Genomic DNA, 122790 nt, shown 5'->3' with positions numbered 1-122790 from the left:
AGAGGAGAGACAGTGGTAAAGCCTCATTCTCAGTGTTATGATAGTGAATACTGGGTGCAGAGGAGAGACAGTGGTAAAGCCTCATTCTCAGTGTTATGATAGTGAATACTGGGTCCAGTACAGGAGAGACAGTGGTAAAGCCTCATTCTCAGTGTTATGATAGTGAATACTGGGTCCAGTACAGGAGAGACAGTGATAAAGCCTCATTCTCAGTGTTATGATAGTGAATACTGTGTCCAGTACAGGAGAGACAGTGGTAAAGCCTCATTCTCAGTGTTATGATAGTGAATACTGGGTCCAGTACAGGAGAGACAGTGGTAAAGCCTCATTCTCAGTGTTATGATAGTGAATACTGGGTCCAGTACAGGAGAGACAGTGGTAAAGCCTCATTCTCAGTGTTATGATAGTGAATACTGGGTCCAGTACAGGAGAGACAGTGGTAAAGCCTCATTCTCAGTTTTATGATAGTGAATACTGGGTGCAGAGGAGAGACAGTGGTAAAGCCTCATTCTCAGTGTTATGATAGTGAATACTGGGTCCAGTACAGGAGAGACAGTGGTAAAGCCTCATTCTCAGCACGTTCACAACTCTTTTATTATTTTGTTCTTCCACCGAGGCAGTCATCTATCAAACGGAAATTCACACATGAAGTGTGTTTTAATGTTGTTTAGCAGTGTTGCAGAAATCTTCCAAAACATCTGTTTAAACCCCAGCAATCCTCCAAGAATATTGCTTGCCTCTGAGCTAACAGAAGGAAGTCACCACCAGTTTTCTGCAGAGATAAAATCAATACATGAGAACAGAGAGTATCTTTTTACAGCAGCTTCACAGAGGATCCCCAATGGTGGCTTAAGGTGATGGCTGTCCTTAATGACTTAATCCCAGGTTCAGTCTCTCTGGCCGTGGCCCTGGTGGCCCTGGATCTCTGTGTTCTCTCTCTCTGTGTTCTCTCTCTCTGAGCCCAATGCTGACCTCACTGTTTGGTTTCATGGAGTCTCCAGGGGCCCGTGGGGCTTTAGGGGGGCCTTACTGCAGGGCGTGCTGAAATGCTGACGCGCAGGCCCTGGATCCACGGGGGAGCACCTGCCCGGCTCCTGTTACAGGTGGGTTTAGTCACGCTCCCCTGATTTAAGTGTGGAACGGTAGCAAGGGGAGAGCAAGGATTCCGGAATCAGAATATTGCCCATTAAACTCCCCTCTTCTCCGCTCCCCTGTCAATGGATTTCACAATTTTCACAGAGCACACTGACAGACACACATTCATACACATACTCTCACTCGTGCTCACGCACACACACAAGCAAAACACGCACGTATGCACTTTCAAGAACTTCTCAGGGAGGTGACCGTGTCACTTGAACATCCTGGCATTACATGTTGGACCCCGGGTAAGATGCTTATCTGACATCACATCATGTCAAAATACAACAACACACATCACCAAAACATGAGACCACATGCCAATTAAAATACTATTATGGTCCACTTTTGGGGCATGAGATGCTTGGTTGCACCATTGGTCTGATACCTTTTGTCAGTATGTGGCAACCAATGGCTGTGTTTCTTAGCATCTGTAACGGCATTGTCAGGAATGTGACACCTAGTCACAGGACCCCTGCAAACTTCAGATGTGATCTTTATTTAAAGTATGATGAATATCACAAATGCTACTTTGCTTTGCTGGGGTGTGTTCATCTAAGATCACAGTTATTATAATAGACTGCAATATAGATTCACAGATGCTTTATTGAGGCAGGTATCTTAATGATAATGACCATCTTCCTGACAAAAGGGATATACATTGAGTGTACAAAACATTAAGAACACCTGCTCTTTCTATGACATAGACTGACCAGGTGAATCCAGGTGAAAGATATGATCCCTAATTGATGTCACTTGTTAAATCCACTTCAATCAGTGTAGATGAAGTTAAATAAAGGTTAAATAAATAAATATAGATGAAGGGGAGGAGACGGGTCAAAGAAATATTTTTAAGAGACATAGATTGTGTATGTGTGCCATTCAGAGGGTGAATGGGCAAGACAAAAGATTTGAACGGGGAATGGTAGTAGGTGCCAGGCGCACCGGTTTGTGTCAAGAACTGCAACGCTGCTGGGTTTTTCACGCTCAACAGTTTAACGCATGTATCAAGAATGGTCCACCACCGAAAGGACATCCAGCCAACTCGACACAAACTGGGAAGCATTGCAGGCAGTCAACATGGGCCAACATCCCTGTGGAATGCTTTCGACACCTTGTAGAGTCCATGCCCCGACAAGTTGAGGCTGTTGTGAGGGCAAAAGGGGGGGGTGTATTAGGAAGGTGTTCCTTATGCTTGGTATACTCAGTGTGTTTTCATATGAGACCACACAACAGGATCCTGGGTGTGTGGCAGGTCATTTGTAAAGCCAGCGCTTGTTGTAGCTGACATTTACATGGGTGGTGCTGCAGCAGTTCATTTGTTGTTTCACACTGTTTAGCGTTGATGGGGTGGAGGACCACCACTCAGGCTCTAGGCTGACCTTCAGTGCTCGGGGCAGGGAGACAGGTGGAGCGGCCCCGCCCCCCACCCACCCCCCAACACACCACACTTCCAGCCTGGGAGGCCATCCAGAAACCTCCATCCAGAGACCTCCAGCAGACTACCCTGTCGAGGTGGATTAGGCAAAGATCGCAACGATCGAGAGTTACGAGGGACAACAGCATGCAACAAGCGTGTGCCATAATAACTTACTTGTTTTGTGTTACGTTTTATAGATAAATATTTACCTTATTCTAAGAGGGGCAAAATCTGAATGGTAACTTTGACATTAGCTTCAATGTAGGTGGTTTTAGCATCTTACTGCTAACAGAGACATAAGGGCGCTGCACACCCCTGTGGTGAATGTTGAACCACAGACACCTAGCATAAACAATGCCTAACCTGGGCTGTGTTTTATCCCCATGCCCACCCACAGTTTACAACAGCTGGGCACTGAAACCGTAGCGCGAGCTAGGGTCCATCTGTAGCCACCCTCACTAACTCGCTAATCAGCGTGCCCAGTCATCACAGGCCCTGGCTCCAACACACTGGGAAGAACCTCCTCTGAGCCCCTCTCCCTGGCTCCAACCGCATTATCAAAACACAAACCCAGTAACGTTAAGCTACGAATATACATCGTTTCAATAGTGCATCAACACACTGCCAGTGCAAGCGATGAAAGACAACACTCCTCTGTCTGTGTGAGTTAATTTTCTGGGTTCAGACGTTGTTTTTATGAGACAGAGCTAAAGGGATTTGTAGCACCGTGGTCAGTTGACGTTCTTAGTGAGTGAGGAGTTCATTTGGAGGGAATGCTTGTGTTTTAGTCATCTCTTCACGGTTCTCACATGAAGAAGTAATGAGGGTCAGGGAGAGGATGAGACAAAGGAGGGATTGGAGAGGTCTGGAGCGCCCCTGCTGTGCTCTCAGTTTGGACACACTGACGCCCCAGACAGACTGCTTGTATTTCACTGTTTTGTGCCTACGCCTTTCAGAGGAACACCACAGAGGAATGTGCATCTCCACACTGGAAATATGTAGTCTGTGTAGGAATGGAGAATTGGCAATTGAAATATGTTTTATTGTCAAATACACCGGATAAGTGCAATTGTATCTTTGCCGATTGTAACTCCAGGTCTTGAGTTAAGTTTTCAAAAAATACGGGGTTATGGTTTAAGATCTTAAGATTCCTGTGGAGTGAATTTGCGATTCTTCAAAAATGCATACAATTATAATATTACCTAATTTCATGGCTAGTCAATCATTGTACTTTTATTCCAAGTGACCCATCACTCATACACGAGTCACAACAAACAGATTCAAAGAGGGTTGTGTAGATGTTGTTATTGAACGGAGACCCTGTGATGTCATCTCACCGTGTGGTCCCCAATAACAACCTCCCGAAGAGAGGTTTCTGACTGCCACACAGCTAGCCTCTTCTCACGTACTACCCACTGGGCAAAAACTGGTTCAATCAACGTTGCTGTGGTAAACTGTTAATGGTAAACTGATAGAATTTTGAAAAAAGTAATCAACGTAAGGGAATTTCACCTTTTTATCACCCAACTTTTTACCTAAATCCAATGACATGGTGACATTTTTTTGTTGATTTCACCATGAATTCACATTAGTTGATAACCCAACCAAATGTAAACCAAAACTAAATGTTGAACTGACATCTGTGCCCAGTGGGTAGCTACCACCATGGTGCCAGAGGATCAGATGAGTAGAAGAATACGATCTCAGACAACCTACACTACCGTTTAAAAGTTTGGGGCAGAGTTCCTCCTTCTAGGCAGAGTTCCTCTGTCCAGTGTCTGTGTTCTTTTGCCCATCTTAGTATTTTCTTTTTATTGGCCAGTCTGAGATAAGGCTTTTTCTTTGCAACTCCACCTAGTATACCAGCATCCCAGAGATTCCACTTCACTGTTGACGTTGAGACTGGTGTTTTGCGGGTACTATTTAATGAAGCTGCCAGTTGAGGACTTTTGAGGCATCTGTTTCTCAAACTAGACACTCTAATGTACTTGTCCTCTTGCTCAGTTGTGCACCGGGGCCTCCCACTCATCTTTCTATTCTGGTTAGGGCCAGTTTGCGCTGTTCATTGAAGGGAGTAGTACACAGCGTTGTACGAGATCTTCAGTTTCTTGGCAATTTCTCGCATGGAATTGCCTTCATTTCTCAGAACAAGAATAGACTGATGAGTTTCAGAACAAAGTTCTTTGTTTCTAGCCATTTTGAGCCTGTAATTGAACCCTGCTGATGCTGATGCTCCAGATACTCAACTAGTCTAAAGAAGGCCAGTTTTATTGCTTCTTTAATCAGAACAACAGTTTTCAGCTGTGCAAACATAATTGCAAAAGGGTTTTCTAATGATCAATTAGCCTTTTAAAATTATAAACTTGGATTAGCTAACACAACGTGCCATTGGAACACAGGAGTGATGGTTGCTGATAATAGGCCTCTGTACGCCCATGTAGATATTCCATTTAAAATCTGCCATTTCCAGCTACAATAGTCATTTACAACATTAACAAGGTCTACCCTGTACTTCTGATCAATTTGATGTTATTTTAATGGACAAAAACAAGGACATTTCTAAGTGACCCCAAACTTCTGAACAGTAGTCTATATCAAACACTCAACCATCTTCTATGTCTACCTTCATTCTCTTTGTAATATTACCCCATTGATTTGACAAAACAAAACTAACATGATGAATGAAAATGAAACATATCTTATTTGATCATTTAATTAGGATACAACTGGATTGAATCATAACGGTCTCCTTATGCTGAAACAGGGTAACAATTTGGCTCGATCATTGAGGGACCCTATGTAATAATTCTCAAAGATTTGTAAGGAGGTGGGGGAGTGTGTGTGTGTGGGGGGAGGGGGTTAAAGGGGCAGGAGGGCAACCTGTGTCAATACACTGGGGTCGTGCTGGGTTCAAGCCCCGAGAACCTGTGGGCAGGTCCTCTCCTCCTCCTCTCTCGCTCGCTCCTGCTCCTCATTAGATTTCAGCTAGACCAGCCTATATACATACACCCCACTGGGCCACAGTCCCACCCTCCTCCAATCCCTCCCTCTGCCCCTGAAATACAGTATAGAGGAGTGATTGACGCACACAAGGTGAAATCAGCACCTTTGACCTTTCTCTACAGTACGAAGACACTCTTTGAATATGTTGCAATATAGAAGAGACATCTGAAGGAGTCCATTTTGAACTCGGACTGGTCTTACCTCATCCCCAGCGACAGGTTATGTGACATTTTGCCAATGTACGGAAGGTGAAATGTTTCAGTATGAATCATAGAGTCCAGAATGCACAGAATTCCAAGGCCTTACCCTGCATGACACACGAGCGATCATGGAAATGATTTGCACCCATCTCCTGCACTATTTCACCTCGAAACGTCCTCGTTCACTGTGGCGGTGAAGCTAGGGTTACATGTCAAATAACATAGCATTCCGATCAGCTTACCATACAGAGACATAGACCATCTGCCTAATAGAGACAGTGCTAGAGGAAGAATGGTTTTATGTCGGAGTTGAAACGACCTCCTGAAAAAAAAGACGCATACCTGGGATATTGGGTCCAATCTATACCATACCCCTTTAAAATATGGGACTTCTCTGTTTCCCATATCATTGCTCAGGAACACTGAGCCTGCTATCTGAATGTCACTTCTCTGTTGATTCTTCATTGAGGACTTGATTCATGCTCTGGAACCAATAGAGATTAAGTGGACTTTTAAACAGATTAACTCCTATTGATTTATTGAGATTTACCTCAGCTAAGAAAACAGCTGGCACAGGGAAAAATATCAGAGTTTGGCAAAGCATAAATCCAACAGAAGAAGCCTGGCTCATTTGTTAAAAAGGATGCCTATTGCTGTAAAGGAGCAGATAGTTCTAGAATTACCCGGCGTGTAGTGAGGCCAGTGAGAAATACATCAACATCACACAGAAACGTTATACATTCACCAATTCTCTACAGAAGAGTTTAATGAGAGTGTTAAACTCGCTTGTTAAAATAAAACCCAGTTAAATTAATCAGTCTTATTAACATCCAACACATGCGGCAGACTACTCTCTCTCTTTCTCTTTCTCAGTATCTATCTCTCACACTTCCTCTCTCACTCCTCAGTCACTGCCTCTCTCCTGTCGTCCAAAAACCAAAAAATGCAAAGAATGAAGTGCTGTCAAACAAAAGTATTAGAATTGCTCCCATAATGTCAGCCCCGTGTTCAGGCCAGAAGCTTGGGGCTCTGGCACATACACTTCCCCAGTGAGTCTCGATTGTGGGCTTAGGCATCACCATCATCCCCTCCCTGGTGCCTCCTGGCTGGATGTGTACATAGTTCTGACTTATGGCGGGTCACACAGTAGTTTCCCCTATGGATGGAGGCTGTATTAGACCCAGCTGTGGCCGTGTTAGGTGAGCCGGTGGGCCTTGTGTGTAATGATGTTACACGGCTACTATCTAACAGATGTTTCCTCTCCTCCTCCTCTCTCTCTCTCTCTCTTTCTTTCCCCCTCTCTTTCTTTTCCTCATTCTGACGCACTGACTAGGTCTCCCTCTCCTCCCCTGACGATCCTTCCACACCTTGCTCCTCAGTGAGACCGGAACCTTCCACTGCCGGCTCACGGGGTGGGCTCCGCTTGACTCATGGTGTTATAAGAGGGGTCGTGACCTGGTCGTATGACTGCTTCCTGTTGTAGTTGAAGAGGTCTTCCGAGACCTGGGGTGATCACAGGAGATACTACATCCGGTGGTTGAGGGCCTGTCACTGTAAAAGACATACATCAGTTGAACAGTAGCTGTTCTGGGATGAAGGGAGAGAGGGAAACAGAGAAAGTGGTGTTATTTATTGCTATGAGGGCCAGAGGGAGATGGTGAAAGAGATGAGTTCACTTCATATAGAAAAGACTGAATATATTTTTTAAAACACTTTCATGAACTAACACTCACACTTGACTCCCCAACCCTTTACTAGCTCTGACTTTGCTGATAGTGCATTCATCTTAAGATAGCTAGCTAACTGTAAGTCCCTCAGGATACGAGCGTCTGCTAAATGACTAACATGTAAATATAAGAGCAGAGAACTGGTGGTCATTTGGGTGTTCTGGATGAATGCCAGGAGGACTCTGATGCTTTTAAAGTTCTGATACTGCTGTTCTCACAGACTATTACCTGGAGAGCTAGTTCCATGATCACCGATGTGAACAATAGTTCATATGGGGTAGCTAGTGAAGACAAGCCCATGATACTAGCAAAGGAGAACAAACCACTGAAGGACTCTTATATTGGGTTATGGTTTGAATAGCTTAAAGTGTCACTCCAGTTACCTGGGGGAGGGGCTTTCCTATTTTGTTCTCTATTGCTCCTCTATTGTTTCTCGAGCAAGGGGGAGGCAGTTGACATCGTGACTTCCCATTGGACCAACTCCTTGAAGTCTGCAGTTGTCTTAAAAACACACATTTGCGCAAAACATTTTTTTTTACCCTTTAGTGTGTGTACTTTACTTTCTTTATACTTTCGATATTACAACAGGACAAGTTAAAAAAAATCACTGAAGGATATCTGCATCCACTGCATCCACTGATTTGGCCTAGTTTTTTGGCTTGCTCCTCAATAAATGCTTAAAAACTTGGGGGTGTGGTTTGACGTGGGTGTTTCTTGGGTGTGTCCTTGCCACCACCAAGACACACTCATCTGTCAAACACTTTCCTACAGCCCCCCCCCACACACAAACACAATCACAAAAACCAAACCTTCTGCAGGTTGATTTCAATAACTCCAGGCAGATGTATGATGAGATGCCAAAGGAAGCTTTGACTAAATCAGTTGCCTACAGAATAATATGAGAAAAATGGATTTGCTGAATTTATGTAGATTCTAAACTAAGTGTTTTGATGACTTTCAAATGTAGTAACAGGTCCATGTAGAATAAACAACCCTTTACATAATACCATAGAAGCAGTGTTCTGCTAATACAACAATGCGCACCTTTCACCTTTTATTGTCATTCCCAGCTGATACAGATACTGTGCCTGTTGGCATTTTGTCTGGTGGTAATGGGGCTGCCTTGGCAAACATGTCAGAGTGGTCATGCCTTCCTGTGCGGTGTCCCGTATACTATAGGAGTTTCCTGATCCTGGTGCAGAATACACAGGTTTTCTCCCACCCCATATTGACTGATACCATTCAAATCAATAATAAAAAAAGACAACACAAGTAAAAGTTGTGTCTAGTAAAATGTAAATGCCAGGTCTTTCTTCATTCAGGGACATCAGTATCAAGCCCGTTTGTCAGTCTGGACTTCATCACATCATCTTGCAAGTCTCCATGTACTGACTCTATACATGTCTCTGTGAACACACACACACACACACACACACACAGTCACTGTTATATTACCAATGGCAGTTAGGGATAGGGGATATCTGACACACAAACATATACTATTTTGAAGTTTGAACAGGTCAGATAAAACCTACCCAATTATGGTCTCCCCATCAAACGACGGAGGCTGCCGTCTGGCAAAAGCATCTCCAGTCCATCTGTAGAAATAGACATAGTTGAGGCAGAGTTCATCAGTGACCCATGGAATGAAAAGGGTGTTGCTATTACTGGACAGTTGTGCTGTACTGTATTATTAGTAATCACCTCATGTGTTAAGTGCCAGCATCTCATGTATCTGTGAACACATACACACAATCACTGTTACCAATGGTAGTTAGGGATAGGTGATATCTGATACACAGACATAATCTATGTTGAAGTTTGAACAGGTCAGACAAAACCTACCTAATTCTGTTCTCCCCATGTACGACCATTGGTGAGCAGACAAGAAGTGAGGTTGGAGGTGAGTTCTTTGCCAGCGTCCCATTGGTAGGCAGAGCAGCGTAGATCAACGCCTGACCCCTTATCAAAAGATACTGATCGATCAAACACAAACACACTGATTACATCATCAATGGTGGTTATGATTAGCTTGGTGGAACCAACCTGATCCCTGCACTCACCTTTCTATTTAACTTCAGATGTGAAGGTAATTCTATGTTTTACAGATGTAGACTGACTGGCTCAGGCTTGTATTAAATTCAGGCCGATGACGCTATTACACTATGCAACCAACTGTGACATGTTTTGCTATATCCCTGGGTTGGTTTGAGTTTGTTGCTGCTAGTTTGTACACTGCTGTAGTCAGAAATGAGTTGTCTAGTACCACAATATGTATTTTTTCCCCTAGACATGGGTTGCACCTCGGGTTGCATCTCGGAGGCTAATGTGACTGTTTCATCTAAATTACACTAACTTAGATATGCATGGAAATACGATGACATTGCTAAAGTATGAACATAATTTGTAGGAAACAACTTTGCCATATTATGATGTTGTCAAATTTACTTTAGAAAGATGGCAATGTTGTCATTACTGTTACTAGCAAAGTTTGTCAAAAAATAGCTAGCAATGCTAATGTTAGCATGCTAAAATACGGTGGTCACTTCAATCTTAGTTAGCTGGCTAAAGTTATACTACATCTAAAGTCAATCTGGTGCAATCACAATCATGTCAAAAGGTTTTCCTACTAATTATTTACTGTCTTTTGAAATGTTATCGTGTTTCCAAGCCAAATCTGAGTTGTATTGAGGTAGGCTAACGTTAGTCAGCTATGCTAGCGATGATAGTGATAACGATTATCAAAATATACACAACCAGATACATAACCAGCTGTCTAGCTACCGGTATACTCGCCCCCACTGGGGACCAACGGACTCCAACCACCTATTCCGCATTATAGGGTCCTTCGGAAAGGGCATGCAAACTAGTTGGCTGTGCATCCTGATGGAAGCATTCATTGCATGGTCAATCCGTATAGGGCTTTTCAGGCTAAAATATCTGTGATCTTTTCAACGCGTTGGGGGCAATGAAACAACGTAACCCCATTCAATGAAATGAAGCGAAGTGGGCAGAGGGGCCATTTGCACGTGGAGCTTGGTAAAAGGGGGCATGATTTGTTAACATAATTGTAATCCAAACTCAACCTCAATTTCCTTGTTGTGACACACTAAACGTATCCTATTTACACACTGTAGTCAAGTTTTACACCAGAATAAGTGTTTCTGACTCATATTGATGCCACATAGGCATAGAGATTAGTTGGTTTTTAGTAGAGGGTCTGAATTGTCATATTCAAACAATTGTTATTAAAGCACCTTTACAACCTGATGGAAATTGAAGTGTTCTTTATTTTTCCTGTGAACGACAGTTCTGACCTCCCAACAACTGCCATGCTCCGATTTAGGCTTATTTTTAAATCAGTAGCAGTCAGAGCTGATGGGACAAGGATGGGGTATCAGCGTCCCCAGAGGTCTTATAAATCTGAGCAGTTTACTGGACAGGAAAAATGGGCCCGCTCTCCGTCTCCAAACTCTGCCTAATCCCAGCACTTCCTCTCCTCCGCTCCTTTCCCCCTGCCCACGGTGTAATGCATTTTCTGTAACTAACAGCCGTTGTTTCCCGATTGTCACGCTCCCATCCCTTTCTCCAGGAATGTGTATGTCTATGTGTGTGTGCAGGAGGGGAGAAGAGGAGGGGCCATTGGTCTCTGGGGCGCAGGGCTCTCTTCTAGCCTTGGAGCCATGGACACCGAGGCCAGAGTGAGAGAGAGAGACAGAGAGGGGGAAGACAGAGAGAGGGGGGAGAGAGAGAGAGAGACGGAGAGAGAGGTAGAGGGGGAAAGAGAGAGGGGGGGGGGCAGAGAGAGGGGGAGAGAGAGAGGGGAGGGGGGAGAGAGAGACAGGGTGAGAGAGAGAGAGGGGGGAGAGAGAGAGACCGGGTGAGAGAGAGAGAGAGAGGGGGGAGAGAGAGAGACCGGGTGAGAGAGAGAGAGAGAGGGGGGAGAGAGAGAGACCGGGTGAGAGAGAGAGAGGGAGGCTGGGAGCTGGCAGAGTATCTGGATAAGCCATTACTTTTTACACCACAAACCTCTCCCCCTCCTCCTCCACCTACCCCTCTTCCCTCCATCCCCAGCTCTGTGATGACTCTGGCAGGCATGGTGCTGTAACTGGGCCCCGTCACGCCTAGCCCCCCCTCTTTCCTGGTTGAACAACCACCTCAGCGAAAGAGGAACACTTGGGTGTCAAGTCCTCTCGTGCTGGCATCATCCGGTGCCTTTCAACAGCCTTTAGGGCGTTTAATTAAGCATGTCCCTTATCTGCCCAGAGCCTGACAGACACAGAGCCTCAGGACCTGCAGGGACCACACTGTGTACAGTACTGTAGGCACAACAGCACACCATGAGGACTTTCTGCAGTTAACCCTAAATACCATTCTGATGATTTGTCAGTTTCTCCCATGTGTTCCCATTATCCTCAATCATTATGTGAGCATGCTACTGTCATCATGTTTGCGTTATAAACAGAAATTCTTTCAGATCAGTGTTTTCCAGTTTCTCTGTGCTTAAAGCACTTGTCTTAGTGTGGTGCTGGTGGCAGGGTCTTCTGTCTGTGTGGAGTGTAGTCCAGTCAGTGTGTTATGTCTACAGAGGGCCTGAGCAGGCTGTCTGACCCCCCAAGAGCCCTGGTGCTTTAGGGGATCATCACAGGTCCAGGCCTCTCTGTCCCGCCAGCCCAGGGGTTGTGGGTCACCCTGGGTGTACGGGGCACCCTGTGACCCTCAGCCTGGGTCGGGTGTCAGGGGCTCGCACTCTGGGGAACACAACCTGACCCCCCATCTCATTTCACATGGGGCTCCACTCCAAGGCCACGTTCAGTGCCACGACACTGCCCAGACCGTGTGTGTGTTTGAGAGAGAGAGAGAGAGAGAGAGAGAGAGAGAGCGAGCGATAGAGAGGGCCGTTAATGGGAGACAAAGGCTGAGCGGTGTGAGCGCAGTGGGACTAATTCCACTTTAGTTCAAGTCTAGGGGTAAATACATTGGGAATGAGTCAATGCTGGCGAGCCAAAGTGTGACTAATTGCTCAGGGTCAATAACTCCGGGCCTGATTCTGGCTGGTTTCAGACCCAAAAACACTCTGACGTGCTGGTGTGAGCATGGGAGGGCAGGCCTCTGTGTCTGGAACAAAACAGTCGAGATGAATCAATCATCGGCTCAACATTCTGTTCTGGCTCTATTGTTCAAAAGCCCACTAAAAATGACTGTTTGGCGATTCTGGGTGAAGGCGAGTGGAGTAGGGAACCATATGAAAGGAGCTACAATAGAAAACACAGCTTTTTCCTGATGGAGGCCAGGGCTCAGGCAGGTCTGTGGGGGCAAATGCTATTCAACCACAAGTGGTTGCTGCCATTTCAGCCAAGTGCTTATTTTTGTAGCACAAAATAGAAAATGACTACTACTCTGCTCTACTTGGCCTGTAAAAAATAAAAGGCAAATCATTGTGAAAATATTCCATGCCTGTGAACATTTTCCATGCCTGTGTTTCAGGAAGCTCCACACAGGTATGATCCGACACGGCTTACCGAATCACAATAGCCTGCTCTAATAGAAAAGACATCTGCTTTCTCTGTTGCACCCAGAAAATAAGTGTTCAGTGCTGCTGTACCCTGGTTGAATAAAGCGTCCCCGTCTCCTCTTACACATTTTAGTCATTTATCCAGAGCAACTTACAGGAGCAATTATGGTTAAGTGCCTTGCCCAAGGGATTTTTCACCTAGTCAGCTCGGGAATTCAAACCAGCAGCCTTTCGATTACTGGCCCAATGCTCTTAACCGCTAGGCTACCTGCCGCTCCCTGCTACTGCTCTCCCTCCCCGTCAGCGACAGACTGATAGGGGCTAGGGAGAGAGCGACAGGAGCTAAGGAGGGAGCGTGGCACAGTCCCTCATTAACACTCCCAAGCCCAAACAGTGGCGTGTCGCTTGGCTAAGCTACATTTACTCTCCAGCCAACCCAGCATCTGTTTGTGCATGCTACTGTCCTCTGATCCCTGGCTCTCTGACACCCTGCTCGGTCAATTGTTATATACTCACCCAGGGCAAAGAACCCTAAGGGGGAAGGGGGAAAAGGAAAGAGGGGAGAAATGCTAATGACTATCCTCTCTCTTCAAAGTAGGCTGCTGATAGAGAAAGTGTGTGTGGGGGGGGGGTTAGTGTGATGACAAAATGCATCCTGGACCAACACCTCTATTGTTTGTGTGATTAGTGGAGGCAGAATGAGGTGTGAACAGAGGAAAGCCAGGTGCACCAGTGTGAGTACAAGTGTTTAGTACCCCCATGTGGTCCACACTGTCCCTCAACAAGGACTCATCATAAATTACATCATTTGGACACGCCAAAGGTTTTACCTAACAAGTTGAATGATTAAATATAATTACATTTTAGTCATTTAGCAGATGCTCTTATCCAGAGCGACTTACAGTAGTGAATGCATACATTTTTTCTGTACTGGTCCCCCGTGGGAATCAAACCCACAACCATGGTGTTGCAAACACCATGCTCTACCAACTGAGCCACACAGGACCAAATTCTACAATTCTCAAAGTATATATTCTAAAATTCCCATTGCATCCCAATCCCATCCCAAAAGGAGTATACAGCTACTGTATATTACCGCGGGTTCTCTCTGTTCTGATGTCAACGACCAGGGCCAGATAGGGCCGTAGAGGAGAGGTTAGGGCCAGGGATCCAGGAGCAGATAGTAAACAACAGTGGCAGTGGGCCTCCCTGCTGGGTTGATTGTTAGAGTGCAGTAAATAGGCCTGCCCATTGCCTAGACAGAGAGAGCACAGCTGGGGCTCAGCTCAACACTGCTCACCTGGGCATCTGCACTGGTTGGTACACACTTTAGATGGAGGCAGCAGCAGAACAAACATAATTTACAGTTCAGGTAAAAGACTGCACAGGATGTATCATAAAACAGAGAGGTGGGCCTACACCTTCGGTATATGTTTACCAGCTATTTGTAAATGAGGAAAAACGAGACCAAGACCATATGCCTTTTGCTCTGTTGTGCTTCATAGTCAACCAGCCACAGATGTTACAGCTTCTCCTGCAAATGTGTTCATGAACAAAACCTGGCCCTAATGACACCCTGGGCGCAGGAATCAAACAATCCCACATGCAGTAAGCTGCTCCTTCCAAAAGTGAGTATTTTTATCTGCACAGGCACAATGTTTGTGGCTGCGGTGGTCGTTGTTCATCACCAGACAGAGAACTCCATGGTCAACCCATGTCTGTCTATCTGTTGACCGTAGTAGAGACTATATAAAATAAGACAATTTAACTGACTTTTAGGAGCAACAATACTCTGATCTATTGATTGATACATTTTTCCATCACTAAAACTCCTGACGGATAGCTGACAGTTTCCCCGTGAGGGCCTCATGCTGAGGAAATGAAGTTGTGAGTGAATAGATGATCAGAGAAATTGAGTTTAATGAACAGAATAACCTTGTGCTGTGTGGAACAGGCAAAGCTTTGCCTCGGATTTGAGCTGTAAACGTGTTTGTGCCATTGGATTCGTACTTTGTCACACAGCACTCTCTGCTGGTGAAAAGGGAGCAGTTGAAATCCGAGAAATTGAGGTTAGGTATCAAGAAATCTGCATCTGTCCAATCCATTCCACAAGTTCAATAAAAACTAGTATCAAATCTAGAAACATGTTGGAAACAGGAGAGAGAACATTAATATTACTGGAGGTAGGACATTTTTCTTCTCTCCTCCACCTAGTCCTAAAATGAAAAACAGACTGGGCCCTGAACAAAGGACAAGACAACTTAGTCCATTCAAAATTAATGTATTTAACTTGGCAAGTCAGTTAAGAACAAATTCCTGTTTACAATGACGACCTACCCTGGATGACACTGGGCCAATTGTGCGCCACCCTATGGGACTCCCAATCATGGCTGGTTGTGATTCAGCCTGGACTCAAACCAGGGTCTGTAGTGATGCCTCTAACACTGAGATGCAGTGTCTTAGACCACTGTGCCACTCAGGAGCCTACAATAAGCTTGTTTACAATAAAAGTACACTGAAGAAAAATATAAACACAACATGCAACAATTCCAATGATTTTACTGAGTTACAGTTCATATAAGTAAATCAGTCAATTTAAATAAATGAATTAGGCCCTAATCTATGGATTTCACATGACTGGGCAGGGCGCAGACATGGATGGACATAGGCCCACCCACAAAAGGGCTTTATTAGTCAGAAATACACCTCAGTTTCATCAGCTGTCCAGGTGGCTGGTCTCAAGACAATCCCGCAGGTGAAGCAGCAGGATGTGGTCTGCGGTTGAGGCCAGTTGGACATACTGCCAAATTCTCTAAAATGACATTGGAGGCAGCTTATGTTAGATAAATTAACATTCAATTCTCTAGCAATTGTCCTGGTGGACATTCCTGCAGTCAGCATGCCAATTGCACGCTCCCTCAAAACTTGAGACATCTGTATCATTGTCTTGTGACAAAACTGTGCATTTTATAGTGACCTTTCGTCCCCAGCCCAAGTTGCATCTGTGTAATGATCATTCCAGCATAGCCAGAAGAGGAATGGCCACCTCTCATAGCCTGGTTTCTCTCTAGGTTCAGGCCTTTCTAGGGAGTTTTTCCTAGCCACCGTGCTTCTACACCTGCATTACTTGCCGTTTGGGGTTTTAGGCTGGGTTTCTATACAGCACTTTGTGACATCAGCTGATGTAAGGGCTTTAATTAATAAATTTGATTGATGCCGTTGAATCAGTTTCTTGAAATGCCACACCTGTCAGGTGGATGGATTATCTTGGCAAAGGAGAAATGCTCACTAACAGGGATGTAAACAAATTTGTGCACAAAATGAGATTTGGTTTGTGGGTATGGAACATTTCTAGGATCTTATTTCAGCTCATGAAACCAACACTTTACATGTTGCGTTTATATTTTTGTTCAGTATATGTCCACTTTGATTTGGCAACAGCTGAACACTCATGGTTTTCACCGGTATAATGCTCTGACATTGAAAGGTACAATTCCACTAAAAATTGAGTGTGACTTGACTGAAATACACAATGCATAAACAGATAAATGTGAAATGGCCCTAAGCTGAAAGGATCACTCACGGGCCACTAAGTAGTCATGTGTGATGACAGGAAGGCGCTTGCATAGTGATGCTCATGGTGCTCCATGGCAGATGTGGGAAGAGACCACTAGTGATGCTGAAGTTCATTCATTGGGTTTATCTGGTGGCTGTAGTTCTGAAATACTATTCAAAAACAGTTGTAGCAAACACATGTACAGCTCAGGTACTCAATGAGGAGCAACAATCTAGGGCTGTAAAGCCAAATTATCTGAAATGTAATGGTGTTCTGTAAAGATGTTAAGGAGAAAATCTGAAGCAAGCATAACATACACCTGCTATAATGCTTATTCACCTCAGCCAGTTTAAAACCACCCAGGTCTAGTCTAGCAATTAATTGAATGTATTAGGGTGAAACACAGAGGATAGCGCTTAACTATTAAAAGGTAGACAAATGCCATTGCCACGAGTAGCACCGCAGATATTGAGGAGCGAGATGCAAGATTGCACTCATAGGTCACCATCTGCACAGGTTCGCTTCATGCCGTTCACAGCGTGGTTGCCACAGGACCAATACAGCTGAGAAGTTGAGCCTCATGCTTCAACACTCTTAGTTTACCCCATATGCAGTTTACTTTCTGCATCTACGTCCTATCGCAGTCTACCTTAAAACACTTAAAGTAGTGCTTGATGGTTATTAATGAAAATTTTCATCAAGCAAGTTTAAAGAAACAGGGCAGAAATATTCTTCCTCAACTTTATTACATGAAAGTGTACAGAGAGGTTAACGGTAAGACTTCTGGTAGCGGGCACGGGCTCCTGGTCCACCGAACTTCTTGGACTCGCAGCGACGAGGGTCGGCAACCAGCAGGGTCCTGTCGTACTGGATCAAGATGTCCTTGATCTCCTTCTTTGAGGACTCATCGACATCTGGAGGGAAAGAAACAGGTCGGATTGGTTATTGTGAACCATTGTCTTGACCAAATGGAAACGCAGCAATCATGCACCCGCCATCATCCAAAAGGGAGAAACCCAACATAGCTTCCTGCAAAAAATTATCCAAAGTAACTCAAATATTTTATCAGCAGAAGTAATATTCCATTGAAAACAAGATATTGCTTTATTTGTTTTTACAGTAAAATTGACACTTACATTTCTGGTAGTATGCGACCAGGGCTTTGGAGATGGACTGACGGATAGCTGCAAGGAGAAGATGGCACAGGGTAAGACAAACAGCCATGTTCTGTCAAGTACAGTTATTTCAAATCAAGACATCAGTTTCTACTGAGATGATATGGTTAAACGGAAGTAGAGCAGCTTCCAGTTGTAAAAACAAGTCACCGTAGATCTGTGCGACATGTCCACCACCCTTCACTCGGACTCGGATGTCAACTCCAGCAAAACGCTCCTTGCCCAGCAGCAGCACTGGCTCCAGCAGCTACAACAGAGAAACGTTGTCAAGGACGCACACAAGGTCTATATATCCTGCAGACACAACCAGACATTTAGCTGAATGAAGACCTATGTTGATTTTGGGCTTAGTAAACGAACAGCAGCTCTGTAACAAGCCACGTTACACATACATGAAATAGTTAGCAACTGTTTCCCAAGAGACAGATTGAAATTAACCAGAGTGGGGCTGCTCCAACTCAAGGTGCCAAAATGCACAACCCTCCTCAACAAATGTTTTCCCCCCCCACTTGTACAGTGAAATAAATGGAACCCCATCAGAATGAACTCAAATGCTCACAACAAATAACAAAAGCAACCCTGTTTATAAGCGTGGATATCACACTGCCACTTCACCATGCTTTTGTGGCACAGTCGATGCCAGAAGGTCAGGGGTTCACCGACTACCACAGACAAGCTCACTCTCCCTGCCTGTTTCATTACACAACGATCAGAGACAATCAGCTAGGGGTAATCAGATGTAACATTTTGAAGCCATATTTATAATTATATAAAATACATTGCCTTCGGAAAGTATTCAGACCCCTTGACCTTTTCCACATTGTTGTTACAGCCTTATTCTAAAACTGATTAAAATTCTCAGCAATCTAGACACGATCCCATCATGACAAAGCAAATTTCTTCAGCATTGAAGATAGCAAAGAACACAGTGGCCTCCATCATTAAATGGAAGAAGTTTGGAACCACCAAGACTTTCTAGAGCTGGCTGCCCAGCCAAACGGAGCAATTGGGGGAAAGGGCCTTGATCAGGGAGGTGACCAAGAACCCAAGTCACTGAGAGATCCAAAGTTCCTCTGTGGAGATAGGAGAACCTTCCAGAAGGACAACCATCTCTGCAGCGCTCCACCAATCAGGCCTTTATGGTAGAGTGGCAAGACGGAAGCCACTTCAGAAAAAGGCACATGACAGCGCGCTTGGAGTTTGCAAAAAGGGCATCTGAAGACTCAGACCACGAGAAAGATCCTCTGGTCTGATGAAACCATGATTGAACTCTTTGGCCTGAATGCCAAGCATCACATCTGGAGGAAACCTGGCACCATCCCTACGGTGAAGCATGGTGGCAGCATCATGCCGTGGGGATGTTTTCCAGCGGCAGGGACTGAGAGACTAGTCAGAGGCAAAGACGGCTCAGGACCTCAGACTGGGGCGAGGGTTCACCTTCCAACAAGACAACGACCCTAAGCACACAGCCAAGACAATGCAGGAGTGGCTTCGGGACAAGTCTCTGAATGTCCTTGAGTGGCCCAGATAGAGCCCGGACTTGAACCCGATTGATCATCTCTGGAGAGACCCGAATATAGCTGTGCAGCAACGCTCCCCATCTAACCTGACAGAGCTTGAGAGGATCTGCAGAGAATGGAAGAAACTTCCCAAATACAGGTGTGCCAAGCCTGTAGCGTCAAACCCAAGACAATGCTGTAAATGCTGCCAAAGGTGCTTCAACAAATGACAGAGTAAAGGGTCTGAATACTTAAGGGTAATTTACTGTTTTTATTTTATAAATTAGCAAACGTTTCTAAAAGCAAACTGTTTTTGCTTTGTCATTATAGCGTAGTGTGTAGATTGATGCGGGCAAAAAAACAATTCAACCAATTTTAGAATAAGGCTGTAACGTAACAAAGGGGTCTGGATACCTTCCGAAGGCACTGTATATGCTACACATTTTCTACCAACAGGTTTCTGTGCCAATGCGCCACACAACCAATATACAAAGCATACCGACTTTGGGCACTTCAATATCATGGGTAACTTTCAACACCTCAATAAAGATTGCCAATCTCAACAAATAGAAAAAACATCCCTCCCTACCTTGTAGGCGTAGCCAATGTAAAATTACAGAGGACAAAATGCTCAACTCCCAGAAGAGTAGCTTGCTTCTTTAGATTTTCTTTAGATTTTGGGGCTGCTGGTGAACCATGATGTGCAGGTGTAATCACAGTGATACTGGACTAGCGCACTAGCTACGTTTCCATCCAATAGGGTACAGACTTATGTGAATATTCTAAAATCTTAAAACCAATAGGGCATTTCAGAGTTTCCTTTGAGAAAATGTGTAGCCGGACAACATACCAGGGAAGATGTTAATTTACCGGACATCCAAATGCAGTCACATTTGACCTGGCACGGCCAGCGCCTTCAATAAACGAGGGATATTGGCCAAATGAGAAAACTGCGTACAAATTACAAAAACACCATTCCTTGTGCTTCAATGTGTAGCGTATGCAAAACTTAAAAATAAAAATAAATGTGTAGTGTTTTAAGGTTACTTTCATAGTTCAGTTGTCAGATTTGAGCACAGGTGTCATATAGGACTAATCCCAGAGATAGCATGCCACCAGCATATCTGACACCAACACGTATTTCTTTATGAAAGAAGACCATCTACAGATAGACGCAAAGGCTTATTCCTTCATTTTCAAATTAGATTAAAAAATATATATAATTCATTATTAAATTATAGGGGTAACTCTGGTAGGCCCGACAGTGTTCCTCACCTCAAGTTCACCTGTCCGAGTCAGTTGGCACACCTTCATATCATAAGCCCACAGTAGCTAAAGCGTAATAACAGCCACACCATACCTTTACAAATGTTTCTAAACGTTAGGGTAACATCAAAAGTCAAGCCATTGTTTATAAGGAAGATACTAGCAGAAGAGAGAGCAAATGTAACGCACTACCCTCCCCTGTTCCCAAAGCAAAAAAATAAATCCCTTATTTTGGACAACAGTACATTTCAGTCTGTCTTTAAGGACTCACCTTGTACTGGAGAGTGGCTGGCTCAATCATCTCGAGGGGTCTGCCGTTTACCTTGATGAGGCCATTTCCCCTCTTGCAGTGAGCAACAGCGGTGGCTGTTTTCTGCAAAGAGATACTGTAATGTTCACTTCCATTTGCTAGGTTTTAGCTACTTACATGTGCACTTTTCTAGGAAGCAGGGGTGGCTAAACAGACGGTCCATAACGTTAAACATGTCTTTGCTATATTTCCCCCCCACCACCACACACAAAAAAAAATTGCCATTCAGGTGATTGCTGATCAACAGTACTATTATAATCAACACTAGTTAGCCAGCCAATGTCTTAACCAAACACTAAGGTACATCATTAGGGATGAGTGGACCAAGTCATGGCAACTAGCTAGTTACAGTACAACGATTAGTTAAAAACGATGTAGTCAACAAAAAAAGCACGCATCTAGTTAACAAATGCAGTATTGTGGAATAATAAATCAGCGAACTAACGTTTGTTACCTCACTACACCAATCAATTGGCGTTGATGTAGCTGGACAACATGCTTTCCGGCATAACATTAGCTAATTGATTAACGTCGCTAGCAGGCCGCAACATTTGTAGCCATTCATATCAATATGCCACTGGCTGCAATCAAGGCACATGTGGACGTTTAACAATAAAGTTGTCAAATCGACGGTCACTTACATTTCCAAATGTAATGGATAGTTTTTGGGGGGACAAATACACATTTCTGGCCTGTCTGGCTAACATGGTTGAGCTAGCTAACGTCACCTAACCGGATAGCGTTAGTTCCTTGGCTCAACAACACACGTGGAATAAATTCAGATAGTTTACTCACTTTGCGTCCGAAAACCTGGACCGATTGCAGAGGACCTTTGGCCGGCATGTTTCTGAAACAATTAAATCACAATGATTACCTTCAAAAAAATAATTAATAGATCATATTTTTGCATTTGTAACTGAGCTCAAGGGGGAACATACCGTCTTCAGCTTTAGTGCCGTACGAAAAGACCGAACGGGGGTTTCAAACACCGAAAATCAGGGGCAGTAGCACGACAGTTTATGGCTTTGCAATGCATTTACGACAATTGCAGGGAGAGAGGAAGAGACGATAATCTGTTTTTAAACTTCTGCACAATTCATTTTTATTTTGTAGCAACAAAATGTATCACGTATCTCGGAAACTTATGCAAATTATTTGAATTTGACATGTTTAATAAATTCAGTCATATTGTTAATTATTTGGCCCATGAATTTAAATGTTGGCAAAATGTAATTCATGGCGCAAATAGTTTACATTATGACTGAATTAATTAAACATGGTCTGTGAAATAAAACATTAAAAAAAAACAACAATATAGATATGGTCTAGGACTAAAATATATTTCTGTCCAGAAGAGGTCACTGTATGAACACGTTTTTTAGTGGACGAAACAAAGCAACTGTGGATGAATTCTTCGGTTTCCAATTTAACCTCGCCTTATGCCCTTGGGGGAATCCCCATCGCGAGTTTTCCAAATGATTAGCCAAGCATTGGAAGTTTGCAACGTTAAGCCCCGCAACCCTCGTTTTTAGTAGTCTTTGCGAGCACTGGATCCTAGAACTCCCCATAATTATATTCGCGACGATTGTACGTCCGCTAACAAGCTACGGGAGACTGAAAACAGAATCCTTGCGAAGTGTCCACTTAATTTGAGGGCTGAGGGGAAAGGGTGTGTCTTAAGTGTTTGGACTGCAACCTGTCCACTCTGGGGGCTGAAACGCCCCATCATTCAATTCGCGATGATTGTACACCTGCTAAATCATCCAAAACGTAAAACCCACATCAATATGGAGAAGTCAACGTACAAGTGTAAGTAAAAACGAATGTAAATAAGTTAGAAATTGTGCTAGTAATGCACATGATGGCACAAACACGTATCACAAAAGTAGTTGTGTTTGGTTAGCTTTTGGAAACTTTATCTAGCGCATACAACTTTCCCCGACATCACACTTATACATAGTAATGTTCGATTTACCAGATATTGTCGGATGGCTAGCATGCGTTGTCTTCTAGCCAAGATATGAAATGCAATCATAAATGACTGTAGCGCATATAAAGCACACACCACAGCTCCAGGTAGTTCCATGATGACTGAAAACAACCGTGGGACGAACTTGTGGCACATTTCCGTGCAAGGGCGGTCCATTCATTCTTCCCTCGCTCTGCAAGTGTCAACTCATCATAAGAAGTTAATTTGAGGGGTCTTTTATGTGTTTGGAACGTAGAAGGGTTTCCCAAAAGGATCAAGTTTATCCTTAGAACCTTTGTAGGAGCATCGTTAAATCTCCGAGCTGTTTCCCAAAACCAATTGCACTTGAAAACGCTCATTCTAACGCCTGGCACAGACCACATGTAGAAAGGGTAACGGTAAGTGCATCCTTAGACGCTTTTTTGGCCTAAAAATAGAATGACAGGATTTCTCTCTCTCCGTGACCGCCGATAACTTCAAAACAAAGTTGACTACAAATACAAAGTTGCCAATATTTTTGCAACTGATACAAACGGGCAACGTTATGTATAAAGATATGATTCAAATGAACAGTAGGTTATTGGCTAGTGGGGAGATGGCCTTGCTGATCTCCAAGCCCCCCCAAATAAACTTCAATACTAACTTAAACATTTCGAGATACTTACTCGAAATGTATAGAACGTGGAACATACATGTAGAATATCTTAATTTGTAGCATCAGGTTAGCTAGCTAACATTGCCATTACATCGCCTACAACTTGATCGGGGATTTCAGGTGGGGGTGGGGATTTTTAGATGGCCATGTTGTCGAGTTCAAAAGTTTGGCCGCCGGTGTTGTGCCGAACACTTTAGCACAGGGATCATCAACTATACTGAACAAAAATATAAATGCAACATGTAAAGTGTTGGTCCCATGTTTCATGAGCTGAAATAAAAGATCCCAGAAATTGTTCATACGCACAAAAAGAACATTTCTCTCAAAAGGTGTGCACAAATTCGTTTACGTCCTGGTTGGTGAGCATTTCAAATTTTCCAAGATAATCCATCCACCTGACAGGTGTGGCATATCAAGAATCTGATTAAACAGCATGATCATTACACAGGTACGCCTTGTGCTGGGGACAATAAAAGGCCACTCTAAAATGCGCAGTTTTGTCACACAACGCAATGCCAAAGATGTCTCAAGTTTTAAGGGAGCGTGAAATTGGAATGCTGACTGCAGGAATTTCCACCAGGATCTTGACCTGACTGCAGTTCGGCGTCATAACCGACATCAGTGGGCAAATGTTCCCCTTCAATGGTGACTGACACGCTGGGGAAGTGTGCTCTTCATGGATGAATCTCGTCGTGTGGGCGAGCGGTTTGCTGGTGTCAACGTTGCGAACAGCGTGCCCAATGGTGGCGGTGGGGTTATGGTATGGGCAGGCATAAACTTCGGACAACGAACACAATTGTATTTTATCTATGGCAATTTGAATGCACAGAGATACCGTGACGAGATCCTCAATCCCATGTTTGTGCCATTCATCCGCCTCCATCACTTCATGTTTTAGCATAATAATGCACGGCCCCATGTCGCAAGGATCTGTACACGATTCCTGGAAGCAGAACATTTCCCAGTTCTTCCATGGCCCGCATACTAACTAGACATGTCACTCATTGAGAATGTTTGGGATGCGCTGGATTGACGCATACAACAGCGGTTTCCAGTTCCCGGCAATATCAACCATTGAAGAGGATCAGGAACACATTCCACAGGCCACAATCAACAGCTTGATCAGCTCTATGCGAAGGAGATGCGTCGCACCCCCAGGTCGTCGTCGTCGTCCCCAGAAATGAACCATTCGGCACTAACTGTAATTTTTATTTAGACATTTGGAACAACACAAATAATCATAACATTTAAAACTATATAAATATTAAAGTGTATATATACAAAAATAACACTGAAAAAGTAACAAAGAAAAATAGATCCAAATTGTAGTATATAAATACAAATAAAAAGAGAATCAAATTATTTCACTCTTACCCTATTGCTAACAAAAAACACACAACTAAATTGCACAAATCCTATATCACACAAATACACATATAGAATAACACACTTATAAAGAAGAGAACCTGATTATTACACTATTGCACTTCAAACAAGAAACACACAAACTAAATAGCATAACTGCCATTTACTGCCATAAACCCTGACCTTTCTTGCCTTCCTTGATGCAAAGTCGTCAATTACATCATCATAAGAAATCTGCACAGCAATTGCATGGTTGGTACTGATAACAGCAAGGCCACTAAGGTGTTCCTGTGACATGATGGACCTCAGGTAGGATTTGATGAGCTTCAGCTTTGAAAAGTTCCTCTCTGCTTCAGCTACGGTCACTGGAAGAGTAAGACAAATTCTGATACATTTCTGAGAGCTCCCTTTCGTGTATAAATATCAGCAGCTCAAGCAGGGTCATGGTCTTCGATGGCAAGTCGGGCAAGTTTTCAGTTCCTGTGCAAGCTCTCTGCCATCAAAGTCTAAGTGTTCTTTATAGTGCAGTGTCATACTAAGGGCCTCACATTGTTCTGTCAGCTCCTCATTGGAGAGACTTTGGATGTTGACAGCACTCCAAACTTCTCTCCCACATTTTCCAATGTGGAAAACCTTTCCTGAAGGGCTGAGGTTGCAGCATCAGCAACGACATTGAAAAATGTCACCTCCAGCTTCTTCAGGGCATCACTCAAAGGCTCATCAAATGATTCGTATGAAAAGTGCTCCTTTGTGGACCTCAGCCTTTTTTATTGTAGAACATTCATACCCTCGCAAATATCATTGGCTGATGTTTGTGCAGTCATAAAGCCTGTTGCCCTGTAGTTGCTCTCTGTCTTTCTGAGAAGACTGACTGCAACATCCACATGCAGTCAGTGACTACATCAGCTTTCTCACGTGTTGGATCTGGCTCAAGATGTCATACCACTGTACAGATGCTGAAGTGGTATGATCCCACCTCCTCTGACAAGGACTGGGCATCAATCTTCATCACAGGGTCTTTGGTTTGATCCCTCACCTCAATCAGTGCCTCTCTCACCACTGCTGCCTGATACCTCAGTGGCTCGACACTTAACTTTCCTCTCCCACTTTGTCTCAGTCCACATCTTCAAAGTGATGTCCACATGTTTTTTTCAGGATGGCCCATCGCTGTGTGGAGGCTGAGAACAAGGTGTACAGTTTGTGTAAGATGTCAAAGTAACCTGTGGCATCGACAGAACTTCTAGCAGCATCAGCCACAACCAGGTTCAATGTGAGCCCCACATGGCACAAATAGAGCTCTTGGATTCATTTCCAGGAGTCTGGCATGGACAACTTTGTTTTTGCCTCTCATGTTGGCCCCGTTATCATAAGACTGTCCTCTGCAGTCCTCAAAAGGAATTTTTAGCTCCTCTAATCTTTTGAGAATCAGGGATGGCAAATGTTGGCCCTGGACTCCTCTGCCTCAAAACCTCATAGAATGTTCCTTTATGTGGGGCTCCTCCTTCAGTGACACAATTCTAATCACAACTGACAACTGTTCAGTGTGGCTGACATCTGAGGTGCAATCTAGAATGATAGAGAATAATTTTGCCAGCTTGATGCCACTCACCATTATTGAAATGACCTTGCTGCTCAACAAATCAATGAGTTCATTCTGTATTTGGTGGCCAAGGTAGCTGGTGGTGTGACTCGGGGTCCCTTTTTGGACACGGTTAAGGTGCTCTTTCATGACTGGATCAAATTGTGCCATCAGTTCAACCTCTGAGGACATTTCCATTTGATGGAAATAGCAGCCAGACGTACAGTATCAACACCTCTCTCCATCTTATCCTCTCAGCCTCCATAAGTGCCATCTCATGCTTATCAATTGTTTCCCCTTTTTTGATCCTTATTGCCAGTTCTTTCCATGTTTTCATGCAGTTTTGGTCTTCTGGACTGCTGTCGTGTGAAGTCAGCAAATAACTTGCATGTTATCAGTCTGTCAGTCTTGAGTTTGCTAAATACATCTTCTTCTTAGAAAAGAGATTGCAGCAGAAGAGGCTGTTGTTTCTTTCAGAATACACCAACCAACTTCTAGGGATTTATTTTCACCACTCACCAAGGTCTTCCTGAAATACTGATGGTGGCAACTTCTTCCATCACTCTCATTCCTTGGGAAAACAAAGTTAGATGGTACCTCACTTGGTCTTCTGCAAACTAGTTGTTAGAATTCTGTCAGTCAGAACTGAAGGCCAGTCAGCAGGGTCTGTAGACAGTGGTTCATCCTCAGCAGCAGGATTTTGTGGGGATGCTTCTACAGGCATTTCTGATGGAGAGCACATGGGCATTCGTTTACACACGTTATTATTCACAGCATTTATAGTGGTGGAACATCCCACATACATACCCAGTAATAATAAAATCGTCATTGTTACCTACAATATGGAAACTTAAATCATTATTTCCCTTTTGCAAAGTTTTATGTTGTTTGTTATGCAGGGATGCACACATAAACACGTGCGTGTACCCACACACACATGTGCGCACAAACACACCTGAAGAAACCTGCTGGGGAGAAGTGGAAGCAAATGGGTCTTCATCCTCATCCTCAGGCTCAGACAACATTTGTGACGACACCTGTGTGGCTGAGGAGGTAATGGCTCCTCATCCTGGCCAGTGCCAGAGGGTGCTCCAAAATATTTCAGAAGTGCCCCCGAATTTGCATTGAAATACAGTATATGGGTCAGACACTCTGAATACATTTGTTGCACAATTAAATATACATGTCATTATGCACAATTTATAAAACTTTCAAAATAAGAACCAAATTAATCATATGACCTCCTTGGCTAATACTAGGCATAAGACACCCCAAAAGACTCAATATATCACAAAAGATACAAAATATCAGCACAATATAGATGTCGTTTAAGTTAGCCTACAGCATTGGAAATTCCCCTTACTGAGCTCAGGACCTAGTTAATAATACAATCACAGAAAACCTTTGTCACCCCAATGAAAGTTAACCAAATCAATAATGTGCTAGTTAGGTTGTAATCGTTTTGCTGCAGGCTACACACATTATCATAATGAAACTGTGTGAAATTATATCCAATGTTATGTAAGCTAGTTGGACAGAAAACAGAATATTGTCGCCCTATGTGTAATAGCATAGCAAGCAACATAGGCTAACAAACAAGTATTATACTAGCCTATTTCATTACATGCATAATATTATACTCAGAAAGAGATGACATAGCTGCATACCTTTTATCTTTTGCGTGTTTCTCCTCTTCTTTCCTCTTTTTCCTAAACTGGGCACCTAATGGCTAAGACCTTTTCTTATCCATTTGTGTTGATTTGGCACTCCAGAATCAATACATTACCCATCCCCCAACACTGTCAACCAAGAGTCAAGACTAAACCAGTTCACCTTGGTGGTGTGCAGACTGGTTTTATATTATTCTTAACGATTTCACACAAACCAGAAAAAAATGCAACAATATGTCTGTGAAACTATATATTCACATTATTATGAATGAATTATGGTTTATTTGGTAGCATTTCGTAGTGTGACTGATTTTACTAATTGTATTAGTACTGTACAAAGTTAAAGGTGCGCTATTTGACTCCCCCGCTCCCCCTACCTCGGGCTTCCTGTGGGGAGACCTGAGGTCAACCTACCCACCCCATTTTTAGCCCAGTAGGCCTGGCGAACTTGCTTTTGTGTGCAGATTAATATATTAGTTCGATTAAAATGTTTACATGCTTTGCAAGAAGAACGATTTCCCGAATAATCCTGTTTACATGGACACATCTGAAATCAGGCTGCCTGATGGGGCTTTGATAAATGCTGAAAATCATCTGCAATCAAAATAAAGATTCTATCACAGCGACCATGTTCTTTTTGGGAAGGTTATTTCATTCTGAGTTTGGACATAAAGTTTGAATGTGAAACAATTTGTACGATGCATACTTTAAGTTTTTCAGAACTGACTTGACTCGTGTAACAGAGGTTAGCTGGTGCTGCTGGTGCTAGCACATGTGCAGATCCAATACACTGCTGGAACTCAGTTTTTTAAGGTGTTTACATGTTCGAGTAATTAGAAAGATTGCTCAGAAATCTAGACGTGTGCTTACTTCGATTATGACCCAAATGCTGATTTAAGATAATCAGAGTAATGTGTTTACATGACTAATGATAAACTCGGCCTATTGCCATAATCAGTTTAACATTGAAGTGTTAGTCAGCATGTTATCATTCTCAGTATCTAGATAATAACGGGGCTTCAAGGGAAAAAAATGTGTAGGTGTGGTTTCTTGTCCCATTCCGTCCCTGTGCCCATGTTTAGGTTACTGGTGTTGTAATCTTGCCTCTTGGTCTACATTTCAGGCTCGTTTCATTCTAATTTTGCTTATGCATAGGTCTAAACTGTGTTTCCCCCCAGATTAGAAAGTTTACTTGAAGTTGTCATACACGAGATCGCATACCAATGAAGAATCAAACATATTTCTGGGTTCTGGTGGACCTCTTTCTCATGCTGACTCAGACTGGAGTTGGTGAGTGTAGGAGCGATGCAAAGCAAACCCATAACATTTGTTCTCCACAATATCAAGAAGAGTCTGAGAATTTGCTGTCTTATGCATCCTGCTAATATTCCTTTAGGTATCAGAGTCATCTCTTACAATGGCCGCCCAACAGTGACTCAGGGACAACACGCAGACTTGACCTGTGAGCTCATAGAGACAGACGAGGAGCTCATCCAGATCTCATGGCAGAAGAGTACCAGGGGTTACCGTGCCAACCACAACTTCTTCCTCATCACCCCTAGCTATGGTCCATCACATGTCAAGGAGCGGGGGGACAGGGTGGGCTTCATTGGGAACACCACTGCGCTGGTGGGCTCTATCCGACTGTGGGATGTGTCCCTGACTGATGAGGGTGTCTACACCTGTATCTTCACTGTGTTCCCCAGTGGGCCATACAAGGCAGAGATCCACCTCAATGTCCAAAGTAAGAGGTTATTTATGATGTATTTCCCCAATGGAATGAATCGTTTGATACAATTATGTTAAGGGTGTTCCTTTACCTGCTTTCCAAGGGTTAGGTTTTAATGTATATAAAGACATACATTCATATTAAGTCAATGTGTTTGTGTTTTTTCCCAATAGTTCCTCCGGTGATTTCGGTTGCTGTGGAGACTCCACCTGTGGTTGCTGAGGGGCAGGAGAGCATCTTGGCCACGTGCACAGCGGCTAACGCCAAGCCCCCTGCTGATATACGGTGGAGCACGGCCAGTGCAAGACAACCACTGAGTCTGACAACCTCAACCAACACTACACTGAACCCAGACGGCACCGCCACGGTGAGGGGCCACCTGAAGGGAGAGCCCTCCAGAGTCATGCACCAACAGGAGGTTCAGTGCCTGGTGAACCACACCACTCTGAGCCAGCAGAAGGTCGTTCCCTACGAGATAGATATACACTGTGAGTATTCTCAATGACAACAGCCACAGTGTTTCTACTCCATATTAGACACAACAGTAACAGCACATACATAATGTGGTACAACTTTTTGACTATTCTATAGATCCTCCAAATTCGGTCAAAATCATCATTCATGAGAGGCCACCCCAGGCACCGGCGTTTCAGTGTTTAGTAGACGCCAACCCCCCTCCAACAGAGTTCACATGGAAGAGGTCAGTTGGTCACAGTATTTTGTTTCCCCTCAACCCATTTTCTAAGCATCAGTGTCAACATCTATGTTTTGCTATGTGTCTACATTTGTCTTAGACTGAATAGATCAAATCTAAGTGTTCGTGTGGGCTTGTTGGAGTTAGTGAGGGTGGGCCCTGACTTCAGTGGTCTGTACAGCTGTGAGGTGTCCAACCCATACGGAGCAGCATCTGGTTTCCTGTATGTGCATGAAGGTAATGACGTATGTAACTTAGCCGTTTTGACATTTAATTCATTTATTTGAAGCACACATTCGGCAGAACTTGAACGTACACTGACTGTACAAAACATTAGGAACACCTCCCTAATATTGAGTTGCACCCCCTTTTGCCCTCAGAACAGCCTCAGTTCGTCGGGGCATGGACTCTACAAGGTGTCGAAAGCGTTCCACACGGATGCTGGCCCATGTTGAGTCCAATGCTTCCCACAGTTGTGTCAAGTTGGCTGGATGTCCTTTGGGTGGTGGACCATTCTTAGTGCACATGGGAAACTGTTGAGTGTGAAAAACCCAGCAACGTTGCAGTTCTTGACACACTCAATCCGGTGCGCCTGGCACCTACCACCGTATTCCGTTTTAAAGGCACTTACATATTTTGTGTTGCCCATTCACCCTCTGAATGGCAGACATACACAATCCATGTCCCAATTGTCTCAAGGCTTAAAAATACGTCTTTAACCTGTCTCCTTTCCTTCATCTACACTGATTTAAGTGGATTTAACAAGTGACATCAATAAGGGATCATAGCTTTCACCTGGTTAGTCTGACATGGAATGAGTAGGTGTTCCTAATGTTTTGTACACTCAGTATATATTTTCAGCTCTGTTTTCAACACAGAGTTATGTTCCACTATTGTTACTTATAATATTTAAGAAAGGGTAGATTGTTGGAAAGTAAAGGTTCTGTTTTTCCTATTTGCAGTTGATCAGCGCTCCATTGTACCAGTAACCTTGTGGGTTTTCTTCCCCATCCTCCTCCTCTTCCTCTGTGTTGTAACTGTATCTCTCTGGCTGTTATTTTCCAGAGGACCCCTGAGAGAGAGGTATCATTGTACAGCTTTAGGACAAACAGTGTACACACCTTTATTGACAAGTATCATTATATGCTGCTGCTTTGTCTAAAATGATATTTACAGTGCCTTCAGAAAGTATTCACACCTCTTGACTTGTTCCACATTTTGTTGTTACAGCCTGAATTCAAACTGGATTCAATTTAGATAAAAAAGCAGAAATTGAATATCCCTTTGAGCTGGTTATTAATTACACTTTGGATGGTGTATCAATACACCCAGTCGCTACAAAGGTACAAGCGTGCTTCCTAACTCAGTCGTTGTAGAGGAAGGACACTGCTCAGGGATTTCACAGTGAGGCCAGTGGTGACTTTAAAATAGTTACAGAGTTAAATGGCTGTGATAGGACAAAATTGAGGATGGTTAACAACATTGTAGTTAATCCACAATACTAACCTAATTCACAGAGTGAAAAGAAGAAAGCCTGTACATAATACAAATATTCCAAAACATTCATCCTGTTTGCAACAAGGCACTAAAGTAGTACTGTAAAAAAATGTGCAAAGCAATTACATTTTTGTCCTGAATGCAAAGTGTTGTGTTTGGGGTAAATCCAATACAACACATTACTGAGTGTCACTTTCCATATTTTCAAGCATAGTGGTGGCTGCATCATGTTATGGGTATGCTTGTAGATGTAAAGGACTGGAGAGTTTTTCAGGATAAAAAAGAAACAGAATAGAGCTAAGCACAGGCACAATCCTAAAGGAAAACCTGGTTCAGTCTGCTTTCCACCAGACACTGGGAGATGAATTCACCTTTCAGCAGGACAATAACCTAAAACACAAATCTACACTGGAGTTGATTATCAGGAAGACGGTGAATGTTCCCGAATGGCCGAGTTAGTTTTGACTTAAATATATTTGAAAATCTATAGCAAGACCTGAAAATGGTTGTCTAGCAGTCATCAACAGCCAATTTGACAGAGCTTAAATAATTATGGGCAAATGAACCCAGAAAGACTCAGTGGTGTGAATACTTACATCAATGCCTTATTTCTGTATTTAATTTTAATTACAGTTGCAAAAACTTCAAAAAATATTTTTTCACTTTGTCATAATGGGGTGTGTAGATGGGTGAAAAAAGGATATACACTACCGTTCAAAAGTTTGGGGTCAAGAAAAGCAACGCCTCACAAGTCCTCAACTGGCAGCTTCATTAAATAGTACCCGCAAAACACCAGTGAAGAGGCGAAGATGCTGGCCTTCTAGGCAGAGTTGCAAAGAAAAAGCCATATCTCAGACTGGCCAATAAAAATAAAAGATTAAGATGGACAAAAAAAACACAGACACTGGACAGAGGAACTCTGCCCAGAAGGCCAGCATCCCGGAGTCACCTCTTCACTGGTGTTTTGCGGGTACTATTTAATGAAGCTGCCAGTTGAGGACTTGTGAGGTGTCTGTTTTTCTAACTAGACACTCTAATGTACTTGTCCTCTTGCTCAGTTGCGCACCGGGGCCTCCCACTCCTCTTTCTATTCTGGTTAGAGTCAGTTTGCGCTGTTCTGTAAAGGGAGTAGTACACAGCGTTGTACGAGATCTTCAGTTTCTTGGCAATTTCTCACATGGAATAGCCTTCGTTTCTCAGAACAAGAATCGACTGACGAGTTTCAGAACAAAGTTATTTGTTTCTGGCCATTTTGAGCCTGTAGTCGAACTCACAAATGCTGATGCTCCAGATACTCAACTAGTCTAAAGAAGACCAGTTTTATTGCTTCCTTAATCAGAACAACCGTTTTCAGCTGTGCTAACATAACTGCAAAAGGGTTTTCTAATAAACTTGGATTAGCTAACACATCGTGCCATTGGAACACAGGAGTGATGGTTGCTGAAAGTGGGCCTCTGTACGCCTATGTAGATCTTCCATTAAAAATCAGCCGTTTCCAGCTACAATAGTCATTCACAACATTAACAATGTCTACACTGTATTTCTGATCAATTTTATGTTATTTTAATGGACCAAAAACTTTTGAACGGTAGTGTATATTTAATCAATTTTGAATTCAGGCTGTGACACAAATAAAATGTGACTAAGTCAAGGGGTATGAATACTTTCTGAAGGCACTATGTGTTCTTTGCAGAGCCATGGCCCAGTTTTGTTGTAGTGGAGAGGCAATCCAAAACCCAGGAAGGGTAAGCCGTAAAGAACTGCAGGATTCTCCAGCTTGTGAGTCCGTTGAGGTCGAGAAACAGAAAGGTGCAGTTTGATAAGGATTGTGTTGATTGGATAACACGAGGGGTTTCTTGATGTTAGAAACAGGAGCATGTTTTGTTTTTGTGCTCTTGCCTTTTTTATGTTTACATGTTCTAACTAGCATCTAAACTGTTTAGAATTCCACAGCACACTACTGTACACAAGTGTGAAGATGATTTCTATGGGGATTTATACATTTTTGTTATGGTCTTGACTGTTTATGTAAAAGTGTTCAGACACACAGTTTTGTTAAAGAGTTTGTAATGGTAAAACTGTACCTCGACATACGAGATTGTATTAGGCATAAGAGTATACAGCATTAATCATTTGAATGATAAAAATTCCTCAAGCAAGTTTAAATATCACTGTATTTGTGTAGCCCTATTATGTCATACAGTATTGTGTTGGAATGTAGCAATTACTTTTGTATAAAATAGCTACATGGTTTGACCATTTGAGGGCACCGTTTCCTTCATTTCTAGTGCAAAGGATTTTTTGGGTTGACCTGTTGGAAGTGTGTATAGTATACTATATACTGTATGTGCCTGTGGCAACATTACAGGCTTAGGTCTGACAGATCAATACAACTATCTTAAATGGGATCTATTAAAAACACAAGCTCAAAAAACACTTATTTTTTTATCTCAAAATATGATTTAATTAGAGGCTAACAAAAAACTACTCTGGAATGCCTTACAAAAGAGAGGACAATAATCTGTTTTAAAGACAGGTAAGCTCCTAATTTTAATAGAAATAATATTGTAACACAACAATACTGTAAATTAAAAGACACATTTCACTAGTCTTAGTACTAAAGAGAGGGGAGGCAGTAGTGTGGCTATTTATAGTCTAGTCCTGGTCAATTGTGCTTCTCCTTGCTCCTATTGATAGACACAGTTGTCCATTGCCATCAGTGACCAAAAGGCTTCATTTTAAACCAGACCACCACCTGCTACTTATAATTGACCAATCAGCAGGGTTGAAGTTTGGTAATTTCTTTTCTTTGGGATGGAGGGGTCCTCTTTTGTTCACTGAAATTTGTCAATTGGAAAATAGTTAGGTATGGAGGACTGCGGGCATTCCCCTAGAAATTGAAGAGCTTTAGTCCACAAACGTTTGAAATGTTCTCTCAACCCATTTAAACTGACATCTGTGTTGCACAGAATGCGTGTTCTGATGCAATTACTATTTTAATATGAGGCTCTGCACTGGCCTTAACAGTACTGTGACTCTTAGTTGTGGGTACTGGCTTGCAATCTTCAGGGGTGAGTCTTAGGCTGTGGAGTGCAGGGACACTTTCAAAATCCTTCTATTCTCTGTCCCCAAATCTAGCCCTTAGTCCAAGGCCTGTACTCTGCCATTTTGCTGTTGCCTTTTGAGGAAAAGGCTACATATTCACTAAGAGGATCAATCTTCCACGGCACAGTGGTTTATTGGAATTCTCTGTTCATAGGGGACACCCGTGGACAACGCACAGCACCTGTCTATCCCTGTCAATTATCCCATACTAAAACCACATTTGTGCTTTTGCACTCCTAATTCAAGGGCTGGATATTTAAGTGCTGAACACTATGTATTCTATTGTTGCCATCAGTACCCAAGAGGTAAACATTAAAAAAGCAATCCGCTTGACCCTGAAAGCTGGCGTCTTCCATTGCAAGAATGTTTTAATTAGATTCCGAAGTGGAGACGAGGCAGTGTTCAGAAATTGTTCTTGTTGGAAGTTGTATTTTTAGGGCCCTTCTTTTCTTGACAGGTGTTTTTTGTCAGCACTCAAGGATGATCAGTTGAAAGCTTGTGCTCAAATAGTATTTACTATGGTAGGGTAGTCTTTGGCTAGTAAACAGGAAGAGGTTTTATTTTTTGTATTGTTTTTCCCACAAAGTGCAACATGAAAATGGAACAGTGGTCAAGCTTTTCTTCATAGTTTCTTTGTTATTTAGGGAAAATTGATGTACAAAGACGGAGATACTAATTTGAGGTGTCAATTAGCAAAGTGAACATATTTAAAGTAGTTGTAGGAAGGACAACTATTGAAAAGATTATACACAGCTTTGGTGTTCTTGTGTAACAGTGTAGGTTACACTACACTGTTACACTTGCAAAGGGTGTTTTATATATTGTAATGACATGCTTTGCTCTTGGATGTGCTCACTGGTAAGCTCTGTAAGTCACAGTGGAAAAACAAGGCTCTAGATGAATGTACTTCAGTCAAGATGAGGTGGTTATGACGTAATGGCATAAGTGAGGTGACCGCAATTCCGTTGTCTGATGTTCACATTCTAACAATGAAGTGCTACTTTAACTGGCAACAAGCCTTTTCAATGGTCTATCTTTGGTGCATGACCCATATATGTGCTTGATATATCACTCTGCATGTGGAATATAAGAGACCATTCATTTATATATTTATTGATATAGTGACCATTCATTATGTATTTATAGATATAGTGACCATTCATTATGTATTTATAGATATAGTGACCATTCATTATGTATTTATAGATATAGTGACCATTCATTATGTATTTATAGATATAGTGACCATTCATTGTATATTTATTGATATAGTGACCATTCCACTATTAAACTATTACTCTTCATTCTTCTAAACTGAAATTAGGAAACTTCATCCCTTTGATTATTTGATCACTATGACTTTTTTTTACAGGTGTACTTACCATATACTCTGTCTCTCTTTTTCTTCCTCTTGATGACCAAGTGCATAAATAACCCCATAGTATATGAGTAAGAACTTCACTTGATGCCGACAAAAATCATGCTGTGACTGTGATGCATACATTCAATTGTGGGCTTGAAGGAGAGCACAGGTTTGAGTGGCACCTGAGTGCATCTGTTGTGCGTCTGAAATAGGGCACTCCGATTGTCCTTAGAAAGGAATGATGGGGAGAGTCTGAGGTCGGGGTTCAGGGGAGGGGGCAGACTTGTTGAAGGAGAAAATAGACTCCATTCCATCTGTCTGAACATCTCTGCTAGACAGTGGGGTTTGGACACATGATCAGGGTAAAGCTTAAAAGAGCCCAAGCAGCCACGCCCGAAAGTTCACTTCACTTCTCCTCTTGACTGTTAGGACACAAGTTGGTCTCTGTGTGTGTATTGTGTGTGTCTCCGCTGGTCTTTCTTCCTTGACTTCTTGACTGTCTCAGAGGCAGGCTTAACATCATGTCTGACACAGAGGATATTGTGGAGGAATACGAGGATGATGAGGAGGAAGAAGTAGAGGAGGCACCTGAGGTGGAAGAGGAGGCTGAAGAAGAGCAGAAGGAGGATGAGGAAGATGAGGAGAGGGAACACGTTGAGGGGAGCGAGGGGGAGACCAAGCCACGGACCAAGTACATTACCAACATCGCTCCTCCCAAGCTACCCGACGGCGAGAAGTTAGACTTTGATGACCTCCACCGCAAGAGGCTGGAGAAGGACTTCAATGACCTGCAGAGCCTGATCGAGATGCACTTCTCCAGCCGCCAGAAAGAGGAGGAAGAGTTGGTGGCCCTCCGCAGCCGCATCGAGCGCCGCCGTGCCGACCGTGCTGAGCAGCAGCGTGTGCGGGCCGAGCAGAACATTGAGCGCCAGGCCCGTCTTGCTGAGGAGCGGACCCGCCGGGAAGAGGAGGCCAAACTCCGCGCCGAGGAGGATGCCAGGAAGAAGAACGTCTTCTCCAACAAGGCGTTCGGCGGCTACATACAGAAGGGGGACGTGAAGAAGGGCAGGAAGCTGACGGGGCGCGAGAAGAAGACCAAGGCTCTATTGGAACGCCGCAAGCCCCTCAACATCGACCACCTCAACCAGGAGAGGCTGGTGGAGAAGTCCCGCGAGCTCTGGCAGTGGCTGCGCCAGCTGCACGCTGAGCAGTTTGACCTGGCCGAGAAGCTGAAGAGGCAGAAGTACGACGTGAACGTGCTGCGGAACCGCGTCAGCGACCACCAGAGGGGCTCCAAGGTGGCCAAGGCGACCCGCGGGGCGAAGAAGTTACGTTAGTCACACAGCAACGACCCCAACATGATCAGATTAGCCTAGCTGTCTTTGGACCGTTTTAGGTACAACCAACTGCTTCTGCTTTATCATATTTCCTGAGGATTGGGTATAGGCCTGCTTGTTTGTTTGTTTGGGGGTTTCTACAGTATAACGTTAGCTTAGCAGGTCTATAACTGATCAGCCTACATAATGTATTTAGAGATTTTGCACAGGCTGTCATTTTCTTTGGTGACTGTAGTTGTCTGATGTAAACATTTTCATATGGTTCACGAGGTATATGATTACTGATATCGTATTCACAGATCAAGCTAATTGTTTGAATGCTGTTAATACAGTTTTGAGTGATCATTCTAATAAAATGTGTGAATGTTGGGTGCTGTTTAGGTTGTTATTATACCTAAGCAGTCTTTGTAGCTGGTCAGTTAAATTCCTCTCTTTCTACTGTGAGGGTTACTGAAACAGTCATATGCAAGCCATCTCGCCAAAGGATAATGTACTACATTGCAAAATGTTTTTTTTACACATTAACATACACCTCATGAATGTTTATTTGTTTGTCTTGGTCCGTTTCTGAGGGTTGAAACGTGGCTCAGATGGAACTGTAAAGAGCTAATTTAGTCTCTGCCATGCTCAGGGTGGGGAATGCAGTTGTATTGACTTGGCCAGAAGGAGTTAACTATGGGTTCAAATTCCGATAAGGGGAATCCCCATCCAAGTCAATGGGTGGCTGTTGGGTGGACTGGTGGCCATATTGAGTGTACCCATAATCCAGAATTCTATTTCTGTGGAGCCCACTATCTTAACTGCCCCTCTGAGTGATAGATGTCATTCTATTGATGGCTGTTTACAGTCAGGCATCTCGGGCCATCCACCTTCAATCAACAGGAGACATAATGGATGCATCTATGGTAGTCAATGGCAATGATGTACTGTATTTTTGTATTTAACCTTTTATTTAACTAGGCAAGTCAGTTAAGAACAAATTCTTATTTACAATGATGGCCTACCCCGTCCAAACCCGGACGACGCTGGGACAATTGTGTGCCACCCAATGGGACTCCCAATCACACCCGGATGTGATGCAGCCTGGAGATAATACATATCAATCCATTATATGAGGCGGTATAATTTACTCAACCAATTTTAGTGCTAAAGAGTATCAACAAACATTATGAGATGTACTTGCACTACTGAGAAGTTATGTAGCTGGAGTTGGGTGGTATGGGGGCTGTTTTGTACTTACTGGAGACAGTAGTCTGGACAATCACTAGAGGGCACTAAGTGACCAGGTTACAGTTGAACGTGTGACTGTACCTTTTCTTTACACCATCTATAGCATGCATAACTTGGCACTCATTGACAAAATGAGTACTGTGCATACCTCATCCATAAGAGGTTTCCTCCCCTCCCATTTTCCTCTACACTTGTGAACCCTTATCTCTGTGCTTCACAATTACCTGTTGTACTGGAAATTCTCCCCTCAACTTCTGAACTGTTCTGAAAAACAATCAAATTGTCACTTGGCAACAACAAATCAATGAACTGAAATGAAAGCTGTGTCATAATAGGGAATGCAATTGGGGACAATATATTTATGCCATCCAGTTTTGATTGTCGTTTAGGCTGGCCTCACTATTGCCGAGAGCTGCTTGTAACCATAAGAACAAATGAAAGCCTTCCAGGCGTTGCTATATGCCAACAGGTGTCCATGGAGACTGTTTAGTAGGCCAACTCCCTCCCCACTCGGCTGAAAGGGCTGGAAGTTGATATTGATGGAAGTGTAGAAACGTCTGGATTGACGACATCTCAGACAGGATCAGTTCTGAGGCAGTTGATCTACTTACTAGATTCAGTTTGAGTTAGTCACTGCGTCAGCAAGCAAGTCCATGTGGGGATGTGTGTGAGCATTGAATTCATGGAATGAAAATCCATTGTCGCTGAATTTTGTCATGTTTTATGATAATTTATAGGTGCTTTGTTTAGGTTAAAGGATTATGCATATAGTTATTGGGTTCAACTGACAAGCTGTAACTGCTAGTTATGTGTACACTATAGTCATTTATCTTCGCCCACTACGGATAATGTGAAAGGAAATGTACTGTCTTATACCCTAGCTCAACAATCTCACATCAACTGACAGAATGACACATGGTTCCCAATCAAAAGTTTGCATGCTTGTTCAAGAGCATCTTGAAAACAATATAGCTCTAACCAGAGCTAATCTGCATCAATTAGCATTTCAAACCCTAAAATGTTCCTGTTAGTGTGTTGGGAGGCACATGCACTGTTGAAACGTGACCCTGTTTGTGTGATTAGAGGCTAGATCTGTATGTGCGTGTGTGCGAGCATGCATCCCTGCGCGTGTGTGTGTGTGTGTGTGTGTGTGTGTGTGTGTGTGTGTGTGTGAGTGTGAGGAGTGACAGCAGCTGCAGGGTCACCTGCTCATTATGGCCCGGTGGAGGCCAAAGGACACTCTGGGCACACAGTGACTGACAGCTGTCACTCTCTCACATACACACACAACACCACACAACACACTCATATACAACACACACACTGCCCTTGTCATAAGGTGCACAGAGAATCGCACAGAGAATCACTTAGTTGATACTAGTTATGAACAGGAAATCTGTTTGTTAGACGTAGATGTGGATCCATGATTAGACTTAGAAAGAGAAGGTTGGTGGGTGGTTGGAAGGACAGCATGCTGTGCTGATGCCATATGCCACTGTACTGTAGGCCTCCACCTGTAGGTTCATTAGGGGCCTATGTGTTGCAGGTTTTGCATGCTGCCTTTAAATGATGACCATTTTCAGTAGTGGAAAGTGGCCTTTAATTGGTTGAATGGAGTCATGATTAGATAGCCTGTGAGTAATTACTGATAGAGAAATAACACTTCCAATCTGCTGGGGTTCGGGAGCGAGCGCTAAATATCTGATGAAGCCTTTTGTTTACAAAAGCGCAACTTTTAGTTGGTTAAACAACTTATAATAACACAGAACTTTGCAATCTGTGCCGATGTTTCTGTCAAGCTAAGTGTGAATAACAACCACTAAGCGCAGTAGAAGAGACTATTGTCTGTTTGTGTGAGGAAAGGTGTCTGAGAAAGTCAGGGCTACCCACCGCATTTCAGTCCCAAAGTATAATGTGCTGTGTCACTCACACAGCCGAGGTGTTATTGCATCTGTGACTCAACCGTTATTTCAAGGGGAATGTGGTACATACTGTCCCTGGTATACTAAAGGACACATCAGTGGGCCTATAGTAATTATAAGAGTAAGGAGCCTCTTCGATTTAGAATGGACAGAGATTGAAACGCAGGTAAAGGACAGAAACTTCAAACATCTTGTGATCACAGCAGGTGTCTGGGCTATGCCCTCTATCAATTGGCATTTATAAGTCTGTCTTTTCATCTCTATGGAGACCCAACAACCACTGAACAGTGGGCTGAATCCATTATGTAGCCACTCTTTACAGTGGATTTGGAGAGACATTTCCTCGAGTTGAACCCAAATCAAATAACCTGTATTTGAAGTAATCATTAGGTTGATTTGAATTCCTCTGTGTATGAAATCCTCAATACAGGCTTGATTTGAATTCCTCTGTGTATGGAATCCTCAATATAGGCTTGATTTGAATTCCTCTGTGTATGGAATCCTCAATATAGGCTTGATTTGAATTCCTCTGTGTATGGAATCCTCAATATAGGCTTGATTTGAATTCCTCTGTGTATGGAATCCTCAATATAGGCTTGATTTGAATTCCTCTGTGTATGGAATCCTCAATATAGGCTTGATTTGAATTCCTCTGTGTATGGAATCCTCAATACAGGCTTGATTTGAGCCCACTAGTTGCTATTAGGAGAACCACAGCGAGGCACTGAAGTAACAATCTCATCTGGCTAATTGTATTTGCTAGATTATTGTGACTAATCAGGAGACTTGTGAGGTAGATATATGGGGTTGGTTTGTTATCTGGATGTTAGGTTTATTGTACATTATACACACACAGACAGAGATACTGCAGTGACACAAACAGCGTCCGCCAGAGGGAAGATATCAGAGCTGCTTTTCTCCAGCCTGTGGATAAATTAGTCTGCCCGGGAGACAGTGTCATTAGGGCTTATCTCTACCCAGCTCCAAATTGAGGTGGGACCTGCTACCAGCCAGCGGTATGAAGAAGATTTATCCCCTCTGACAGGGACATTCATCTCCACTCCTCCCCAGTCTCTACTGAGTTTACAGGCCCTGATCCCTCTGGCCATTTAAAGAGCCTGTGTCACTCCTCCAGCATGCATACCATTAGGACCACTTCCCCAACTCATCATAGGCCTTTCAGAGGACATTCAAGTGGCGAGTTAGCTGGCTTTGTATTGCAGGTGGGGGAAATAATGTACTGCTATCATTCAATCAAGCAGACAGTGAGGCTTTATAATGTGCATGATGATAGGGGTGATCTCGTGTGTGTACCCAGTCTATGATGGGTATTCCCTGTGAACTTTATGCGACATCTCTAACTGCTTTAACACAGTACTTAGCGCCCTGTGAGTCTCAGTTTAAGTGCACAAATGAGGGGTACTTGAGTGGCAAAATAAACAGATGCGCAGTAGATTCTGTTCCAGAGATTCTGAGTAGAGCGTTTTTTTAGTTAAGCTCATTCATTAAGGCAGAGCCCTAAAACCTCAGAGGATGTAGTGCACTTTGTCTTGTTGCATTATTGTATTGTTGTTTCTACTTTCGTAGACATGTATTTGTTTGTAGCAGGAAAGGCTGATGGGAGGGGCTATAGGAGGACGGGCTCATTATAATGGCTGGAATGGAATCGATGGAACGGAGTCAAACGTGTGTGTGTGTGTGTGTGTGTGTGTGTGTCGCGTGCACGCGCGCCCTGGCATGTGTGGGTACGCTAAATATAAACCCATTCCGTTATACCTAAGAGCGGACCGTCAGCTGAGCCCACTGACATACTGTAAGACAAAGGGCCAATGGATGACTCATCGCTTTAGAGGAGTGGGAGTCTGGCAGCTCATTCATAGAAAACACAGCTCCTCTACAATACCGGCTGTCTGTATTCAGCTGTCTGCTAGGCTAGCGCAGGGGTTAGCCGAACAAGTCAGGGCTAACACAGCCCACTGACCTGGCTGCCTCGTCAATTAATGGATTGTTGGTGTTATGCGTCATGGTAAAGAGAAATAGTTTTCCTTTAGTGAATAATTGCTATCCATCTACTATTCATTGTTAGCTAAGCCCAGTAAGTAGTGTGTGGATACATTGGTATCTTTCGTGTCCTAGTAGTGCCAGCGTGAGTTCTTCTGCGTGCTTGTGGTGTTTTCGGGATGCTGAGACATTTTCCCGGCACAGCTGTTGCTACGGACATTTGTGGATAAGTGAGCTGCCGGGAGGTAAGCTGTAACTCTCTGTGAGTCGATGGGCTTGATGAACAGCTGCATTAAGAGTCACGCTCATGTCCTCCCACCGTGTCCTCTCACTGTCTCTCCCGGTGATTCACGCCGCCTCGCCATCTCTGCACAGCATGTAAATCAACCCAACAAGTGGAGGGCTCTGATCCCAGCTCCATCCTGTTATTATCACTTGCTGGGACTCAGAGCCGGTGACAGGAGTGTACCACCAAACTGCACCTGTTGTGCCGGTTATAACGCAGTGATGGCCGTGACGGCTCAGGTTTCCAATTTAAACGACAGAAAGAGAGAAGCCCTCCCACAACCTTTAATTACTATTCTCAGACACATTCTCAGACAGGCTTTAGTGAAGCAGTGACTGTGAGACAGGGGAACAGGATAGCTCAGGCACACGGGTACACAGAACACCAGCCAGGTGGCGTTGTGTCTTTCCCTTGGCTGATGAGGTCTCTAGAGAGAAGCCTGTGTGCGTCACGGCCAAACACTGTCTAGAGAGAACAAGAGTTGATTCATGTCTTTGGAGTTATGACAGTAGCACGTTATGACCTATACTGCAGCTAGCTTGATCAATTGTAGGAAGAGATTTGTTTTTTTTTCTATATAAAATGTTCTTAATTATTTCTGGTAATTAGTTTGGGTTCTCTGATGGAGGCCCTGTTAACCACAGGATACCATTTGATCCCAGACCATATCCCCATGTACACAACTCAGGAGAATATGATAATAACAACCGCGCATAATCAACTATAAAATGTTCTGCCAGTTTCCTTTGCTGTCTCCAAATGCCCATACGTGGCACCCTGCTGAAACTTGAGCAGCTCTCATTCTGAAGACGTGTAGTTCAGAATCCCCATCGCCGGAGTAAACATGAATTAACATGTCGTGGTTATTCATGGGACTGGATGCTCGTGTCAAAGCAAATCAGTGCGGTGGGAAGTGTAATGAAAGTTGATTTCAGTGTGCTGTTGTCCGCGGGGTAAAATGTCTATTTTGGGCCACTTATATCAATACGTTTTCGTCACAACCTTTCTTCTTTCCTCCCTGTGATTGCAGTAGCTGGTGGAAGAAAAGGGTTTCAACAGCCATGGTTGACACTGACAGCTCCATAGGCCCCCTCTGTTCAGTTTGTTTCTGGTTTTTCATCCACTGGATTTCAAATGGAAATTCAGAAATACAAAATGTACAATAAAATCTTTGTCAAAGCTTATTACAAATACAAGATTGAAGCAATTCCTGTCCAAAAACAAGATAATGTAATGAATACAGGTAAAATAAGAAGTTAATAACTTCGGTCCGCCTCCTTAACCCCTACCTTTCACCACCTTATCATCAGGCCTAGCAGTCTCTTTCCACGGATATGAGAATAGAGTTAATAGGAAATCAATACTGTGTGTTCTAGATGAGCTGCAATCAGGGGAAATCTCTTAGCAGATAACAGCAGTGTGTCTGTCTCTCCTACTGATGAGCCTGTATCAGCCAGTCTGAATATTATAAACTCAGCAAAAAAATAAATTTCCTTTTTTCAGGACCCTGTCTTTCAAAGATAATTCGTAAAAATCCAAATAACTTCACAGACCTTCATTGTAAAGGGTTTAAACACTGTTTCCCATTCTTGTTCAATGAACCATAAACATTTCATGAACATGCACCTGTGGAACGGTCGTTAAGACACTAACAGCTTACAGACGGTTGGCAATTAAGGTCACAGTTATGAAAACTTAAGAAACTAAAGAGGCCTTTCTACTGACTCTGAAAAACACCAAGAGAAAGATACCCAGGGTCCCTGCTCATCTGTGTGAACGTGCCTTAGGCATGCTGCAAGGAGGCATGAGGACTGCAGATGTGGCCACGACAATACATTGCAATGACCGTACTGTGAGACGCCTAAGACAGAGCTACAGGGAGACAGGACGGACAGCTGATCGTCCTCGCAGTGGCAGACCACGTGTAACACCTGCACAGAATCGGTACATCCAAACATCACACCTGCGGGACAGGTACAGGATGGCAACAACAACTGCCCGAGTTACACCAGGAACGCACAATCCCTCCATCAGTGCTTAGACTGTCCGCAATAGGCTGAGAGAGGCTGGACTGAGGGCTTGTTGTAAGGCCTGTTGTAAGGCAGGTCCTCACCAGACATCACCAGCAACAACGGTACAAACCCACTGTCGCTGGACCAGACAGGACTGGCAAAAGTGATCTTCACTGACGAGTCGCGGTTTTGTCTCACCAGGGGGGATGGTTGGATTCGCATTTATCGTTGAAGGAATGAGCGTTACACCAAGGCCTGTACTCTAGAGCGGGATCGATTTGGAGGTGGAGGGTCCGTCATGGTCTGGGGCGGTGTGTCACAGCATCATCGGACTGAGCTTGTTGTCATTGCAGGCAATCTCAATGTTGTGCGTTACAGGGAAGACATCCTCCTCCCTCATGTGGTACCCTTCCTGCAGACTCATCCTGACATGACCCTCCAGCATAACGATGCCACCAGCCATACTGCTCCTTCTGTGCATGATTTCCTGCAAGACAGGAATGTCAGTGTTTTGCCATGGCCAGCGAAGAGCCCGGATCTCAATCCCATTGAGCACATCTGGGACCTGTTGGATCGGAGGGTGATGGCTAGGGCCACATTTTGTTGTTTTTAAAATGGATTAATTATCTATGTTTGTTCTCACCCATCTACACATAATACCCCATAATTACAAAGTGAAAACATTTTTGGGGAAAATTAAATGCAGAAATAGCTCATTTACATAAGTATTCACACCCCTGAGTCAAAACTTTGTAGAATCACCTTTGGCAGCGATTACAGCTGTGTGTCTTCCTGGGTAAGTCTCTAAGAGGTTTCCACACCTGGATTGCACAACATTTGTCCATTATTCTTTTAAAAATTCTTCAAGATCTGTCAAATTGGTTGTTGATCATTGCTAGACAACCATTTTCAGGTCTTGCCATAGATTTTCGAGTAGATTTAAGTCAAAACTGTAACTCCACCACTTGGGAACATTCCCTGTCTTCTTGGTAATCAACTCCAGTGTAGATTTGGCCTTGTGTTTTAGGTTATTGTCCTGCTGAAAGGGGAATTCATCTCCCAGTGTCTGGTGGAAAGCAGACTGAACCAGGTTTTTCTCTAGGATTTTGCCTGTGGTCAATTCCATAAATGTTTTATACACTTTGTATTCAGGACAAAAAAGTAAATTGCAGTATTACTTTAGTGCCTTGTTGCATACAGGATGCATGTTTTGGAATATTTTTATTCTGTACAGGCTTCCTTCTTTTCACTCTGTTAATTAGGTTAGTATTGTGGAGTAACTACAATGTTGTTGATACATCTTCAGTTTTCTCCAATCACAGCCATTAAACTCTGTAACTGTTTCAAAGTTACCATTGGCCTCATGGTGAAATCCCTGAGTGGTTTCATTCCTCTCCGGCAACTGAGTTAGGTAGGACGCCTGTATCTTTGTAGTGACTGGGTATATTGATACATCATCCAAAGTGTATTGAATAACTTCACCATGCTCAAAAGGATATCCAATATCTGCTTTTCTTATGTTGATCTATCTACGAATAGGTGCCCTTCTTTGCGAGGCATTGGAAAACCTCCCTGGTCTTTGTGGTTGAAACTTTGTTTGAAATTCACTGCTCGACTGAGGGACCATACAACTTATTATGTGACTTGTTAAGTACATTTTTACTCCCAAACCTAATTAGGCTTGCCATAACAAAGGAGTTGAATAATTATTGACTCAATACATTTCAGCTTTTCATTTTTTATTAATTTGTAAAAATGTCTTAAAACACTTTGACATTATGGGTATTGTGTGTAGGCCAATGACCCCAAAAAAATCTAAATTTGATCAATTTTAAATTCAGGCTGTAACATTAAAATGTGTTGAAAAAGTTGAGGGGTGTGAATACTTTCTGAAGGCACTGTATATCTACCCTTGTGGATTAGATCATTCATATTGCACTGAAACCTGGGATAATAATAAAGTAGGGAAACAGTCAGGAAAAATACTAAGCCGCCTTCAAGGTACATGTCAAGATACAGAATTATATCACATTATTGCAATATTAATAATTAATGCAATAACAGCAATGAAACGAAATACCTGCTTCTGTTACTTTTGTGTTGTCATGACCACCGTGCAAAACACCATGTTATATAAGATGGTGTCACGCCTTGACCATGGAGAGCCCTTGGTTCTCTATGGTGTTGTAGGTCAGGGCGTGACTAGGGGGTGCTCTAGGTTATATATTTCTATCTTGGTGCTCTTGGTATGGTTCCCAATTAGAGGCAGCTGATGTTCGTTGTCTCTAATTGGGGATCATACTTAAGGGTTCCCTTTTCCCACCTGCTTTGTGGGATATTATTTTGTGTTTGTGCATGTGCACCACATAGTGACGTTTTGTTGTTCGTTTATTGTTTTGTTTTTCTGAAGTTTCACTTGATATTAAAGATGTGGAACTCTACGTACGCTGCACCTTGGTCCCGTTCTTACGACAACCGTGACAGATGGTCGTAACTCTGATCATTGAGCATTGCCAATCCCAAGTGCCATCTATAAAACGCCGGTTGGGTTTTAGTGGGATGGCTTTATATAACAGTCTGGAATCAACCTTCATCAACCTTTTTACCTGTAATGGTTCTTTCTTTCAAACATTTTATTTGACATTTTCCATACAGACCAAACCAACAATGACACAGCGCAATCATCATATACGTACACATAAAAAAAAAAAAAAGACGTAGACAGACACACAGTCCCCTCCCCTCCTCATCGTGGGGGACAAAAATAAAGTGATGCCCATGTCTTCCAATAATAAAACAAGTTAGAATATACACATTTATAATGATGTCACTGTAGAGTCCTTTTTTGACAATGGTTCTTCTAATTGAGAAAATAGGGCAGGCTGCCAGGTGTCTGTCACTGATCCAATGTCATTTATCAGTTCACCTTTCACCCTCTGTACCCGTTTCACTGGTCAATCAAACAGCCGTCCACCACAGAGTACATCCAGAATAATACTTTTTTTAACACAATATAGAGAGCTTTGTGTTGAAGTGTCATTACTAGCTTTTGCCTCTTATATACAGTAATATATAATAGTGCTGCCACCAAGGAAATGTATATCACTTTTATTTTTACTTTTATATTATTTTTTTATTTAACCTTTATTTAACTAGGCAAGTCAGTTAAGAACAAATTATTATTTACAATGACTGCCTACCAAAAGGCAAAAGGCCTCCTGCGGGGACGGGGGCTGGGATTAAAAAGAAATTCAATAAAGATATAGTACAAAACACACATCACGACAAGAGAGACAACACTACATAAAGAGAGACCTAAGACAACAATATAGCATGGCAGCAACACATGACAACACAGCATGGTAGCAACACAACATGGCAGCAGCACAAAACATGGTACAAACATTATTGGGCACAGACAATAGCACAAAGGGCAAGAAGGTAGAGACAACAATACATCACACAAAGCAGCCACAACTGTCAGTAAGAATGAGACAGGTAATCAGTAATAGGTCCTGGACTTTACTTAATCAGTGTGCATTGCATTTTAATCTCTGTTTTGGCATAACACAGATTTACTGTATTGAAAGCAGCAATGTTTATATATGGATGCATTTGGAATGATATTTTATGAGATAATTTATTGAAATCACCAGATCGGAAACAGACGGCTGCTTGTTGGATTGTTTCTCATCCTATTAGAGAGAACAGCATCAGGTGTCATAGCATGCCACGTCCCTATTGTATCTTTATCGTTTAGATAAATGCTCCAAATCCCCCAGCGTCTACCTCGTTAATATTAACAATCTGAGGGCACAATGAGTTTATTCTTGGCAATTTCCCCTAAATTGTAGCTGATGTAGCAGATGGTTTGTTGTCGTTAGGCCAGTCGTCTCTCCTCCAAGTCCTCTTCTAACAGCAGCTCTGCTGAGTGAATGCCAGGAACTGTCAGACGCACAGGAAATGACAAAGCTTTAATGACATGTTGCATCAATAGGCCAATGTGGAGCTGTTAGCCAACGCTGACTATAGATGCATCAAAATGCCAAAAGGGGGGTTTAGTAAAGGACATCACCGCAGAAAACACTGCTACTTGGTAGCTTTCATTAACAAGGAGACTAATGAAACCACCCCTCTTTAGCCTGTTTTTATCCATGTTGTGGATCAAAAGGAAGTTAAGCTATCTGGTACCCTTACTGAGAGATCAAAACATCTCTGTCCAGTGTACATATTATCCTCATCAGAAAGAGATGAGAAGCTTCACCTTCTCCTGTGTCTGGTCAGACTGACCAAGGGAGGCCGTAGTTTGTCGTGATTTACACATTGGCATAACCTACATTTTTTATGTTTGTTTATGCCATTCACATTACACTGAGGCATACAAAATATAAAGACCCATACAAAACTTTATTTTACTTTAGACTTCCCGCTAGTGCATTTTAGGCACTAGTGGGAAGTTAAATTACTGCAGCTTTTCTTCCTTTCAAGCGACTTATCTGTAATACATGGTTAATAGTTTACCTAGCTATTTACAGATGATCTAATTTTGCTCTTTTGTAGCTTTGTCAACTATGTGTGTGTTTTCATTACCTGTCCACTCCTCTTCCTGTAGGCTTTACACACGCTCCCCACCCCTTGGCTACAACCCTTCTAATTTAGTGTACCCTATGTGGAATTCCTGGTCTCTTGCAATGTTTGGAACTGCCGATCTGCGGTCAAAAACGCCGAGTTCATCTCAGCCTATGCTGCCCTTCAGTCTCTAGACTTTTTGCCCCTGGACGGAGACATGGATCACACAGCTGCTCTCTTTTCATTTGACTCCGTGTTCTCTCCTAGTCCGAGAGCAACTGGTCATCGCGGTGGTGGCACAGGGCTACTCAGTTGTCCTAGGTGGAGATTTCCTCTTCTCTCCCTCACCCATCTGTCCATCTCCTCATTTGAATTCCATGCTGTCACTATCACTTGTCCACTCAAGTGTAATTTTTCATGTCATCTATCGCCCACCAGGTGCCCTTGGAGAGTTCCTCAATGAGATTGACACCTTGATAAACTCATTTCCTGACGATGGCTCACCGCTCATCGCACTGGACCACTTCAATCTCCCAACATCTGCCTTCGATTCATTTCTTTCAACGTCTTACTTTCTCCTCCTTGCCTCTTTTGACCTCACCCTTCCCCAGACCTCTCCCACTCACAAGGCAGGCAATATGCTTGACCTCATCTTTACTAGAGGCTGTTCACCTACTAATCTCGTCGCAACCCCCCTCCAGTTCACTATTAATGATCACTACTTTTCTGTCTCTCTCTCCTCCAACCCCACCCACTCAGCCCCTGCCCAGATGGTCATGTGTCATCACAATCTTCGCTCTCTCTCTCCCACTACTCTCTCCTCTTCTATTCTATCATCTCTCCCTTCTGCTAAATCCTTCTCCCTCCTGTCTCCTCATTCTGCTTCCCTCGACCCTACTTTCCTTCCTTTACGCATCCTCTGACTCGCTCTGTCCCCTTTCTTCCTGGCTGTCTCAGCCCTCCCCTTCTGCTCAGAGGCCAAGTGACTCATTGTGAGCTTACAGAACAGGGCAGCTGAGTGAAAATTGAGGAAAACGAAACTTCTGGAGGACCTACCATCCTTTCACACCCTCCTCTCAAGCGTCTCTTCCTCTGTACCCGCTGCTAAAGCCACTTTCTATCACTCTAACCCTAGGAAACTCTTTTTCACCTTCTCCTCCCTCCTTATTCCTCCACTTCAAGACCATGGCACTTGCCTACTGAGCAGCAAGATGAACTGCCCCTCCTTACTTTCAAGCTATGCTCAAACCCAACACCCCAATCCGAATACTCCGTTGTACCACTTCTGGTCTTTTGTCTCTCCCACCCCTAGGGGATGGCAGCTCCCACTCAGCCCAGTCCAAGCTCTTCTCTGTTCTGGCACCCCAATGGTGGAACCAGCTTCCCCCTGAAACTAGGACAGCAGAGTCCCTGCCCATTTTCCGAAAACATCTGAAACCCTACCTCTTCAAAGAGTCATAAATAATCCCTAATTTTTTCCCCCGCTACTAGCACTGACTTTACGGATAGCAACTTTATTGAGCTATAAACACACATTTGATATAAAACAAATATCAGCAGAGAAGAATAATTCAAATCCAACATTTTCTCTATTTCTGCTCATTTGTTTCTTTTTTTCTGGCATAGTTGTGCACACTGTAAGATCCTTTTGGAGCTGTTTGGTTCTAAGCACTATAATTACCATAAATTATGCCCTCTAAACTTAGAAGAACACGTAATGCCTTCCAGTCCAGGGGAGGGGTAAGTCATTCTTATTATCGTCTTGTCAGAGCGCGGCGAAATGCTTACATTGTGGCACGTGTCAGACACCACTTTAGGAGCAAGGGGGCTATGGGAGAATAAAAGGAATCTCTGCACTCGGCCTGAGTGACAGCGTTGCAATTAAAGTGACAGGTCATCGTGCTGGCCGGGGCCCACTCCACAGGCCAGAGTCCTGCAACAAGGTGCCTTTCATTGGTGGTGCCACCGCAATGTGTGACTGACTGACTACTGCCACAATTATGAGCTCAAGGCTTGAAGTTCTGTGGCGAATCAAAAGAAAGTTACACTCTCATTAGGTATGACTCACGGTGATACAAAGTCATTGTATTTTTGACCTGTTTGTATGGGAAAGCCTGTACTGTTGACTAGGGCTAATGAGCATCTGTTACTGCATTGTAATTTGTTGGGATTATTTGGCAGATACTGTACATCTGATGTTTGTTCACCCCTTAGAAATAAGAAAAGGGTAGCCTCAAAGACGATGTCTGTAAACATTGTCTGCATATCTCTGAAAATGCATTTTTCTTACAAACGCTGTGGGAACTTGGTGTAAACATCCCTCAAAATAGGACTGAGGAGACACAACACACATTTATTTGTTCTCATTTGTCAAGGATGGCTGAGTCCTGGGGTGAGATGCATCCGACTTTTAGAGAGGCTGGAAAACAGTCTATTCTTGTCTTGGGTAGTCTCTAGCTAATGGAGCTGGCTATGCCAGGCATTTGGACTCGGAAGCAAATCAAGCTGCTGCATGTTGTAATAGGGTATCGGAAGGTATTTTGTACTTCCTGAAGTCATACCCCTGGGCAGTAAGTTGTTTGTAATGGTATAGAGGATATGCTAACAGTGATGTAGTGTTTAAAAAATATGTGGGTAAACTCTGATTCACCAGTTGCAGTGAAAAAAGTAACGCTACCTATACTTCCAATACATTTTTCCACAAAGGGTCCCACAAAAAAAAGTGGGTAAGCTGTGTTTACCCTCCACTACACCAAGGTAGCAGGAGGTAACGTTGTCAGAGGTGAAGTGCCAAAAAGATCCAAGTTAATCATAGATATACAGCACATAGAAAATGCTACATAATAACATTCAAAACTAGTTCTATAATGGAATCCATTTGTCTTTTTCTATTTTTCATCCACTGACTCGTGTGTGGATTGCACTAAATGTTATCAATCCCCCAACATGGAAAATTATCCATCAGAACAACAATCTCTGCTGAACTGACAATGATGGCTACTCATTTCAAGTGGAACGAAAAAATGTGGCAAAAAGAACGGAAAATACATGTTTTTAACGTGATGTGACATTCCATTCCGGAAGCCAAGTCACTTTGATTTCTGCACTGACTTAAGCATTGTTAGTGTGAAATCATTCCAATGTGCAGTTTCTTGCAATGTTCTCTTGTCAAGGCTAATTACACCATTCTCTCAAATGAAAGAGGCAAAAAGAAATTGAACAAATGACAAACAGATCAATACAGTTGTGAATAGCATGGGCTCCATATCCAGCTCCATATCCAGCTCCATATCCAGCTCCATATCCAACTGGGCTCCATATCCAGCTCCATATCCAGCTCCATATCCAGCTCCATATCCAACTGGGCTCCATATCCAGCTCCATATCCAGCTCCATATCTAGCTCCATATCTAGCTCCATATCCAGCTCCATATCCAGCTCCATATCCAGCTCCATATCCAACTGGGCTCCATATCCAGCTCCATATCTAGCTCCATATCTAGTTCCATATCCAGCTCCATATCCAGCTCCATATCCAACTGGGCTCCATATCCAGCTCCATATCCAGCTCCATATGCAGCTCCATATCCAACTGGGCTCCATATCCAGCTCCATATCTAGCTCCATATCCAGCTCCATATCCAACTGTGGCTCCATATCCAGCTCCATATCCAGCTCCATATCCAACTGGGCTCCATATCCAACTGGGCTCCATATCCAACTGGGCTCCATATCCAGCTCCATATCCAGGTCCATATCCAAGCATGGGCTTCATATCCAACTGGGCTCCATATCCAGCTCCATATCCAAGCATGGGCTCCATATCCAACTGGGCTCCATATCCAGCTCCATATCCAACTGGGCTCCATATCCAGCTCCATATCCAAGCATGGGCTCCATATCCAACTGGGCTCCATATTCAACCCCATATCCAGCTCCATATCTAACTGGGCTCCATATCCAGCTTCATATCCAGCTCCATATCCAACTGGGCTCCATATCCAGCTCCATATCCAGCTCCATATCCAGCTCCATATCCAACTGGGCTCCATATCCAGCTCCATATCCAGCTCCATATCCAACTGGGCTCCATATCCAGCTCCATATCCAGCTCCATATCTAGCTCCATATCTAGCTCCATATCCAGCTCCATATCCAGCTCCATATCCAGCTCCATATCCAACTGGGCTCCATATCCAGCTCCATATCTAGCTCCATATCTAGTTCCATATCCAGCTCCATATCCAGCTCCATATCCAACTGGGCTCCATATCCAACTCCATATCCAGCTCCATATCCAGCTCCATATCCAACTGGGCTCCATATCCAGCTCCATATCTAGCTCCATATCCAACTGGGCTCCATATCCAGCTCCATATCCAGCTCCATATCCAACTGGGCTCCATATCCAGCTCCATATCTAGCTCCATATCCAACTGGGCTCCATATCCAGCTCCATATCCAGCTCCATATCCAACTGGGCTCCATATCCAACTGGGCTCCATATCCAGCTCCATATCCAAGCATGGGCTCCATATCCAACTCCATATCCAGCTCCATATCCAACTGGGCTCCATATCCAACTGGGCTCCATATCCAACTGGGCTCCATATCCAACTGGGCTCCATATCCAGCTCCATATCCAGGTCCATATCCAAGCATGGGCTCCATATCCAACTGGGCTCCATATCCAGCTCCATATCCAAGCATGGGCTCCATATCCAACTGGGCTCCATATCCAGCTTCATATCCAGCTCCATATCCAACTGGGCTCCATATCCAGCTCCATATCCAGCTCCATATCCAACTGGGCTCCATATCCAGCTCCATATCCAGCTCCATATCCAACTGGGCTCCATATCCAGCTCCATATCCAGCTCCATATCTAGCTCCATATCTAGCTCCATATCCAGCTCCATATCCAGCTCCATATCCAGCTCCATATCCAGCTCCATATCCAACTGGGCTCCATATCCAGCTCCATATCTAGCTCCATATCTAGTTCCATATCCAGCTCCATATCCAGCTCCATATCCAACTGGGCTCCATATCCAGCTCCATATCCAGCTCCATATCCAGCTCCATATCCAACTGGGCTCCATATCCAACTGGGCTCCATATCCAGCTCCACATCCAGCTCCATATCCAAGCATGGGCTCCATATCCAACTCCATATCCAGCTCCATATCCAACTGGGCTCCATATCCAACTGGGCTCCATATCCAACTGGGCTCCATATCCAGCTCCATATCCAGGTCCATATCCAAGCATGGGCTCTATATCCAACTGGGTCCATATCCAGCTCCATATCCAAGCATGGGCTCCATATCCAACTGGGCTCCATATCCAGCTCCATATCCAACTGGGCTCCATATCCAGCTCCATATCCAAGCATGGGCTCCATATCCAACTGGGCTCCATATTCAACTCCATATCCAGCTCCATATCTAACTGGGCTCCATATCCAGCTCCATATCCAGCTCCATATCCAACTGGGCTCCATATCCAGCTCCATATCCAGCTCCATATCCAACTGGGCTCCATATCCAGCTCCATATCCAGCTCCATATCCAACTGGGCTCCATATCCAGCTCCATATCCAGCTCCATATCCAACTGGGCTCCATATCCAGCTCCATATCCAACTGGGCTCCATATCCAGCTCCATATCCAGCTCCATATCCAACTGGGCTCCATATCCAACTGAACGATTACAGATTTTGATGCAGGGATTTGTCTGTGCCTCTGTTTGTTTAAAAGTTTTAATTCATTGTTACATTTCAGGTTCAGAGTATATATTTTCCAGCTCATAAAAGTAGAGGTAATGTGAAATTGTATTTTAAGATAACTGTATTTTTTTACACAAACAAAACAGTTTCCTTGTTGATAAGTGAATGTGTGTAGCCCTTTCCTGCAGTCAGTGACCAACAGCGCTCTCTTTGGCCTCATGGGTGGAATGTTATTCATATTTTCATCATTTCATCATTAATAAAGATTATTTAAACATTTTTAAATAAGGTGTCAAACAGTTTTGTTAAATTTCAGTTTTCTGTGATGTATATAAAGTGTATTATTGGGATGCAAACTCAACATTGAATACATTTCAACTCTATATCTGACATGGTACAGGTGTCTTCTTTCTTTTAAGCCATAACCATGTGTGTGAGGTGTATACTTTTGTTTCAAGTTAGATTTGTTTAAGACTACCAAGAATCACTATGTGTGACCCTCATTTAGCCCACTGCAGTAAAAGGTTCATTGTGTGACCAGATCCTTATTTCCTGCTCTAGTTTGTCTCTTACTCTGCTGCTCTAGACGTGTCCAGGTGTGTATCCCTGCATCCCTAGCATGTGTCTGATGTACCTCCATACAGACAGGTCTTTATTTATTTCCTGGCTGTCTCAGACACCGCCCTTCCAGATGGCTCTTTTATATTCACCTAGTGATAAAGGGAACGGCAGCTCCGCCGCCCAGATCAAAGTGCACTTAAATACCCAACATGCTTTGTCGCACTTTGATGAGGTTTCTTTTTTTAGTCGAGGGGAGCCGAGGGGCGGAAGCATCTGAGACACATTCAGAGCTCCCTGTCCTTTGAGCTGGCAGTGTGCTGTTCTGTCTGAAGACGGAGACTGAGGTGCTGAACATGTGAATGTTATGACATTCTCATCCTTACTGGAACTTGGTGTCAAAATTGAACCTGTTGCGTACAACAATAAACGTGCTGTAGCAATGAAATGAAACAGTTATTGTCATTGAAGCCATCAAATCTGGTGACTGACGGAAAGACAGACTTCTATAGAGACAGACAAAAAGATAGGTAAGGTACAGTATGTGTACAAAAGAAACAGAAAAGCCAATGATTCACGGCATAACCCTCATCACAGAGCAAACCTAATGAGCCCTTAAATATGAGAGCTGTTTAACAGAGCCTGACCTCCGCCCACCTCACCTCAGCCAATCTTGGTCTCCATCTCCCATCATCACACCTGTAATTGCGCCATGGCTCCTTCACTCGTCCCTCCATCTTTAATAATTGAATATCCAAGGGAGGCAAACTACGTGTGAGCACCGAGAGGCCCATTACTGAAGCGGCTCCATAAAGGAGGGCTGAAATCAACCTCTTACCCATGGTGAGCACAACAGCACTGTCTGCCACACAAAAACAACACCATCAACCACTGAAACGAGGACATCTGCCGCCGTTGCAAGAAGGGACACTGCAAAAATTCCAAATTAAACATCCCCAGACAAAAGTTCTCTGTCCCTGACACTCTGTTCAACTCTTAAATGTTTTTGTACATTGCTTTACACATCATACTGATACATTGTTTGAGGACATTGGTTAGACAGGTCATTTAGAGTGTGAAGCTGCTGAGTAAATGGGCTTATTATCAGTGCAGTGCTGGTTGCCAATTTTTATCTGGCACTCAATTCGGTATCCAGCGCACATAGTATGGGTTGCATAAACCGGATATGTTGTGTCTAGCGAATATATGTTGAACATTTACTGTCTACCATTCAGAGATTGTGTGTAGTGCTGGGACCTTTTCACAATACCATAACTCAATGTGGCACTAGATAATGTTATATTGTACGTCCCAATGACATCTCCTTATTCCTGAAGTGTGCACTCGTTCACTACTTCCCACAAACCTAAAAGTATTGGATTGGTGGCGGAAGATATTATTGGGACACACCGACAGAGCTGCAGAGATATCCACTCTGCAGGGTCACATAATGGGCAAATGTATTACAGGGAAATTGAAGTAATTATTCTTAAACAGACATGAAAAAAAATGCACTTATCTTTCATACTGTAGCACAGGGGTATTAAACTCACCCTACGAGGTCCGGAACCTGCTGGTTTTCTGTTCTACCTGATAATGAATTGCCCCACCAAATCTAAATCAGTCCCTGATTAGAGGGGAACAATGAAAACAAGCAGTGGAACTGACTTCGAGGTCCAGAGTTAAATTTAAGGGCTATAGTGAATTCGGGGGGTAGCCCTAACCGGGACTCTAACCCGGGTCCAGCAACTGTCAAGCCAACACCTTAACCATTACACCAAGTGGTCCGAATCTCTATATGAGGTCACCAAGTGTTTGGTTAAGGTCACTACAGTACGTATCCATTGTTAGGTCATCCTTTCACCAAATTGTGTTTTCCATAAGGGCAGTCTCACTATACTTATGGGACATTTTGTGCTTGGCTGAGTAATTTCCTAAAGGAGGCTACTGAGTGATTCATGCATCCACCACACAGTCAATCAAATACACCCACACATTTTTCAGCACTGAAAATGTCTGACAGCAGTAATTCATAAGATCATGATATGTTCTTTGTTTATTTATTTAAAATACATAGGAAACAGATACAGTAAAATTATATTTCAAATGTTTACTGCAAATTGTTACAAAAGTTATCACAAACTGTACATTTCATGACAAATAGTTGCAATTGCTGTTCTTGTTTAATATGCTATTGATGTTAGCATTATGCACACAATCTCAGCTAAAAAGCACAAAATTCCTAAGCATGGAGTGTCCCGAAAAAGTAGAGGGTTGCCTTAGATATGCTTACAATATGACAAATCATTCCACAATTGATACGGAATGTGTATAAAGCCACCCAAAAACACAAGCTTGAGCTGTACAAATTATCACCAAACGATCCATATAAATACACAGTAACATTTTCATTTTAACAAGTTTTCAACAACAAATGTTCTTAGAAGTAAACTTTAGATATATACAAGAATTCGCATTGTGAGGTCTATGTACAAATGTAAACATAAAATATTAGCAATATAAAATACTATATAATATATTCATGAAACTTTGATTTTTGATGTTCTCATACTACTTCAATATATTGACTCGCATGCTACAAGTACAAATACTTATGGTTTTTATATTGGGGCCAGCCTGGGAACAGAAGCATTATTATTTTAATGTGCAAAATAAAGTTAACAGTACACAGCCTTAGTATTTGCTATGTTCGTGTTAGTGATGGGTCGTTCGCGAACTAGCGGCTCTTTCTGAACGGCTCTTTTTGGTGAACGTCAGGAACCAAATCGCATTTGTGAAAGAGCTGTTCATTTGGCTCCCTGATTTGCATACTGCTACTACTGCTTTATGAGCTTCAAACTATGATTATCTGCAGTAACAAATAGATAGGATAAAGCCTTATTCTGGTCCACGCTCAATTCTGTTTTTGCAACGATTTAATTTTGTCAGGAATTATAATTGTTTACTCACATTTCACAATCTGAGATAACAGTATGCGTCTTTCTAGCCTTTACATTATATTTTTAAGCACTACTGAACAAAGAGCCATTTAGGAGCCAAATGAACAGACCTTCAAGGTGAACGGAGCCAAGAGTTTCAGCTCATCGAAAAGACTCAGATATGCCCATCACTATTTCATATTATTACTCACATGTGCAACTGAAATTCACTCTAGTAATTTTTTCAGATTGAGTACTAAACTCGATATCATAATGCTCTACATAACGTGATTGCAGAAGACACAATTACAATTGGAATTGGAATCTGGGGCTAGGCCATATGCATTTACAATGGCCTATTTGTAAAGAAAAATGTACTCAAATTAAACAAATCTAGAGATTCGGACTATAAGGTTCTATCTGCATTTTTGTCAAAATGTAGTTATTGACATAGCCTTGTTCTGTTCAATTCCTATATAGTACTCTAAACTCCCCAATTCATGTTGTTAAGTTCAAAAGAATTCAAGATCAAATTGCTGATACCATTCAAACCGATGAGGGTTCAGAACTTTAAAACCAATTATCTCAGAATCATCTTTTTTCATATAGAACCTTAAAGTGATTGATGGAAGTTTGTTTCCTTTCTCCCTGTAATGCTTTTTTGTCTCCACAACTAGAACAAATTACTCTTCTAAATATCCATATTCATTTGTCAGAGACAATTTTAATAATCTATTTGTTTTGCTATTTGTAATCATATTTGGCACATGTGACATACACAAAGACAATATTTTTAAGAAAAAAGGAAAGCCATTAGCTTTAAAAAATTAATTACCTCGCTTCAAACCCATCAGAAAGGAGTTTGACCTCATTTGCATGGTTTTACTTTTCCAGATTAATTAGTAGAATGCATTTCAGCAATCTTATAAAGATCTCTATCCGTTCCAGTGACAGTTAAAATGTTGGGCAAAGTCTCAGAGAAAAATGTTCTTGGACACTGAAATGTTCTTAAGAAGTGACTTGAGTACGAGGTCAGACATGCTTTTCTGAATGTATTGTGTTCTTGAGGAAGTAAATTACGTTGAGTGAGATTTAAATGCTTCTAATCTTTTGTGTAGCAGCTGTGGGAAACGTTGCAATTAAAATTTGTATCAATAAATAAGAAATAACTTTTTGTTTATACAGTGCCTTCAGAAGGTATTCATACCCTTCGACATTCCACATTTTGTTGTGTTACAACCTTATTTCAAAATGTATTAAATCTTTTTTTTTCACCCATCTACACACAATACCCCATAATGACAAAATGAAAACATTAGAAATGTTTGCAAATTTACACCAGTCAATACAAAGATACAGGCTTGAATGAAAACTCCACGAGAAAATCTGTTGGCCAGCAAGTAGGAGGGTTTTCAGCAGTCAAATTACGTTTATTCAGCACTCGCAAGGGAACCATGCCTGCAAAGCCTGTTACGCACCTTCATAAGGTAAATCTGAATACCAACTACTGAGATGTGCGTAGGAAAGCTGTGTGTAAGAAAGAAAATTATGCCTAAGTCGGAATCGGGCCCAAAGAGACTTACCCAGAAAGACTCACAGCTGTAAATTTCTGCCAAAGGTGCTAACATGTATTGATTTAGGGGGTTAAATACTTATCTAATCAAGATATTAGTGTTTGATTTTTTATTTTATTTTTTACAAATCTTTGAATTTTTCTTCCACTTTGACATTACAGAGTATTTTATTAAGATCGTTGACAAAAAAAAATACTATTAAATCCATCTTAATCCCACTTTGTAACACAAAAAAATGTGGAAAAAGTTAAGGGGTGTGAATACATTCTGAAGGCACTGTACTTTTCAACAGTTTGTTGTTTCAATGCTTGTCTCACTTTCATCTCCCACAAGAGAGTTGAAAACACTATGCTACATTGTGTGGCTACTATTGCTCTAATCTCAGTTAATCCAGATGCTAGATGAAGTTCTCGGGGAGACGTGTTAGAAATTGTACTAAGGCGACTTGCGAAGTCTACACCCTCGTAAACAGAAACTCTCACCATATTCGCCCAATCCTGATACATCCAAATAACCAGTGATGAAAAACCCAAGTACCTAAACTACTCTGTTTGTTTGTCTTCTCATCCCATAGCCTCTAACAGCATTTATGTTACGTAGTCTGTCCACGAGAGAATACTGCTGCTCTTATCATGTATTGCACTCTTGTTGATCCTATGACAAGTGCATCTGCAACCCACTTGTGATATGGAGAGATATGCACCATATTCTTTCAATAAATGGGATCAATTGGCATTCATTAGTGATGTGCCACTGGCAAACTGCTGTATGCTCTGGGATTGGACATTCACCTAGCCCTTTGAGTTGATAGGTTATCTGTGTTCCCTGTGGCTACGCCCAGGGCACAGCTGATTGGCTTGTCTACTGTATGTCTATGTTGACATGTGGTCTTAGAATCAAGCCTAGCCCTTTAGTATCACATCATCCCAAATGAAAATGGCAACTCACTAAATAACTGTGAGAGGAGCAGAATGCCTTGGGCAAATGTATCCAAAAAGTGTTGAAGTATGTTGCAAAGTTTAGTTCAAAGTTTACTTCTCTTAAAGCCCACTGGTAGTATTGTGGTAATAACTTGCTATTCAGCAAGCAAATACAATGCCATTGGAATGAGAGGAGGATGAAATCTCCATTTTGCAAAGCTATTATCTGATACAATGCCTTTCGGACCCAAGTGCCTCTCGCAATGTACAATGGAAATAAAACTCTTGAGAGGTAAAATCTATTTTTTCCACAGCTCTATATTGAATAGCTTGCACAGGACAGGAAACAGAATTCTGATAATTCAAACTATTTACTCTGAGTACCACCATTGGTTGATTAATGCCACGGTAAGAACCAAGATTAATTTTCCACTCCAGTCAAGCAATATAATACTGTAAATGATATGTGATAAAGGTTACTGAAGCAATGAAACAAATGAGAGAATTCATCATGGATAACACTATTCAAGACACAAACTTTGGAAATATGTAAATTCACATTAAATGTAAATGTCGTGATCCCAGGAATAAGGCATTCTCATGTGTGGTCCATAACTGCATTTCAAAATCAGGCCATATTGTAGAATGTTTTTAAAGGCCCAATGCAGTCATTTTATATCAATATCAAATAATTTCTGGTGAACATATAAGTAGTTGACTTTAATAGATTTCCATTAAAATGGATGAAAATGGCTTTTTAGCTAAATACTATTTCTGAAGCAATAATATTGTGGGGAGGGGGAAACTGAAAACTAGGTGTTATTGGCAGAGAGGTTTGGAACTCTCTTTGTTATTGATTCTATTAATCAAATGTATTAACGGTAATGTATGTAGTTCTGTCCTTGAGCTGTTCTTGTCTAATGATGTTCTGTATTATGTCATTCTGTATTATGTTTCATGTTTTGTGTGTACCCCAGGAAGAGTAGCTGCTGCTTTTGCAACAACTAATGGGGAACCTAATAAAATACCAAATACCAAATTGACTGTATTTTCAACCAGCTACTCTTAGGAATTTTGTTCACACTTTTACAGTGTTAGTTTCATCAGCTGTTGTACAATGATACAAAACACAGGAAAAATCTAATTTTGACTGCACTGGGCATTTACCTGAAAAGTAGGCTAACCCTTCCTGCAAGACATAATTTCATTGCCAATGTTGTTTGTGTCATAACTCTGTAATGTAGAGTCCTGACTGATGATGATTAATGCAATAGACCTATACGATTAAACACAACCTACACTACCGTTCAAAAGTTTGGGGTCACTTAGAAATGTCCTTGTTGTTGAAAGAAAAGCACATTTTTTGTCCATTAAAATAACATCAAATTGATCAGAAATACAATGTAGACATTGTTCATGTTGTAAATGACTATTGTAGCTGGAAACGGCACATTTTTAATGGAATATCTACATGGGCGTACAGAGGCCCATTATCAGCAACCATCACTCCTGTGTTAGCTAATCCAAGTTTATTATTTTAAAAGGCTAATTGATAATTAGAAAACCCTTTTGCAATTATGTTAGCACAGCTGAAAACTGTTGTTCTGATTAAAGAAGAAATAAAACAGACCTTCTTTAGACTAGTTGAGTATCTGGAGCATCAGCATTTGTGGGTTCAATTACAGGCTCAAAATGGCCAGAAACAAAGAACTTTGTTCTGAAACTCGTCAGTCTATTCTTGTTCTGAGAAATGAAGGCTGTTCCATGGGAGAAATTGAAGATTTCTGTCACGTCCTGACCAGTAAAGGGGTAATTTGTAATTGTAGTATGGTCAGGGCGTGGCAGGGGGTGTTTGTTTTGTGTGTTTTGGGGTTTTTTGGTTCTAGGGGATTTTGGTCCTAGTTTTCTATTTCTATGTTTTTTTTCTTCTATGTGTGGCCAGGTATGGCTTCCAATCAGAGGCAGGTGTCTTTCGTTGTCTCTGATTGGAGGCCATACTTAGGCAGCCTGTTTTTCCCTGTGTTCTTGTGGGTGGTTATTTTCTGTATAGCCTGTGTGCCTTATGGAACTGTTTCGTCGTCTGCTTATTTTGTTTTGAGTGTTCTTTCAAATAAAGAAGAAAGATGAGCACTATACCCGCTGCATTTTGGTCACCGTTCATCGACGCCTGTGACAATCTCGTACAACTCTGTGTACTACTCCCTTCACAGAACTGCGCAAACTGGCTCTAACCAGAATAGAAAGAGGAGTGGGAGGCCCCGGGGCCAACTGAGCAAGAGGACAAGTACATTCGAGTGTCTAGTTTGAAAAACAGACGCCTCACAAGTCCTCAACTGGCAGCTTCATTAAATAGTACCCGCAAAACACCAGTCTCAACGTCAGCAGTGAAGAGGCGACTCTGGGATGCTGGCCTTCTAGGCAGAGTTGAAAAGAAAAAGCCATATCTCAGACTGGCCAATAAAAATAAAACATTAAGATGGGCAAAAGAACACAGACACTGGACAGAGGAACTCTGCCTAGAAGGCCAGCATCCCGGAGTCACCTCTTCACTGTTGACGTTGAGACTGGTGTTTTTTTGCGGGGCACTATTTAATGAAGCCTTTTAAAATGATAAACTTGGATTAGCTAACACAACGTGCCATTGGAATACAGGCGTGATGGTTGCTGCTAATGGGCCTCTGTACGCCTATGTAGATCTTCCATTAAAAATCAGCCGTTTCCAGCTACAATAGTCATTTACAACATGAACAATGTCTACACTGTATTTCTGATCAATTTGATGTTATTTTAATGGGCAAAATATTTGCTTTTCTTTTAAAAAAACAGGCCATTTCTAAGTGACCCCAAACTTTTGAAAGGTAGTGTATAATGCTGTCATCTGGATGAGTCGACATTGGCACTGGACATTTCTGTCTTTAAGTGACAGAATTGTGGTTACTACAGCTGTACACATCTAGTTAATCTGCTATCAGGTCATATGGTTCCATTTGCATTTCCTATGGAGTTTGTGGAGGTTTGGGGGAAGGACAAGACCCCTGGCTCTCAAAGCTTGTCGCTCTTCCTGGCCACTGTGGACAAAACAGACAATTAACAAGGGTTAGTTCAACAAGAGTTGGCTAGGTCTCCAAAGCTGCTGTTGGTTTGTGTTTAAATATCAATTTTCTAAAGTACCTGGATTCAAGAAAGCATTAACAATAGATTTTTATCCTACAGGTATTTTAGATATCGAGGAACGCCATGTTATATGCCGAGTATTCCTCCAATTCTTGTTTCTTTGTTCAAGCTAAATAGAATGACAAGGCTCTTTGTTGAATGCACAACCACAAGGGGAAGCCTTTCCCCTATGCAACCGATGGGTCTAAATTCAACTACTCTTCTGTCAATAAGGATTTCTCCGGAAAATAAAGATCGGAATGATTCATGCATTTTTCAAGGATATCGTCTTGTGTTCATAGATTGTTTATAGATTGTGCTATTAAAACTTCCATTCTCTACTACTCCTGAAGAGCAAGGAAAAGGAATGGCCCACCACTATAATATGTGGTCTCCAGTTATGGAAATACACCATAAAAATTGAGCCAGTGCCCCCATCCAACCATCCTGGGTGGATATCAAGGCACCAACTCTCCAATTACTTTAAATGCTTCTAGTTCAAACTAGCCCTTAAGTTTCTAGAATCAAATCGGTCTTTGTTCTAGTACAGACAACATCCTTGCATCTTTGTCATGCTGCACTATTACACATCTCTGTTGAAATTGACAGGGTTATTTCCCCAAGCTCTATGATTGGCTGCAAAACCTCTGGCTTTATCTGCTCTCTCAGAAAACCAGAGTGATGCAGCGAAGCATTGTGGGAGCTCTGGAAAGTCCTGCAATTGACTTGCACCTCCTCTTACTTTGAAGGAAAAAAACGAACAGTCCTCTACCTCTCCCAGGGCATGCCAGTGCGTAATGGGCTTGCGTGGGTAGGCCAGCATCTCGTTCCAGTGGTACCTCCCCAGGCCCTCAGCATCTGGCCCCGTCCGACACACACCTATCACCTCGTTGTGGCCCACCCTGTGGACATTACGCACACACACATACACAATATCTTGAGTGCACAAAAAAATATATGACACCTAAAAGCTGAGTGCTAGTTTGATGAAATAATTCTAAACCTAGGTTTGATAATTACAGTGAATTATGTGGCTCCTGAGCATTCTGGAAAGTGGTCATGATTATATTGTGTAGCGACGCTTGCAGGATTTGAGTGAAAAGTTCTGTTGATGAAGTTCACCTCAGATCAAGTTCAACTCAAAGTTAGAACCTTACTCATTCTTCCTTCCTCCTTTGATGCAAATGTAAAAAAAATAGTACTTGTTTGTTGACTATATACACTGAGTATACCAAACATTAAGAACACCTTCTTAATATTGAGTTGCAACCCCCCACCCCCTCTGTAGCACTCAGAACAGCCTCAATTCGTCAGGGACTCTAAAAAGTGTCAAAAGCGTTCCACAGGCATGCTGGCCCATGTTCACTCCAATGTTTCTCACAGTTATGTCAAGTTGGCTGGATGTCCATTGGGTGGTGGACCATACTTGATACACACAGGAAACTGTTGAGAGTGAAAAACCCAGCAGCATTGCAGTTCTTAACACAAACCGGTGCGCCTGGCACCTACTACCATACCCTGTTCAAATGCACTTAAATCTTTTGCCTTGCCTTTTCACCCTCTAAATGGCACACATCCATGTCTAAAAAAAAACAGACCATCTTCTGCCAGCTTGCTACCCATGGCCCGGCTTGCTGTCTGAATCGCAGTGACCCCAACCAACCTCATTACTCACTGGACCCTTATGATCACTCGGCTAAGCATGCCTCTCCTTAATGTCCATTGCTGTTCTGGTTAGTGTTTATTGGCTTATTTCACTGTAGAGCCTCTAGCCCTGCTCATTATACCTTATCCAACCTTTCAGTTCCACCACCCACACATGCGATGACATCACCTGGTTTCAATGATGTTTCTAGAGACAATATCTCTCTCATCATCATTCAATGCCTAGGTTTACCTCCACTGTATTCACATCCTACCATACCTTTGCCTGTACATTATACCTTGAAGCTATTTTATCGCCCCCAGAAACCTGCTCCTTTTACTCTCTGTTCCGGACGTCCTAGACGACCAATTCTCATAGCTTTTAGCCGTACCCTTAACCTACTCCTCCTCTGTTCCTCTGGCGATGTAGAGGTGAATCCAGGCCCTGCAGTGCCTAGCTCCACTCCTATTCCCCAGGCGCTCTCTTTTGATGACTTCTGTAACCGTAATAGCCTTGGTTTCATGCATGTTAACATTAGAAGCCTCCTCCCTAAGTTTGTTTTATTCACTGCTTTAGCACACTCTGCCAACCCGGATGTCCTAGCCGTGTCTGAATCCTGGGTTAGGAAGACCACCAAAAACTCTGAAATCTCCATCCCTACCGACAACATTTTCAGACAAGATAGAACGGCCAAAGGGGGCGGTGTTGCAATCTACTGCAGAGAGAGCCTGCAGAGTTCTGTCCTACTATCCAGGTCTGTACCCGAACAATTTAAACTTCTACTTTTAAAAATCCACCTCTCTAAAAACAAGTCTCTCACCGTTGCTGCCTGCTATAGACCACCCTCTGACCCCAGCTGTGCTCTGGACACCATATGTGAACTGATTGCCCCCCATCTATCTTCAGAGCTCGTGCTGCTAGGTGACCTAAACTGGGACATGCTTAACACCCCAGCCATCCTACAATCTAAGCTTGATGCCCTCAATCTCACACAAATGATCAATGAACCTACCAGGTACCACCCCAAAGCCGTAAACACGGGCACCCTCATAGATATCATCCTACCCAACTTGCCCTCTAAATACACCTCTGCTGTTTTCAACCAAGATCTCAGCGATCACTGCCTCATTGCCTGCATCCGTAATGGGTCAGCGGTCAAACGACCTCCACTCATCACTGTCAAACGCTCCCTGAAACACTTCAGCGAGCAGGCCTTTCTAATCAACCTGGCCCGGGTTTCCTGGAAGGATATTGACCTCATCCCGTCAGTAGAGGATGCCTGGTTATTTTTTTTAAATGCCTTCCTCACCATCTTAAATAAGCATGCCCCATTCAAGAAATGTAGAACCAGGAACAGATATAGCCCTTGGTTCTCTCCAGACCTGACTGCCCTTAACCAACACAAAAGCATCCTGTGGCGTTCTGCATTAGCATCGAACAGCCCCCGTGATATGCAACTTTTCAGGGAAGTTAGAAACCACAGGCAGTTAGAAAAGCTAAGGCTAGCTTTTTCAAGCAGAAATTTGCTTCCTGCAACACAAACTCAAACATTTCTGGGACACTGTAAAGTCCATGGAGAACAAGAGCATCTCCTCCCAGCTGCCCAATGCACTGAGGATAGGAAACTCTGTCACCACCGATAAATCCACTATAATTGAGAATTTCAATAAGCATTTTTCTACGGCTGGCTTTCCACCTGGCTACCCCTACCCCGGTCAACAGCACTCTACCCCCCACAGCAACTCGCCCAAGCCTTCCCCATTTCTCCTTCTCACAAATCCAGTCAGCTGATGTTCTGAAAGAGCTGCAAAATCTGGACACCTACAAATCAGCCAGGCTAGACAATCTGGACCCTTTCTTTCTAAAATTATCTGCCGAAATTGTTGCAAACCCTATTACTAGCTTGTTCAACCTCTCTTTCGTGTCGTTTGAGATTCCCAAAGATTGGAAAGCAGCTGCGGTCATCCCGCACTTCAAAGGGGGGGACACTCTTGACCCAAACTGCTACAGACCTATATCTATCCTACCCTGCCTTTCTAAGGTCTTCGAAAGCCAAGTCAACAAACAGATTACCGACCATTTCGAATCCCACCACACCTTCTCCGCTATGCAATCTGGTTTCAGAGCTGGTCATGGGTGCACCTCAGCCACGCTCAAGGTCCTAAATGATATCTTAACCGCCATCGATAAGAAACAATACTGTGCAGCCATATTCATTGACCTGGCCAAGGCTTTCGACTCTGTCAATCACCACATCCTCATCGGCAGACTCAATAGTCTTGGTTTCTCAAATGATTGCCTCGCCTGGTTCACCAACTACTTCTCTGATAGAGTTCAGTGTGTCAAATCGGAGGGCCTGTTGTCCGGACCTCTGGCAGTCTCTATGGGGGTGCCACAGGGTTCAATTCTTGGGCGACTCTCTTCTCTGTATACATCAATGATGTCGCTCTTGCTGCTGGTGAGTCTCTGATCCACCTCTACGCAGACAATACCATTCTGTATACTTCTGGCCCTTCTTTGGACACTGTGTTAACAACCCTCCAGACGAGCTTCAATGCCATACAACTCTCCTTCCGTGGCCTCCAATTGCTCTTAAATACAAGTAAAACTAAATGCAAACTCTTCAACCGATCGCTGCCTGCACCTGTCTGCCCATCCAGCATCACTACTCTGGACAGTTCTGATTTAGAATATGTGGACAACTACAAATACCTAGGTGTCTGGTTAGACTGTAAACGCTCCTTCCAGACTCACATCAAACATCTCCAATCCAAAGTTAAATCTAGAATTGGCTTCCTATTTCGCAACAAAGCATCCTTCACTTATGCTGCCAAACATACCCTCGTAAAACTGACCATCCTACCGATCCTCGACTTCGGCGATGTCATTTACAAAATAGCCTCCAATACCCTACTCAATAAATTGGATGCAGTCTATCACAGTGCCATCCGTTTTGTCACCAACGCCCCATATACTACCCACCACTGCGACCTGTACGCTCTCGTTGGCTGGCCCTCGCTCCATACTCGTCGCCAAACCCACTGGCTCCAGGTCATCTACAAGACCCTGCTAGGTAAAGTCCCCCCTTATCTCAGCTTGCTGGTCACCATAGCAGCACCCACCTGTAGCACGCGCTCCAGCAGGTATATCTCACTGGTCACCCCCAAAGCCAATTCCTCCTTCGGCCGCCTCTCCTTCCAGTTCTCTGCTGCCAATGACTGGAACGAACTACAAAAATCTCTGAAACTGTAAACACTTATCTCCCTCACTAGCTTTAAGCACCAGCTGTCAGAGCAGCTTCCTGCACCTGTACATAGCCCATCTATAATTTAGCCCAAACAACTACCCCTTCCCCTACTGTATTTATTTATTTATTTTGCTCCTTTGCACCCCATTATTTCTATTTCTACTTTGCACTTTCTTCCACTGCAAATCTACCATTTCAGTGTTTTACTTGCTATATTGTGTGTGCTTCGCCACCATGGCCTTTTTTTGCCTTTACCTCCCTTATCTCACCTCATTTGCTCACACTGTATATAGACTTATTTTTCTACTGTATTATTGACTGTATGTTTGTTTTACTCCATGTGCAACTCTGTGTGGTTGTATGTGTCAAACTGCTTTGCTTTATCTTGGCCAGGTCACAATTGTAAATGAGAACTTGTTCTCAACTTGCCTACCTGGTTAAATAAAAGTGAAATAAATAAAATAAAAATTGTCTCAAGGCTTAACAATCCTTTAAGCTGTCTCCTCCCCTTCATCTACACTGATTGAAGTGGACTTAACAAGTGACATCAATAAGAGATCATAGCTTTCACCTGGATTCACCTGATCAGTCTATGTGTTGGAAAGACCAGGTGTTGTTAATGTTTTATATACTCAGTGTATGTGTGTACTGTACAAACATGCTTATAACCACCATATGTGTTGAATTGTGGGTGTTGTGTTGTATGGTTTCACTCACCGGTCATAGTCCATCACCATGATGGACAGGCTGACCTGTTCCACGTTCTCTGGGGGGATGTCAAAGATGATGGCCTCGTTGTACACCGGGTTCAGTGTGCTTTTCTTGGTGGTAGTTTTCCGCTTCTTCAGTCTCCGTCCATCACAGAGCAGGGAAACCTTTACATAGGGATCTGTGTGCCACAAATAGCATCTCCATGAAGTCAGTCATGTAGATTGCAGGTAAAGGCAACCAGTGGGGTGTATTCAGGCTTCCCCAAATATTTGACCAATAAAAAAAAAGATATATAAATCATTTATCTTTCGTCTCTCTCTGTGTTTTCATAATTTTCCATCAATTCGCAAGTGGCTGAATCTCACTGGAGAAATCATCCGAGATAGGAAAACAGCACCTTTCTGTCTCAGTATGTGTAGCCCATGTTTCTGATGCTGTCTGGACCAAAAGACTATAACATGTTGGGGAGATGGGGATTTGGACTCTGTACAGGTCACTGATTATGAAGGCCATTTTAATCTAACTATAAATGAATACGTTGTGCCACTGACCTGAGACTACTGAAGTTCAATATGTAGCCTAGTAGTTCATTGTTGCCAATGCTAGGAAGTTAGGCTAGCAAGCATTTTAGCTAGGTAGCCTATGACAATAAAAATTAAAAGTGTACTTTATGACAGAGCCATAGACCATTTTGCCAACATGAAAGAGAGGAGGATGGCATTGGAGTTAGGGTTGCATATTTTCTCTGTATTTTTCAAATGTTCCATCCTGAGAATAAATGTTCCATCCTTGGGCGGTAAATCTCGGTAACCGGGTTCCTGCCAATCAACCCTAATTGGTGTTCAACTAGTCTACAAGTAGGGTGAGTCAAAATGTTTTGTTTAACTTGCGCGCACATGCACGTACACACACACACACACACATACACACACACAGACAGAAATACATACCATGGACTGCTACATGATATTTAGCAACATTGATTGGACTAAATTGTTTTTGGTATCTTTAAGTTGGTTTTCAGTATATTAAACTATTATTAAACTAAGCATATATAGCCTTGTTGATTGGATGATATTTAAATGTTTCAGTATAAATGGTGCTGGAACAGTGGAGGCAGTGCTCCCGTTGTCTTTGTGCTGACTTGCGGTAACTCCGTGGTTCTAAATCACTAGTTGTTTCATAACTGTCGAAAACATTAAGTTGCTTGATCATGCTGCAGGTGATAGAACTGTTTGTTACATGCAATATTTGCTTCCTGGACTTCACCGGACAGATGTTGCTCTCCGGTTTTATGATGAAACTAACATATGTGTAGTTGATTTTTTTCCGCCACTGTGTGACTGTTGTCACGGCCTTTTGTATATCATGGTGGTGTATGAATGAATGGGTTATAGAGCAAACAATGCAATTATCACAGCATAGGTTGCCATACGGCTTTTTTACTGGCTTGGCTTGCTCAGTGATTTTATCCACGCACAGCTACTGATGGCAAAATTGAATTATTCAGTTTGGCTAAATTCAGTGATATTTTTTTGACAAGGTAAGTCAAATGTATCTTCTATTACATTTTCATCACAAACAGTGACAACACATGAAAGAAGTATCTTCCTGCCTACTCTTATCTAAGGCACAGCATGTTGCCTCACGTAACTATGCCTTCTGATTCATTGCTTGCTCCTTTAGAGCTTTACAGTCGTCCCTCATTGTTATTTGGAGAACCATCATGTTTTAAAGCCCAGCCTAAATGGCTGCAAGTTTTGTCTTGTTGCTGTGGTTGTTACCTGAGGAGCCAGTGATGTCCATGGCTTTGAGGTTCCGGCACTTGATGACGGTCAGTGTCATCCGTCCTGCTGTGGGCAGGTAGCATAGAGAGTACATGATCTCGCCCAGATCCACACTCTCCTGGAGAAAGACAAGGAGAATACTGCATCAAGGAAAGGGCACTGTTGCTGTAGAATAACTCTTTTAAGAAAGCAATTAGCCCAAATTGCTTTAGACAAAGTATGAACACCCAGAGGTGTCCTCAAAACTGAGAAAGAACATATAGATTTTCTTACAATGGGTGATTCATCACGAAACTAGAACAAATCTAATTTGTAAGCATTACCAGCAGAGTGAATGTGTATTCAAAATGGTCGCCCTCGGCTAGTGATTTCGCAGGATGTACAAAAATATGAGTAAAATGAGGACTGTGATTGGTCACATTCAGGGTTTTAAAGCGCTACCACTTCTAAATATTTTGCTGTGCTAATTTTAATTTGGGAGCCCCGGTGCGCATCGAAAAAAATCTGCTAGATAATAATTGTTGTAATGATTAGGCTTCGCTGTTCCACTGTTTCCGAGTGCCCTAGATATTTGTGACTGTGTTGGTTGAACCATTACTACAGCGAAAACTGTTTGTGTCTAGCCCAAACCATTCAAATGTTTTGACCCATATTACCGGTGCGACATTGAATGATCTGGCATCCGTCGGCAACACCTGGGCAGATGTTGTGGGTCATTCTTAAACTACTCACGGGCTGTTAACACCTTGTTCAGTCATGTTACCTCATTAGCTAGCTAGCTAACAACCTGATACAAATGTCAAATATGTCAACAATTCTTCCTCCAAAGGACCAATTCTATGGATTACATTTTGTGAAAATCCCCAAAGTAATGGTCTTTTTTGGTTCTAGTGTCTTGAGGAATCACCTCAATACAATGAGTTTATGGATTAGTTTAGACTGGAGCACTACTGTAGTTTGAGCAAAGAGCATCAGATGGTCTGACTTGAAAGAGAAGAACATTACTTGATGTACTGACGTGGTGTGCTTGTATTGATACCTAATCGGAGTTAAAAAAAAGTCCCCTAAGGTGGCACTCCAGAGATAAGATTTGATTGGCCAACCAGTGAACACAGGAGGACTGACTGGGAGGCATCTCACTAGTGCCCTGATGTTTGTTTAGTGTGTTTACATACACTCTTACAAAAAAGGGTTCCAAAATGGTTCTTTGGCTGTCCCCATATGATAACCCTTATTGGTTCCTGGTTGAACCCTATTTGGTTCTAGGTAAAAGTCTTTTGGGTTCCATATAACCCAGTAGGGTTCTACCTGGAACATAAATGGTTCTACCTGGTACCAAAAAGGGTTCTTCAAAGAGTTCTCCTATGGGGACAGCCGCAGAACTCTTTTAGGTTCTAGATAGCACCTTATTTTCTAAGACTGTAGTTAGAAATATAGCTGTGTATTCTTGCAGAATGTCACCATACAAAAATACACTTAGAATAAGGGTGGCATAAGAGTTGCTCTCCATGGACAGAATCCTTACTTGAGATACGTTTGCGCAAAGTCTACCAGTGTCATCAATGTATTGACATGCAGGAGTTTCACAATAACAATGTAACATATGAAACAGAGGATGTCTTCCCAGTCCTAGAAGATCTCACATACAGCCAATAGGACTTCCCAAACCCAGCTCCTCTGGCCATTCAGCAGATGTTCTGCACATCATAACAGAGCGTGAATACCCCCCCCCAGCCCTCCAACCATGGTGTGTTCCAAAGCACCACCCCCACCCACCTAACCATTGTGGGGTCCAACTGCCTTTGTGTCCCCTACTGTCAATCTCAGCATGGACACCCACACAAACAGCTGCAAGGCGGGAAAAACTCAACGTCTCATCAAACCGTGACCCTCATAGGCGAGGGGGGGGGGGTTGTTTTTGGCATTGACCCCCCTCCCATTTCCCTGCCTTGTTTCTACCCATGCTATTGACACAAAAGGTCACATGCATAAAAATACATCAATCTAGCCCAGGGAAATTAGGTTCTGAAATACAATACATACAATCTTCAGCTGAATGTAATGTAATTTGTTGTGGCAAATTACTTTCATGCAATTTTGCTTCCACATTAAATAGAAAATTGCTTGAGGTGTAAATACACAGAGGGTTTTTCGAATTAGGCTAACCTCTGAATTTCTTGTGTTTTTTTCTGTTCATATGTAGTTGCACACTCGTTTTTTAGAGAATTCAAGGAAGGAGGCAACACAAAGTACACATTACTTTGGTACACCAGAGCACATGATAGAGGTCTGTAACATCAGGAAAACAAGTTTCTCTCAAGAATAATCAATTAATTGTTGTCAGACGGTGATGAGTAAAGTCACCATAAATGATCGTCGCCAAATACATTCCATAAAGGATGACACTTTTAATAGGACACTCATTAATGTAAATTAAAAAAGGTGGAATGAAACACTGTCAAAATAAAATGTATGGCAAACTGCATTTGCTATGAGTCCTTATCCATTCAAACATCCTTATCCTCATTCCCCTCTGTTGGATGGCAATTCAGGCAATGTAATTGCCCAGAGACATAAACTAAATCAATGCAGGAAGGTGAGATAAAAGGATCCCAAGATAGACATAAATAACAACCGAATACCAGACAAAAGATATGTCTAACCATCAACAACAATGTAGGGAGATAAAATAGATACTTGAATATTTACAATAATTGCTTAATTTTTCTTCTGTCCTGTCGGCAATCTTGAAAGAAGTCTCACATCATATTCAATAGCCCAGCTCAATTGTTGCTCTCATGTTCAACACTATCAACCACAGTCAAAGTAGCAGTAAACTTGATGTCTGTATGGATGCTCAAGCTTTTGAACGTGCAATTTCCTCACAGCACACACAGCACACACATTATGTAACACAAACAGTATAAACTTCCTGGAGACAAACTACACGTTGAAGTAAACACCATGGCTGTTGACATGGGCTAACTGCATTAATGCCCAGCCAGTCCCCCTCCAATGGCTAAGAACCCAGTCTTTAAACCCACCTAAACCTGCCTTTCAAGTTAATCCACTCTTGTTCTGTTTTCCACAGTATACCGTTCAGAGATAAACTGATTAATTAACCCTTAATCCATCTCCATGACCATCAGACACAATAAATACCACCGAAACACACAATAATATTCATAAACAGAAGCTGTTGAGTAAACAAACTGTGATAACGCTACCGAGTAGTAAGAAGTATGTGGGCTCAGATAAAACTGCACTATCATACCCAAGTATGTCTTTGAAGGGATAAAGGTGAGGAACAAAGGAGAATTGTGCCCATGGCTATATTTAAGTCTACAGTGTGTACTTCAGTTTTTGGAGGTGTTGTGTGGGTGCTTGGATTGTAAATTCACTGCTCCTGGCAATGGGGTTATACAACACATGCAATTTACCAGTCATGTGATACAGTGCTGATGATTCCAGGACTTAAAACCTCATCCAATCAATTAATTCACAGAGACTTGAAAATGGAGAGATCATTGTCAAGTGTTTCCAAAAATAAGTCAGATCATGTGCAGTGCACAACCCCATCAGGAATGATGCAAATGTTAACTACGGCAGACTGACCACAGCTCCACCCTGAAATCTACTCCACCATCATTGAGTCATTTTTGAGTCATTTAGTGGACGCTCTTATCCAGAGCGACTAACAGTTACGACTTACTGATCCAATGATCTCCACACATACTGATATCCTCCATGTACTACACATATCTCAACTAGCTGAGGCCCAGCCCACTCACCGTGGTCGCGGCGTGAATGTCCTTCCACACCACTGCCTCCCTCGAGAGGTCGGAAAGCTCGAAGAGGTTGTCCACCACCACCTCGCCGATCATGTCGTGGCTGGTGAAGCGGTCAAAGTCGTAGACACTGAAGTGCAGTTTGCGGTTGCACAGCTGGTCGTACTCCACGGGGAAGCAGAAGGCCTCGTCGAACGTGGGGTTGAGTGTCTTGCGGTGGACACGCGTCTGGAACTTCTTCTGCCTCTCTGGCAGCAGGTAGATCTTGACGTAAGGGTCGGAGGTGCCAGTGAAGTCCTTGGCCGGCAGTTCCAGGGCCTTGAGGATCGTGACCACCAGCGCCTGTTCCTCGTAGTCGTAGAGCAGGGAGAAGCTCAGCTTACCGCACGTCTCCACCGGCTCCTGGGTCCCGTCCTCGGAGTCCACAGACTTCTGCTTGTAGAGCTCGGGCTTGATGCGGCCGATGCTTACAGTGGACGACTGGCGGATGGGGAGCGTGTCCATGCTGAAGTCCACACTTGTCACGTTCATCTGGCGAGGCAGATGGCGGCGGAATGAATTGTGCCTGTTGAAAAAGGACATTAGTCATCTATAGTTCCTGGTACCTTTCAATAGGCAGGTTTCCATTGACCCAGGGTTATTAGACAAAAGCAATGTCGCAAAAAAACAACGACATTGAGACGCGTAATGGAAATGGCAGCTATGGAAATGTACTAAAGATTGACAACATTTGGATCTGTTTGACAGGGTGGATTTTTCTTTTAACTTTATTGCGGCAAATGATAATGGGAAACTGTGTTTTTCGAATAAATGATGATTTGCTAAATTATTTTGAAGGTATGTGCGGCACGTGATGTCATCACAGAACTATAAAACTCCACTCCACATTTCATTGTAAATGCATATTGGTGGATAAATCTACCTTTTCAACTATTCAAATAATGTTTCTTTGCAGGACAAGGATTCTTCTGACTTTCAAGAATTCCTGAATTGCATCGCCTTGTTTTTCTGGTTGGCTGGATGGAAGTTTCACCATCCAATTATCTACATGAGCGCAAATTTCACCATGGCATGGACCTTGGCAATACATTGGCAAATGAGAATACGGCAAATATTAGTAATTTCTTGCATTCTATTCATGCTGGCTTTTGTGGGCTACCTGAGACATGAAACAGATAGGTGGGATGGCATACAAGCTGTCGTCAATTTTCCTATATGGATAATGTGAACACTTCAACCACTTAGACCCAAAAAATCTAAGGAAACAGTTAAAGGAAACATAGTTAGTGATTCAGGAGAGAGAAGTTATTAAATCTTACTCTTATTGAAATGTTGGAAACCAACAGCATCCATAAGACAAACGATGCATGGTTGTGTGTGCGACTGCTATTCTTTTTTCATGTTGATGATACTAGTTTACTATTCTTCAGAAGTGTTTTTACAATTCCTTGTTTCATCTTGTAGTTCTAGCATTACTGTTGATAGGAAAATGTTAGTGATTTTTTTTTTTTTTACACTTTAATGTTGTCAAGCTATTCTCTCAGCATTAACGAGAAAGATGTTACTGGCTTTGGGTTTGAAGTGATGGAGTTACTTTATGGTTGAACTCTTACGAAGCACAGAAGCTACGTGACTGAGTGAGTTGTTTTTCACAGGACTTCTTTTGGAAAATAACATTACCTGGGATACTGCGAGCCCAGTTCCATGTACTGTTAATGATGTACATACTTTGAGCAAATCACTGCTCTGTACTTCTCCTGGTTGTCACCTAGCAACTGATAACCCCTGTCCGCCCTACTGACGCCAATAAGAAGATCACATTAATCCGACATGGTTAGTATTGGTACAAATTATATAAATCTAGGAAACATAACACATATGGGATATGAAAAAAACATCACATTATATTCAAACCTCATATGAAGAGGTGCTTGCATGTTCTAACATATTTTCTGGGACATAATAAGACACAATGTTCTTTGTGAAGGATACTTTGGGTGTCCTATTACTTCAGACAAGGGACATCAATTTACAACCTCCCATGATTCCTACAGTTGTTAGAACATTCAGTAAATGGCATCCAAGAGGATGAATAGTATTCACTGGAAGAGTTGATAATGGAGGAGGCTGACGGATTTCATCCACATTTGCCCAAAGATTCCTCTCTGTTGTGTCAGCCCCGACCCAGAATCAGTTTTAGCAGGCCTGCCATCCCAACTCCAGTAAAGACATTCACTCTTTCTCTACCTCTCCCTACATACGCTTCTTCTCCAGAGCCACATTCATTATTTTCTTCCATAAAATAACCAATTTTCTATCCTCTACTTTCTCAATCTTATAGGATCAGGGATGGGCTCTCAGTCTCAATACTCACATTGAGCCTGTGTGGCTCAGTTGGTAGAGCATGGTGCTTGCAATGCCAGGGTTGTGGGTTTGATTCCCATGGGGGACTAGTATGAAGAAAAAGTACACAAATGTATCCATTCACTACTTTAAGTTGCTCTGGATAAGAGCATCTGCTAAATGTCAGTTAAGAACACATTCTTATTTACAATCAAGGCCTACCCCAGCCAAACCCTAACCCGGATGACACCCTATAGGACTCCCAATCATGGCGAGTGGTGATGCAGCCTGGAATCGAACCAGGGTCTGTAGTGAAGCACGTAGCACTGAGCTAGAGTGCCTTAGACAGCTGCGCCACTCTGGAGCCCCCCCAAAATATGGTACTTCTCGCATGTGTCCGAGATCTCTGTTTCCGCCCGTAAAAAAGGAACCAATGAAAATGTAAAAATCTTTATCTCTCGTAGGGAGGAATGTTGTACACTAATAAAACAGCATGACAAATCTCCAGTCTCATACCACCTGTCGCTGTGCATGGATGTAAGATATGATGATGTGATGTACTGATATATACTGCTCTGTAGCATTTCATCAGAGATTGGTGGAGGTATGTCTGAAAATCACAATTAGAATAGACTAGTACATTCTGTACAAGACTCTCTCTCTCTGACTTTGCCCTTGCCTTTGTTTAGAGTGTGTCTGCACAATGCATGAGCAGTGAATACTGATGTAGCTGTTGGAGAGGATCGATTTTAACAGAATGTATCTGTTGCTCTTCTCCATGGTAATCACCCACTCTGCAAGTCACATGGTTGCAAATCCTCATCGTTTTGCCCTGAAGGCCAGAGTGACACCAAGCGTCTCCTCCCACCTCGTCTCGCATTAATATATTGTCCACGTCTCCTAAAATGGATGCTTCATGCAGTGTATCATCATCAAATTATTCCTAATTACTTGGGTGTACTATAGATGCAGTCCTTACTTGTGTTGTGATTGTGATGATTTGTATTGAAAATTTGTGCTTCAGATTCAGCCGAACTGATACATACAGTGGGGGAAAAAAGTATTTGATCCCCTGCTGATTTTGTACGTTTGCCCACTGATGAAGAAATGATCAGTCTATAATTTTAATGGTAGGTTTATTTGAACAGTGAGAGACACAATAACAACAAAAATATCCAGAAAAACGCATGTCAAAAATGTTATAAATTGATTTGCATTTTAATGAAGGAAATAAGTATTTGACCCCCTCTCAATCAGAAAGATTTCTGGCTCCCAGGTGTCTTTTATACAGGTAACGAGCTGAGATTAGGAGCACCTGTAAAAAAGACACCTTTCCACAGAAGCAATCAATAAATCAGATTCCAAACTCTCCACCATGGCCAAGACCAAAGAGCTCTCCAAGGATGTCAGGGACAAGATTGTAGACGTACACAAGGCTGGAATGGGCTACAAGACCATCGCCAAGCAGCTTGGTGAGAAGGTGACAACAGTTGGTGCGATTATTCGCAAATGGAAGAAACACAAAAGAACTGTCAATATCCCTCGGCCTGGGGCTCACCTCATGATCTCACCTCATGGAGTTGCAATGATCATGAGAACGGTGAGGAATCAGCCCAGAACTACACGGGAGGATCTTGTCAATGATCTCAAGGCAGCTGGGACCATAGTCACCAAGAAAACAATTGGTAACACACTACACAGTGAAGGACTGAAATCCTGCAGCGCCCGCAAGGTCCCCCTGCTCAAGAATACATATACATGCCCGTCTGACGTTTGCCAATGAACATCTGAATGATTCAGAGGACAACTGGTGAAAGTGTTGTGGTCAGATGAGACCAAAATGGAGCTCTTTGGCATCAACTCAACTCGCCGTGTTTGGAGGAGGAGGATTGCTGCCTATGACCCCAAGAACACCATATCCACCGTCAAACATGGAGGTGGAAACAATATGCTTTGGGGGTGTTTTTCTGCTAAGGCGACAGGACAACTTCACCGCATCAAAGGGACGATGGACGGGGCCATGTACCATCAAATCTTGGGTGAGAACATCCTTCCCTCAGCCAGGGTATTGAAAATGGGTCGTGGATGGGTATTCCAGCATGACAATGACCCAAAACACACGGCCAAGGCAACAAAGGAGTGGCTCAAGAAGAAGCACATTAAGGTCCTGGAGTGGCCTAGCCAATCTCCAGACCTTAATCCCATAGACAATTTGTGGAGGGAGCTGAAGGTTCGAGTTGCCAAACGTCAGCCTCGAAACCTTAATGACTTGGAGAAGATCTGCACAGAGGAGTGGGACAAAATCCCTCCTGAGATGTGTGCAAACCTGGTGGCCAACTACAAGAAACGTCTGACTGTGATTGCCAACAAGGGTTTTGCCACCAAGTACTAAGTCATGTTTTGCAGAGGGGTCAAATACTTATTTCCCTCATTAAAATGCAAATCATTTTATAACATTTTTGACATGCGTTTTTCTGGATTTTTGTTGTTGTTATTCTGTCTCTTACTGTTCAAATAAACCTACCATTAAATTAAAGAATGATCATTTCTTTGTAAGTGGGCAAACGTACAAAATCAGCAGGGGATCAAATACTTTTTTCCCCCCACTGTATATATTTAGATATTCGTAGCCCTTTCCTGCAGTCAAATGACCTAGTGGCCTCATGGGTGAAATGTTATTACTATTTTTCATAATTTCCTAATTAATAAACATTATAAAAAAACAGCTGAAAATCTGGTGTTTCTATGTCAAACTGTTTTGTTACACTTCAGTCTTCAACAATGTATATATTAAGTGTAATATTGGGATGCAAACTCCAAATTGAATACATTTCAAATCTATATCTGACATGGTACAGGTGTCTTATTTTTTTTAAGCCTCTAACCATCTGTGTGATGTGTACACATTTGTTTCAAAGTAGATTTGTATAAGACTACCAAACCCTGACCCTGATTTAGCCCACTGCAGTAAAATGTTTTAAGTGTCTTACTCTGAGAGCACTGGGAAACATACTTTCAAGAGAAAAACAGTAACATGATGATAGACCTGCCATCAACTCTACTGATCATACTTTTCAATCACATACAGTGCCTTGCAAAAGTATTCATCCCCCTTGGCGTTTTTCCTATTTTGCTGCATTACAACCTGTAATTTATGTGGATTTTTATTTGGATTTCATGTAATGGACATACACAAAATAGTCAAAAAATTTTGAAAAGTGCTGCGTGCATATGTATTCACCCCTTTGCTATGAAGCCCCTAAATAAGATCTGGCGCAACCAGTTACCTTCAAAAGTTACATAATTAGTTAAATAAAGTCCACCTGTGTGCAATCTAAGTGTCACATGATCTGTCACATGACCTCAGTATATATACACCTGTTCTGAAAGGCCCCAGAGTCTGCAACACCACTAAGCAAGGGGCACCACCAAGAAAGCGGCACCATGAAGACCAAGGAGCTCTCCAAACAGCTCAGGGACAAAGTTGTGGAGAAGTACAGATCAGGGTTGGGTTATAAAAAATATCTGAAACTTTGAACATCCCACGGAGCACCATTAAATACATTATTAAAAAATGGAAAGAATATGGCACCACAACAAACCTGCCAAGAGAGGGCCGCCCACCAAAACTCACGGACCAGGCAAGGAGGGCATTAATCAGAGAGGCAACAAAGAGACCAAAGATAACCCTGAAGGAACTGTAAAGCACCACAGCGGAGATTGGAGTATCTGTCCATAGGACCACTTTAAGCCGTACACTCCACAGAGCTGGGCTTTACGGAAGAGTGGCCAGAAAAAAGCCATTGCTTAAAGAAAATAATAAGCAAACACGTTAGGTGTTCGCCAAAAGGCATGTGGGAGACTCCCCAAACATATAGAAGAAGGTACACTGGTCAGATGAGAATAAAATGTAGCTTTGGCTATCAAGGAAATTGCTATGTCTGGCACAAACCCAACACCTCTCATCACTGTGAGAACACCATCCCCACAGTGAAGCATGGTGATGGCAGCATCATGCTGTGGGGATGTTTTCATCAGCAGGGACTGGGAAACTGGTCAGAATTGAAGGAATGATGGATGGCGCTAAATACAGGGAAATTCTTGCAGGAAACCTGTTTCAGTCTTCCAGAGATTTGAGACTGGAATGGCGGTTTACCTTCCAGCAGGACAATGACCCTAAGCATACTGCTAAAGCAACACTCGAGTGGTTTAAGGGGAAACATTTAAATGTCTTGGAATGGCCTAGCCAAAGCCCAGACCTCAATCCAATTGAGAATCTGTGGTATGACTTAAAGATTGCTGTACACCAGCGGAACACATCCGTCTTGAAGGAGCAGTTTTCCCTTGAAAAAGGGCAAAGATCCCAGTGGCTAGATGTGCCAAACTTGTGGAGACATACCCCAAGAGACTTGCAGCTGTAATTTCTGCAAAAGGTGGCTCAACAAAGTATTAACTTTGAGGGGGTGAATAGTTATGCATGATCAAGTTTTCTGTTTTTTTGTGTTATTTCTTGTTTGCTTCACAATAAAAAAGATGTTGCATCTTCAAAGTGGTAGGCATGCTGTGTACATCAAATGATTCCATTTCCCCCAAAAATACATTTTAATTCCAGGTTGTAAGGCAACAAAATGGGAAAAATGCCAATGGGGGTGAATACCTTCGCATGCCACTGTACAACAAGTCCTCCCCTTCTTTGAATCTTTCGTTATGTTATTTTTTCCCGTAGATGAAAAGCTTGCAAAAGCATCTGAGGGAGATTCAACCCTAAAAGTGATGAGAGACACTATTTAATTAGCTCTGTCTGCCACCTTCGTCAGTGTGTAATTCGTGAAAAGTGCCAGGCTCGATAAATTGCATCAACGTTCCTAATGACAAACTAAAGCAAGTGTCAATAATGGCTTCCTGCAGGAGATGGAGTGCAGCTGCTCAGTGGGTCTCAGTAGGACGAGTGCCTCGCAGCACATCAGTTCTCAACCTGCGGTGGCGCTAATTACAGACGCGCTCGTTTAAACACAGTCCCCGAAAACAAAGAGAAGAGGAGCTGATTGTTTCATTACCGGGGTCGCTTACCGCTGTTGCCATGGCAGCGTGACTCACGCCCGCCCAACACAAGACGTGGCCTGGGGTGATTACAGGGTTTTTGTGTGTGTGAGGAGCAAGGGGGCGTGCTGTCGCCCCATTGATGAGCACCATGGGAGATGTTCCTTCAGCTCATCTACTGAGCGTCCAGTTTGCACATGTTGTGCCATTTTAAGGTCATTCGTCACAAATTCTCCTGAACTGTCTTATTGACATTTGTCATGGCTATACTTGATGTGTACAGTTCAAGTGTCATCATTTGCCACTTGATGTCACCTGTCATTTGCTTGAAAGCATCATGTACATAATCTTCACTCACAGGAGGTTGGTGGCACCTTAAATGGGGAGGACGGGTTCGTGGTAATGGCTCGAGCGGGATAAGTGGAATGCTATCAAATACATCAAACACATGGTTTCCATGTGTTTGATGCCATTACATTTGCTCAGTTCCAGCCATTATTATGAGCCGTCCTCCCCTGAGCAGCCTCCACTGCCTTCACTATAGGTGTGCACAGCTCTGTGCATGCATATGACATAACATAACACAGAAATCCTTGGACCCAGTGCAACCAAAAATGTACACCAAAAGAATGTTAAGACCTGGAGACAGGAAAGTGACAGGGACACTACTCTGGGAGAGGTCCAATAATGTTACCTGGAGGACGAGGTGGGGTCGGTGGTCTGCCTCTGAATCTTGGCCTGCTGGCCCAGCCTCTCCCTGAGAGCCGTCTGCACCTCGGCAGGGATGTCCGGGGATGTCTGGCTGATCTTCATGGCTGCCTCTAGCAGCTTCACAGAGCTGCAACGCCCGTTCACCTTCACCACTGGCACAGGCTTCATCTCCTCCTCCATTGGTGCCACCTTGTGGAGGGGTGTGACGGGCAGGGGGGCCGGCGGAGGGGCCTCAGGGAGCCCGACACGGGGGCCATTGTCGACGTGGGACGAGAGGGCCTTGCTCCTCCAGATGGGCCAGCACAGCTTCCAAAAGACAAAGAGAGAGACTACCAACAGGGCGAGTCCACAGAAACCCACGACAACAGCAAGGAGACTGATAGAGATGTCTACGAGCGACCACAGAGATCGACAGTGACAGATAGAAAGAGAGACAAAGGGAGAGAGAGGACGGGCAAGCGATGGACGGAGCGTGACAGACAAACATGGAAGAGAAAAAAGAGAAGAGAGAAAGCAAGCTGTAAAAGAGGAGGCTGCAAATGCCCTCGTTTGGTAAAGATCAGAGGAAGTTAGAAAGTCATACAGCTTCATTCCAAGACATTCACATGGGCAGGAAAGACAAATAGCTCTTCATGGCCATATTTGATCAAGTTGACAAATCAACTTTCAGAAACCACAATCCCTTCTTCTGCAACTATATATAATGGTTCAAAGCTTTATGCACAAACCAAAATTTACCACAGGCTATTACAAAATGCATTATGCATTCCATTGTGTGCATGTTACACAATTGTATGATTTCTTATAAATAAAATCTTACAGTATACGCCTGTGTGTGGATTGCAATGTGCAGGAGATATGTTCTTTCTCACTGATATTGCACTGCATGATGTCATGTTCTTAGCTGTGTTCTGTCTCCGTGTTATTCTCTCTCCTGTTGCTCATTCACTCTCACAAGGACACATGCTTTGTGGTTCACCATCTCTAAGCCATAGCCTACATGAAAACAAGAATCCAGATCTATAGACAAAAATCAATCCACTTTATATGAAGTGACACTAAAACCATGTATTTCTTTTTCAGGCTAATAACTTTAACAGGCATGCTAGACTGCTGAGATTTACAATTCATTTGAGTTTGTTTGCACATGTAAGTGTAGCTATGGAAATTACACAAGCTGGTAGGCCTAGGCAGTTATCACTTCATCAAGTAATATAATACATTGTGTAACTGTGTTGTAATTATCACAGATTTAATTCCATTTAGTTTAGAAGAGCAACAAACTAACAGACTGACTGACTGACCAATTGAATTTCCATCTGTTAGGCTTTTACTCAAAATCAGAGACATTATTGCACCAGAAACAACACTGCTACAGTTTTATGCAACTCACATCAACCCAGAGGGAATAATGACATGTTGTTACGATTTAGATTATTATTTCTGGTAAACTCTACAAAAAAAAAAAACGAATGTAGAATTTAGAACTGTTTCAACATCTTATCCAAGCCTTACCATAAAATTCAAAAGGCACTGATGAGTAGGCTACAATATAACTTTCGCCAAATCAATGATAAAGACATTATCAAGCAAATCACTGGGTTTATTTGACAGAAGGGGATCTATGTTTAGAACATGAACTGGTAACCAACAGCATGACTAATCTCAGACATGCCGGTCAGTTGGCGCATGGTGGAGTGAATGAATGCAAGATCACTGAGAACACATCTCCTCTTCCAACAAGCTATCGGTCACACACAATCAGACTATCACACCATCAGATTGCACACGCCAGAACCAAGCACAATGACATGGAACAACGAGCGTACACTGATGCTGCAACAGGTGCAGTCTTTTCCCTTCGCAGACACAGATGTTTCACCTGTTGAGCGTGGCTCAAAGCGACGTGAGGACACAGCACAACCTCTCCAGGATTATTAAAAATTTTAAACATGTTTTTCCCTTAGAAGTTATTCTAGTCCTATACTTAGTCGCGCATTTTGTATGATTATATTGCAGCCCTTCAAAGGGAAAGTTGAGTAAGCTGAAGTTTAACTTAACACACATTTTACTGTTTCAACTCATCATTCTCACACAACCTTGTGCAGCAGGTTGACATCGCCAGAGAAACAAACCATGACACAATAGAGGGATGCAAGCTTTAAGGAGAGGGAGAGGAAGAAAACGTTGCTTTTGACCTATTTACCTGCGCTCCCTTTACCTTGTATGTTGCTTTCCAAGGGAAATATAGCCGAGCATTTCTCCCCATCTACATGCCCCGCTAGACAGAGCTCCGTAACGATCTGAAGGGCCCTTTGGCACAAGCTGAAGTTGTCCTCCGTTCGGACACTCATGTCTCTTCTGTTAAGCCATTGCACGCTGGAGGAGCCGGGTGGGCGGTGATTCATTTGGCCACCTTGCGCGCCGCTGAGTGCAGCCTCTCCGCGCCAAAGATCAGAGCGCACGAGGCGTCCACATCCATATCCACTGCGCAATGCCGGGACTGATTTACAGCGCGCTTCTTGTGTTTGAACAAAAGATTCTTCAGCACTTAGTGTCCACCAGCCACTGTCCAATAGGAATGAAGCACCGGTTAAGCAAGACCTTAGTGTTGGAACTGCACGCTATTGCGCTGACAAATAGCCTATTTGACCTCATTAGATGTGGACTAATACCAGTGAAGCTTGACATTACTTCTGTGAATGCCCACAATTTCAAGCAGAAGCCTGAATAGTCTTCCAAATATTATTCCTGTGCCTAAGGTTTACAATAATGACATCTACAAATACTATTTTAAATTATTAAACTTGGTTGAAAAACAAACATTAGGTTCCTCAGCCTACATTATACTAGTTATTTTTGAGAGGACAAATCTTCATTTCAGAAACACATAGTCATGCTAATATCAACCTAATACCAGAATCTTAATTAGCCAGCTGAATTACCAAAAGAGCCCACAGATATTGAAAGGGCAAAGTAAGAACAGTATCAACAAAATAGTCACAGGGGACAACAAATTGAAATCCAATATGCCAGTACCAGTACAATTCAACATTTTAAATATGTGAATTACATATGCAACAACGCAATCAGTTTCACAGCCACAGAGCCATGAAAAGGTCGTTTTTTTCATGAATATTAATATATTTTGGAAACATACATGAGGCAGTTTTCACTTATAAATGAATTTATGCAATTGCTAAAGTAGGATCCTTTGCCAAGAATCCATAATGCAACACAATGACAGCTCATGACCAGGAGGAGGTAAGGTGCCACTCAGGCAACGGCAGAGGCAGACAGTCTCCTAGACAACAGGACATTAATAATGAGCAGCCTCCTTGGGAAAAATTAACTTCCTCCATCAGTGTTTGCTGAAACTGTTGAGAGCTATGGTGTATGGGCAGAACTGGCCCCCACATTGTTCATTCATCTCTCTCGCTCTCTCTTTCTCACACACACACACACACACACACACCATCTTTTGCAGTCTTGATAGGAAAAGTGGCAAGTATTTAAATATGGGTGATAAGGCAGCTGTTAGGCACTAAGGGCTTGAATACTAATGTGTAATCTAATATATTTTTACTAGCAGTCATATTTATCACTGTGGTTTGCCAACTAATTGGGTAGACAGGGTACCACTCTCCGACAAATTTTCACTGGAACATTCTCTGAACATGTCCTTGATTGTGCCCAAAGGGTTGTGTAAGGACAGCACTGATTTCTATTTGTGAGATTATTTAGTTTGTCTGTCTCTTTCTTATGTCTTTCTCTGTATGGTCTGTCCCACTGATAGCTGCATTCATCACAATGTCCACTGTAGCCATATTCTACAGTCACATTTACATTCTACAGGCATATTCTACAACTACATTCTTTAAAGACGTCCTCCTGTAACGGCCGTCGAAGGGAGTAGACCAAGGCGCAGCGGGTTGAGTGCTCATTTTTAACTTTTATTGAACACGAAAACAAAACAAGAAACGAACGACAGCTGAACAGTTCCGTCAGGTACTAAACACTAGACTGAAAACAACCAGCCACAAACACAAGCTGAAAAACCTCTACTAAATAGGACCTCCAATCAGAGGCAACAAGAAACAGCTGCCTCCAATTGAAGGTCAAACAAAAACCCTAAACATAGAAATAGAAAAACTAGACACGGACATAGAAATATACTAACATAGAACATATACCAAAACCCCTGAAACACATAAAACAAACACCCCCTGCCACGCCCTGACCAAACTACAATAACAAACGACCTCTTTTACTGGTCAGGACGTGACAGTACCCCCCCCAAAGGTGCAGACCCCGGATGCACCTCACACAAAAAAAATAAACACCAAAAAATAAACCCCAAAACAAAAAATAATCCTAAACTAAAGGGAGGGAAGGGAGGGTGGCTACCGTCACCGACGGCTCCCATGCTACACCCCCCCCCCAATCCTCCTCCTATAAAGGTGGCTCAGGCTCTAGCTTTAGTCCCCAACCTAACCTGTCCACCCCAGCTGAAGACCTCAGGCTGAAGCGCGTCGCTGGAGACCTCGGGCTGAAGCGCGTCGCTGGAGACCTCGGACTGGAGGGCGACTCTGGGAGCTCCGGACTGGAGGGCGACTCTGGGAGCTCCGGACTGGAGGGCGACTCTGGGAGCTCCCGACTGGAGGGCGACTCTGGGAGCTCCGGACTGGAGGGCGACTTTGGGAGCTCCGGACTGGAGGGCGACTTTGGGAGGTCCGGACTGGAGGGTGACTCTGGCTGCGCCGGTTCCGGACTGTAGGCCGACTCCGGCTGCGCCGGTTCCGGACTGTAGGCCGACTCTGGCTGCGCCGGTTCCGGACTGTGGGCCGTCTCTGTCGGTTCCGGACTGTGGGCCGTCTCTGTCGGCTCCGGACTGTGGGCCGTCTTTGTCGGCTCCGGACTGTGGGCCGTCTCTGTCGGCTCCGGACTGTGGGCCGTCTCTGTCGGCTTCGGATTGTGGGCCGTCTCTGTCGGCTCCGGACTGTGGGCCGTCTCTGCCGGCTCCGGACTGTGGGCCGTCTCTGCCGGCTCCGGACTGTGGGCCGTCTCTGCAGGCTCCGAACTGTGGGCCATCTCTAGACGGGGTACTGTCGCCGGAAGCTCTGGACGGGGCACTGTTGCCGGACACTCTGGACAGGGCACTGTTGCCGGACACTCTGGACGGGGCACTGTTGCCTGAAGTCCTGGACAGGGAATGCGCACTGGAGGCCTGGTGCGTGGGGCTGGTACTGGAGGTACCAGACTGGAGTCACGCATCCCAAGGCTAGTGCGAGGAGCAGGAGCAGGACGAGCTGGACTGGGCTGACGCACTGGAGGCCTGGTGCGTGGGGCTGGTACTGGAGGTACCAGACTGGAGACACGCACCCCAAGGCTAGTGCGAGGAGCGGGAACAGGACGTACTGGACTGGGCTGACGCACTGGAGGCCTGGTGCATGGTGCTGGCTTTGGAGGCGCCAGACTGGAAACACGCACCTCAGGGCTAGTGCGAGGAGCGGGAGCAGGACGAACTGGACTATGGGTAAGCACTGGAGGTCTGGAGCGCACAGCCTGCACAACCCTTCCTGGCTGAGTGCTTAATGTAGCCTGGCCACACTGAGGAGCTTCCACCGATCGCAACGGCCTTTGAATGCTTCTTCTCACTACAGTGCGCATTTCCCTATAGCTCGGTGCTTTCTTGACTCGATGCTCCCCATAATAAGCACGAGGAGTTGGTTCAGGTCTATTGCCTGACTCTGCCCAACTCCCCGTGTGCCCCCCCCCCCAATTTTTTGGAGGGGCTGCGTCTCCTGTAGCTCCCGTAACTTGTCCTCCCATAATTGCCGTTCCTTCTGCCAGGTCCATCCTTCAGGCCTGTGCTCCAATCCCCGCTGGTTGGTCATCTTGTGGTGGGTGGTTCTGTAACGGCCGTCGAAGGGAGTAGACCAAGGCGCAGCAGGTTGAGTGCTCATTTTTTACTTTTAATGAACACGAAAACAAAACGAGAAACGAACGACAGCTGAACAGTTCCGTCAGGTACTAAACACTAGACTGAAAACAACCAGCCACAAACACAAGCTGAAAAACCTCTACTAAATAGGACCTCCAATCAGAGGCAACAAGAAACAGCTGCCTCCAATTGAAGGTCAAACAAAAACCCTAAACATAGAAATAGAAAAACTAGACATGGACATAGAAATATACTAACATAGAACATATACCAAAACCCCAGAAACACATAAAACAAACACCCCCTGCCATGCCCTGACCAAACTACAATAACAAACAACCTCTTTTACTGGTCAAGACGTGACACCTCCAGTGATTTTTTAAACTATTACCATTGAAAAGTTGTATCCCAAGTATACATACAGTAGACTACACACACTAAAGGGTAAAAAATAAATATGTTTTCAGGTAAATGTTGTTTTTTAGACAACTGCAAACTTCAACGAGGCAGGCATTCAAGGATCTGGTCTGATGGGAATCTGTGATGTCATCGGCCTTCCCTCTCGATCGAGTAAAAATAGAGGACAAAAGAGGAGAGGCCCACCCCCTCACTTGTGCTGTCATGACATACCTGCACCACCTATTGCGATGTTACTTTTGTTAAGTTAACTCGGTGTTAAATGAGGTGAAAAGGAGACTGGAGTGCTACTTTAAAGTTGTTAATTATGATGGTGAAGACATTGATCAATGAGATTTCAACCTTTATTCACCCACTCAAAAAGACAGCCAACTGTTGTTATTTTTTTTAGATTTCGGTGCTTTAGAGTTTGAAAACTATACTTGACCAGTACATCAACTACATTTAAATGTTGGAGCAACGTTGAGAATACATTGTGATCTGACTTGACCTAAACACTGATTTTGACCTTATCACTAATCCATGAAGTGTGTCGATGAGCTGTTTCGAATCAGTTGCCATTTTGTGATGTAGGGTTCTTTACATTAAATAAGGATAAGAGCCTGAGCTAAGAATAGGAAAACAAACTGTATCAACTAGGAACTTTCTGATGTTGCACACTCTTGAAAAGCACCCCGATATGTATAAAACAATTCTACTCAAGGTGCAAAATGTATCTTCCAGATTTAGCGTCTATATTACTGTAGGGTATAGTCATTCTGTGTAACACAGTTAGAGCTGTAACTTTGAACAGCATTGTGTAAACCTTTGTCCATGTAAAAACAAATGCAAAAAAAAGTAAAGAATGGTTGAAATGAAAAATGATTGCACCACAAAAAAAGATGTAAAAGCCGATTTTTTGGGGGGGGGGACAAAAAAATGCATTTCTGGAACAGGCTTCTGGAAACCAAAACGTGATATACAATAAATCAACAAAAATGCACTGTCTGAACAGGCTTTGATGCTTTAACTTCTTAATTAAGAACTCTCATTGATCCTCCCACTGGCCCCGTTGCAGTCAGGTGCATATTTCAGGCAGGTTGGCATCGTCTGTAATATATCTGCCTCTGTAGCCTTTCATTCGCCAAGACATACCTGCTGTAAAGGGGGAAAACAAATATTAGCTCGAGAAGGTATTCACATGTCATGTAAAAGGTAATGATTTGTACTCCACTGTACCTATAATGACACTGCAAATGTTGGAGTCCTCAAAGGCCCCCTTCCATTTGTTACCTTTCATAGTCATCGTTGACATAAGGCCGTTTGTCAGGGTTCTTTATAGAACACAAGGCTGTTTGTCAAAGTTCTGTATAGAACACAAGGCCATTTGTCAGGGTTCTGTATAGAACACAAGGCCGTTTGTCAGAGTTCTGTATAGAACACAAGGCCGTTTGTCAGGGTTCTGTATAGAACACAAGGCCGTTTGTCAGAGTTCTGTATAGAACACAAGGCCGTTTGTCAGAGTTCTGTATAGAACACAAGGCCGTTTGTCAGAGTTCTGTACGGAACACAAAATATGTACTTTACATACACCACTACTTATTTTAAAAGTGAAACACATATGGTAATAGTTTACCAATGCATTGCTCTCTTCACCCAGTCTGGGATGTCTTTACCCTCCAGCTTTGAGATCTAAGATATTTGTGATTTTACAAAAGGACACTAATGTATTACACATGGATAGGATTTTTCCATCCAGTACTACATGACAATATAATGTCATTCAACTCATGCCAATTAAAGATTCAATTTCTCACCATGCGTTTTTGAAAGTCATTTTCCATTAGCTGCTCTTCCATCTTTAGTAAATCTTTCTCCGTCTCGTTCAGGTTGAAGTTGAATTTCTCAACCAGACTTGGGCAACTGTCCTTTAAGAAGGTCACAGCTCACACAAAGGAGATGTAGGACTCTTTTTGTGAAATTCCGAAACAAAGTAGTTGTACATTTGTTCACTTCTAAATATAACAGCCTCATTTCAATATCGAAAAACAATTGCTTAAAAATAAATGAATCAAACTTGCTTCCAGGATAGGAAAAGGGTCCGAGCCTTTGCAGTGCTTTGGTGAGGGGGATCTCTCATCTGAAGAGGCAGGAGACCTCTGTCTCCCACATTGCCTATCCCTGGGGCATGAAGGCTCAAGATTCACTGCAGTAAAATATTGGACAATATGGCAATTCTTGGTACAATTAGAATACATTTCCCAAATACATCAATCAAGAATGAGAATAAGGGGTTGACTTACGTTGTGAAGGGTCCTCACTATAATTGCTTGGTGGCTTGTGTTTTAGTTTGCAATTTCCCCATCCCCACACTTGGTGGCTTGAGTGGTGTTTTAGTTTGCCATTTCCCCTCACCACCAATACTTGGTGGCTTGCAGGGCATTGTAGCCTTTTGCTTCTAAAGTCTTGTTCACATTGGCAGTTTGAAGTGACTCATTCCTATTTTTTTGCATATCTTATTTGAATCCGTTCTTTTTCCTGCAGTCTGGACAGCCGAAAAGCACATGGAACTGGCTATTTCAAGCCATATTTCAAACCACCTTCATATATTGTTGCTTGCCAGCTAGTCTAGTCTGTTGATAGTTTGACAAGCACAAGTCAACTGTCACATCTTATCCTTTGAGGCTTTAAAAATATTCTGACATTATGAAAACATCCATGGAAAGCATTATTGTCACCTTAGCTTGCTACATTCTGTAACTTCTAAGTGATAGGAAGCAAGAGTACCACCAATCAGCCTACACCACTGTGCACACACCCATCGTTACTATGACAACTAGCTTAGCCATGTCAGTAAATGACTGCTGTCTGAACACACACATCTTATGTGGTCACTTGTAACTTACAGTTTGGACAGTCAGAATTCCAGAACGGATTTGCAAAGCAAAACTAATTTGAGCATTCACGCCTACAGTGTGAACAAGGCTTTAATGGCACTTGTTTTCTGACGCTTCAGAACAGATTTTAGTGGGGACTTGGGTAGGCCCCAAAACATTACACACAATTGTAAGGCAATGTAAAAGGCAACCTAAACACAATCTAATTTCAACAAAACTTTAAACCAAAATGATAAATGGAGAGTTTCATACTTGTGTCTGTCACAGGAAAAAGGTCTGATCCTTTACAGCGATTTGGTGAGGGGATCGCTCAATTAAGAAGGCGACCGAGCCCTCATTCTCCAGGATTAATCCATGTGAGAGACCAAGATGATTCTCTGCAATAAAAGATTGGACAACACAATGCCAATTGTTTTACAATTAGAATACCTTTCTCAAAAACCCATGATCAAGAATAAGGAGTTGCTTATGCTGTGAAGGGTCGTCCTCACCGTCATTACTTGGTGGCTTGTGCTGCGTTTTAGCCTTTTGCTTCTTGGCAGCAGTGGCAGAGCTTTTCTGGTGCGTTGGGACATATTTTTGTGGGGGCTTGGGTAGACCTTTGCCTGAAAATAAACATGCAGGTGTAAAATAACATCCAGCCTTTTTCTGTGTCATGTCTTTACGTTTTATTGAAGTGGAAGAAGACTTAAAAAAAAGTCAACCTAAACATATTACCAAACTTTAAACCAAAATTTTACAACATGCCAAAGTTAACATACCAAGCTCCTAACCCCGAGCCTAGAAATCCAGACGTTTGGTTCACTATACTTACAATGGTGAAACATGGAGTGATTCCATCTGGGTTGAGGCTACCTTCCCACTAGCCACACACCCGATTTGAAAGGATCAGTTAAAGTAATACAGTACAAGGTCCTCCCAGTCAATCAAAAGGCAAGGTGGTTGTTCAGTGGCTAGGGTTTAGGGACAAGTGGTTGGTAATCAGCATTGCAGACTACCATACTTACATAACTTGGCAGTAGTGGCTGGAGGTGAGAGATTACATTACTCATGTGAATATACAGACTATATACAAGTAATATACAAGTAAATTAAATGTACACAAACTGTCAATGCGTGTTTAAACATACCGGTTATTACACTTCACTGGCTTCAGGGATTTCGATGACTACACATTGCTGTTTTGATTCTGAAAGTTGGGGGGGAGGGTTTGAACAACTTAACTCATTTTCTACTTTTTGTACTTTTTACTTATTGCATTTTCAAGTATAATGTATCTGCTATTTATCCAATGTCAGTTTTATCCTCAGAAGTATGAAATGACTTCCATTTCAGAGAGGGTCTGGACCAATCCTTTATTGCTTTGTCCTATTGATTTGGGGGCCACCACACAGTATGGTCTTTGATCCAGCGCTCTGGAATTACACCTTCCTTCTCATTCTCCATCCACACTGCTCTGACCCACCTCCTCTGAGATTACAACCTGGGGAAACAAACAGGCAATATAATATAAGGCCTAATTGCAAACCCAACTATTCCAATAGATGTGATCTTCCTTGGCAAAACTGTGCAACAGAGAGATCACTGTGTATTGCCTATGATAGGGCAGACACAGCCTTGTTGATAAGGTCTTGGGATAAATAATTGATCTTGCATTTGCGGATATTTGAGATACTTGCAATGTTGTCTTTGGAGTCTTTGGAGGCACATGGAAGAAGTTGCCAGTTTGAGTATGGTCAATGACATCACAGACCATGGTCTCTTATTTCTTTGACAAATGCTTATTGGTCCTGGAGGAGGAAGCAACCATCTCACATGTTGTTCTTGATGTATGGTTGGATGTTCTTGGCAGAATGTTTCATTTTGCTCGAGACAGGCATTTATACAAATGGATTTTGTTGCCTTTTGATGGCAAGTTTAAGCCATTGCAAATGGTTCTCAAACCAATTAAGGTCATTGAGTAAGCAGTTGTGAAATGCAACATCTGCCAAGTCAGTAAGACCACATTGTACAATGTACTGTAAATGTATCACCATAGACACTCTTGCTCATCTCAACAAAAACCGCCTGTACTCAGTGGCCTTCCATCGTTTAAGTTCTGCCAGTGACCGAGGTTGTCGGGCAAATTGTTTTGACAATAAGCCTCAAAAGGATATCAGAGCCTCTGATAACTAGGTTTTCTGATCGGGAGACAGTCTGTATGTTCTAGGGCCTCGTTAAAGGAAAATCAACATCCTCCTCACGAGACCCAAGCACACCATATGCATAGAATCTAATGGAAACCCTGAAATACAAGAAACTCCAGCATCTATCAATGGAGATGTAGATCTCTCCACAGTCCCCAGGTCCAGAACAGGCTGAGAAATGCACAGTATTAAATAGAGCCACAACTAAATGGAACTCTGCCACCTCAGGTAACTCAAGCTAGCAATTAAACCAGATAAAAAACTATGGAAGGACACTTTACGGCACGACAGGGACTGTGAAGAGACACACAGACATTTTTATGCATGTTGTATTGTATTCTGCATTGTATTATTATCAAGGCACAATGTGAGACCCAGATGCAGACACAGGAGGCAGATGGTTGGAGTCTTACAATGTTTATTCATCCAAAAGAGGTAGGCAAGAGAATGGTTGTGGACAGGCAAAAGGTCAAAACCAGTTCAGAGTCAAACAGGTACCGAAGGGCAGGCAGAATCAAGGTCAGGGCAGGCAGGATGATCAGGCAGGCGGGAAAGTAGTCCAGAGTCAGGCAGTGGTCAAAACCGGGAAGACTATCAAAAGAGAATAAAAAGGAGTACGGGGAAAACACTGTGGTTGACTTGACTAAACATTCAAGACGAACTGGCACAGAGAGACAGGAAACACAGGGATAAATACAGTGGGGAAAACAAGCGACACCTGGACGGGGTGGAGACAATCATAGGGACAGGTGAAACAGATCAGGGCGTGACAATTATGTATTGTATTATGCATGTGATACGTGATTGGGATATGACTGTGATATGTGGTTGTCTCGCTTGGCTATCTTAAGATAAATGCACTAGCTGTGGGTCATTCTGGATGGGAGAGGTTGCTGAATGGCTAAATTGTAATGTAAGTGTAGTGCTATGTACACTGAGTATACCAAACATTAGAAATACCCTAATATTGAGTTGCACCCCACCCTTTTGCCATCAGAACAGACTCAATTTCTTGGGTCATGGACTCTATAAGGTGCCGAAAGCATTCCACAGGGATGCTGGCCCATGTTGACTCCAATGTTTCCCACTGTTGTGTCGAGTTGGCTGGATGTTCTTTGGGTGGTGGGCCATTCTTGATGAACATAGTAAAATGTTGAGCGTGAAAAACCCAGCAGTGTTGCAGTTCTTGACACAAACTGGTGCGCTTGGTACCTACTACCATACCCCGTTCAAAGTCACTTAAATCTTTTGTCTTGCCCATTCTCCCTCTGAATGGCACAGATACACAATCCATATCTCAATTGTCTCAAGGATTTAACCTGTCTCCTCCCCTTCATCTACACTGATTGAAATGGCCATGTATTCTTATAATCTCCACCCGACACAGCCAGAAGAGGACTGACCACCCCTCAGAGTCTGGTTCCTCTAGGTTTCTTCCTAGGTTTTGGCCTTTCTAGGGAGTTTTTCCTAGCCACCGTGCTTCTACATCTGCATTGCTTGCTGTTTGGGGTTTTAGGCTGGGTTTCTGTACAGGACTTTGTATCATCTGCTGATGTAAAAAGGGCTATATAAATACATTTGATTGATTTGAAGTGGATTAAACAAGTGACATAAATAAGGGATCATAGCTTTCACCTGGATTCACGTGGTCGGTCTATGTCATGGAAATATGTTTTGTGTACTCAGTGTACATCGAATATAGGATAAAAAACAGACATTGATTAAACAGTGAGAATATGCAGAAATTTCTCAAATATGATGAAAATGTGATGTGGATCTGATGTTGCATGTTTATTGTATTTACAACACCACATAACAGGAATTGTGTTGTAATTTCCACATAGATTCTACATGACATTTTCAACCATTCTAAGCGGAATTTTCAATGCAATTTCAACATATCCATAGTTTTGATGATTATGTTGAAATTAGATTGATGTAACAACCTGTTAGTCATTGTTTTAAAGTTGAAGTTTTAGCATAATTCCAATGTTGCAACGCTGATGGAAATGGTATGAAAACTACTGGCTGATTACTTTTTAGCAAAGCCAAATGTGTTTCAAATATTGATTCAATAAAAAGTCAAATAAAAAGTCACAATACGTTGAAAAATTACATTGAAACAAAGTTGCTTCAACCAATTTGTCCCCAGTGGGTACTGAGTTTGTTGATGAAAAAAAAAACAAGAGGTTTGCATTGAAGTACGTCTACAATATCCTTTGGGGACTTTGGGGCAGAGCCAGCTAGACCAACAGAGATTGAAAAAGGCTGAAATTGGTACTTAGAATGAGGCAGGAAAACAGCCCTTAGAGTCATAAATCAATAATCTGAGATTTTATGGCGGCTGCGAGTTGAGAAGATCCCTCTTAAAAACCATTGTTTGTAAGGCGGAGAGAGACCTGTGATGACTATTAAATGATGGAGGCAGGCTTTTGTGCTGCATAAATACAGGAGTGACACAGCCCAGCTCACGGCCATTGAAGGAGGATGGGGAAAACACTGTATTCTCAGGTCTGTTAGCTTGGACGACTAAAGGGCTATGTGAATGTCAAGTGTCAAGTGAAATATCAATGAATGTGTCAGTGAACTAACAAGAGCACTGAGTTAGAGAGGTGTTCACGTCCTAAATGTATAAAAGGACATGCTCAATGACATTTACTTGTTTCTCCATGAGCCTGAAAAAATGCTTTAGTAAAAGAGTGGTGTGTAATTTCTGTATAAACCAAGAGTAATTGTCATGGGAAAAAGTCTAACTTTAAACACTAAACCTGAGTAGTGAAAGCCAGCCTCCCTCTGGGTCTTGAATTGATGCCGTGGAATTGCATCCATTGACATTAACTAAGGCTAAGGGTGAGGAATGATTTAATCATTATCATTCATGACCAGAAACACAGAGGCCTCCATCTCTCTGTGTTTAACACTGAAACAGAACCACCGCCAGTGTGCCAGTCAAATGACAGCTGTAATTGATTATATGGGAAACAATGACAAAATCAGAAATCTGGTGCTAAACACATTTCGGGAAGAGCTCTGGCTTCTGTAAGAACGAACAGGCATGAATACCAAACAGACTTCACTTCACTTTTAGAAATGGTTGTACAGAGCCAATCCAGAACATGGTGATCTCCATCTTCCTGGGAGCCGTGAGGAGTTTTAGGCACAGCCCCTTAATGACTATAGAAAGAAGTTGTGCCGGGCTGCCACTGGCGGAGTTTAATGAATGTTCTCATTTTCAGCCATTTTCAATTTGTCTCGTTATGGCCCCTGGCCGCTGCCACATCGCCACAATGTTAAGTTCAGCAGTGAGGTTAGATCAATTTGTTTGCTAAACAGTATAATTGTGCTTTAGCTCCATTCGCAGCACACTCTTAAAAGGGTCAATTTGAGGAACATGGAGAGAGTCTCGCACAGAGAAGCCAAAATTGCTCTCTTCTGAAATTGCACAGCAAAACCATTCATTTGGAAAGAAAATGTAGATATTTTCTCTAAACACTAAAAGCCATTATATCTAGGATTTGTTGACATTTCAGTGAGGGCCTTTTTGCATATTTAAAATCCTGAACAATGTGCTGAGGATTATTTCTCAATATTTGCTCACCGGAGAGAATGAACCTGCTGTATTAAGGTACATTTTAGAAGTAAACACTTCTGGACTCAGCTTCTGTTTCAGTGAACTGCTGTGTTTGCTGGCGTAGGGCACTGTTATCGTGAGACAAACATGTTGAAATAGTTGATTTGGAGCGTATTATACACCTTCTACCCAAATATTGGCTACAGCTGAAGTATGAAATCAACAGGATAGGCTAGGCATAGAGGTATCCTTCAACAAGCTACAATCATTGTGATTAGAGCTCTGTAAAAATCAAATTCCCTTTGGTAAGGGACTATTTTGTTTTGACAAAACATTGACGTCTTCTGACATTTAGCTGGACAAATGAGTTTTCTCCAGGACGCCTGTGTTACTGAGATATGAGGGGATGCTGAGTCACAAACCTATTGCTTCTGCCATCAGAGTCCCAGCAGACTTCCGAAGACCAATAACACTGTTCTGTTGTTGAAAGGCAATGATCCTAATAGACTATGTCCTCGGTCATTATTTAATGTCAAGCCTTACTGTACTTCAAAGGTTCCCTGTGTTCCTTGTGTGTACATGTAATTCAACCTCAGTTATTTTCCGTGTCTATTTAAGTCTTATTTGTGTTCTCTGTTATTCACTCTTTATTGAAGTCACTGCCTTCCCTGATGAAGATGGTAGATAGTTTAGAGATTTGGTGACATACCAGGTGACAGATGACACAACAGAGCCATCGCTCCTAGCATGGGTTGTTAATCAACGGCTGTGTTAATGACTCATATAGATTCATCTGAAATCCTCTCCACCTCATGATTCAAGTACAAACACACACATGTGTACTAACATCAAATCAAATCAAATTTTATTAGTCACATGCGCCGAATACAACAGGTGTAGACCTTACAGTGAAATGCTTACTTACGAGCCCCTAACCAACAATGCAGTTAAAAAAAAATGAATAAGAAATAAAAGTAACAAGTAATTAAAGAGCAGCAGTAAAATAACAATAGCGAGACTATATACATGGGTGTACTGGTACAGAGTCAATGTGCGGGTGAACCGGTTAGTTAAGGTAATATGTACATGTAGGTAGAGTTATTAAAGTGACTATGCATAGATGATAACAACAGAGAGTAGCAGCGGTGTAAAAGAGGGGGGGGCAATGCAAATAGTCTGGGTGGCCATTTGATTAGATGTTCAGGAGTCTTATGGCTTGGGGGTAGAAGCTGTTTAGAAGCCTCTTGGACCTAGACTTGGCGCTCCGGTACCGCTTGCCATGCGGTAGCAGAGAGAATAATCTATGACTTGGGTGGCTGAGTCTTTGACAATTTTTAAGGCCTTCCTCTGACACCGCCTGATATAGAGTTCCTGCACGGCAGGAAGCTTGGCCCCAGTGATGTACTGGGCCATACGCACTACCCTCTGTAGTGCCTTGCGGTCGGAGGCCGAGCAGTTGCCATACCAGGCAGTGATGCAACCAGTCAGGATGCTCTCGATGGTGCAGCTGTAGAACCTTTTGAGGATCTGAGGACCCATGCCAAATCTTTTCCGTTTCCTGAGGGGCAATAGGTTTTGTCGTGCCCTCTTCACAATTGTCATGGTATGCTTGGACCTTATTAGTTTGTTGGTTATGTGGACACCAAGGAACTTGAAGCTCTCAACCTGCTCCACTACAGCCCCGTCGATGAGAATGGGGGCGTGCTCGGTCCTCTTTTTCCTGTAGTCCACAATCATCTCCTTTGTCTTGATCACGTTGAGGGAGAGGTTGTTGTCCTGGCACCACATGGCCAGGTCTCTGACCTCCTACCTATAGGCTGTCTCGTTGTGGTCATTGATCAGGCCTACCAATGTTGTGTCATCGGCAAACTTAATGATGGTGTTGGAGTCGTGCCTGGCCACGCAGTCATGAGTGAAAAGAGAGTACAGGAGGGCACTGAGCATGCACCCCTGAGGGGCCCCTGTGTTGAGGATCACCATGGCGGATGTGTTGTTACCTACCCTTACCACCTGGGGGCGGCCCGTCAGGAAGTCCAGGATCCAGGTGCAGAGGGAGGTGTTTAGTCCCAGGGTCCTTAGCTTAGTGATGAGCTTTGAGGGCATTATGGTGTTGTAGTCAATTAATAACATTCTCACATATGTGTTCCTTTTGTCCAGCTGGGAAAGAGCAGTGTGGAGTGCAATAGAGATTGCGTCATCTGTAGATCTGTTGGGGCGGTATGCAAATTGGAGTAGATCTAGGGTTTCTTGGTTGATGATATTGATGTGAGCCATGACCAGCCTTTCAAAGCATTTCATGGCTACAGATGTGAGTGCTACGGGTCTGTAGTCATTTAGTCAGGTCACCTTAGTTTTCTTTGGCACCGGGACTATGGTTGTCTGCTTAAAACATGTTGGTATTACAGACTCAGACAGGGAGAGGTTGAAAATGTCAGTGAAGATACTTGCCAGTTGGTCAGCGCATGCTCGCAGTACACATCCTGGTAATCCGTCTGGCCCTGCAGCCTTGTGAATGTTGACCTGTTTAAAGGTCTTACTCGCATCGGCTGTGGAGAGCGTGATCACACAGTCTTCCGGAACAGCTGGTGCTCTTATGCATGTTTCAGTGTTATTTGCCTCGAAGTGAGCATAGATGTAGTTTAGCTCGTATGGTAGGCTCACGCACGTACGCATACACACACACACCCTTGCATACCCCCACTCACCCTAAACTCACTACTGTATAAAAGCAAGTTTTCATACTTTGCCTGTTGTTACACATCTCATTATAATATAATAACACTTGCACCCCAGGTAACACAGCCTTTCCAATGTTCCTTCTCATCTCAGCAACAGTGATTTACAGTAATTAGGCCACTGAAAGGTTAACTGCCAGGTCTGCTCCCAAGTCCAATGCGGTCAGACAACTCACTGAGCCCGGCTCATTGCCTTTAATACTGATACTTACCACTGATGAAGCAGACCTTCTCGGTCGTTGCAAAGAGAACATGGTTCTGACCGAAAAGGTTATTTGTTCATGTGAAAAAGTAGACATGTATTATTGTACACTTACAGTATTTGCAATGCAATGAAAGATACTGTAAGTAAGATTCTTCAGATGTTGCAGAAGTGAAATCTTGCTAATCTGGTATACATCAGAACAAATTAGATTAAAACCCAGTCCTATCTGGTTTTACATTGCCAATGGATGTTGCTTTGACTGAAACTTCTGTTCACATTGTCAATTAAACTTAATCAACTAGTTGAGGCCTCCTTCACTGGCAAGTCTCACCCATCATTTGAACTTGAGTGATTTATTAAAAATAATTACATGAACTAATGGACTTTGAATAATTGTTACTTTGTTCCCATGATTGACCGTCTATGACCAGTCTGCCTGAAGATTTTTAAATCGCTTTGGTAATTTGTATGTAATTGCAACAGGTGTAATGTCTGTAATCTAATGTAAGAAAATAAATCAAACAAATTAAATGAATGAAAATAAATATAAGGTTTGGCATGCATTACAGTTATCGCTTTGGTACTATTTTCACAAGTATGTGGTACATTTTCACAACACTTAGTACAAAACTCAGAACTGGTCACACAGCCAGTCTTTCATTCAAAACCTGTCATTGTGCGTTAATTTGGATTGTAAATATATCACCACACAACCATTGATTCAAAATAAGTTTATTTTTGAAATGTAATGAGAACATTAGTTTAATCACTAAAAGACAACATGATGATAGCTTTTCAATGTAGTCTTTTTAACTACCAGTTAATCCAATAGAAAACAATGCAAGATATGTGTTTCAAGTCACCCTTAGAAGTGCTTAAACTAATATGCTACAGTACTGTAAATGACAGTTTTTACGTTAGGCAATACACTTACATTACCCAACAAAATTGACAGAAAATATAAGGGCACAAGGCGAGACCCAGATGCAGACACGGGAGGCAGATGGTTTGAGTCTTATTTATTAAACCAGGGAAAATAAGCGACACCTGGAGGGGGTGGAGACAATCACAAGGACAGGTGAAACAGATCAGGGTGTGACAGAAATCTATCATTTCCATCATAACTATGCAATGTGTAATCAAAGGTGTGATTGTCACTGCTGTTCGAAGGAGCAGATCAAAATGCAGCGTGTTCGTAGTTCCACATATTTATTAAACATGAAACTGAATGCAATACACTTAAATACTTGAATATACAAAAACAACAAACCGTGACGCAGAGAGGAAAACACACTACTCAAAAGATAATAACCCACAAAACCAGAAGAGAAAAACCCCTACTTAAATATGATCTCTAATTAGAGGCAACGAGGATCAGCTGCCTCCAATTAGAGATCAACCCAAACAATCCCAACATAGAAATAGAAAAACTAGAAAAACCCAAAACACCCCCTGTCACGCCCTGACCTACTATAGAATTGACAACTTACTAGGGTCAGGATGTGACAGTACCCCCCCCCAAAAGGTGCAACATAACCAACAAAAATAAACCACAAAACAAAAAGGGAGGGTAGGGAGGGTGATAATTGTCTATGGCGGCTCAAAAGCAGTCCACATAACCTTAATCTCCAGCAGAGGAGGCGGCTCCGGTTCGGGGCGTAATCCCCGCTCTACCCGTTGACCCCTCTGCTCTAGTACCACCGGACCGTGGATCGTCGGAGGAGGAACCGGGCTGTAGATCATTGCTGGAGGTTCTGGGCTGCAGGCCGCCGCTGGAGGTTCCGGACTGCAGGCCGTCTCAGGAGGTTCCGGACTGTAGGCCGTCTCAGGAGGTTCCGGACTGTGGACCGTCACTGCAGGCTCCGTGCCATGGATCATCACTGGAGGCTTCATGCCATGGATCCTCTCTACAGGCTCCGGGCCATGGATCATCCCTACAGGCTTCTTGCCATAGATCATCACTGGAGGCTTCATTCGTGGAGCTGGAATAGGTCTCACCAGACTAGGGAACGTCGCTGGGAGTTCTGGACTAGGGAACGTCGCTGGAGGCTCCGGACTGGAGAGCGTCGCCGGAGGCCAGGTGCGCTGAGCAGGCACAGGGTATACTGGGTCGTGGAGGCGCACTGGAGATCTGGAGCTTATGGCTGGCACAACCCGTCCTGGCTGGATAACCTCCGTAGCCCGACAAGTGCGAGGCGTTGTGACAGGTCGCACAGGTTTGTATTGGCGAACTGGGGTTACCATGCGTAGAGCTGGCGCAGGATAACCAGGGCCGAGAAAATGCACCGGAGACCAGGAACGCTGAGCAGGCATACTCCTTCCTGGCTGAATGCCAACTCTAGCACGGCACCTGTGAGGAGCTTGCACCGAGCGCACCGGACTGTAGCTGCACACTGGCGACACAGCATAACTTGGTGCTTGCTCGGTCACTCGCCCCCCACGGTAAGCACGGGGATGGGCTCAGGTCTCCAACCTGACTCTGCCCGTGTGCCCCCCCCCCAAAAAAATGTATTTTGGGGATGCCTCTCGCACTTGCCTTGCCGTTGGTATCGTGCCTCCTCTCGTCGCCGCTCTGCTCTCGCTGCCTCCACTTGTTCCTATGGAAGGCGATCCCGTCCAGCCTGGATCTCCTCCCATGTCCAGGATCCCTTGCCGTCTATAACTTCCTCCCAGGTCCATTCTCTTCCACGCTGCTTGGTTCTTTTATGATGGGTTATTCTGTCACGGCTGTTCGAAGGAGCGGACCAAAATGCAACGTGTTCGTAGTTCCAAATATTTATTAAACGTGAAACTGAATGCAATACACTTAAATACTTGAATATACAAAAACAACAAACCGTGACGCAGAGAGGAAAACACACTACTCAGAAGATAATAACCCACAAAACCAGAAGAGCAAAACCCCTACTTAAATATGATCTCTAATCAGAGGCAACGAGGAGCAGCTGCCTCCGATTAGAGATCAACCCAAACAATTCCAACATAGAAATCAAAAACTGGAACTTAAACATAGAAATAGAAAACATAGAAAAACCCAAAACACCCCCTGTCACGCCCTGACCTACTCTACTATAGAAAATGACAACTTACTAGGGTCAGGACGTGACAGTGATCAATGAAGACATCCTCTACAATTAATCATGCAGATATAATTGCAACATGGTTGTACCGTCTGTAATCAAATGTAAGAAATTAAATGAAACAAATTAAATGAATAAAAATCAAACAAGTATAGCACTAATTAATTTTCATCAAGCCTGTCTTGAGCATTTGGGTATAAATTCTCATCCACATCTCAGTATATTTCCTCATTGTTAATGCACAGTGGGAAAAACCTTTTGACAAGGCAATTCCAAGCTTGACATTGGTCTGCATTGATGTCGTCTCATGCCTCATCCATGGCCAGAAGGAGGGTGGCACACTCATGGGGACGGTGATCGTACACCTTCCACCTCTATGCTGAAAATAATTCCTCAGTAGGGTTGAGCAAAGAAGAGTATGGGGGCAGGTATAGGGTAACCAATCGGGGATGGGCCCGAAACCATGCCTGAACCACCTTTGCATCGTTGAGCCTGACACTGTCCCAAACAATGAAATAGGTAACCCCTTCCCCTTAACAGGCCTGTTCAATTTAACTGAGAAACACAATGAGGTGTGCAACATTATAGGATCCAAGTAATGGCCTACGTCCTACCACACCATCTTCAGAGACAGCTGCACCGTGTTTCCTCTACGTTGTCCAGGCACTTGGACGGTCGCCCGTTGGCCAATGAGGTTCTCCCCATGGCACTGAGTTTTGGCCAGGTTGAAGCCCACTTCATCAACAAAGAAACGGTGTACTTGTGATGGTTCAATCAAGCACCATCACCCTCAAAAAATATATTTGGGTTAGTTATTTTTTACACTATAGTTACAATATGATATTGTGAAGTAGCTTGTGTATCAAATAGTAACAGTAATACAGTATGTAGTGCTGTACCTGAACATACTCTGCCCTCAGTTTTTTCACCCGGTCGTTGTTTCTCTCAAAAAGCAGCAGGTAAAAGTGTTGCATAGATACCTGGTGGCTCTTCAAAAGGCGGCCGATGTTTGGTAGGCTGATGGATGCCACATTGGCAAAGGTGTCATAGTTCTCCTCAATGGCCTCCTTTGTTTTGGACGGCTGTATATCATTCCTGGTCCTCACCATTTCCACCACTACCAACTCCTGTTGGTTGGTCAGCATACGGCCACGGCCACCACCATGGGGTCTTCTGTCGATTCTGAAGGTAGAACAGAGTATACTGTCAATTGATCATACTGTAAGAATACTGTAATGTGTTTTGTGAATTTACACGCATTATAATATGCACACTACCAGTCAAAAGTTTTAGAACACCTCCTCATTCCAGGGTTTTTATTTATTTATACTATTTTCTATATTGTAGACATCAAACTATGAAGTAACACATATGGAATCATGTAGTAACCAAAAAAGTGTTCTCCAGGCTCCCCTGCCTCAGCCGGATTACCAGGCTCCCCTGCCTCAACCGATCTGTCAGGTTTCCACGCCACAGCTGACTCGACAGGTTCCCGTGCCTCAGCTGATGTGACAGGTTCTAGCGCATCAGCAGGGGTGACCGGTCCGCTCCTGATCCCCGGATTCGTCCCCTTTGACAGCGTCCTGCGGCTGGAGCCGCGCGTCGGGGAGGGGGTACTGTCACGTATACTCCCTCTCCGGCCTCTAGGTCATCAGGCTGCTGATTATCCCACACACCTGTCACCATCGTCTCACGCACCTGAGCCTCATGACACTCACCTGGACTCCATCACCGGACACATCTCAACATCAACTGTTCAGAGGAGACTGTGTGAATCAGGCCTTCATGGTTGAATTGCTGCAAAGAAACCACTACTAAAGGACACCAATGAGAAGAAAAGTCTTGGTTGGGCCAAGACATAAGAGCAATGGACATTAGACCGGTGGAAATCTGTCCTTTGGTCTGGAGTCCAAATTTGAGATTTTTGGTTCCAACTGCCGTGTCTTTGTGAGACGTGGTGTGGGTGAACGGATGATCTCCATATGTGTTTTTCCCACCATAAAGCATGGAGGAGGAGTGGGGGTGCTTTGATGGTGACACTGCCAGTGATTTTTTTTTATTCAAGGCACACTTAACCAGCATGGCGACCACAGCGATATGCCATCCCATCTGGTTTGGGCTTAGTGGGACTATCATTTGTTTTTCAACAGGACAATGACCCAAAACACCTCCAGGCTGTGTAAGGGCTATTTGACCAAGAAGGAGAGTGGTGCATCAGATGACCAGGCCTCCACAATCCCCCGACCTCAACCAAATTGAGATGGTTTGGGATGAGTCGGACCGCAGAGTGAAGGAAAGGTAGCCAACAAGTGCTCAGCATATGTGGGAACTCCTTCAAGACTGTTGGAAAAGCATTCCAAGTGAAACTGGTTGAGAGAATGCCAAGAGTGTGCAAAGCCGTCATCAAGGCAAAGGATCGCTACTTTGAAGAATCTCAAATATAAAATATATTTTGATTTATTTAACACTTTTTTGTGTGTTATTTCATAGTTTTTATGTCTTCACAATTATTCTACAATGTAGAAAATAGTAAAAATAAAGAAACCCTTGAATGAGTAGATGTTCTAAAACTTTTGACCGGTAGTGTAATTTACTGTAAATAGTGCATATCGTGCAGACTTACTGGTTTTCTTGGCGAAATGTTCTCATGATCTAATTGACAGTTTATCTTTTCAGATTGGGGAGAACTAATCTGGCAGCCTCTGCCATGGTAAGGCCTCTGTTTACCACATGGTCAACGACGATGGCCCGGACTTCATTAGACACAACCGTTCCCTGTCGTCTGCCTCCCTCTCTCTGATGTACACCTGTCTGACGAGGCCCATGCCCACCTCTTTGACCTCTTTGACAGGGCCCATGCCCAGCTCTTTGACGGGGCCCATGCCCACCTCTTTGACGGGGCCCATGCCCACCTCTTTGACCTCTTTGACGAGGCCCATGCCCACCTCTTTGACCTCTTTGACGGGGCCCGAGCCCACCTCTTTGACCTCTTTGACAGGGCCCATGCCCACCTCTTTGTCGGGGCCCATGCCCACCTCTTTGACCTCTTTGATGGGGCCCATGTTGAGCTTTTTTGATGGGGCACATGCCCACCTCTCTGACAGGCCCCTTGTCCTCGAGCTCTTTGATTTCTTCCTCTCCCTTGCTGTCTATCCCGCTCCATGTTGAAAGAAATTGCAAGTGTTCACACACACCCTTTTATAAGGTGATCAATTGTGGTTACCACTATGTGAAATCAATTAGCAATAACGAGTAGTCATTATGTATGTATTAGATGTTTACACTATACAAACACATTTTATTTCTGTAGTTCTCAAAATCCATATATAGTAGACAATCCAGTTTAAAATCTATAGGTTTACCAAACGGTTAAATTATTAACCATTAAGCACAGTTTGATTAAGTGATGGTCAAATGTATTTAAGCAAATGAGAAGATAATCATATGAAAAGCATTTCATTGTGAAAGGCAATTACTTTATATGAAAGGTATTTCACGATAAAACACGGATTAGGTTTGGTGGGAAGATCACTGTGTGATTTTATGTATTGTACTTAGTCAATTGAAAATGTGCTTAAACTTTAGAAAAAACAGCCTTTTTGATGATCTGTTTTGAGTTATGTACTAACAGTTGTGGAATTTTACCACATACTTGTGAAAGCGATAAAAAACTGTAATATAGAAACTTAATTAATATAACACTATTGTATGTATCTCGATGGAAACAGCACTTCAAAGCTATGTTCTCAACAAGTTACATTTTCATACTCCAAGCCCACAAGTAATTTAGAGCAAATAATCACCCCAAACTGTTACAGCTTTACGGATATAATGACTTTGTATAATAATGTATAACAAAGTAGTTGACTGTCCAGGGAAGCAATTGAAGAATGTTGTGCGTCTACTTACTTGAGCTTGTATAGAAAATGCATATTCACTTTAGGTTGATATCACACTATCTCTGTACATACTGTATATTCACTTTAGGTTGATATCACACTATCTCTGTACATACTGTATATTCACTTTAGGTGATATCACACTATCTCTGTACATACTGTATATTCACTTTAGGTGATATCACACTATCTCTGTACATACTGTATATTCACTTTAGGTGATATCACACTATCTCTGTACATACTGCATATTCACTTTAGGTGATATCACACTATCTCTGTACATACTGCATATTCACTTTAGGTTGATTTCACACTATCTCTGTACATACTGCATATTCACTTTAGGTTGATATCACACTATCCCTATACATACTGCATATTCACTTTAGGTGATATCACACTATCTCTGTACATAATGCATATTCACTTTAGCCTCTTAAGGATCGGACCCTTTTTTTTTAAATTTTCACCTATGAGTGCCTTTACTTCTCAGCACCTGGCAGGAGGAGACGGACACACGCTCAGAGATGGACACACGTGGGAGCACACACACACTCTTTCTCAGAAATGGACACACACACACACACACTCTCTCTCTCTCTCTCTCTCTCTCTCTCTCTCTCTGAGATGGACACACACATAGTCTCTGTGTGGATGAGCTGATCACAACTGAGAGTTCCACACTGGGCTGTTCAGAACAATTATGTCAATCCGGCTGCCGTGCACAACCCCTCAGGTGAAGTCATAATGGAAACCTGAGGCCACTCTTTGCAGTCACAGCTATTTATTCACATTAACACTGGAACCTGAGAAGTCAGGAGCATCTGCATGGAGGCCAGGCTAAATACCCATTCCACTGGTCAGAATTGGATACAGAATGCCAATGTATGTGAGGCTATAAGTATATCACGGGTCACACTGTTGTGTTTATCTTGTCATCTATCAAGCAAGAGTGACGTATGTATTCAAAATCTTTTGGTTACATCTTCATTAGTCGTCCTTTCAAATCTGAAATGCACGCATGAGAAGAATTATCCTGCATGCCTTTATCCAAGCCTTAGTGGACAGCCTCAGCTGGTTCATTCTTTTATAACTAGTTTTTACACAGGGTTCGAATTGAGTTTATTCTGGAGAGGACAACTCAGACAGATGAGATATATTGTGTCAAAACTAGCTAAGAATAGAGAGTAAGTACCCGCTTTTACAAGACAGAGCTGATCTTACTCCCGGGAAAGGCCTGCCCGCTCCAAGACCTCTCCATCACGGTTGACAACTCCTTGGTGTCCCTTCCCAGAGGTCAAAGGACCTTGACGTGACCCTGAACAACACCCTGTCATTCTCCGCAAACATCAAAGCAGTGACTCGCTGTTGCAGGTTCATGCTCTACAACATCCGTAGAGTATGACCTTTCCTCACACCGGAAGCAGCGCACGTACTAATCCAGGCACTTGTCATCTTCTGTCTAGACTACTGCTACTCTCTGTTGGCTGGGCTCCCATCAAACCCCTGTAATTTATCTAGAACGCTGCAGCAAGCCTGGTGTTCAACCTTACCAAGTTATTGTCACGACTTCCGCTGAAGTCGGCTGCTCTCCTTGTTTGGGCGGCGTCTGGCGGTCGACGTCACCGGCTTTCTAGCCATCGCCGCTCCATTTTTCATGTATCCATTTGTTTTGTCTTGTTCCCTGCACACCTGGTTTTCATTCCCCAATCAATCTACATGTATTTATTCCTCTGCTCCCCATCATGTCTTTGTGACAGATTGTTTGTGTTATGTGTTTATTGTTGACGCTCTAGACTGGTTTGTTTTTTGCGTGGTATTTCACGAAGATGTTTATTGTTAAACATAATTCTTGTGACTGTTTTGCGCGTTTTGCACTTTTGCCTCAATAAAGTGTGCGCCTGTTCACAAATCTCTGCTCTCCTGTACCTGACTTCGCTACCAGTATGCACACACCTGACAGTTATTCCCATGTCACACCACTCCTCCGCACACTCCACTGGCTTCCAGTTGAGGCTCGCATCATCTTCAAGACCCTAACCTTACGAAGAAGCAAGGGGAACTACCCCTCCCTACCTTCAGGCATTGGTCAAACCCAACATCCCAACCCGGGTAATCTGTTCTGCCACCTCTGGTCTCTTGGCCCTCCCACCGCTACGAGAGGGCAGCTCTCAGCTCAGCTCAGCCCAGCCATAGCTCTTCTCTCTCCTGGCACCCCAATGGTGGAACAAGCTTCCCCGTAATGTCAGGACAGCTAAGAGTACCTGCCCAGCTTCCAAACATCTGCAATGCTAATTAATTAAAGGGTATCATAAATAAATCTCACAGAAATTACTTGAGAAACATATTTTTTTGTGTCTGACTACAGAATAAAATGTCTGAATCACTAAACGTATGCACCTGTGCAAAGTCTGCAGTCTGCCTATTATTTTCAGAAGGGGATAAGTTGCCAGAACAACAAAGCTTAAACAACTAAATTGTAAACAACTAAATTGTCTTTATTTATATTTAAATCAAATCAAATTGTATTGGTGTAACGAAATGCTTGTGTTCCTAGCTCCAACAGTGCAGTAGTATCTAACAGTGCAGTAGTATCTAAAAATGATTCACAGCAATACACACAATTCTGAAAGTAAAAAAATGGAATGAAGAATAACACAAAAACATTTTTGGGCTAATAATGTAAGAAATAACACACAAAAAAAAGAAATACTGCAAAGTTGCGTAGGAGCTACAAGCAGAGCTGCCATATCTGTCGGCACCATAGCCATAGAATAATTGTAAATATACTGCTCAAAAAAATAAAGGGAACACTTAAACAACACAATGTAACTCCAAGTCAATCACACTTCTGTGAAATCAAACTGTCCACTTAGGAAGCAACACTGATTGACAATACATTTCACATGCTGTTGTGCAAATGGAACAGACAACAGGTGGAAATTATAGGCAATTAGCAAGACACCCCCAATAAAGGAGTGGTTCTGCAGGTGGGGACCACAGACCACTTCTCAGTTCCTATGCTTCCTGGCTGATGTTTTGCTCTCTTTTGAATGCTGGCGGTGCTTTCACTCTAGTGGTAGCATGAGACGGAGTCTACAGCCCACACAAGTGGCTCAGGTAGTGCAGCTCATCCAGGATGGCACATCAATGCGAGCTGTGGCAAGGTTTGCTGTGTCTGTCAGCGTAGTGTCCAGAGCATGGAGGTGCTACCAGGAGACAGGCCAGTACAACAGGAGACGTGGAGGAGGCCAACAACCCAGCAGCAGGACCGCTACCTCCACCTTTGTGCAAGGAGGAGCAGGAGGAGCACTGCCAGAGCCCTGCAAAATGACCTCCAGCAGACCACAAATGTGCATGTGTCTGCTCAAATGGTCAGAAACAGACTCCATGAGGCTGGTATGAGGGCCCGACGTCCACAGGTGGGGGTTGTGCTTACAGCCCAACACCGTGCAGGACGTTTGGCATTTGCCAGAGAACACCAAGATTGGCATATTCGCCACTGGCGCCCTGTGCTCTTCACAGATGAAAGCAGGTTCACACTGAGCACATGTGACAGACGTGACAGAGTCTGGAGACGCCGTGGAGAACGTTCTGCTGCCTGCAACATCCTCCAGCATGACCGGTTTGGTGGTGGGTCAGTCATGGTGTGGGGTGGCATTTCTTTGGGGGGCCGCACAGCCCTCCATGTGCTCGCCAGAGGTAGCCTGACTGCCATTAGGTACCGAGATGAGATCCTCAGACCCCTTGTGAGACCATATGCTGGTCTGGTTGGCCCTGGGTTCCTCCTAATGCAAGACAATGCTAGACCTCATGTGGCTGGAGTGTGTCAGCAGTTCCTGCAAGAGGAAGGCATTGATGCTATGGACTGGCCCGCTCGTTCCCCAGACCTGAATCCAATTGAGCACATCTGGGACATCATGTCTCGCTCCATCCACCAACGCCACGTTGCACCACAGACTGCCCAGGAGTTGGCGGATGCTTTAGTCCAGGTCTGGGAGGAGATCCCTCAGGAGACCATCCGCCACCTCATCAGGAGCATGCCCAGGCGTTGTAGAGAGGTCATACAGGCACGTGGAGGCCACACACACTACTGAGCCTCATTTTGACTTGTTTTAAAGACATTACATCAAAGTTGGATCAGCCTGTAGTGTCGTTTTCCACTTTAATTTTGAGTGTGACTCCAAATCCAGACCTCCATGGGTTGATAAATTGGATTTCCATTGATTATTTTGGTGTGATTTTGTTGTCAGCACATTCAACTATGTAAAGAAAAAAGTATTTAATAAGATTATTTCATTCATTCAGATCTAGGATGTGTTATTTTAGTGTTCCCTTTATTTTTTTGAGCAGTGTAGTTATAGTTGAAAAAGTATAGATAAATGGAAAGATTGATTGATTGCTTGATAGGATAGGATACCCTGAACATAAGTTGGTTAGGTGTCTTTAGCTTGAACAGTTCAAGAGTTACTATTACTGTTGGTGGATCATTTTATGCTAATTTAAATTGTTAGAATTTATAAGGATACATTTAAAAAAAAGTTGTTTTAATGTCTGTAGCTGAAAGTGCTAAAGAGCTGTGGCATTTAAAATGTCTCCACTGTGTTGTTATGGTTGGTGTAAAGTTAAGAACGTACCGTAAGCTCACTCCACAGCTATCTTGAAAGATCGGCAATGGATCTTTTTTGTTAACTCAAACGATTGGTACGTTTTCAAGTAGGGAGGTCAGTCCACGTGTGTTTACCAGCAGAGGATCAGTGGTTTGAGCATGGTATGGGGACAGGGACAGCAGAGGAAGAGTGTAATGGAGTTAAGAACCTACCGTAAGCTCACTCCACAGCTAGCTTGAAATGATGCAGATGGAGCAAACAAATGAAACATTTTTCAATAGATCAATGGTTGGTACATTGTCAAGGAGGGCAGTCATGTGTGTTTGCGAGCAGAGGATCACTGGTTTGAGCCCAGTATGGGGACAGGGACAGTGTGTGAAGATATACTGTTAGCAGCACACTGACATACAGTTGAAGTCGGAAGTTTACATACACCTCAGCCAAATACACTTAAACTCAGTTTTTCACAATTCCCGACATTTAATCCAAATAAAAATTCCCTGTCTTAGGTCAGTTAGGATCACCACTTTATTTTAAGAATGTGAAATGTCAGAATAATTGAGAGAATAATTTATTTTAGATTTTATTTCTTTCATCACATTCCCAGTGGGTCAGAAGTTTACATACACTCAATTAGTATTTGGTAGCATTGCCTTTAAATTGTTTAACTTGGGTCAAACGTTTCGGGTAACCTTCCACAAGCTCCCCACAATAAGATGGGTGAATTTTGGCTCATTCCTCCTGACAGAGCTGGTGTAACTGAGTCAGGTTGTAGGCCTCCTTGCTCGCACACGCTTTTTCAGTTCTGTTTTAATACCTTGACTTTGTTGTCCTTAAGCCATTTTGCCACAACTTTGGAAGTAGGCTTGGGGTCATTGTCCATTTGGAAGACCCATTTGCGACCAAGCTTTAACTTCTTGACTGATGTCTTGAGATGTTGCTTCAATATATCCACATCATTTTCCTCTCTCATGATGCCATCTATTTTGTGAAGTGTGCCAGTCCCTCCTGCAGTAAAGCACTCCATAACATGATGCTGCCACCCCCATGTTTCATGGTTGGTATGGTGTTCTTCGGCTTGCAAGCCTCCCCCTTTTTCCTCCAAACATAACAATGGTCATTATGGCCAAACAGTTCTATTTTTGTTTCATCAGACCAGAGGACATTTCTCCAAAAAGTAAAATTTTTGTTCACATGTGCAGTTGCAAACTGTAGTCTGACTTTTTTATGGCGGTTTTGGAGCAGTGGCTTCTTCCTTGCTGAGTGGCCTTTCAGGTTATGTCGATATAGGACTTGTTTTACTGTGGATATATATACTTCTGTACCTGTTTCCTCCAGCATCTTCACAGGATCCTTTGCTGTTGTTCTGGGATTGATTTGCACTTTTCGCACCAAAGTATGTTCATCTCTAGGAGACTGAACGCGTCTCCTTCCTGAGCGGTAACGGCTGCGTTGTCTCATGGTGTTTATACTTGCGTACTATTGTTTGTACAGATGAACGTGGTACCTTCAGGCGTTTGGAAATTGCTCCCAAGGATGAACCAGACTTGAGGTCTTGGCTGATTTCTTTTGATTTTCCCATGATGTCAAGCAAAGATGCACTGAGTTTGAAGGTAGGCCTTGAAATACATCCACAGATACACCTCCAATTGACTCAAATTATGTCAATTAGCCTATCAGAATCTTCTAAAGCCATGACGTCATTTTCTGTAATTTTCCAAGCTGTTTAAAGGCACAGCCAACTTAGTGTATGTAAACGTCTGACCCACTGGAATTGTGATACAGTGATTTATAAGTGAAATAATCTGTCTGTAAACACTTGTTGGAAAAATGACTTGTGTCATGCACAAAGTAGATGTCCTTACCGACTTGCCAAAACTATAGTTTGTTTACAAGAAATTTGTGGAGTGGTTGAAAAACGAGTTTTAATGATTCCAACCTAAGTGTATGTAAACTTCCAACTGTATGTTTCACTGGTGCCGTGACCCGGATTGGCAGTTGGGCTCAGCTCAATGGCCGGTGTCACTCACTGTGCGAATTTAGAAGGGGTGAGTGTAACGGAGTTAAGAATACACCGTAAGCTCACTCCACAGCTAGGTTGAAAGGTTGCCGATAGAGCTATCAAATTAGATGTTATTCGATAGCTCAAGAGGTTGGTACATTTTCAAGGAGAGCGGTCATATGTGTTTGGTAGCAGAGGAAGCCATACTGTTAGAAGCACACTGATGTCTGTTTCATTGGCAGAGACAGGAACAGCGTCAGCATACAAGAAAACAAAGACGAAAAACAATTCATGCAGAAGCGGGGAACAGAGCTGGTGAACTGACAAATATAGGGGAGGTAAATACAGGTGATGAGTGAGTCCAGGTGAGTCCAATATCGCTGATGCGCGTGATGAGGAAAGGCAGGTGTGCGTAATGGATGGTAGGAGTGCGTGATGCAGGGCAGTCTGGCTCCCTCAAGCGCCGGGGGGGGGAAGAGCGGGAGCAGACGTGACACTCCCTGACTGTGTAGCATTCGTTTTGATCACTGTTAGCAAGCTGGACAGAGTGAAGAGAGTATAAATGCAGATCCATTATCATTTCTATGGCCCTGTGGGTTGGTAAAGCAAGAGATGATAGGTGATACAGTACATACTGTATGAGAGCCTTTGCTGTCAATCATCCAGTGATTGATTTAGTCTCATGGCACCTTTTTGATATGAAGCGCGAGGGTCATGAGTTCATGTGAGAGAAATATGTCTACTATGTGGCTTATTGGGCTTTGATCATCCCACCTTAAATTTTTAAGCTGCAGGCCCAGACCCAAATGTAGAGATATGCATGTGTAATTATACTGTATATAGCTATATGCAGGCCTAGCTGTTTGTTAGGGGTCTTTATGGGAGCTGTTCATGTGAACACCTCCACTGTGGCAATAACGTCAGTTTACAAGGCTTTCAAGGTTGAAGTCTGAATTGGCCTATTACAGCACACTCTGCCCTGATGCAGACTGCCTTCCCTTCCCCTAGCCAGTGCTCAGCCAGACAAAAAGGTTTCTGCTGCAGTAATGTATTCTGCTTGAGGCCTTCCAATCAATAGCCGTGTCCTGGCTGCTCATCCGATCACACCCACAGGGACAGGGACAGACAACTGAGAAAGCTCTTACTGTAATTTATGTCATTTGGTCACCGCTTTATAGAATCGATGCTGTAATATATGGTGTGTTCTAACAATGCTGTTATCCAGCTATTTCAGCCTTGGGTGTTGTAATACTACAGATGTAGGATCTTAATTTGATCACTACACCGCAGGAAATGCAGATGAGCCTTGTGATTTACATAAATTCACTAAAAACCCACACTGACACACAGTTATTAACATCAGTGCACTTTTCACATAGTCTACTTTTGTCCAGCTTATAGCGTAACTACCAATCAAGCAACATTATGAACTAAATGTTCAAATCCTGTTGCAGTAGGATTATTTTTGCTGTGACAACACTGGTCAAATTAAGAACCCAAATATGTATCACTGCTGGTGTTTAAACAAATATTATGCTCAAAAACTAAATTACTGCATTTCTGACAATGGAAGGATAATGGATAGTCTGTCAACTTTAATTGAATTAGTCCGTTTATTTGCTTATAATCAATGACAACTTCTGCTGTCTATATTAGTGTGTGCATCTTGTTCTGTGTGTGCAGGCATGCATGTGCGCTCATGCGTTTGTGTCTGTCCATGTGCGAGTGTATGTCCTGAGATCAAGAATGTGGATGCTGTGGTAATGGTGTGTCATGCAAGAGAGGATTTTGCCTGACGGGCCCTCTAAATAAAGCCTGGAACGAACAACCACACTTTCATTTATTCCATCTGGGCTCGCTTTGTCAAAGACACTGAGCGGAAGTAATAAGGTGTTTCCGTTGAGAAGAACAAGATGTAATGGCAACTGGATTTCTGTTGTGTTTGTGCGTGTGTAGGCGTGTGCGTGTGTGTACACTGTGTACACAGTATGTCTGTGCTCTGCCAGTACCACCATGTGTGATTCCAGTTCGCTGAGTTCAATTCCTCCACTGTCCTTCATGTTTAATGTCAGGGAGCGCCTCGAGGAATGGAATGGTGGCTTTGATTGCGAAACCTCATGCAGCAGGGTGATTCTCATGAAACTGGCACTTGAAAAAAAACATTTGACAAAAAAGAAATACATCATAAAAATGACTAAGATTAGGAGCTGTATTTATCTATTTCACAATTAGTGTTATGGTTATTGATCAGATATTACCACAATTTCCACAACAACCAAGGCAAAAATTCTCATTACCAGAACAATTTTCAATGTCCATGTCACGATTGTGTGGAGAGACCAAGGCGCTGCGTGCTCTGAGTTCCACATATTTTATTAAGTGAAACTTTGAACAAAACAAATATAGAAACAACGAACCGTGACTTCAGAGGTACTACATGTACTAACTCAAAACAAGATCCCACAAAACACAGTAGGGAAATGGCTGCCTAAATATGATCCCCAATCAGAGACAACAGTAAACGGCTGCCTCTGATTGGGAACCATACCAGGCCAACATAGACATAAACTACTAGATCACCCACCCTAGTCACACCCTGACCTAACCAAAATAGAGAAAATAAAGTCTCTCTATGGTCAGGGCGTGACAGTACCCCCCCCCAAAGTTGTGGACTCCGGCCGCAAAACCTGACTCCATAGGGGAGGGTCTGGGTGGGCATCTAGCGTCGGTGGCGGCTCCGGTGCGGGGCGAAGTACCCACTCCGCTCGCAGATCCGCCAGCATCGGTGGCGGCTCTGGTGTGGGACTTTGCCCCCGCCCAGACCACGGGTCCGACCATGGAGCCGGGTAGAACGCCGTACCCGGACTGGGCACCGGCGCCGAGGAAGGCTCTGGCCATTGAGCTGAGTTGGCCGCCGTGCCTGGACTGGGCACCGGCGCAGAGGAAGGCTCCGGCCTTGGAGCGGGACTGGACGCCGTGCCTGGACTGGACATCGGCACAGAGGAAGGCTCCTGCCATGGAGTGGCACTGGACGCCTTGCCTGGACTGGGCACTGGCGCAGAGGAAGGCTCCTGCCATGGAGCTGGGTTGGCTGCCATGCCTGGACTGGGCACCGGCGCAGCGGAAGGGTCCAGCCTTGGAGCGGGACTGGACACCGTGCCTGGACTGGGCACCGGCACAGAGGAAGGATCCTGTCCTGGAGCTGGACGCCGTGCCTGGATTGGGCACCGGCGCAGAAGAAGTCTCCGGCCATGGAGCAGGACTGGATGCCGTGCCTGGACTGGGCACCAGCACAGAGGAAGGATCCTGTCCTGGAGCAGGACGCCGTGCCTGGATTGGGCACCGGCGCAGAAGAAGGCTCCGGCCATGGAGCAGGACTGGACGCCGTGCCTGGACTGGGCACCAGCGCAGAGGGAGGCTCCTGCCCTGGAGCAGGACTGGACACCTTGCCTGGAAGCTCCGGACTGTTGACCCCGCTGGAGGCTCCGGAACGTTGACCGTCGCCGGAGGCTCTGGACTGGGGACCGTTGCCAGAGGCTCTGGACTGGTGACACGCACTTCAGGGCGAGTGCGAGGAGCAGGCACAGGACGTACCGGACTGGGGAGGCGCAATGGAGGCCTGATGCGTGGGGCCGGCATAGGTTGCACCGGACTGGTGACACGCTCTTCAGGGCAAGTGCGGGGAGATGGCACAGAACGTACTGGGCTGTGGAGGCGCACTGGATACCTGGTGCGTATAACCGGCACAAATTGTACCGGAACGGTGACACACACCTCAGGGCGTGTGCGTGGAGGAGACATAGGACGTACTGGACTGGGGAGGCGCACTGGAGGCCAGATGCGTGAAACCGGTGCAGATGACACCGGACTGGTGTCATGCTCCTCAGCACGCCCACGCTGCAGCTCTCTCATTGCCACCACCTCTCTCTGGAATCTTTCATCGAGTTCCTCCTTCGACTCCCTGACGGTCTCTGGCTCATTCCTCGGCTCCGCCGACCACCCCGTGTGCCCCCCCCAAAAAACATTTTTTGGGCTATCTTTTGGGCTGTCTTTGTGGCTGCGAACCCCGGCGTCGTTGCTGTCCTCCCTTCTCTCCTTGCATCTGCTTCCACGGCAGGCTTTCGTGTCTTGCCAAGATATTCTCTCCTCGATCTCCTCGGAAGTCTAGGATGCCATCTCCTCCTGGGCACGCTGCTTAGTCCTGTTGTGGTGGGATCTTCTGTCACGATTGTGTGGAGAGACGGACCAAGGCGCAGCGTGCTCTGAGTTCAACATATTTTATTAAGTGAAACTTTGAACAAAACAAATAAAGAAACAACAAACTGTGACTTCAGCGGTGCTACATGCACTAACTCAAAACATGATTCCACAAAACACAGTAGGGAAATGTCTGCCTAAATATGATCCCCAATCAGAGACAACAATAAACAGCTGCCTCTGATTGGGAACAATACCAGGCCAACATAGTAGATCACCCACCCTAGTCACACCCTGACCTAACCAAAATAGAGAAAAAAAGGCTCTCTATGGTCAGGGCGTGACAGTCCAAAAAAGTTATAAACAAACATTGCTCCCCTACTGAAAAGGCCTGAGTTAAACATAACACTGAAAACAAATATATTTCAAATCAAATTATTAAAATGTATTTTGTCATTTATCTCATTACCGCAACACATAACCTTTTCTGAATTTCAGAATTATTTGTGTATACATGTCATTTTTATGTACACATATTTGGATAAAGAACAAAAGGCATCAGATTAAGCCATAATTGCTAAAGAATAAGTTACATTTTTCCTAATATTTCCTAAATATTGGTGCATTACTTTAATGATAAGCAGCTTCTGGAGATAACAATGAATGTTTCGGTAATGAGTGTTGCAGTTTGCCATTCCATTGAGAAACTGTACTGAGCTCTATTAGAGATTCAGTAACCCAACACATCACCAAATGATGTAATTTGGGATCCTATTGGCAAATGGCATAACATGATATGCCTATAAAGTATCTAAATATGTGGGATATGGACCAAAAACTGGCTTGGGATATCAAACAAATGTATAGGTAAGTGCTAAAACAGGTACGCATTTTAAAGTTTTACGGTAATGACAAACATGTCCACAGACCCTGTTATTTTAGGTAATAAACATTACAGTTGAATGTAAACTTCAACTAGTATTTATGGAAAAACTACAGCAACATATTTAGAGTTTTATTCAAATAAGTTTGGTTTTTCTAAAGTAAAATTGTATTAAATGACCAGAGAATTTAATCCGGATGTGTTACGGTAATGATAATTTGGGGTGAACATATAAGAATTCACGCGAAAATATAAAATGTATTTAAAATAAGACGTCATAAACTGAGCACCTTAGTCTTCAGAATGATATACTATATACACAAAAGTATGTGGACACCCCTTCAAATTAGTGGATTTGGCTATTTCAGCCAAACCATTTGTTGACAGGTGTATAAAATCGAGCACACCGCCATGCAATCTCCATAGACAAACATTGACAGTAGAATGGCCTTACTGAAGAGCTCAGTGACTTTCAATGTGGCACCATCATAGGATGCCACCTTTACAACAAGTCAGTTTGTTAAACTCCTGCCCTGTTAGTGCTTCCCTGGTCAACTGTAAGTGTTGATATTGTGAAGTGGAAACATCTAGGAGCAACAACAGCTCAGCCACAAAGTGGTAGGCCACACAAGCTCACAGAACGGGAGCGCCGAGTGCTGTGTCCTCAGTTGCAAATCTCAATACCGAGTTCCAAACTGCATCTGGAAGAAACGTCAGCACAAGAACTGTTCGTCGGGAGCTTCATGAAATGCGTTTCCATGGTCGAGCAGCGGCACATAAGCCTAAAATCACCATGCGCAATGCCAAGCGACGGCTGGAGTGGTGTAAAGCTCGCCACCATTGGACTCTGGAGCAGTGGAAGCACGTTTTCTGGAGTGATGAATCACGCTTCACCATCTGGCAGATGAATCTGGGTTTAGCAGATGCCAGAAGAATGCTATTTGCCCAAATGCATAGTGCCAACTGTAAAATTTGATGGAGGAGGAATAATGGTCTGGAAATATTTTTCATGGTTCAGGCCCCTTAGTTCCAGTGAAAGGAAATCACACTACAGCATACAATGACATTCTAGATGATTCTGTGCTTCCAACTTTGTGGCAACAGTTTGGGGAAGGCCCTTTCCTGTTTCAGCATGCCCCCATGCACAAAGTGGGGTCCATACAGAAATGGTTTGTCGAGATCGCTGTGGAAGAACTTGACTGGCCTGCACAGAGCCCTGACCTCAACCCCATCGAACGATGAATTGGAACGCAGACTGCGAGCCAGGCCTTATCGCCCAACATCAGTGCCCAACCTCACTAATGCTCTTGTAGCTGAATGGAAGCAAGTCCCAGCAGCAATGTTCCAACATCTAGTGGAAAACCTTTCCATAAGAGTGGAGGCTGTTATAGCAGCAAAAGTGGACCAACTCCATATTAATGCCCATGATTTTGGAATCAGATGTTTGACGAGCAGGTGTCCACATACTTTTGGTCATGTAGTGTAGTTCATTGTTACAGAGGCATCATAGTTTTGTACCTCAATTTGCTGCTAACATGGTTAAAACTGGTTCTCTGAGAATCACCCAGCAACTGTTGCAGACAGTAGCCACAGGGCACAGGCGTCAATTCAATGTCTATTCCATGTTGGTTCAACGTAATTTCATTGAAATGACGTGGAAACAATGTTGACTCAACCAGTGTGTGCCCAGTGGGTAGCAATTCATTTGTCAGCCTTTGGAGTGGATACCTCCATTTAGACAGGTTTTCTGAGACTTTGACAAGAAACTTTGTACAAAGCATTATATCAGATTGAAATAAAGTTTATTCAAGGTGTGTGTGTCTTTGTGAATGAAGCTGTTTTTCTATTGAAATATCACATCATCCTCAAGATTATTTGTTTTCTACATTTGGAATAGCAGTATTAGGCATGGCGGAAAGGGCACAAAACAAACTGAGTAGGACAAAGCCCTTAAGAATGAGGAGGCATCACTATTTAAAGCTCTTTCATATATTCAACCTTTCGTTGCGCATTCTTTCCCTCTGCACACCATCACTGACTTCCCATCAGACGAGAGACAATGAGAACATATTTACAGCCTGGAACATATCACCTCTTCTTGTTCCCTGGCTTTATGTTCCTTAAAAAAGACAGAGGTCTATTTGACAGGCTCACAGGTGCAAGCATCTGGCTTACCAAAGACTGGCTCACTTACCAAGACAAATGATTCTTGAAACCATATCGACTGATATTTGTATTCACACT

General features: G+C 43.3%; 4 protein-coding genes across 8 annotated transcripts; 2 read left to right on the top strand and 2 right to left on the bottom strand.

Moving 5' to 3' along the window:
* Positions 1–17288: 17288 nt before the first annotated feature.
* On the bottom strand, positions 17289–21896 carry rs16 (40S ribosomal protein S16). 2 transcript variants are annotated; one of them, XM_014208159.2, is made up of 6 exons: positions 21750–21896; positions 21607–21658; positions 20773–20874; positions 17887–17983; positions 17698–17745; positions 17289–17475 (listed from the first exon to the last, which is right to left on the bottom strand). In XM_014208159.2, the coding sequence occupies exons 2-6, from the start codon at positions 21652–21654 to the stop codon at positions 17330–17332; spliced, it is 441 nt and encodes a 146-aa protein (XP_014063634.1). In that variant the 5' UTR covers positions 21655–21658; positions 21750–21896; the 3' UTR covers positions 17289–17329.
* A 315-nt stretch (positions 21897–22211) lies between these two features.
* Positions 22212–34228, top strand: LOC106609409 (nectin-1). 4 transcript variants are annotated; one of them, XM_014208203.2, is made up of 8 exons: positions 22216–22620; positions 29228–29339; positions 29446–29793; positions 29952–30266; positions 30370–30478; positions 30573–30709; positions 31435–31555; positions 33663–34228. In XM_014208203.2, the coding sequence occupies exons 2-8, from the start codon at positions 29273–29275 to the stop codon at positions 33787–33789; spliced, it is 1224 nt and encodes a 407-aa protein (XP_014063678.2). In that variant the 5' UTR covers positions 22216–22620; positions 29228–29272; the 3' UTR covers positions 33790–34228. The 4 variants fall into 4 exon arrangements, with proteins under 4 accessions (XP_014063683.2, XP_014063678.2, XP_014063680.1 ...); XM_014208204.2 differs by lacking the exon at positions 22216–22620 and adding an exon at positions 22793–23178; XM_014208205.2 differs by lacking the exon at positions 31435–31555 and having other exon boundaries at positions 22217–22620.
* Positions 34229–36813: 2585 nt separating this feature from the next.
* On the top strand, positions 36814–38143 carry LOC106609410 (troponin T, cardiac muscle isoforms-like). The gene has a single exon (XM_045722121.1). It carries the CDS (start codon positions 36959–36961, stop codon positions 37772–37774), a length of 816 nt encoding a protein of 271 aa, XP_045578077.1. The 5' UTR covers positions 36814–36958; the 3' UTR covers positions 37775–38143.
* Positions 38144–64306: 26163 nt separating this feature from the next.
* LOC106609485 (synaptotagmin-10-like) lies at positions 64307–86488 on the bottom strand. Its single transcript, XM_014208358.2, has 7 exons — positions 86145–86488; positions 83922–84327; positions 75848–76409; positions 72054–72174; positions 70276–70447; positions 65439–65568; positions 64307–64581 (listed from the first exon to the last, which is right to left on the bottom strand). Exons 1-7 carry the CDS (start codon positions 86344–86346, stop codon positions 64510–64512), a joined length of 1665 nt encoding a protein of 554 aa, XP_014063833.1. The 5' UTR covers positions 86347–86488; the 3' UTR covers positions 64307–64509.
* Between the last annotated feature and the right edge of the window lie 36302 nt (positions 86489–122790).

Source organism: Salmo salar, chromosome ssa07 (assembly GCF_905237065.1).
Source record: "Salmo salar chromosome ssa07, Ssal_v3.1, whole genome shotgun sequence".
NCBI classification, from domain to species: Eukaryota; Metazoa; Chordata; class Actinopteri; order Salmoniformes; family Salmonidae; genus Salmo; species Salmo salar.
The sequence above is the reverse complement of the archived record's forward strand: the minus strand, read 5'-3'. Positions and strand labels throughout refer to the sequence as shown.

Excerpts from the sequence above, each read along its gene's own strand:
- rs16 (XM_014208159.2), bottom strand. The coding sequence starts at position 21,654 with ATGCCGGCCAAAGGTCCTCTGCAATCGGTCCAGGTTTTCGGACGCAAA. Across the intron at positions 20,875-21,606 it reads TCCAGGTTTTCGGACGCAAA|AAAACAGCCACCGCTGTTGC; the intron begins GTGAGTAAACTA and ends ATCTCTTTGCAG. Across the intron at positions 17,746-17,886 it reads ACATGTCGCACAGATCTACG|CTATCCGTCAGTCCATCTCC; the intron begins GTGACTTGTTTT and ends TTCTCCTTGCAG.
- LOC106609409 (XM_014208203.2), top strand. The coding sequence starts at position 29,273 with ATGAAGAATCAAACATATTTCTGGGTTCTGGTGGACCTCTTTCTCATG. Across the intron at positions 30,267-30,369 it reads CTACGAGATAGATATACACT|ATCCTCCAAATTCGGTCAAA; the intron begins GTGAGTATTCTC and ends ACTATTCTATAG. Across the intron at positions 31,556-33,662 it reads AGAGGACCCCTGAGAGAGAG|AGCCATGGCCCAGTTTTGTT; the intron begins GTATCATTGTAC and ends TGTTCTTTGCAG.
- LOC106609410 (XM_045722121.1), top strand. The coding sequence starts at position 36,959 with ATGTCTGACACAGAGGATATTGTGGAGGAATACGAGGATGATGAGGAG.
- LOC106609485 (XM_014208358.2), bottom strand. The coding sequence starts at position 86,346 with ATGAATCACCGCCCACCCGGCTCCTCCAGCGTGCAATGGCTTAACAGA. Across the intron at positions 76,410-83,921 it reads GACCCCACCTCGTCCTCCAG|GCACAATTCATTCCGCCGCC; the intron begins GTAACATTATTG and ends CTTTTTCAACAG. Across the intron at positions 64,582-65,438 it reads ACTGGCATGCCCTGGGAGAG|TGGCCAGGAAGAGCGACAAG; the intron begins GTAGAGGACTGT and ends TTTTGTCCACAG.